The sequence below is a fragment of the Ranitomeya imitator genome, chromosome 9 (genome assembly GCF_032444005.1).
Source record: "Ranitomeya imitator isolate aRanImi1 chromosome 9, aRanImi1.pri, whole genome shotgun sequence".
Lineage (NCBI taxonomy): Eukaryota > Metazoa > Chordata > Amphibia > Anura > Dendrobatidae > Ranitomeya > Ranitomeya imitator.
Genome location: NC_091290.1, coordinates 23,977,067 through 24,112,662, shown reverse-complemented (window position 1 = coordinate 24,112,662; position 135,596 = coordinate 23,977,067). Strand labels below are relative to the sequence as shown.

General features: G+C 45.1%; 4 protein-coding genes across 7 annotated transcripts; 2 read left to right on the top strand and 2 right to left on the bottom strand.

Annotated features, from left to right (window-relative positions):
* Positions 1-10,832: 10,832 nt before the first annotated feature.
* Positions 10,833-13,594, top strand: LOC138648588 (microtubule-associated serine/threonine-protein kinase 3-like). The gene is made up of 9 exons (XM_069738378.1): positions 10,833-11,035; positions 11,121-11,253; positions 11,437-11,602; positions 11,733-11,831; positions 12,045-12,167; positions 12,318-12,418; positions 12,516-12,607; positions 13,006-13,079; positions 13,464-13,594. Exons 2-9 carry the CDS (start codon positions 11,185-11,187, stop codon positions 13,592-13,594), a joined length of 855 nt encoding a protein of 284 aa, XP_069594479.1. The 5' UTR covers positions 10,833-11,035; positions 11,121-11,184.
* A 7,934-nt stretch (positions 13,595-21,528) lies between these two features.
* Positions 21,529-76,149, top strand: ZDHHC13 (zinc finger DHHC-type palmitoyltransferase 13). Its single transcript, XM_069739970.1, has 17 exons — positions 21,529-21,620; positions 33,867-34,009; positions 41,740-41,862; positions 41,965-42,042; positions 54,811-54,955; positions 63,723-63,787; positions 66,053-66,215; positions 66,356-66,481; positions 69,020-69,153; positions 70,296-70,396; positions 70,740-70,864; positions 71,113-71,175; positions 71,608-71,701; positions 71,845-71,928; positions 72,010-72,167; positions 74,205-74,302; positions 75,385-76,149. The coding sequence occupies exons 1-17, from the start codon at positions 21,609-21,611 to the stop codon at positions 75,521-75,523; spliced, it is 1,851 nt and encodes a 616-aa protein (XP_069596071.1). The 5' UTR covers positions 21,529-21,608; the 3' UTR covers positions 75,524-76,149.
* A 2,498-nt stretch (positions 76,150-78,647) lies between these two features.
* Positions 78,648-89,788, bottom strand: CSRP3 (cysteine and glycine rich protein 3). 2 transcript variants are annotated; one of them, XM_069740325.1, is made up of 6 exons: positions 89,724-89,765; positions 87,901-88,049; positions 79,921-80,089; positions 79,553-79,685; positions 79,195-79,288; positions 78,648-78,854 (listed from the first exon to the last, which is right to left on the bottom strand). In XM_069740325.1, the coding sequence occupies exons 2-6, from the start codon at positions 88,010-88,012 to the stop codon at positions 78,778-78,780; spliced, it is 585 nt and encodes a 194-aa protein (XP_069596426.1). In that variant the 5' UTR covers positions 88,013-88,049; positions 89,724-89,765; the 3' UTR covers positions 78,648-78,777. The 2 variants fall into 2 exon arrangements, with proteins under 2 accessions (XP_069596426.1, XP_069596425.1); XM_069740324.1 differs by having other exon boundaries at positions 78,689-78,854; positions 87,901-88,029; positions 89,724-89,788.
* A 7,887-nt stretch (positions 89,789-97,675) lies between these two features.
* Positions 97,676-135,212, bottom strand: E2F8 (E2F transcription factor 8). 3 transcript variants are annotated; one of them, XM_069740337.1, is made up of 13 exons: positions 135,079-135,212; positions 121,365-121,406; positions 121,072-121,293; positions 107,571-107,727; positions 105,362-105,652; positions 104,407-104,568; positions 102,975-103,112; positions 101,937-102,122; positions 101,692-101,773; positions 100,896-101,289; positions 99,513-99,630; positions 99,087-99,376; positions 97,676-98,945 (listed from the first exon to the last, which is right to left on the bottom strand). In XM_069740337.1, the coding sequence occupies exons 2-13, from the start codon at positions 121,380-121,382 to the stop codon at positions 98,778-98,780; spliced, it is 2,226 nt and encodes a 741-aa protein (XP_069596438.1). In that variant the 5' UTR covers positions 121,383-121,406; positions 135,079-135,212; the 3' UTR covers positions 97,676-98,777. The 3 variants fall into 3 exon arrangements, with proteins under 3 accessions (XP_069596438.1, XP_069596439.1, XP_069596440.1); XM_069740338.1 differs by lacking the exon at positions 135,079-135,212 and adding an exon at positions 121,762-121,817; XM_069740339.1 differs by lacking the exon at positions 135,079-135,212 and adding an exon at positions 121,769-121,817.
* Positions 135,213-135,596: the final 384 nt, after the last annotated feature.

Sequence of the window (135,596 nt, the reverse complement as noted above, 5' to 3'; positions counted from 1 at the left end):
GTGGTGGGACAGGGTCACACAGAGCAATAGGACTAGGTGGCACAAGATTAGACCTATAGTGATAATCTCTTGCTGATTAAACACTAATTTTAATAAAACGACACACAGCCTAGTAAGTAACACGTCGTTGGAATCAGGATTACATATAAAAAAAAACCTGCCGACAGAATTCCCTTTAGGTTTTCATAAGTTATCTACAATATTATTCAGCACTGTGCAATTATTCCGGTGTATGGAGGCTCCACTCATCCCCTTAATGACCTATGAAGTGCTATGTCCATGACCTCCCCCATCTTATCCGGCATATGACAGCTGATCCAGTTATATGCCCCTAACAGCCGCGGGTGGAATCGCGATCCACCTGCAGCTTTTAAATGCCACTGTCAAACTCCGACAGTGGCATTAAACATGGCTGCGCAGTAAGTGCGTCTTAGCTCTTGGCAGGAGACCCCTGGGGTTATCATTGTCACACTGCTATGAGCGCCCCCCGGTGGTCGGTGCTCATAGCAGATGAGCATTTTTGCTACACATAGCAGAGCTGAACCTCTGCTGTGTGTAACACCAGTGATTGGATGATCGCAGTTTCTAGTCTCCCATGGAAACTATTGAAGCAAGTAAAAAGTAGGAAATATACAGTATATATAAATATATAAAAGTCCAAATTACCCTCCTTTTGGCCCATTCAAAATAAAACAATTAACAAAATATATATACCATACAGACCAAAAGTTTGGACACACCTTCTCATTTAAAGATTTTTCTGTATTTTCATGACTATGAAAATTGTACATTCACATTGAAGGCACTGAAGGCATCAAAACTATGAATTAACACATGTGGAATTATATACTTAACAAAAAAGTGTGAAACAACTGAAAATATGTCTTATATTCTAGGTTCTTCAAAGTAGCCACCTTTTGCTTTGATGACTGCTTTGCACACTCTTGTACAAGAATACGGGTATTCAATAGCAACATCACTAAAAAGGAGTCTATATAAATCTGTTGCCTCTATAGGGGATTAAATTCAAACCAAGCCGTAAAGCAGCATATAGGAAAAGGTGTGGAAACCACATGAAACGACCAAAACCGGTAATACAAATATATAAATAATTTTATTGAACATATAAAATATTACATATAGAAAAAAACAGGAAATAAATGGTACAAAGTGGGACCATGGTGTGAAACACCGCACAGAGGTGTGATTGTGTCAGCGGATGGAAAGACACAGACTCCTAATAATAAAGAATGGTCATATAGAATAGAGGACTCCGGAGTACAGTTATAAATAACACAGGTATGGGGCATAGAACAATAATAAACCCTAGTCCTAGAATGTGGGTACTACAATGTGCTCATATTTACCATATAGGGATTAAATGCAATCAGTATCTGTAGCACAGCGACACATGTACACCCCTAGGAAAACCAAGTGGGGAAGACAAATAATAGTGCACCATCCACCTAACCTAATTAGTTCCCCCCATAGTCACGGTAGACAAAATATGGTAAGAGTCTAACTATAACTCCATGGGCTAGCGGCCGCTCAGCCCAAATGTATATTACCTCTCAAGACAAGGGGGGGAAGAAGAAGTACTCCAGTGTCCCTGGGTCCGGTCCGCTGGTCACCCGACGCGCGTTTCGGAGCTCGCAAGCTCCTGACGAAGGAGCTTGCGAGCTCCGAAACGCGCATCGGGTGACCAGCGGACCGGACCCAGGGACACCGGAGTACTTCTTCTTCCCCCCCTTGTCTTGAGAGGTAATATACATTTGGGCTGAGTGGCCGCTAGCCCATGGAGTTATAGTTAGACTCTTACCATATTTTGTCTACCGTGACTATGGGGGGAACTAATTAGGTTAGGTGGATGGTGCACTATTATTTGTCTTCCCCACTTGGTTTTCCTAGGGGTGTACATGTGTCGCTGTGCTACAGATACTGATTGCATTTAATCCCTATATGGTAAATATGAGCACATTGTAGTACCCACATTCTAGGACTAGGGTTTATTATTGTTCTATGCCCCATACCTGTGTTATTTATAACTGTACTCCGGAGTCCTCTCCTCTATATGACCATTCTTTATTATTAGGAGTCTGTGTCTTTCCATCCGCTGACACAATCACACCTCTGTGCGGTGTTTCACACCATGGTCCCACTTTGTACCATTTATGTCCTGTTTTTTTCTATATGTAATATTTTATATGTTCAATAAAATTATTTATATATTTGTATTACCGGTTTTGGTCGTTTCATGTGGTTTCCACACCTTTTCCTATTTGCACACTCTTGGCATTCTCTTGATAAGCTTCAAGAGGTAGTCACCGGGAATGGTTTTCACTTCACAGGTGTGCCCTGTCAGGTTTAATAAGTGGGATTTCTTGCCTCATAAATGGGGTTGGGACCATCAGTTGTGTTGAGCAGAAGTCTGGTGGATACACAGCTGATAGTCCTACTAAATAGACTGTTAGAATTTGTATTATGGCAAGAAAAAAGCAGCTAAGTAAAGAAAAACCGAGTGGCCATCATTACTTTAAGAAATGAAGGTCAGTCAGTCTGAAAAATTGGGAAAACTTTGAAAGTGTCCCCAAGTGCAGTTGCAAAAACCATTAAAGGGCACCTGTCACCCCAAAAATCGCGGGTGAGGTAAGCCCACCGGCATCAGGGGCTTATCTGCAGCATTCTGTAATGCTGTAGATAAGCCCACGATGTTACCTGAAAAAGGAGAAAAAGACGTTAGATTATACTCACCCAGGGGCGGTCCCGCTGCTGGTCTGGTCAGATGGGCGTCTCCGGTCCGCTCCGGCGCCTCCTATCTTCTTTCCATGACGTCCTCTTCTGATCTTCAGCCACGGCTCCGGCGCAGGCGTACTTTGCTCTGCCCTGTTGATGGCAGACAAAGTACTGCAGTGCGCAGGCGCCGGGCCTCTGACCTTTCCGGCGCCTGCGCACTGCAGTACTATCCTCTGCCCTCAAGAGGGCAAAGCAAAGTACGCCTGCGCCGGAGCCGTGGCTGAAGATCAGAAGAGGACGTCATGGAAAGAAGATAGGAGGCGCCGGAGCGGACCGGAGACGCCCATCTGACCAGACCAGCAGCGGGACCGCCCCTGGGTGAGTATGATCTAACTTCTTTTTCTCCTTTTTCAGGTAACATCGGGGGCTTATCTACAGCATTACAGAATGCTGCAGATAAGCCCCTGATGCCGGTGGGCTTACCTCACCCGCGATTTTCGGGGTGACAGGTTCCCTTTAAGCGCTACAAAGAAACTGGCTCACATGAGGACTGCCCCAGGAAATGAAGACCAAGAGTCACCTCTGCTTCTGAGGATAAGTTTATCCGAGTCACCAGCCTCAGAAATCGCAGGTTAACTGTTATGATCTGGAGGTTAGGACAAATAGTGGACTTGGTAGTTAGGGCACCAGAAAAGACCTGATAGCACATTAATACAGGACAAGCTCTGGGAAGTGGAACCTCTGCTGACCGCAATCCCTAATCCTATCACGCACACTAGAAATAGCCGTGGAGCGCTCCTATCATGACCTAGGCGCCTCGTCAGAGCCTCAGAACTAGCTAGCCCTAGAGATAGGAAAAATAAGCCTATCTTGCCTCAGAGAAAATTCCCCAAAGGAAAAGGCAGCCCCCCACATATATTGACTGTGAGTAAGATGAAATCACAAACACAGAGATGAAATAGATTTAGCAAAGAGAGGCCCGACTTACTAAACAGACAGAAGATAGGAAAGGTCACTTTGCAGTCAGCAAAAAACCCTACAAAAGCCACACAGAGAGTGCAGGGAAAAATACCTTCCGCACCGACTAACGGAGCGGAGGCGCCCCTCTGCGTACCCAGAGCTTCCAGCAAGCAAGGCAAAATTCACATAAGCATGCTGGACAGAAAAAATAGCAAACAAGAAAAAAGCAAAGCAAAACTTAACAGGTAACCAGGAAGATCCAGGAGCGAACTAGACCAATGCTACAACATTGACAGCTGGCATCGGACAAGGATCCAAGTGGAGTTAAATAGAGCAGCCCACTAACGAATTAGCCTCGTCACCTGTAGAAGGAAACTCAGAAACACCCACAGGCATCAGAGAAAGTCCATAGACAGAACCAGCCGAAGTACCATTCATGACCACAGGAGGGAGCCCGAAAACAGAATTCACAACAGTTAACAGCAGCTCAGATTAGAGACCAGGTCAATGCCACACAGAGTTCTAGCAGCAGACACATCTCTACAACAACTGTTAAGAGGAGACTTTGTGCAGCAGGCCTTCATGGTAAAATAGCTGCTAGGAAACCACTGCTAAGGACAGGCAACAAGCAGAAGAGACTTGTTTGGGCTAAAGAACACAAGGAATGGACATTAGACCAGTGGAAATCTGTGCTTTGGTCTGATGAGTCCAAATTTGAGATCTTTGGTTCCACCCACCGTGTCTTTGTGCGACGCAGAAACGGTGAACGGATGGACTCTACGTGCCTGGTTCCCACCGTGAAGCATGGAGGAGGTGTGATGGTGTGGGGGGGCTTTGCTGGTGACACTGTTGGGGATTTATTCAAAATTGAAGGCATACTGAACCAGCATGGCTACCACAGCATCTTGCAGAGGCATGCTATTCCATCCGATTTGCATTTAGTTGGACCATCATTTATTTTTCAACAGGACAATGACTCTAAACACACCTCCAGGCTGTGTAAGGCTACTTTCACACTAGCGTTAACTGCAATCCGTCACAATGCGTCGTTTTGCAGAAAAAACGCATCCTGCAATAGTGCTTGCTGGATGCGTTTTTTCCCCATAGACTTGTATTGACGACACATTGCGACGGATTGCCACACGTCGCATCCGTCGTGCGACGGATTCGTCGTGCTTTGGCGGACCGTCGGGAGCAAAAAACGCTACATGTAACATAGTAACATAGTTAGTAAGGCCGAAAAAAGACATTTGTCCATCCAGTTCAGCCTATATTCCATCATAATAAATCCCCAGATCTACGTCCTTCTACAGAACCTAATAATTGTATGATACAATATTGTTCTGCTCCAGGAAGACATCCAGGCCTCTCTTGAACCCCTCGACTGATGGACCGCTTTTTCCGACCGCACATGCGCGGCCCTAACTCCGCCCCCACCTCCCCGCACCTCACAATGGGGCAGCGGATGCGCCGGAGAAATGCATCCGCTGCCTCCGTTGTGCAGTGCGTTAAACGCTAGGGTCGGAATCTCTGCCCGACGCATTGCGACGGGGAAATTCCGACACTAGTGTGAAAGTAGCCTAAGGGCTATTTGACCAAGAAGGAGAGTGATGGGTGCTACGCCAGATGACCTGGCCTCCACAGTTACCAGACCTGAACCCAATCGAGATGGTTCGGGGTGAGCTGGACCGCAGAGTGAAGGCAAAAGGGCCAACAAGTGCTAAGCATCTCTGGGAACTCCTTCAAGATTGTTGGAAGACCATTTCCGGTGACTACCTCTTGAAGCTCATCAAGAGAATGCCAAGAGTGTGCAAAGCAGTCATCAAAGCAAAAGGTGGCTACTTTGAAGAACTTATAATAGAAGACATAATTTCAGTTGTTCCACACTTTTTCGTTAAGTATATAATTCCACATGTGCTAATTCATAGTTTTGATGCCTTCAGTGTGAATGTACAATGCAGAAAAATCTTTAAATGAGAAGGTGTGTCAAAACTTTTGGTCTGTACTGTATATGCACATATTTGATATCGCCGCATTCGGAAACGCCTGATATATCAAAATATAAGAAGAATTAATATGATCAGTAAATGGCGTAACAAGCAAAAAATCAAAGCGCCAGAATTGTGCATTTTTGGTTGCTGCTACATTGCAATAAAATGCAATAATGGGCGATCAAAACATCGTATCTATCCAAAATTGGTATCAAATGTCAGCTGAGCACGCAAAAAATAAGCCCTCACCCAGATAAGGAAAAATGGAGACGCTATGAGTCTCAGAAAATAGCGCCATTTTTTTTAACTTTTGTTTTGACAAACTTTGTATTTGTTTTCACCACTTAAATTAAAAAGAACCTAGACATGTTTGGTATCTGTGAACTTGTAATGACTTGTAGAATCATAATAGCAGGTCAGTTTTAGCATTTAGTGAATGTGGTAAAAAAAGAAACAATTGTGGAATTGCACTTTTTTGCAATTTCACCACACTTAGAATTTTTATCCCGCTTTTCAGTAAAAGATATAGAAAAAGCAATGGTGTAATTCAAACATAAAACTCGTCCCACAAAAAATCAAGCCCTCACTTCGCCATATTGACTGAAAAATAAAGTTATGGCTCTGGGAAGAAGGGGAACAAAAAATGGAAATTGCCCTGTTCCTTAAAGGAGTCTGTCACCTCAAAAATTGTGTATGAGCTGCGGCCACTGGCATCAGGGGCTTATCTACAGCATTCTGTAATGCATTCTGTAATGCTGTAGGTAAGCCCCCGATGTATCCTGAAAGATAAGAAAAGCGAGTTATATTATACTCACCCAGGGGCGGTTCCGCTGCGATTCTGGTCCGATGTGTGTCGTGGACTGGTCCGGTGCCTCCCATCTTCTTACGATGACGTCCTCTTCTTGTTTTTCTGCCGCGGCTCCGGCGCAGGCGTACTGATCTGTCCTGTTGAAGGCAGAGCAAAGTACTGCAGTGTGCAGGCGCAAGGAAAGGTCAGAGAGGTCCAGCACCTGCGCTCTGCAGTACTTTACGCTGCCCTCAACAGGGCAGACAAAGTACGCCTGTGCCGAAGCCGCGGCAGGAAGACAAGAAGAGGACGTCATTGCATGAAGATGGGAGGCCCCGGACCGGACCGCGACGCCCATGAGACCCGGACTGCAGCGGGACCGCCCCTGGGTGAGTATAATATAACCTGTTTTTCTTACCTTTCAGGATACATCGGGGGCTTATCTACAGCATTACAGAATGCATTACAGAAAGCAGTAGATAAGCCCCTGATGCTGGTGGCCGCAGCTCATATACGATTTTTGGGGTGACAGACTCCCTTTAAGGGGTTAAATGACATCTGTGTCTGCGGAGCTTTCTGCTTGTACATTCAATCACTGTGAATCAGCTGGGACATAATATTGGAGGAAGACGTTTTTGTATCTGGAGCTTTTTTCTTGCAGCTTTCTTATCTGTATATCATTTCTTATTTTTTTATAGGGAGCGATTGAATCATTGATCCCAGCGAGAATGCCACATATAAGAGACTTTGAAACATCTAAACTGATCGGCAATGGAGTTTTTGGGTGAGATTTCTATTGGTATAATCCACATTGCTTAGGTTTCCCTATGACAACACTTCTGCATCTTTGCTCTGCCATTCTGTGTTATGATCGGGAAAAGATTGGAGTCCACATCACTGTTCACATCTAATTCTCACTATTCAGCTCATTTCTATACAGTGGAGTGTACGGACCTATAACAGGTCTCACTGTAAGGACCTGTGCACACATCGCAGACTTCTCACATTTTTTGTGGTTTTTTTCTGCTCAGATTTGTTACAAAACCTGTGGGATTTCATGATGCCAGAAAAGTGAATGAGATTCCTGAAGTCTCGTGCACGCGATGCTTAGCTTTCCATTTAACTCTGCAGCATGTCAATTCTTTCAGCATTTTTTCTGCAGATTTCACACATGATAATGAGTGGGGGAAAATCTGCAACAAAAACGCAGGTAAAAAATATATCAAAAACACAACAAAAATGCGTCTATTTGACGCATCGTTTTTCCTGCTTAGAAATGCAGATATGGTGTAAACATTTCTGCTGCAAATACTTAATGTGGGCACATACCCTTAAGGAAAGGGATTAATATAACATATTACAGTCACTTGTCCTAGACCCCATCTGTTCTCATGCTGCCGCCTCCACCAGAGCTTCCTCCTCAGCAGACTTTTTTGGGTTCCATTATGGAGCTCATAAGAGTAATCGGCTACACACGGTCACGGGAGGACTGACACGATATTGACGTCAATGACATCTGCACCCTCCACCATGACCCCATGAGTCCAATCACTGGCCTCAGCACCAGAAGGGGGCGCCAGAGCAACCAAAGACTGGCCCGGAGGATGGAGAACTGCAGGGATGGACAGGTGGGAGCCTCGGACAGGTGGGTAGAATGTGCTCCATTATTATTTAACTACTTCCATCCCCTCCATTTATTATGCCTTAGGCTGGGGTCACACTTGTGAGTACAATGTGAGAAACTCGCCCCAATACCCGACACTGCCGCCGGCACTCGGGACATAGAAATACATGCAGCCGCACACTCCGCTCCCGAGTGCCGGCGGCAGTGCCGGGTATTGAGGCGAGAGACTCGCATTGCACTCACAAGTGTGACCTCGGCCTTAGGGATTGCGAGGAGCAGAATAAACTTCTTACAGCAATTGGAGGAATTTCAATTTGGACTGAATTTTACTTGGACAGAATCGGATCTTCTGGTCAATTATAGCGAATCTGCCTTCGAAGATTCTCTCCTGTCTAATATGACGTGTGAGGCTCCGGCAGACATGGCTTTGTGCAGATCTCCATAGTTGATCTATGCAGTGCTATATTATTCATTTCTAGAATTGTATCTCCAGTGACGGATGGGCTTCAAGAAATCAGTACAGAAGATCATATAATGACTTCTATAGATGGACTGTTAATAAGGATTGATTATTTACCATGGATTCTCCTTTTCTCTAGCTGCGTCTATTTAGCGCGCCATAAAGACTTACATCAGACATTTGCAATGAAGAAAATGTCCAAGAGGAACCTGGAAGCTCTAGAAGTGGAAGAATGGGCTTATCTGGAAAGGGACATCTTAACATTCTCTGATTGTCCCTTTGTGGCCTCCATGCTCTGCTCCTTTCCATCTAAATCTCACCTCTGTATGGTCATGGAGTATGTGGAAGGTAGGACATGTGTATTATAGTATAGTCAATGTCCATGTCTGCTTACATCTTCTTAATATATCACACACACTGTATACTTCGTACGTACCACACACACTGTATACATCGTACGCTCCACACACACACTGTATACGCCGTACACAGCCTCTTGCGCGGTGCCACCAGCGGAACACCGCTGCGAACATTTCGGCCAAATGATTCACTGACTGCCACCATCTTTGTACAGGAGAAGCGCATACACAGTTTTAATGTGACCGCCGCTATCTGTCTGCACAAAGATGGCGGCGGTCTGATTTACTGCAAATTCCGCGCAGGCGCAGTGAATCATTGGGCTGATCCCGGCGGCAGACACGCAACGTGTCTACAGGCAGAGGAAGTCGGTCACATTAAAGGGGTTTTCCCATGACCGAAATTTCATTTTTAAAATTATCTGTGTCTGACCGTGTATGGAGCATAGCACATCTCCTGGGCAGGGGAAGAAGCAAAAGACAACACTGACATTACAGCAGGGGATCACAGTGGATTCATTTTGTGAGGTAAAATATTTCACTGACTCCTTTTAAAAAATATTTTACCTCACAAAATGTATCCTCTGCGATCTCCTGCTGTAAGGTCAGTATTGTCTTTTGCTTCCTCCCCTGTCCAGGAGATATGGTATGTTCTGTACACAGTCAGACACAGACAATTTTTAAAATGAACTTTCGTTCATGGCAAAAAAAACCCTTTAAAAAGCAAGTATCAAAGCCAACATGGCTTCTCATAAAAAGTACCCAATGATAATGAAAAGAAAGCAGCAAAGGAGATTCTCAACTCTGCAAAGCCTGCCCCCATCGTGACATTACCGCCCTCCCAATGCGATAGCATCGGGCCTCCATCTAGTATCATATAATTAGGACTTGTCCAGCTGGTTGGTTACATCACCACAAAGCATTTACTATAGGTTATATATGACCTCCATGCCCGGAAATTAATTCATCTGTGAGTAGGGGTATTATGGGGCCCATGAGTTCTAGGGGGCCCAGCATCACTTGGCATTGGGCAACATCACTCCTTTTATCATCACAATTTCAGCATGGCCGTATCCTCAGAATGTGAATACAGCTGAATAGAATGGCGCATCAGGAAGCCGAAAGCTCCCGATCCACCAGACTGTGGTCTGAGACTCCGTACACCGCAGGGGCAAATTATTCACAGCACTGCGCCTGTAGTGTGGAGTCTAAGCACTCACACCGGACTGACCAGAGCAACATGCCATGGCAATGGGGCTAGGGGAATAGTGCTTTATTTAATGTCAGCATTTGTAGGGGCCACAATACTGATTGAGTAGCTGTGGGGGACATACTACTGTGTACGAGGCAGTGGGAGCCTGCTAATACCCCCAGATTGACTTGTCAACTGTAAATGCCCCTGTACAGAGTGGGGTCTTCATACTGAGTGGTGTGCTGTGGGGGACCTTATTCTGTGTGGGGGTCTTCATTCTGTGTTAGGGTCCAAATTATGTGTGAGGAGCTGTGGGGGCCCTTATACTAAGTGAAGACATTTGGGGGCCATTATATTGTGTGAGAGTCTGTTTGGGACATTATAGTATAGGGACTGTGGGCGCTATCATATTGAAGGGAGGAGGATTCACTGGGGGAACGATACTCAGTGTGTTTGGGTGGGGGCACGCTTGACGGCATCATACTTTTGAAATGGCCATAAAAAGTATATTGCTGGTGAGAACACTAAGGGGCTTGGATGGATGGAAGAATAGAAGGATGGATAGATGGATGGATAGATAGATAGTATCTTCAGCTGTAGACAAGATGTGATTACACTTTGTTATTAGTTACATGGACCACATTTCACCATTACTTTAGTCTAATATTATGTGCACTATTCATAATATCTGTATATATTCCCTCCTGCCAAATATCTCGGCTCACTTCCCATTATACATCATGGTGATCTGCTTTATAAACCCTTCACCGGTCATATTTATTTTTTTCTACAGGTGGAGACTGTCAGACCCTATTAGACACCAGGGGTCCTTTACCTGTCCCCTTGGCCCGCTTGTACTTTGCAGAAGCGGTTGTTGCTGTAGAATACTTGCACAGTTATGGTGTGGTCCACAGAGACCTGAAGCCAGAGAAGTAAGTACCCCCTGTAGTATGATAAAGGAAGTTATCATTTATTATCATATAGTCTACAAGGTTAAAACCATCTTTTCTTTCACAGCCTCCTGATAACATCTGCTGGACACATTAAAGTTACTGATTTTGGCCTTTCAAAACTTGGTGTCATGATACCAAAAACCAACATCTACAAGCAATTAGCAGAGGAGATCAGCAGAGAGTTCCGGGACCATGAGGTCGGCATCACTTACAGAAACGCAGCCTGTTCTTTACTAATCTCATCACTGTATCTTCTCTGCATTCTTCATTTCTAGAGATCTTTGCCGCTGATATTTTATCTTCTGTCATTGTTTTTATGGTGAGAACTTGTCATAATAATAGAATGATCAATCTCATCTCTTTCTTCTGCTGGTTTCCAGGTCTACGGCACCCCACATTATATAGCCCCAGAGGTCATCCTGAAAAAAGGCTATGGAAGACCTGTTGACTGGTGGGCAATGGGGATCATACTACATCAGTTCCTTGTGGGATCTGTACCATTTTATGGGAAAACCATAACTGAGATTGAAAACAATATTGTCGGTGGTAAGTGAAATAATCCAATCGGAACAATCCAATCATTGCTTTGGGTGGTTACATTTGTTTATCTATTTCATTAGCTTTATCTTGCAGTCCAATAAAGATGTTTCATTTTCTGCAATTTTCTATATAACAGGACCCCTACGTTTGGATTGTAATCCCGTACCTCCCTTTGATGCTCGGTGCCTAGTCACTGAACTACTGATAAAAAATCCTGAACAAAGACTTGGGACAGGTAACAATTTGCTTATTACACATAGGACATATCTCTCATGTCTATGAGAATCAGCACTTCTCTATCAGCTCATCAATTTCTAATTCTTCATGACTTTCAGTAAATTTCCTTCATGTTTGCTCAGAAACATCATTAGTTCAGATTAAGTTAAACAGTTCATATATGGAACAGTTACTGACAATATCCGCAACACTTTTGTTTTGTATTTTCCAGCAGGAACATCTGAAATCAAGAGTCATCCATTCCTGATTGGCTTAGACCTGGACAACCTTCTAAGTCAAAAGCCGGAGTATGTTCCTCAGGTTGTGTCAAATGTGGACACAAGCTTCTCTATCAGTAAGTAGAAGAAGACGTCATCTAGACTAAGCAGCTGTTTGTCTCCTCTACCATAGTTTGAGACAATCAGTTACCATTAATATTACGGATAAATGGTGACTGTGTTATATTGACAACCTGTAATAATACTTCATTACCTATGTCTTGTAGATCACTGTGATTTAAACAAAGATCTGGTCTCAGAGGATGAGGAGGACAATGAGAGCTTTAACTACCAAAATTTTACATCTTCTTCTGAATGGCTTTCTAAAGTAAATATGAGAACAACAAATAAAAATAATGTAAAAAAAATACATCAAAATGTAAGAAAAAAAAAGTATTTAATATCTTCTTGTTGTCCGCATTTAGCTCTGTACCACCGCTACTAGGAGGATGAGTAATAAGGATCCCAAGTCACCTGCAGAATTTACCCAAGCATCCTGCATAAACATCTTAAAAATGTGAGTAGACTATAGGGTCATTACATGAAGCTCCAGGCTGATATATGCACACAACTCCAAATATAGGACATAAATACCATAATATCAATTACAGCATCCATTGCCCCATGATTAGCAGTCATTAGGCTTCAGAAACTGCCGATGGTAACATCCTATAACTGCAGCCAGTCATGCACTTTTACTGCTGCCCACACTGTAGGAGATGTAGTTATACATGCCAGACATTCTTGTAGTTGTTTTTCGCTCTGCTCTATGAAAGGTAGATTTAAGCAGGAAACCTTCCCCCACTATAACTCTCATATGTCCTAATAGGCCTTATAGTTGGTGTTAAACTACTGAGGCAACCCCTTTTATACTGCATTTACTTGTGGTTTACACATTTTTCTTCTTCCAAACAGGCAGAAAGAATATGTTCCTGCATCTATTAAAGATGATGCCATTACCAGTTTGCCATGCTCGCCCCCATTGTCAGGTATGTACATGTCTACAGCACTACAAATGAGAATGTTGACTTTGTCTAACATATTTCCAAATGATTTTTCTGTAATTGATCTCCTATGCTGTCCATGTTTCATGGATCCCAATTATGTTGCCAATAGACTCATACATTTCGCTAATTTCGTACAGTTTTCCCAGATTACCAGGTCATTCATCTGGAGCAGATGTTATCTGTCAATGATGGGATGGTCGCATGTATGATGGCTGACAATGAACGCTGACTTCTGTATGATAACATTCCTCTGCTGTTCGTACACAATAGTATCATGTAATAAGGCGTCCCTTTACTTATGTTATAGATACAAAGCAGATACTATAAGAATACATTGTTACTGATTTTTTTTTACATTCTGATCAGATATTCCAGTTCATGAGGACAGAAAATCTGCGATACCTTTGAGTCGATCGCAACAAAACTCAGAAAATAAAGAAAAGGAGGAAAAGACACTAAGTAAGTTTGAGAATCAGCTCAATGATGTCAATCACTGAGAAAATTCATGTGGAGAAGTTATTATCTGTCAGTGATGGGATTGTCCCATGTACAGTATGATGGCTGACAGTGATCCCTGACCTCTGTATAGTAAGATTCCGCTGCCGTTTGGCCGCAGTGACCGCACAGTAGTATCATGTAATATGGAGTCCCGTCACTTACATTATATTTACTTGTCTTCCCACAGGTTCCCGCCTCCGGATCTTATCATCCTGCCGGCGTCGGTTATTCAGGGCTGCTCGCGCATTTGCATGTTGTTACTATTGCCCTAGCACCATCTAAAAGACTGGAGACCTCCACATCTAGCACCCTGAAGTCCAGCAGATCCACCATCACTGCTGGACCTTTATTGAAGGATCTTCACCATTTACCTGTGGCTTTCTGACGGTTACATTTTTACCCGGACATGTTCTGCCTCTGTCACCAGGCGCCGTGGTATTGATACTGCTCGCCAGACTTGGCTTTTACTGATCACCTGGTACCTGACCCCGGCTTTATTCCTGACTATGATTTCGTCTATTGATACCCGGACATGTTTTGCCTTTGTCACCAGGCGCCGCGGTATTCATACTGCTCGCCAGACTTGGCTTTTACTGATCACCTGGTACCTGACCCCGGCTTTGTTCCTGACTATGATTTTGTCTATTCATACCCGGACATGTTTTGCCTTTGTCACCAGGCGCCGCGGTATCGATACTGCTCGCCAGACTTGGCTTTTACTGATCACCTGGTACCTGACCCCGGCTTTCTACCTGACTATGATTTCGTCTATTGATAATGTTCCTGGATTTGTTAATCCCTTAACCTTTTATTCTATTATTAATAAAAAAAAAATAACTAAAAGCCGTAACTGTTGCTCTGATTTTTTTTTCATCTTGAATTCACAACTAATTGTAAGTCACTAATTGCTCTTCTTGTCACTAAATTCATTTGCCATTATCCTGAATGCAGCAGTCAGGCTCATATTTCTGTCCAGCAGCTACACTGATGCTGCCGCCACTCAGTACCAGCCATTGCACTCCCCACCAAGCTCTCCACAGTGCTGCATTGTCCTACAACTCCTCTCATTTGTCACTCTACTACCATATTTACACTCCAATGAGCTAAGGGTACCGTCACACACTGACATTTCGATCGCTACGACGGTACGATTCGTGACGTTCCAGCGATATCGTTACGATATCGCTGTGTCTGACACACAGCAGCGATCAGGGATCCTGCTGAGAATCGTACGTCGTAGCAGATCGTTTAGAACTTTCTTTCGTCGCTGGATCTCCCGCTGGCATCGCTAGATCGGTGTGTGTGACACCGATCTAGCGATGCGATCTAGCGATGCGTTCGCTTGTAACCAGGGTAAACATCGGGTTACTAAGCGCAGGGCCGCGCTTAGTAACCCGATGTTTACCCTGGTTACAAGCGTAAAACTAAAAAACAAACAAACAGCACATACTTACATTCTGGTGTCCGTCAGGTCCCTTGCCGTCTGCTTCCCGCACTCAGTGACTGCCGGCCGTAAAGTGAAAGCAGAGCACAGCGGTGACGTCACCGCTGTGCTGTGCTTTCACTTTCACTTTACGGCCGGCAGTCAGTGAGTGCGGGAAGCAGACGGCAAGGGACCTGACGGACACCGGAATGTAAGTATGTGCTGTTTGTTTTTTTTTTACGCTGGTAACCAGGGTAAACATCGGGTTACTAAGCGCGGTCCTGCGCTTAGTAACCCGATGTTTACCCTGGTTACCCGGGTACCTCGGCATCGTTGGTCGCTGGAGAGCTGTCTGTGTGACAGCTCCCCAGCGACCACACTACGATTTACCTACGATCACGGCCAGGTCATATCGCTGGTCGTGATCGTAGGTAAATCGTATAGTGTGACGGTACCCTAAGGGTACCGTCACACAGTGGCATTTTGATCGCTACGACGGCACGATCCGTGACGCTCCAGCATCGTAACAATATCTCTCCAGCGTCGTAGACTGCTGTCACACTTTGCAATGTACGACGCTGGAGCGATAATTTCATGACGTATGTGCGATGTAGAAGCCGTTGGTTACTATGCGCACATCGTATACAATATCGTGCACACCTTTGTTACACCATGCGATCATGCCGCCACAGCGGGACACTAGACGACGAAAGAAAGTTTCAAACGATCTGCTATGACGTACGATTCTCAGCGGGGTCCCTGATCGCAGGAGCGTGTCAGACACAGCGAGATCGCTGGAACGTCACGGATATATCGCTGGAACGTCACAAATCGTGCCGTCGTAGCGATCAAAATGCCACTGTGTGACGGTACCCTTAGACTAGCTTTAATGCTGATCAAATATTCTATTAACTGCAATCTGTTAATTGATCTCTGCTGTGAACTGTCCACCTGCTCCTTCCTCCCTCTCTGTCTCTCTCACCTGGCTTCATTTCATGGACACTTGAATGGTATAAGTTGAATGGAGCAGGTAATAATAATAATAATCCACTCCCGCCTGGACTACTGCAATGCTCTATTAATTGGCCTCCCCATTACTCGACTTTCCCCTCTCCAGTCTATCGTTAATGCAGCAGCCAGGGTGGTCTATCTAGCTAATAGTTATTCGGACACGTCCGCTCTTCGCCAGTCGTTACACTGGCTGCCCATTCATTATAGAATCCAATTCAAAGCTCTTGTTCTCACCCACAAAGCTCTTCACAGTGCGGCACCCCCTTACATCTCCTCCCTCATTTCTTTCTATCGGCCTAATCGACCTCTACGCTCTGCAAATGACTTTCGACTAACCTCTGCACTATCCGTACCTCCCACTCCTGACTCCAAGACTTCTCCCGTGCTGCGCCAATCCTCTGGAACGCTCTACCCCAAGATATTAGGACCATTCACAATTTGCATAGTTTTAGGCGCTCCCTCAAAACACATTTGTTCAGAGCGGCTTATCACGTTCCCTAATCAAAGTCATTTTATGTTTGTGTATAGCCCATTCACTACTTCCTACTATTTGAACATGTAATTGGTCTATATGCTGATGATGTAATTATAATGTGTACAAATATCAAGAGATCTCTCACTATGGTTATGAGCGAACTTGAAGAATTTGCAAAGTCCTCATATTATAACCTAATGCCTCCAAGTCCGTAATACTCCCCATTGCAGTCCCTTTAGATGTACAGGACAGGTTGGGGAAATTATTTCCCTTTAAATGGTAAATTAAGGGTATTCCTTTTCTGGGAATTATGTTAACCTCATCTGATCTCATTCTCAGGGAAAAAAATGTTACCATTCTATTCAACTCTTTAAACGCTGAATTATATAGGTATGCGGGGCTCCATTTGTCTTGGATTGACAGAGTACAGTCTTTTAAGATTGTTTTCTTACCCAAAATGTTATATTTTTTTCAATGTGTCCCCTTGAGATTATCAAGATTACTGATTCAGAGACTTCAATCTCTTATTGGTTCATATGGGCAAAAAAGCGGGCGAGGGTGGCCTACAGATCTATGTTTCATAGTTTTTAAGCAGGGGGAATGGGGATACCTAACATATTAGCCTATCATAAAGCAGCAATCTTAGAGGGTACTGAAGTCTGGTGGTCTCAATCATCTCCCCACAGGAGATTGGAGGGGCTCTACCAGGTGCCTTCTGGAGACGGAGTCGCTGGCCCCCACTCATTTTACTCCTGCTCTTCCAACTATGAGATTGTCTATTTTTTTGGAGGGATTGGGTGAGGGCGGGTGACTTTCTTCCCCCCGCGAGAATTTCTATTAGAGCATTAGAGGCCAATATTCCTTATTTTAATCACAGTAGCTGGTTTTACTTAGGAGTTATTTCCCTAGACGAGATCTTTCATGATAAAAAACGTATTCCTTTTGAATCCTTTGTTAAAGTGTATAAACTAAAATGGATTTTTTAAAAAAATATCTCCACATAAGGCATTTTCTTGGCCCCCTCCATTTATTTTCTAGGAAACCTAAATTGCCCCTCTTTGGAAAATAGTTTAATAAATTGGATAGATCCTCAAAAGGCTTTTCCATAATTTACTAAATTCTGGCTTTTTCCAACCATGCAGAGAAGTGGCCGCATATGGAGAGATGGTGTTAGGGTTGGCGGATTGCGCTAAATAAAATAAATAATAAAGCGCAATCGCAACCAGGGGTCCACCTTGCAGAGATGGAAAACTGCTGCTAGTGAAGCATGACGGAACACACGGCAAGCGATAGCTTGGGTTAAGGCCTCTCAGTGTGAAGAAGACACTGAGTTCCAAACTCTGTTACTACAGGAAGGAACAGTATGAACGAGTACTAAGTGCTTTTTCCTGCTAAACCTCACAGTTTAGGCACATGAACTGAACTTGCACACAGGAATGAAACAGATGCTCTGCACCTGAGCTGTGTCACTCGCACACAGAAACGAAACAGATGCTCTGCAACTGAGCTGTGTCACTTGCACACAGAAACAAAACAGATGCTCTGCATAATACCCTGACTAGGGTTGAGCTTGCTCTGAAACTCTACTGTGCTAACCGCACACATGTAGGGAACAGATGCTAAGCCAAACCGCTAATTGCCCCCACTGACGCTAGCTACCTGCCTACGTGTACAGTCTCAAAACTAGACAGACATACGTCACTTGCAGAGTGATAGGGTCTTCACTAACAAAGCCACACACAAATTATACTAGCACGCCCATGTGCGCCTCTAAGAACCTGTTATACACTGGGCTCATGTCCAGTCGGACAGGACCTTGCCCATGGACCAATCCGGCACTGCCACATCAACAGAGCCGCAGACGTCCGACCATCAATGAGAAGATGCTCATGCTCCTCACAGACATGCTCAGTACGGTGATCTCCGGACTTAGACTCCAGAGTGATGGACTGCTCCTGAATATTACTGGTTACTAAGGGCTTGGCTGGAAAGCCAGCAGTAACCAAGCATACACCATGATCCTGAGCAAGACGCTGGGACCAACATCTATGCTCAGCAGCACCCGCAGCGACCAAACCTGAATGGGAGACTGACAAGGATTGGGATCTACCCTGTGTAGCGGGAGAATCCCAGCATCTAAGAGATGGGAACAAGATTTGGGCCTCTCCTTCTCCACACTACAGTGGCAGAGCTGGTTACTTAAAGCTTCACTCTGCATAAATCATTTAGAGTAATTGAAAAAGATTCATATGATGGTACTTAACTCCTAACAGGTTGGTTCATAGGGACCAAAATCAATCCCTGCTATGCTGGAAAAAATGTGGGTCGGTGGGATCATTAGTTCATAACATTTGGTTCTGCACTTTAATTCGTACATCCTGGGCCACCGTTTTTTGCCTACAACCTGCAGTGGGTCGACTAAGCCACTTCACGACCAGCTCTACCCTCGCCTACTGTATCCTCACCCATCCCTTGTAGATTGTGAGCCCTCGCGGGCAGGGTCCTCTCTCCTCCTGTACCAGTCAGTGACTTGTATTGTGTGTAAGATTACTGTACTTGTTTTATTATGTATACCCCTCCTCACATGTAAAGTGCCATGGAATAAATGGCGCTATAATAATAAATAATAATATCTGATGTCACAAAGGTGAGGACCCATGCAACCCCCGCTTTGGCTGTCCTGAACATTGGTGTTGATTCCCTCCCTATTGAGCATAGAGGTGTGGTAGTTCACATTCTCTTCGCTGCTAGACAGTGTATTGCAGCTCTGTGGAGATCGCCCCCCCATCTTCTAGTCAATTATGCGAGAAAAATAATCTCCACTTCCATATGGAATATCATCTCACAGCGGATCTCAGGGCCAGACGTAAAGTCAATAAAATATGGAAACTGGTGCAATTCCATTTTCGCCTCAACTCTTCCATCTGTTTCTTTATACGACTTTAATATGCTAATGTACTTATCTGTATATTAGATTTCTGTAGTTTGCAGTCCGATCTTATATCCCCATTAACACGCCACCATAATTTTCCTCTTGTACCCCTTCAAATGTCCTTTCCCCTACTATTATGTCTTGTGATTTTTTTTGTGCAGCTGTATGATGTTCTTTATTTGTTTTTAAAATTGAAAATGGAATTAAAGATTGAAATAAAAAAAATCCAGATGTCAACAATGCAAAAAAAAAGGAGTAATATGTGCCCCAAAAATAATGGAATTGAGAGCATCAGCTGACTAAGTAAAATACAAGCTACATAGATAAAAAAAATTAACCCCTTTCTGCCATTGGACATTAGAGTACATCCAAAATGCAATAACGGGCGTTCAAAACAACGTATCTGCACCAAAGTGGTATAATTAAAAACGTCAGCTCGGCGCACAAAAAATAAGCCCTCACCCAACCCCAGATCACCAAAAATGGAGATGCTACGGGTATCGGAAAAAAATGGAGATGCTACAGGTATCGGAAAAAAAATGGAGATGCTACAGGTATCGAGAAAAAAATGGAGACGGTACAGGTATCGGGAAAGAATGGAGATGCTACGGGTATCGGAAAAAAATGCAGATGCTACGGGTATCCGAAAAAAATGGAGATGCTACGAGTATCAGAAAAAAATGGAGACGGTACAGGTATCGGGGAAAAATGGAGATGCTATGGGTATCGGAAAAAAATGCAGATGCTACGGGTATCGGAAAAAAAATGGAGACGCTACGGGTATCGGAAAAAAATGGAGATGCTACGGGTATCGGGAAAAAATGGAGACGCTACGGGTATCGGAAAAAAATGGAGATGCTACGGGTATCGGAAAAAAAATGCAGATGCTACGGGTATCAGAAAAAAATGGAGACGGTACAGGTATCGGGAAAAAATGGAGATGCTATCGGTATCGGAAAAAATGCAGATGCTACGGGTATCGGAGAAAAATGGAGACGCTACGGGTATCGGAAAAAAATGGAGATGCTACGGGTATCGGGAAAAAATGGAGACGCTACGGGTATCGGAAAAAAATGGAGACCCTACGGGTATCGGAAAAAAATGGAGACGCTACGGGTATCGGAAAAAATTGAAGACGCTACGGGTATAGAGAAAAAATGGAGACCCTACACCATTGGGAAAAATGGAGACGCTACAGGTATCAGAAAATTGCGCAATTTTTTATTTTTAGCAGTTTGGAATTTTTTTCACTACTTAAAGAATAGCGTATACATGTTTGGTGGACATCTATGAACTCGTAATGACCTGGAGAATCACAATGGCAAGTCAGTTTTAGCATTTAGTGAACCTAGCAAAAATAGCCAAACAAAAAACAAGTGTGGGATTGCACATTTTTTTTTGCAATTTCATCGCACTTGGAATTTTTCCCGTTTTCTAGTACAAGACATGGTAAAACCAATGATGCTGTTCAAAAGTACAACTCGTCCCGCAAAAAAAAAAGCCCTCACATGGCCATATTGACAGAAAAATATAATGGCTCTGGGAAGGAGGGGAGCGAAAAATGAAAACGCAAGACTCTGGGGGTTAATGTTTAAAAAGGGCCAATGGTTGGTATCACCATAGACGTAGTAACTTAGGGTCACGGGTCATTTCTCCTACATATTGATCGCTGTAAATACAATGGCGAAATAAGATTTATTTATTTTTTTCTGTTTTTCACCATGTGGATTTGTTTTTGCAGTTTTTCTAGTGCGTTTTTATATGTTAAAATGCCTGACATCATTCAAAACCACACCACGTCCAGCAGAAAAACAAGCCTCGAGCGGGTGTGGGACAGAGAAGTGATAGCTCTGGGAAAACACGGTGCAGCAAAGTGACCTGTACACGCGTGCCCGTGAGGTGTCCGTCCTCCTCACAGTGGGCAGCCGCTCAGCTCACCGCCTGACTGACTGGAAGTTTTCCCGCCCTCACATCCTTCAAGTAACCGCTCTCGGCACGGACACGCCCCCTGCTGGCCGCCTCCTCATTGGTGGACAAGGTTTGATTGACAGTTTGCATGTATAGGCGGGTCTCTAACGCCGCTCCACCAATCCGAGAGCGGAGTGTAGTAACCAGGAAGTAACTGCTTGTGGTGACAGCGGTGAGCGGTCTGTACGGGAGGCTGCCGTCACCATGAGCTCCCCGGTAAGTGCCCGAAGTATCCGCCGGTATCATCATCATCTATCCTATTATAGCTACTGGGGGGCAGAGGGAGCCCTCGCCCCGTCCCATGAAGGGCCGCCTCTGTCATAAGGCTGCATTGGGGGGAGAGAGCACGGTAAATTGCGCGCTCCCCCGTCTTCCTGAGACGCTGCTCCCCTGATAACTTTCTGACAGGCTCCGCTCCGTCCCCGGGTGCTGGGGCTCCCCTGGGTCCTAGTGCTCACAGCTGAGTTACCTCATACACTGCCTGGGCCTGACCCTTCACCTGCAGCCCTGGATCACACACTGCCTGGGCCTGACCCGTCCCCTTCACCTGCAGCACTGGATCACACACTGCCTGGGCCTGACCCGTCCCCTTCACCTGCAGCCCTGGATCACACACTGCCTGGGCCTGACCCGTCCCCTTCACCTGCAGCACTGGATCACACACTGCCTGGGCCTGACCCGTCCCCTTCACCTGCAGCACTGGATCACACACTGCCAGGGCCTGACCCGTCCCCTTCACCTGCAGCACTGGATCACACACTGCCTGGGCCTGACCCGTCCCCTTCACCTGCAGCATTGGATCACACACTGCCAGGGCCTGACCCGTCCACTTCACCTGCAGCACTGGATCACACACTGCCAGGGCCTGACCCGTCCCCTTCACCTGCAGCACTGGATCACACACTGCCTGGGCCTGACCCGTCCCCTTCACCTGCAGCACTGGATCACACACTGCCTGGGCCTGACCCGTCCCCTTCACCTGCAGCACTGGATCACACACTGCCAGGGCCTGACCCGTCCCCTTCACCTGCAGCACTGGATCACACACTGCCTGGGCCTGACCCGTCCCCTTCACCTGCTTCACTGGATCACACATTGCCTGGGCCTGACCCGTCCCCTTCACCCGCAGCACTGGATCACACACTGCTTTGGCCTGACCCGTCCCCTTCACCTGCAGCACTGGATCACACACTGCCTGGGCCTGACCCGTCTCCTTCACCTGCAGCACTGGATCACACACTGCCAGGGCCTGACCCGTCCCCTTCACCTGCAGCACTGGATCACACACTGCCTGGGCTTGACCCGTCCCCTTCACCTGCAGCACTGGATCACACACTGCCAGGGCCTGACCCGTCCCCTTCACCTGCAGCACTGGATCACACACTGCCTGGGCCTGACCCGTCCCCTTCACCTGCAGCACTGGATCACACATTGCCTGGGCCTGACCCGTCCCCTTCACCTGCAGCACTGGATCACACACTGCCTGGGCCTGACCCGTCTCCTTCACCTGCAGCACTGGATCACACACTGCCTGGGCCTGACCCGTCCCCTTCACCTGCAGCACTGGATCACACACTGCCTGGGCCTGACCCGTCCCCTTTACCTGCAGCACTGGATCACACATTGCCTGGGCCTGACCCGTCCCCTTCGCCTGCAGCACTGGATCACACACTGCCTGGGCCTGACCCGTCTCCTTCACCTGCAGCACTGGATCACACACTGCCTGGGCCTGACCCGTCCCCTTCACCTACAGCACTGGATCACACACTGCCTGGGCCTGACCCGTCCCCTTCACCTGCAGCACTGGATCACACACTGCCTGGGCCTGACCCGTCCCCTTCACCTGCAGCACTGGATCACACATTGCCTGGGCCTGACCCGTCCCCTTCACCTGCAGCACTGGATCTCACACTGCCTGGGCCTGACCCGTCCCCTTCACCTGCAGCATTGGATCACACACTGCCAGGGCCTGACCCGTCTCCTTCACCTGCAGCACTGGATCACACATTGCCTGGGCCTGACCCGTCCCCTTCACCTGCAGCATTGGATCACACACTGCCTGGGCCTGACCCGTCCCCTTCACCTGCAGCACTGGATCACACACTGCCTGGGCCTGACCCGTCCCCTTCACCTGCAGCATTGGATCACACACTGCCAGGGCCTGACCCGTCCACTTCACCTGCAGCACTGGATCACACACTGCCTGGGCCTGACCCGTCTCCTTCACTTGCAGCACTGGATCACACATTGCCTGGGCCTGACCCTTCACCTGCAGCACTGGATCACACACTGCCTGGGCCTGACCCGTCCCCTTCACCTGCAGCACTGGATCACACACTGCCTGGGCCTGACCCGTCCCCTTCACCTGCAGCACTGGATCACACACTGCCAGGGCCTGACCCGTCCCCTTCACCTGCAGCACTGGATCACACACTGCCTGGGCCTGACCCGTCCCCTTCACCTGCTTCACTGGATCACACACTGCCTGGGCCTGACCCGTCCCCTTCACCTGCAGCACTGGATCACACACTGCCTGGGCCTGACCCGTCCCCTTCACCTGCAGCACTGGATCACACACTGCCTGGGCCTGACCCGTCTCCTTCACCTGCAGCACTGGATCACACACTGCCAGGGCCTGACCCGTACCCTTCACCTGCAGCACTGGATCACACACTGCCTGGGCCTGACCCGTCCCCTTCACCTGCAGCACTGGATCACACACTGCCAGGGCCTGACCCGTCCCCTTCACCTGCAGCACTGGATCACACACTGCCTGGGCCTGACCCTTCACCTGCAGCACTGGATCACACATTGCCTGGGCCTGACCCGTCCCCTTCACCTGCAGCACTGGATCACACACTGCCTGGGCCTGACCCGTCCCCTTCACCTGCAGCATTGGATCACACACTGCCAGGGCCTGACCCGTCTCCTTCACCTGCAGCACTGGATCACACATTGCCTGGGCCTGACCCGTCCCCTTCACCTGCAGCACTGGATCACACACTGCCTGGGCCTGACCCGTCCCCTTCACCTGCAGCACTGGATCACACACTGCCTGGGCCTGACCCGTCCCCTTCACCTGCAGCATTGGATCACACATTGCCTGGGCCTGACCTGGCCCCTTCACCTGCAGCACTGGATCACACATTGCCTGGGCCTGACCCGTCTCCTTCACCTGCAGCACTGGATCACACACTGCCTGGGCCTGACCCGTCTCCTTCACCTGCAGCACTGGATGACACATTGCCTGGGCCTGACCCGGCCCCTTCACCTGCAGCACTGGATCACACATTGCCTGGGCCTGACCCGTCTCCTTCACCTGCAGCACTGGATCACACATTGCCTGGGCCTGACCCGTCCCCTTCACCACTGGATCACACATTGCCTGGGCCTGACCCGTCCACTTCACCTGCAGCACTGGATCACACACTGCCTGGGCCTGACCCGGCCCCTTCACCTGCAGCACTGGATCACACATTGCCTGGGCCTGACCCGGCCCCTTCACCTGCAGCACTGGATCACACATTGCCTGGGCCTGACCCGGCCCCTTCACCTGCAGCACTGGATCACACATTGCCTGGGCCTGACCCGGCCCCTTCACCTGCAGCACTGGATCACACATTGCCTGGGCCTGACCCGTCCCCTTCACCTGCAGCACTGGATCACACATTGCCTGGGTCTGACCCGTCCCCTTCACCTGCAGCACTGGATCACACATTGCCTGGGCCCTCTATAAACTACCCGTAACCTCCATCTAAGGGCGGCCACAATGTATGATGCTAATTACATTCAGGTATGTAATAATCACTGTGGGGGGTATGTGATGAGATCGGGGCAGGGTGGGTGGTGAAGGGAGGACGGGGCAGGGGTCCTTATTATTAGTGTTTATACTACATCACATGTGCTAACAGGGAGGTAAGGGGCTTATTATTCTTACATTCTTACAGCCAGGGGTCTTGGTATAAGCCCAGCTTGTGAGTATAAGAAGCCCCCATACAGTATCCACGGCATGAACTGTGTTATATGTAATACCGTTCTAGTAAGCGACTTATTATAATAAAGCTATTAACGCTCTCCTGGCCGGTGATACCGGCCGCTCATGGTTTGTGTAGTGTCCCAGCCGGGTATGTTCACATGGTCAGTAAACGCTGCGGGTTGGACGCTGTGTACTTCTGCAGCGTTTAGATTCTACAGCAGAGTGGATGATTTCAGGAAATCCCATTCCCACTATGCGTGCATCGGCACCCATGGAGACGGACATGTGCTACGTCCATAGTGCCGCCAATTCCTGAACTTCTGCACATACCCAAAAGCTGCGGCGTTTCAGAGAAAACCTACTAATAGCTGCTGGGGAGCGAGCAGCGCTGTGCACTGGTTCTACAGACAGGTCCCTGGTGGCTTCTCCCCTCCCGCTGACAGTGCGGTGCTGTGCACTAGTCCTACAGACGGGTCACTTGACAGTTCGGTGCTGTGCACTACAGGTCCTTCTCAAAAAATTAGCATATAGTGTTAAATTTCATTATTTACCATAATGTAATGATTACAATTAAACTTTCATATATTATAGATTCATTATCCACCAACTGAAATTTGTCAGGTCTTTTATTGTTTTAATACTGATGATTTTGGCATACAACTCCTGATAACCCAAAAAACCTGTCTCAATAAATTAGCATATCAAGAAAAGGTTCTCTAAACCAGAGGTCCCCAACTCCAGTCCTCAAGGCCTACCAACAGGTCATGTTTTCAGGATTTCCTTTGCATTGCACAGGTGATGCAATTATTACCTGGGCAAGACTAAGGAAATCCTGAAAACATGACATGTTGGTGGGCCTTGAGGACTGGAGTTGGGGACCCCTGCTCTAAACGACCTATTACCCTAATCTTCTGAATCAACTAATTAACTCTAAACACATGCAAAAGATACCTGAGGCTTTTATAAACTCCCTGCCTGGTTCATTACTCAAAACCCCCATCATGGGTAAGACTAGCGACCTGACAGATGTCAAGAAGGCCATCATTGACACCCTCAAGCAAGAGGGTAAGACCCAGAAAGAAATTTCTCAACAAATAGGCTGTTCCCAGAGTGCTGTATCAAGGCACCTCAATGGTAAGTCTGTTGGAAGGAAACAATGTGGCAGAAAACGCTGTACAACGAGAAGAGGAGACCGGACCCTGAGGAAGATTGTGGAGAAGGACCGATTCCAGACCTTGGGGAACCTGAGGAAGCAGTGGACTGAGTCTGGTGTGGAAACATCCAGAGCCACCGTGCACAGGCGTGTGCAGGAAATGGGCTACAGGTGCCGCATTCCCCAGGTAAAGCCACTTTTGAACCATAAACAGCGGCAGAGGCGCCTGACCTGGGCTACAGAGAAGCAGCACTGGACTGTTGCTAAGTGGTCCCAAGTACTTTTTTCTGATGAAAGCAAATTTTGCATGTCATTCGGAAATCAAGGTGCCAGAGTCTGGAAGAAGACTGGGGAGAAGGAAATGCCAAAATGCCTGAAGTCCAGTGTCAAGTACCCACAGTCAGTGATGGTGTGGGGTGCCATGTCAGCTGCTGGTGTTGGTCCACTGTGTTTCATCAAGGGCAGGGTCAATGCAGCTAGCTATCAGGAGATTTTGGAGCACTTCATGCTTCCATCGGCTGAAATGCTTTATGGAGATGAAGATTTCATTTTTCAGCATGACCTGGCACCTGCTCACAGTGCCAAAACCACTGGTAAATGGTTTACTGACCATGGTATTACTGTGCTCAATTGGCCTGCCAACTCTCCTGACCTGAACCCCATAGAGAATCTGTGGGATATTGTGAAGAGAAAGTTGAGAGACGCAAGACCCAACACTCTGGATGAGCTTAAGGCCGCTATTGAAGCATCCTGGGCCTCCATAACATCTCAGCAGTGTCACAGGCTGATTGCCTCCATGCCACGCCGCATTGAAGCAGTCATTTCTGCCAAAGGATTCCCGACCAAGTATTGAGTGCATAACTGAACATTATTATTTGATGGTTTTTTTGTTTGTTATTAAAAAACACTTTTATTTGATTGGATGGGTGAAATATGCTAATTTATTGAGACAGGTTTTTTGGGTTATCAGGAGTTGTATGCCAAAATCATCAGTATTAAAACAATAAAAGACCTGACAAATTTCAGTTGGTGGATAATGAATCTATAATATATGAAAGTTTAATTGTAATCATTACATTATGGTAAATAATGAAATTTAACACTATATGCTAATTTTTTGAGAAGGACCTGTAGTCCTACAGACAGGTCCCTGGTGGCTTCTCCCCTCCCGCTGACAGTGCGGTGCTGTGCACTAGTCCTACAGACGGGTCCCTGGTGGCTTCTCCCCTCCCGCTGACAGTGCGGTGCTGTGCTAGTCCTACAGACAGGTCCCTGGTGGCTTCTCCCCTCCCGCTGACAGTGCGGTGCTGTGCACTAGTCCTACAGATGGGTCCCTGGTGGCTTCTCCCCTCCCGCTGACAGTGCGGTGCTGTGCACTGGTTCTACAGACAGGTTCCTGGCGGCTTCTCCCCTCCCGCTGACAGTGCAGTGCAGTGCTGTGCACTAATCCTACAGATAGGTCCCTGGCAACTTCTCCCCTCCCGCTGACAGTGACTGACAAGTCTCTGTTATACGCGCATGTAGCATGAAACTTGTCAGTCACTGTCAGCGGGAGGGGAGAAGCTGCCAGGGACCTGTCTGTAGGACTAGTGCACATCACCGCACTGTCAGCGGGAGGGGAGAAGCCACCAGGGACCTGTCTATAGAACCAGTGCACAGCACCGCACTGTCAGCGGGAGGGGAGAAGCTGCCAGGGACCTGTCTGTAGGACTATTGCACAGCACTGCACTGTCAGCAGGAGGGGAGAAGCCGCCAGGGAACTGTAGAACCAGTGCACAGTACTGCACTGCCAGCGGCAGGGGAGAAGCTGCCAGCGACCTGTCTGTAGGACTAGTGCACAGCACCGCACAGTCAGCGGGAGGGGAAAAGCCGCCTGGGACCTGTCTGTAGGACTAGTGCACAGCACCGCACTGTCAGTGGGAGGGGAGAAGCCGCCAGGGACCTGTCTGTAGTGCGGTGCTGTGCACTATTCCTGTCAGCGGGAGGGGAGAAGCCGCCAGGGACCTGTCTGTAGGACTAGTGCACAGCACCGCACTGTCAGCGGGAGGGGAGAAGCCGCCAGGGACCTGTCTGTAGGACTAGTGCACAGCACCGCACTGTCAGCGGGAGGGGAGAAGCCGCCTCACGGTCATGTGCCGCGACGTCATCACAGGTCCTGCGCTCATACCAACCCTGGGACCGGAAGCTGCCGCGTGCACCGCACACAGGCACCAGGACTTCAAGGGCCCTTCGGAAGGTGAGTATATGTTTATTTTTTATTTTAAGTCTTTTTTTAACCACGCATATAGTGCCCACATTGCTATATACTGCGTGGGCTCTGTTATATTCTACATCTCTGCTATATACTATGTAGCTGGGCAATATACAATGTGGCTGTGCAATATACTACGTGCTCCGTGTTATATACTACGTAGCTGTGCAATATACTATGTGGCTGTGTCGGTTCTGTTATATACTACGTGGCTCTGTTATATACTACATGGCTATGTAGTATACTACGTGCCTCTACAATGTACTACGTGGCTGTTACACTACGTAGCTGTGCAATACACTACGTAGCTGTGCAGTACACTACGTAGCTGTGCAGTACACTACGTAGCTGTGCAGTACACTACGTAGCTGTGCAGTACACTACGTAGCTGTGCAGTACACTACGTAGCTGTGCAGTACACTACGTAGCTGTGCAGTACACTACGTAGCTGTGCAGTACACTACGTAGCTGTGCAGTACACTACGTAGCTGTGCAGTACACTACGTAGCTGTGCAGTACACTACGTAGCTGTGCAGTACACTACGTAGCTGTGCAGTACACTACGTAGCTGTGCAGTACACTACGTAGCTGTGCAGTACACTACGTAGCTGTGCAGTACACTACGTAGCTGTGCAGTACACTACGTAGCTGTGCAGTACACTACGTAGCTGTGCAGTACACTACGTAGCTGTGCAGTACACTACGTAGCTGTGCAGTACACTACGTAGCTGTGCAGTACACTACGTAGCTGTGCAGTACACTACGTAGCTGTGCAGTACACTACGTAGCTGTGCAGTACACTACGTAGCTGTGCAGTACACTACGTAGCTGTGCAGTACACTACGTAGCTGTGCAGTACACTACGTAGCTGTGCAGTACACTACGTAGCTGTGCAGTACACTACGTAGCTGTGCAGTACACTACGTAGCTGTGCAGTACACTACGTAGCTGTGCAGTACACTACGTAGCTGTGCAGTACACTACGTAGCTGTGCAGTACACTACGTAGCTGTGCAGTACACTACGTAGCTGTGCAGTACACTACGTAGCTGTGCAGTACACTACGTAGCTGTGCAGTACACTACGTAGCTGTGCAGTACACTACGTAGCTGTGCAGTACACTACGTAGCTGTGCAGTACACTACGTAGCTGTGCAGTACACTACGTAGCTGTGCAGTACACTACGTAGCTGTGCAGTACACTACGTAGCTGTGATGTAGTACGTGGCTGTGGAATATACTACGTGGCTGTGGAATATACTACGTGGCTGTGGAATATACTACGTGGCTATGTTATATACTACGTGGCTGTGTTAGATACTACGTCGGTTGTTATATACTACGTCACTGTGCAATATGCAGTATACTACGTCACTGTGCAATATGCAGTATACTACGTGGCTATGTTATATACTACGTGGCTATGTTATATACTACCTGGCTCTGCTATATACTACGTGGCTCTGCTATATACTACCTACATATTCTAGAATACCCGATACTTTAGAATCTGGCCACCATCTAGTAGTATATAATCCCCTTTAAGTGGCGGGTATCCTATCCTATAGTATATAATCCCCCAGTAATGGGGCGAGTATCTATCCTATCTACTATATAATTGTCTAAGGGTCACTTCCGTCTTTCTTTCTCTGCCTGTCTGTCTGTCTGTCACGGATATTCATTGGTCGCGGCCTTTGTCTGTCATGGAAATCCAAGTCGCTGATTGGTCTTGGCTGTTTTGCCGCGACCAATCAGCGACGGGCACAGTCCGGTGGCAATATGGCCGCTCCTTCCTCCCCGCAGTCAGTGCCCCCTCCATACTCCCCTCCAGTCAGCACTCACACAGGGTTAATGGCAGCGTTAACCGACCGCGCTATGCTGCGGTGTAACGCACTCGGTTAACGCTGCTGCTATCCCTGTGTGACCAACATTTTACTATTGATGCTGCCTATGCGGCATCAATAGTAAAAAGATCTAATGTTAAAAAAAAATAAAAAATCGTTATATACTCGCCGTCCGTCGGCCCCTCGGATCCACAACAGGCCTTTCCTGCTCGCGACGCTCCGGTAACCGGTCCATGCTGCGATCTCGCGAGATGATGACGTAGCGGTCTCACGAGACCGCTACGTCATCATCTCGCGATACCGCAATGCACTCTTGAGACCGGAGCGCGTGAGGAGCGTCGGTAAACACTTCCTGGATACGGGGGCCAACGGAAGGTGAGTATATAACTAATTTTTATTTTAATTTTTTTTTTAACAGGGATATGATGCCCACATTGCAATATACTACATGGGCTGTGCAATATGCTACGTGGGCTGTGCAACGTGGCTGTGCTATATACTACGTGGGCTGTGCAATATACTACATGGCTGGGCAATATACTACATACTACGTGGCTTGGCAATATACTACGTGGCTGGGCACTATACTACGTTACTGGGCAATATACTACGTGGGCTGTGCAACGTGGCTGTGCTATCTACTACGTGGGCTGTGCTATCTACTACGTGGGCTGTGCTATCTACTACGTGGGCTGTGCTATCTACTACGTGGACTGTGCTATCTACTACGTGGGCTGTGCTATCTACTACGTGGGCTGTGCTATCTACTACGTGGACATGCATATTCTAGAATACCCGATGCGTTAGAATCGGGCTACCATCTAGTAGTATATAATCCCCCTGTAAGGGGGCGGGTATCCCATCCTATAGTATATAATCCTCCTGTAATGGGGCGGGTATCTTTAGTATACAATCCCCCTATAAGGGGGCGGGTATCTGTCCTATAGTATATAATCCCCCTGTAAGGGGGCGGGTGTCCTATAGTATATAATCCCCCTGTAAGGGGGCGGGTGTCTATTCTATAGTATATAATCCCCCTGTAAGGGGACGGGTATCCTATAGTATATAATCCCCCTGTAAGGGGGCGGGTATCCTATCCTATAGTATATAATCCCCCTATAAGGGAGCAGGTATCTATCCTGTATATACCATTATACAGTATTTCCCCTGTAAAGATATTGATATCATTATGATATAGAATCCCTTTGTAAAGCTAAATTCCACGATGAGTATTTGTTGAGGGGTTTTTTTGTTGCAGATTTTCAGCAATTATTGGATTACTAATTTTTCATTGCTTTTTGGAGTGTTTTTTTTTTTTAAATATACATTTTATCCCGTTTTTGGCTTGTCATGTTTTAAACAAGGCTGCTTTGTCTTTGATTCTTCCTGGTTTTTGGCGTTCAGGCTATGTGCCCACGTTCAGGTTTTTTCGCGCTAAAAATGCTATAAAAACTCATTAAAAACGCATACATTATGCATTCTATCATTTAGAATGCATTCTGCATGTTTTGTGCACATGGATGCGTTTTTTTCTGCGCAAAAAACGCATCGTGGTAAAAAAAATGAGCATGTTCATTATTTTTGCGGATTTTCTGCGTTTTTCCCGCAATTCTATGCATTTGGGAAAAACGCACCAAAAACACGTGAAAAACGTGGTAAAATCGCGGTAAAAACGCATGCGGATTTCTGGCAGAAATGTCTGGTTTTTGTCAGGAAAATTTCTGCAAGAAATCCTGACGTGTGCACATACCCTGACAAAGGTTTACTGATCTAGTCGTGTGCGGATTACATGCATTTTCATCTCCAGATTTTCCGCATCTAATACCCGCAGAAGAAGTTGACCTGTTGTGGTTTACAATCACACACCACAGCTCAACATGCGGCGTGGGGTTGTCGTGTTGAAAAACTGCTTCTGGGACATGTTGGAGACTGGCCGCACCAATGGTTTCCTGACCAAATCAATGTAATGCTGAACTGTTTGTGCACCTTGAATACAGATTACAGGGGTCTGACTACCATACTTTATGCCACCCAGCACCATATTCCTGGGAGAAGGACCAAAGTGTTGATACCTCGTGAATTCCTCTTCATTGCGTTGTCCATGTGGTCTCTAAACCACTCTCCGTCTATCATTGTGTCCAAGACAAATGTAGGATTAATCGCTGAAGGTGATAGACCTCTATTCCAGTCTCTGGTCTCCATCTAGAAGCCATGTGTAAAAAGCCATGAAGAAGCGTCATCCCAATCTTACTTTGTGGGGTGACACAATGTATAGTAGCGGACCCCCTCTAGTCTTCATTCTAGGTAACTTAACAGTTCTTCGTTAAATTGATTTGATTATGTAACTAACCAGTGGTGCGGACATTTCTCTAGTGTCTCAGGAGTAGTTTTTTTTTTTTAACACGACAACCCGAGATCGCATGTTGCTCGTGCTACTGTGAACCACCAAGGTGGCCTAAATATGTTACCATGGCTGCAGCGTCTCCAGACTTGTCTCCCATCGGGGACGTCATTGGTCGGTGATTACACAGGAGCTGCCAGCAGCGGATCTTGATGATTTCCCCAAATGCATTCAGTGTGACAGAACGTTCCTCAGACAACCATTAATAACCTGAGTGACAGCAGCCGAGGCCGTAACTGTTGGGATTTCTGCACGTGGCTCTTACTCCAGACTGAAGAAATTGAGATGTTAAAAAGTTTATGGTAATTTTTTCCTGATTTGCTGATCCGTGACATTTCCATCATTCCATGACTTCTCCTTGGTGTTGCAATTTCATTGCTGAGGAATGAGGAGTGTATATGATACTGTTTTTGGGTCTCGAAACCCATGATTGACCTGGGACTTGTGGATGTAATGTGGAAGAGCGTGTATGGGTGATTTTCAGTAGCGTGAATTAGCTCTTACGAAAAGCGGTTTAGCCAAAAGTGGGGGGAAAATGTAAGTAAGTGTGACTACAGAATCAAACTGAGCAAGGTTTGTTTTCAGTCTGCAACCATGGAGATACATAGGTCTGCATCGGAACTGTAGGCACAAAACGGTAATAGATTTGTCATTAATTAAAAGTAAACTACATGCAAATTTGCTGCTTCTTAGGAACGATTCTGCCCACAGCTTTCATGTGTTAGAAGGGTTTAGGTTGGTTAATTTTTATATTTGGCACCAATATCCTTTCTATTTATATAGCATCCAGTATTAGTGTTTACTTGTATAATTCTTACGTCGTTTTTTTTTTTCTGTAGTGTAAGTCACCGCATTCACACTGTCACCAGCACAGTCACCATCACCATGCAGGGCAACATGGCGGACCAAGGGTGGACCAAGAGGTGTCAACTGAGCAAGCCGTAGAGGACTACAGCAGCTGGGATATTGTAAAGGCCACTCAGTAAGTATAATGAAGAAAAAAAAAAGGAAATATAGAATTAAAGGGAATTTGTCTCCAGGTTTTTGCTATACCATTGGACATCAGCAAAATGTAGGGGCAGAGATACTAATTCTAGTGATGTATCATTTTTTGACGCTGCATTTTTTTTTTTTCTGTTTTGGTGTGTCATGCTTCAAATAAAGCTGCTTTGCTTTTGATACTCCTTGGTATTTAGCTTTGACAAAACTTTGACATACTTGGATGTGGATTACATGCATCTTTCATGTGTTTCACCACAGAAATGCACCAAAAATGTATGTGCGTTTTTACCTGCGGAATTTCTGCATCTAATGTAAGTCTATGGGCAAAATACGCAGAAAACTCAGTGTACACACGAGAGATTGACATGATGCGGTTTTGAAGCGCATCGCAGATCAGTTTAAACAGATGGGGTAAAAAAAAGCATCTGTAAATCCCATCCACTTTGTTGGAACTGTGAGCCGCTGAGTTTTTGAAGCAGCAAAAATATGGAGCGTCAAAAACGCACCCAAAGGTCCTAGTGGGAAGTTAGCCTTACGTGACTAGTCCATTTCTCTGTTACTGAGAAATCACATTTAAATTGATATGCAAATGAGGTTGATGGACTATGATAGGTCTGAAGCCTCTGTCACTCCAGCTCTACTCACCGCCCAGCACCGCCTCCTGCTTGGCAGCCTCCATGCTCTGTTACTTCAGGCAAAGGAGCAATCAGTCAAGCAGGAGGAAGGGGTTTTATGTTGGGTGGGGAATAGAGCTGGAGTGACAGAGGCTTCAGATCTACCATAATCCTTCAGCCATCATTTGAATATCAATTCTAACGTTGATTTCTCAGGAATGGAAGAACGGGACGGTCTTTGTCTTTGAAAGAGCTCCAAGCGCATTCCAATAGTTTGGGGGGTGAAATCCTGCTGATAGATTCCGTTTAAATGAGTTATACCAAGATTGCAGCCTATTAAAGATCCAAAAGGGGTGGACAGTTACAGATCTTGGGGACCCCCACCAATCATAAACACAGTTGTCCTTATGCTAAAAATAAATGTCAAAAATAATTGATTCACATAGAAAGAAGTATAAGGCCGTGGATGTGTTCTGCAGGTATCTGTTCCAAAATATACAGTATCTATAGACTCTGATTATTGTGTTTTTGTTGTGTTTTTTGTTTTCATGCATTTTTGCCTTTGATGCCGATTTGAAGAAGCATTTTTAAATGAGTCTTTTTAGTACAGAAAAGCTTTGATTCTGGACTTAAAAAAGCAAATTTTTTTTTTTATTTTTTTATTTTTTTACAAGGACTTGTTAAGGCTCTACATAGATGTCTATAGAGAAAGAAAAAACCAAAATATTCAGAGTGCAGGAGTTTTAATGAGATCAGTCTCTTTGCTGGGCCAGCAGATTTTTTATTTTTTTTTGCTGAAAGAAGGGTACGATTTACTCCACGTGGGAGCTCGACATGGATATGACAAAATGCCACATGATAGAGGCATAAATTGTAATGGCATCTGCAGGTTTACCTAATTTCAGAGAAAATCCAAAGAGCAAATTGCCCATCTGCTTCTTGTGGCGCAAAGGGTGAAGTCCGAAGCATTTATCACAACTACGTCCACAAGAACATTTTCGGCTGTGGATAGTCTGCAGCAGCTTCATCCTGTGGACTGTACCTGGGAGGCTGCAAACCCCTGCCATTTTGTTACTGACACATGTTTTATTGCCTCTAAGACCCCTTTCACACGTTAGTTTTTTGCTATCAGTTGCAATCCGTCGAATTATGAAACGAATCTGGTGACTGATGCCGCCACATCTGTTTTTTTCTCATAGACTTGTATTAGCAACGAACAGCCTCACATTTCATCTGTCGTTCGCCAGGTCCGTCTACAACAGGGGTGTCAAACTGCATTCCTCGAGGGCTGCAACCAGGTCATGTTTTCAGGATTTCCTTGTACTGCACAGGTGATAATTTAATGACCTACACACATAATGATTGCAGCACCTTGTACAATGCTAAGGAAGTCTTGAAAACACGCATGGTTTGCGGCCCTCGAGGAATGCAGTTTGACACCCCTGGTCTAAAATAGTTTGTCCGGTGGCCGGAGACGATGGACAAAGTAACGTTTTTTGTGTACGTCGAAAAAGCGGACAGTGATGGATCCGTCGCCGTCCGTCGTTTGCTCGAATGGAAGCCTATGGGTGCCGGATCAGTCAAGTGACGGAATCCGGCGACTGATGCCGTTTTTTTTAACTGAGCATACTCCAATTATTTAGGATCCAATTAGCCAGATCCGCTAGTCTGATCCCTCGAAAAAACGAAACGGTCGCATCAGTTGTTCAATCTGCGAAGGATCCGTTGAGCCAACGGATTGTGACTGTGGGCAAAAAACTGGAGTGTGAAAGGGGCCTAATTAGAGATTTCTCTGTTGCTTCTTGGCCTTTTAAGCTATTTTCCAGCAGCAGGGGACAACCTTTTGTGCAGGAAACATCACACCACCAGGCGGGTTGGTTGGTTTCTTGCCCTGCAGATAACTGTCACCTCCTCTGTGCCTCTTTACTTGTCCTCCCCTCCCCCCACCCAATGTCTGTTTGCTTTTTGACTGGTACAGGGTTATTAACCTGCACTGTATTGTAGTGTAAATTACCGTTTCTGTTTACTTTGCCGCAATGATTCAGGCAGCCTTTGTTATCCCCTGTCCCATAACACAACACTGTGGGAAATGCCAGCTGCAATAATAAACCTATACCAATGCTGCAATGCACATTATAGATAGATGGCAAAAGACCTTTAAAGCAAACATGACAGCCTGAGGCTGCACTACTGAGACATTCAGGAATTTGCTCTGATCGCCATCAGTCAGATTACCATCTATATCAATATCTACATATAAAGCAATTGCCGCTGCTTGTCCCCGTCCAGACGTTGCGTATCATGTACTGGACATCATGGGGCATTGTGGAGGCATAGCTGCTGGTCTTGCAAAAATTATTGCCAGAATTCAATTGGAACAAACAGACGTCTGCAAAAACTGGAATTGGCAATCACTCAGTGTAACCCCTTGGATGCCATCGCTCATTATAACTGTAGCATCTAAGTGGTTCTGGAGATTGGGGGTTAAGTGGTTAAAACCCTTTTAACCCTCATCCTCTCCGCAAAGTATTGGTGTGCTTATGTTATGGAGAAAATCAATTGCCGATTTTGCCACAGCTTTTTATTTTTTATTTTTGTAAGATCTGTATCAAAATCTGAGTATACAAAAACAAAACTGGGAACGAAACCGGTAAAATAGAGATGGAAAGGAATCCACTCACCTTGTATGGTTGCTACAGAGCAACATGAAACTGCCATGAAATCTATATCAGCTGCTGCAAGGACATCGGGCACTGGACAGACCAGACAGTACGCAACAATCGGGAAGGAGATGTCACATCCACAATGGTTTCCAACGGATGAAAATTATAATGTTTATTGGACAGGTTTACAAGGTCAACGTGTTTCGAGGTCGCGTAGGACCTCTTCATCAGGACAGAAACCTGGTGTGACTGACAGCTCTCTGTCATCTCTCTCCTCGCTACTCCTCCGCTTCCCCCCTCTGCAAATCTCTTCACTGGCTCCCATTCCCTCAGCGTATCCAGTTCAAATTACGAATACTGACCTACAAAGCCATCCACAACCTGTCTCCTCCATATATCTCTGATCTAATCTCCCGATATCTTCCCTCACGTAATCTCTGGTCCTCCCAAGACCTCCTTCTCTCCTCCACACTTATCCTCGCCTCCAAGTCTTCTCCCGAATATCCCCCATCCTCTGGAATTCTTTGCCCCAACACGTCTGACTATCAACCACATTCGGATCCTTCAGACGGAACCTGAAAACCCACCTCTTCAGGAAATCCTACAGCCTGCACTGCCCCCGCCTCATCACTACCGGAGCTACCGCCTCACCACTACCGTAGCTCCTGCAACCCTCAACCTACTGTCTCCATCCCCACCATCCTGTAGAATGTAAGCCCGCAAGGGCAGGGTCCTCGCCCCTCTGTATCAGTCTGTCATTGGTAGTTTACTGTAAGTGATATCTGTAATTTGTATGTAACCCCTTCTCATGTACAGCACCATGGAATTAATGGTGCTATATAAATAAATAATAAAAATAATACTCCCCTGCAAAGTAAACAAACAAAGTTCTCATGCACCAAGGACAACATCTGCAAGGAGTTTGTGTGTTCTCCCTGTGTTTGGTGGGTTTCCTCCCACATTCCAAAGACATACTGATAGGCATTCTAGATTGTGAGCCCCAATGGAGACAGTGCCGTCTGTAACGATCTGTGTAATTAGTGGCGCTATATAAGTGAGTAAATCAACTAAAAAAATAAAATACAGCTACCATAACAGAAACCTAAAGGTATGGCTCTCGGAATGAGCAAATGGAAAACAAAAAAAATAAATAAACTTTCTTTTTCTGGCTCTTAGATTTTTTTTTTTAAGAAGCTCTCATTATGGCCCTCCTCCCACATTCACATTAAGGCTATGTGCACACGTTGCGGATTAGCCTTAGGAATTTCTGGTGCGGATTCTGCCTCTCCTGGCAGAAAACGCACCTGCGGATTTGTCTTGTTTTTTGTGCGTTTTTGCTGTGGTTTTCTTGCGGATTTGCTGCGTTTTTTTACCCCTGCGGTTTTCTATAATGGAATGGGTACAAAAACGCCGCAGATTCACAAAAAAGAAGTGACATGCTACTTCTTTTAAACCGCAGCAGATTTTCCGCAAAGTGTGCACAGCATTTTTTTTTTTTCTCATTGATTTACATTGTACTGTAAATCAATTGCCGATCTGCAGCGTTTCTGCACGTCAAAAAACGCTACGGATCCTCAGAGAATCCGCAACGCATGCACATACCCTAAATGGAAATTGATGGGACCAGCTGTTTATGAGGGCCTCCCCACCAGAGGTGTCTTTCAGTGTGTTTCCTTTCCTTTTTTTTTTCTTTTTTTTCCTTCTTGTTCTTTCCATTCGTTATCTTATCTATCAATGAAAAAAAATGACACTGCACCAGTTTTGGAGTCAAGGGTCAATGTTAAATCACTGGTTGCAGTAGTCCAAAAACCAGATCGTATGACAATTTTTTTTTTTTTTAAATAAAAGACAGTGGCACTCAAAAAATTGAAAACTACCATACATCCAGTGAAATTTTTAATAAGCCATATGTGCAACAGGTAACATTTCGGTTCCACAAAGCCTTTCTCAAACCTACCGAAATCAGCTGATGGTGTAGGGGTTAACTTACTCTATACTTACCTCCTGGATGATCCTGTGACAATGCTTTCACCTTTGGTCTGTATACATTCAGACTCGTGTCACCTGTGACCACTGCAGCCTGTGATAGACTGCTGCCTGCAAAGCTGCGGAGTCAGTAAGCCAAACCTCCAAATACTCAAATTCCCTGACTCCCGACTCCACCGCACCTCCTCACTACTGACCATGTACATAAAGTGCAGCACAGGTTCATCTCAACTAAAAGCCAAGATCCTTAGGTCAGGAACAGAACAGGAAAAGAACCTGAAGACCCACCTCTTCAGACAAGCCTACAACCTGCAGTTACCACCGATCGACCAAACCGCTGCATGACTATCTCTACCCTCACCTACTGTATTCTCACCCATCCTTTGTAGATTGTGAGCCTTCGCGGGCAGGGTCCTCATTCCTCCTGTACCAGTTATGACTTGTATTGTTTAAGATTATTGTACTTGTTTTCATTATGTATACCCCTCCTCACATGTAAAGCGCCATGGAACAAATGGCGCTATAACAATAAATAATAATAATAATAATAATAGATAGTCATAGGACATTTCATAACTTTCCCAAATTCCTATTAAATATACTGCATTGAACTACTGTACCCAATTTATTATATATTTTCAGAGTCAGTCCATTTTATTCCGACTCCCCCAAAAATGGCCATCAACTCCATGACTCCGATTCCACAGCTCTGGGTTAAAGAATACAGTTTATATGATCATATATACGGAAACATTCATTTGTATAGTGTGAGAACTCCATCAAGGATGATCGTTTTTGTTTCTCCCCTCCTCCCCTGCCTTCTCTCCCCTCCTCCCCCGCCTTCTCTCCTCTCCTCCCCCGCTTTCTCTCCTCTCCTCCCCAGCCTTCTCTCCACTCCTCCCCAGCCTTCTCTCCTCTCCTCCCCAGCCTTCTCTCCACTCCTCCCCAGCCTTCTCTCCTCTCCTCCCCAGCCTTCTCTCCTCTCCTCCCCAGCCTTCTCTCCTCTCCTCCCCAGCCTTCTCTCCTCTCCTCCCCAGCCTTCTCTCCTCTCCTCCCCAGCCTTCTCTCCCCTCCTCCCCTGCCTTCTCTCCCCTCCTCCCCCGCCTTCTCTCCTCTCCTCCCCCGCCTTCTCTCCTCTCCTCCCCCGCCTTCTCTCCTCTCCTCCCCCGCTTTCTCTCCTCTCCTCCCCAGCCTTCTCTCCACTCCTCCCCAGCCTTCTCTCCTCTCCTCCCCAGCCTTCTCTCCTCTCCTCCCCCGCTTTCTCTCCTCCCCAGCCTTCTCTCCACTCCTCCCCAGCCTTCTCTCCACTCCTCCCCAGCCTTCTCTCCCCTCCTCCCCTGCCTTCTCTCCCCTCCTCCCTGCCTTCTCTCCTCTCCTCCCCCGCCTTCTCTCCTCTCCTCCCCCGCCTTCTCTCCTCTCCTCCCCCGCCTTCTCTCCTCTCCTCCCCAGCCTTCTCTCCTCTCCTCCCCAGCCTTCTCTCCTCTCCTCCCCAGACTTCTCTCCTCCCCAGCCTTCTCTCCTCTCCCCCCGACTTCTCTCCTCTCCCCCCGACTTCTCTCCTCTCCCCCCGACTTCTCTCCTCTCCCCCCGACTTCTCTCCTCTCCCCCCGACTTCTCTCCTCTCCCCCCGACTTCTCTCCTCTCCCCCCGACTTCTCTCCTCTCCCCCCGACTTCTCTCCTCTCCCCCCCGACTTCTCTCCTCTCCCCCCGACTTCTCTCCTCTCCCCCCGACTTCTCTCCTCTCCCCCCGACTTCTCTCCTCTCCCCCCGACTTCTCTCCTCTCCCCCCGACTTCTCTCCTCTCCCCCCGACTTCTCTCCTCTCCCCCCGACTTCTCTCCTCTCCCCCCGACTTCTCTCCTCTCCCCCCGACTTCTCTCCTCTCCCCCCGACTTCTCTCCTCTCCCCCCGACTTCTCTCCTCTCCCCCCGACTTCTCTCCTCTCCCCCCGACTTCTCTCCTCTCCCCCCGACTTCTCTCCTCTCCCCCCGACTTCTCTCCTCTCCCCCCGACTTCTCTCCTCTCCCCCCGACTTCTCTCCTCTCCCCCCGACTTCTCTCCTCTCCCCCCGACTTCTCTCCTCTCCCCCCGACTTCTCTCCTCTCCCCCCGACTTCTCTCCTCTCCCCCCGACTTCTCTCCTCTCCCCCCGACTTCTCTCCTCTCCCCCCGACTTCTCTCCTCTCCCCCCGACTTCTCTCCTCTCCCCCCGACTTCTCTCCTCTCCCCCCGACTTCTCTCCTCTCCCCCCGACTTCTCCCTTTCTTCCCCCCACCTTCTCCCCTCTTTCGCTTTTTCTTCACTCCGCCTTTGCCCTTCCATTATGGGTGTGGCAGTATTGTAGTAAATGCTTCTCCACCTGTATTGTATAATAAAATAAGCTGTCTGATGTTCTCAAATTTCCTTTTCGATCTGTGTGAGCAATAATATCTTTTGTTTTCGTTTCAGACACGGCTTACTTGATCGATGCAGAGAGCTGGTAGAGGCGGGTTATGATGTTCGACAACCAGATAGTGAGAATGTGACTCTCCTGCACTGGGCGGCTATTAATAATAGAGCCGATCTTGTAAAGTATGTGATTGTGTATACATGCCCTGCTCATATACTGCATTAATCTACAGAACAACTAAAAGTGCTGATATTTCCCTGACCATATGATTCTTTCAAACCCAGGTACTTCATTTCCAAAGGAGCAATTGTGGATCAGCTTGGAGGAACTTTAAACTCCACTCCACTTCATTGGGCCGTCAGGTACTGGAGCCTTAATTCATCAGTATTAAAGACTGCAATTATAGGGAATAAAGAAAAAATAGTCTATCCATGTTCAACAAAATCCATTGAAAAGCACCACAGCCATTGCCTCATTTTATGCATAAGTAATGGCTTGCATTATAGTAGTTATATTCCTGTACATAGGAGCAGTGTTGTAGTAGTTATATTCTTGTACATAGGGGCAGTATTATAGTAGTTATATTCCTGTACATAGGAGCAGTATTATAGTAGTTATATTCTTGTACATAGGGGCAGTATTACAGTAGTTATATTCTTGTACATAGGGGCAGTATTATAGTACTTATAATTTTGTACCTAGGAGCAGTATTATAGTAGTTATATTCTTGTACATAGGGGCAGTATTATAGTAGCTATATTCTTGTACATAGGGGGCAGTATTACAGTAGTTATATTCTTGTACATAGGGGCCGTATTATAGTAGTTATATTCTTGTTCATAGGGGCAGTATTATAGTAGTTATATTCTTGTACATAGGGGCCGTATTATAGTAGTTATATTGTTGTACATAGGGGCAGTATTATAGTAGTTATATTCTTGTACATAGGAGCAGTATTATAGTAGCTATATTCTTGTACATAGGGGGCAGTATTACAGTAGTTATATTCTTGTACATAGGGGCAGTATTATAGTCGTTATATTCTTGTACATAGGAGCAGTATTATAGTAGTTATATTCCTGTACATAGGGGGCAGTATTATAGTAGTTATATTGTTGTACATAGTGGCAGTATTATAGTAGTTATATTGTTATACATAGGAGCAGTGTTGTAGTAGTTATATTTTTGTATGTTTGTTATATTTTTTTATGGTTTCTAAGTGGACACATTGGGTAAAAAAATATTTAACAATAGATAAATACAAAACATTTACGGTCCATACCTTTCCAGGTTATTAGAAGAGGAAATGGGGTAGTAAGCAGTAAGGCTGCATGCCTCTGGCTTCTGATTACTAAACCCATATCCTGTGTGGTAAGTGGTAGCCTTCCTCCCCCTGTAGCTGTCGTTATAAGATTACTGCTGTGGGAATGATGAAAATGCAGAAAGTTCCTCATTGAGTCACATTCCAGGTAAACCGGCCCATCTGCCATGTGTTATCTGGATAACCATCTCTGCAGGGAGAGGCCGGCGGGGTGAAATAATGTGCTGTAATAATTGCTTCCCGGATACTTAGTTTTGTGGCAGTGGGTCAGGTATCTGCTTCCTGTCTACTTGTAAATGAAGTTTATCTGTAATTCAATGAAATGTTAATCAACTTTATAATATACCGCACTTTCAATTCCAACCTACTGTCAATATGTGATTAAAGCCTTAAAGCTGAATATTACAGGTTTCCGGTCTCTAGACGGAAGCAGGAATGTTTCCATTCTTGGAAAGCAAGCAGAGATCTTGAAAATTGTAGAAAATTGAATCACAAAGTGTGTTAGGAAGTTACTGAACTTTTCAATGAGCTCTGAAGCTTTATTTTCGAGTTAAGACCTTGCTAGACAGCGTTGTTCTTGCCACAGTACTTAAAATTGCTTTAGGGTATGTGCACACGTAGAATGGTCCACTGCGGATTTTTCCGCAGCGGATTTCATAAATCCGCAGGGCAAAAACACTGCGTTTCTCCTGCGGATTTATCGCGGATTTAATGCAGTTTTTGTGTGGATTCCACTGCGGTTTTACACCTGCGGTTTTCTATTATGGAGCAGGTGTAAAACCGCTGCGGAATCTGCACAAAGAATTGACATGCTGCGGAATGTAAACCGCTGCGTTTCCGGGCGTTTTTTTCCGCAGCATGTGCACTGCGGATTGCGTTTCCCATAGGTTTACATTGTACTGTAAACGCATGGGAAAATGCTGCGGATTCGCAGCAAAATCTGCAGCGTGTGAACATAGCCTTACAATCATAGTTTTTACTGTGATTCTATTTGTGTCTCACTCTGGAGGAGCCTGTGTCTCACTCTGGAGGAGCCTGTGTCTCACTCTGGAGGAGCCTGTGTCTCACTCTGGAGGAGCCTGTGTCTCACTCTGGAGGAGCCTGTGTCTCGCTCTGGAGGAGCCTGTGTCTCGCTCTGGAGGAGCCTGTGTCTCGCTCTGGAGGAGCCTGTGTCTCGCTCTGGAGGAGCCTGTGTCTCGCTCTGGAGGAGCCTGTGTCTCGCTCTGGAGGAGCCTGTGTCTCGCTCTGGAGGAGCCTGTGTCTCGCTCTGGAGGAGCCTGTGTCTCGCTCTGGAGGAGCCTGTGTCTCGCTCTGGAGGAGCCTGTGTCTCGCTCTGGAGGAGCCGGTGTCTCGCTCTGGAGGAGCCGGTGTCTCGCTCTGGAGGAGCCGGTGTCTCGCTCTGGAGGAGCCGGTGTCTCGCTCTGGAGGAGCCGGTGTCTCGCTCTGGAGGAGCCGGTGTCTCGCTCTGGAGGAGCCGGTGTCTCGCTCTGGAGGAGCCGGTGTCTCGCTCTGGAGGAGCCGGTGTCTCGCTCTGGAGGAGCCGGTGTCTCGCTCTGGAGGAGCCGGTGTCTCGCTCTGGAGGAGCCGGTGTCTCGCTCTGGAGGAGCCGGTGTCTCGCTCTGGAGGAGCCGGTGTCTCGCTCTGGAGGAGCCGGTGTCTCGCTCTGGAGGAGCCGGTGTCTCGCTCTGGAGGAGCCGGTGTCTCGCTCTGGAGGAGCCGGTGTCTCGCTCTGGAGGAGCCGGTGTCTCGCTCTGGAGGAGCCGGTGTCTCGCTCTGGAGGAGCCGGTGTCTCGCTCTGGAGGAGCCGGTGTCTCGCTCTGGAGGAGCCGGTGTCTCGCTCTGGAGGAGCCGGTGTCTCGCTCTGGAGGAGCCGGTGTCTCGCTCTGGAGGAGCCGGTGTCTCGCTCTGGAGGAGCCGGTGTCTCGCTCTGGAGGAGCCGGTGTCTCGCTCTGGAGGAGCCGGTGTCTCGCTCTGGAGGAGCCGGTGTCTCGCTCTGGAGGAGCCGGTGTCTCGCTCTGGAGGAGCCGGTGTCTCGCTCTGGAGGAGCCGGTGTCTCGCTCTGGAGGAGCCGGTGTCTCGCTCTGGAGGAGCCGGTGTCTCGCTCTGGAGGAGCCGGTGTCTCGCTCTGGAGGAGCCGGTGTCTCGCTCTGGAGGAGCCGGTGTCTCGCTCTGGAGGAGCCGGTGTCTCGCTCTGGAGGAGCCGGTGTCTCGCTCTGGAGGAGCCGGTGTCTCGCTCTGGAGGAGCCGGTGTCTCGCTCTGGAGGAGCCGGTGTCTCGCTCTGGAGGAGCCGGTGTCTCGCTCTGGAGGAGCCGGTGTCTCGCTCTGGAGGAGCCGGTGTCTCGCTCTGGAGGAGCCGGTGTCTCGCTCTGGAGGAGCCGGTGTCTCGCTCTGGAGGAGCCGGTGTCTCGCTCTGGAGGAGCCGGTGTCTCGCTCTGGAGGAGCCGGCGTCTCGCTCTGGAGGAGCCGGCGTCTCGCTCTGGAGGAGCCGGCGTCTCGCTCTGGAGGAGCCGGCGTCTCGCTCTGGAGGAGCCGGCGTCTCGCTCTGGAGGAGCCGGCGTCTCGCTCTGGAGGAGCCGGCGTCTCGCTCTGGAGGAGCCGGCGTCTCGCTCTGGAGGAGCCGGCGTCTCGCTCTGGAGGAGCCGGCGTCTCGCTCTGGAGGAGCCGGCGTCTCGCTCTGGAGGAGCCGGCGTCTCGCTCTGGAGGAGCCGGCGTCTCGCTCTGGAGGAGCCGGCGTCTCGCTCTGGAGGAGCCGGCGTCTCGCTCTGGAGGAGCCGGCGTCTCGCTCTGGAGGAGCCGGCGTCTCGCTCTGGAGGAGCCGGCGTCTCGCTCTGGAGGAGCCGGCGTCTCGCTCTGGAGGAGCCGGCGTCTCGCTCTGGAGGAGCCGGCGTCTCGCTCTGGAGGAGCCGGCGTCTCGCTCTGGAGGAGCCGGCGTCTCGCTCTGGAGGAGCCGGCGTCTCGCTCTGGAGGAGCCGGCGTCTCGCTCTGGAGGAGCCGGCGTCTCGCTCTGGAGGAGCCGGCGTCTCGCTCTGGAGGAGCCGGCGTCTCGCTCTGGAGGAGCCGGCGTCTCGCTCTGGAGGAGCCGGCGTCTCGCTCTGGAGGAGCCGGCGTCTCGCTCTGGAGGAGCCGGCGTCTCGCTCTGGAGGAGCCGGCGTCTCGCTCTGGAGGAGCCGGCGTCTCGCTCTGGAGGAGCCGGCGTCTCGCTCTGGAGGAGCCGGCGTCTCGCTCTGGAGGAGCCGGCGTCTCGCTCTGGAGGAGCCGGCGTCTCGCTCTGGAGGAGCCGGCGTCTCGCTCTGGAGGAGCCGGCGTCTCGCTCTGGAGGAGCCGGCGTCTCGCTCTGGAGGAGCCGGCGTCTCGCTCTGGAGGAGCCGGCGTCTCGCTCTGGAGGAGCCGGCGTCTCGCTCTGGAGGAGCCGGCGTCTCGCTCTGGAGGAGCCGGCGTCTCGCTCTGGAGGAGCCGGCGTCTCGCTCTGGAGGAGCCGGCGTCTCGCTCTGGAGGAGCCGGCGTCTCGCTCTGGAGGAGCCGGCGTCTCGCTCTGGAGGAGCCGGCGTCTCGCTCTGGAGGAGCCGGCGTCTCGCTCTGGAGGAGCCGGCGTCTCGCTCTGGAGGAGCCGGCGTCTCGCTCTGGAGGAGCCGGCGTCTCGCTCTGGAGGAGCCGGCGTCTCGCTCTGGAGGAGCCGGCGTCTCGCTCTGGAGGAGCCGGCGTCTCGCTCTGGAGGAGCCGGCGTCTCGCTCTGGAGGAGCCGGCGTCTCGCTCTGGAGGAGCCGGCGTCTCGCTCTGGAGGAGCCGGCGTCTCGCTCTGGAGGAGCCGGCGTCTCGCTCTGGAGGAGCCGGCGTCTCGCTCTGGAGGAGCCGGCGTCTCGCTCTGGAGGAGCCGGCGTCTCGCTCTGGAGGAGCCGGCGTCTCGCTCTGGAGGAGCCGGCGTCTCGCTCTGGAGGAGCCGGCGTCTCGCTCTGGAGGAGCCGGCGTCTCGCTCTGGAGGAGCCGGCGTCTCGCTCTGGAGGAGCCGGCGTCTCGCTCTGGAGGAGCCGGCGTCTCGCTCTGGAGGAGCCGGCGTCTCGCTCTGGAGGAGCCGGCGTCTCGCTCTGGAGGAGCCGGCGTCTCGCTCTGGAGGAGCCGGCGTCTCGCTCTGGAGGAGCCGGCGTCTCGCTCTGGAGGAGCCGGCGTCTCGCTCTGGAGGAGCCGGCGTCTCGCTCTGGAGGAGCCGGCGTCTCGCTCTGGAGGAGCCGGCGTCTCGCTCTGGAGGAGCCGGCGTCTCGCTCTGGAGGAGCCGGCGTCTCGCTCTGGAGGAGCCGGCGTCTCGCTCTGGAGGAGCCGGCGTCTCGCTCTGGAGGAGCCGGCGTCTCGCTCTGGAGGAGCCGGCGTCTCGCTCTGGAGGAGCCGGCGTCTCGCTCTGGAGGAGCCGGCGTCTCGCTCTGGAGGAGCCGGCGTCTCGCTCTGGAGGAGCCGGCGTCTCGCTCTGGAGGAGCCGGCGTCTCGCTCTGGAGGAGCCGGCGTCTCGCTCTGGAGGAGCCGGCGTCTCGCTCTGGAGGAGCCGGCGTCTCGCTCTGGAGGAGCCGGCGTCTCGCTCTGGAGGAGCCGGCGTCTCGCTCTGGAGGAGCCGGCGTCTCGCTCTGGAGGAGCCGGCGTCTCGCTCTGGAGGAGCCGGCGTCTCGCTCTGGAGGAGCCGGCGTCTCGCTCTGGAGGAGCCGGCGTCTCGCTCTGGAGGAGCCGGCGTCTCGCTCTGGAGGAGCCGGCGTCTCGCTCTGGAGGAGCCGGCGTCTCGCTCTGGAGGAGCCGGCGTCTCGCTCTGGAGGAGCCGGCGTCTCGCTCTGGAGGAGCCGGCGTCTCGCTCTGGAGGAGCCGGCGTCTCGCTCTGGAGGAGCCGGCGTCTCGCTCTGGAGGAGCCGGCGTCTCGCTCTGGAGGAGCCGGCGTCTCGCTCTGGAGGAGCCGGCGTCTCGCTCTGGAGGAGCCGGCGTCTCGCTCTGGAGGAGCCGGCGTCTCGCTCTGGAGGAGCCGGCGTCTCGCTCTGGAGGAGCCGGCGTCTCGCTCTGGAGGAGCCGGCGTCTCGCTCTGGAGGAGCCGGCGTCTCGCTCTGGAGGAGCCGGCGTCTCGCTCTGGAGGAGCCGGCGTCTCGCTCTGGAGGAGCCGGCGTCTCGCTCTGGAGGAGCCGGCGTCTCGCTCTGGAGGAGCCGGCGTCTCGCTCTGGAGGAGCCGGCGTCTCGCTCTGGAGGAGCCGGCGTCTCGCTCTGGAGGAGCCGGCGTCTCGCTCTGGAGGAGCCGGCGTCTCGCTCTGGAGGAGCCGGCGTCTCGCTCTGGAGGAGCCGGCGTCTCGCTCTGGAGGAGCCGGCGTCTCGCTCTGGAGGAGCCGGCGTCTCGCTCTGGAGGAGCCGGCGTCTCGCTCTGGAGGAGCCGGCGTCTCGCTCTGGAGGAGCCGGCGTCTCGCTCTGGAGGAGCCGGCGTCTCGCTCTGGAGGAGCCGGCGTCTCGCTCTGGAGGAGCCGGCGTCTCGCTCTGGAGGAGCCGGCGTCTCGCTCTGGAGGAGCCGGCGTCTCGCTCTGGAGGAGCCGGCGTCTCGCTCTGGAGGAGCCGGCGTCTCGCTCTGGAGGAGCCGGCGTCTCGCTCTGGAGGAGCCGGCGTCTCGCTCTGGAGGAGCCGGCGTCTCGCTCTGGAGGAGCCGGCGTCTCGCTCTGGAGGAGCCGGCGTCTCGCTCTGGAGGAGCCGGCGTCTCGCTCTGGAGGAGCCGGCGTCTCGCTCTGGAGGAGCCGGCGTCTCGCTCTGGAGGAGCCGGCGTCTCGCTCTGGAGGAGCCGGCGTCTCTGGAGGTCTTTGTATTGCATGACTCCCTATTAATTGAGAACTATGTAATACTTCGTTTCACCAGTGGGTGGTGCTGTAGGAAAATTGAAAACTTACCGCTAGGTTTCCTCAAGAATTAAAGTAAAGATGATTGGGGCGTGGCCTAGCAGGAGATGTGAGAGGACGCTTGCTGGACCTCTCCCGCTGCCCGAATGGAGACTTAGGAGATTCTAAAGGCGCCGCCGAACGCCAAACACCGGAGGAGCAGCTCCTGAGTAACCGGGGAGCAGGGAGAGTAAACCGCACGCTGCAGGAGCCGGTAAATGACGCGCAAAAGGCAGAAAGAAGCCGGGGTGGCGGGCTGCACGCGCTCCCAAGATGGCGCCGACAGCGCAGCGGAGGAGGCGGCAAAGGCAGGCGCTGCTTACCAGAAGCGGCTAGAAATATTAGCAAAGCTGGAGCAGTTCGCCAGAACAGAGGAGGCAGGACGGATGATGCAAGGAGCTGAAGGAGAGGTGACAGGAGGAGAGGTGGACTCAGTGGAGCAGACGGGTGAGCAGGCTGGGGCACAGAGGGAGGTGGTTGAGAGTGAACCCTGCATGGCACCCACCATAACACCAGCCATAAGCAATGCTCCACTGGATAAAGTGGCTGGGCTGGCCCTGGATTGTGCAGCACAGCTGGGAACTGTATGTACTGATGAGGCTGCGGAGCCGACCCTGAGGGACATTTTCTCTGCTATACTGTCTTGCAAGACTGCATTAACAACCCTAACTGCTCAGGTAGATGGCCTGAAGGGGGAGGTTTCCTCGTTCCGCTCAGCTATGCACAAAATGGAGGGGAGAATTGAACTGTTAGAGGAACGTGTAGGGGGAGTGGAGGACCAAATTGCCGAAATGGCTAAAAGGGAGAAAAAATACATCCAGCGCATTTCAAAGTTGGAGCTTAAAACTGACGATCTGGAGAACCGCTCACGTAGAAATAACTTGAGAATTATCGGTGTGCCTGAAAAGGCAGAAGGAAACAACCCCACTGAATTTATGGAGACATGGCTGAAAACTAAGGTGGGAGGAGATAGTCTCACTAAATTATTTGCGGTTGAAAGAGCGCACAGGGTGCCGTCCAGACCTCTGCCCCCTGGATCCCCTCCAAGGACCTTTCTGACTAAAATCCTGAACTATAGGGACCGAGATATTCTGCTGAGAAAGGCCAGGAATATGGAGGAATTAACCATCGATGGCAACCGAGTATCTATCTATCCTGACTATTCCACAATTGTGCAGAGGCTTAGGATGAAATTTGGAGAGGCTAAAAGACGTTTGCGTGAACTGGGCCTGGCTTATTCTATGCTGTATCCGGCAAAACTACGCGTGGTGGCTATGGACAAGGTCCACTTTTTTCAGAGCCCCGAGGAAGTGTCACACTGGTTGGATCTGAACGCGAAGCGTATTGGAGCGGAAAAGAACCGCTGAGGAGGACCAGGAGTGATTTTCTGACTAAAGTGTTCATTTGGTAGAATTAACTGAGTTACCGGTTCATTGTGACAGAATACTGGAGACATTTGTTTTGAAGGACTAGTGCGCTATGGTTGTGTTCGGCGGCGCAACTGTTTTTACATTCTGTTTCAGATGGGCGGGGGGAGGGGAACGACATGGATAACGGGGAATTTATTGTGGGTGAGTGTCAGCTTTTAAGTCACTGGTAGGAGTGTGTTAGTACGTTCCCTTTTTCTCATATAGAGAGGGAGTAGGAGTTCTGTGAGGAAGGAGGTTATTGAGGGAGGGAGAGGTAAGGTTTGGGTTATTTTGCAATAATGAGGGATTGGGGGGAGGTTTGGGGTGGGTGGGGTCAGTTCAGGGGGGGGAAGAAGATCAAAGGATGGGAAGAGCATTTTCATTGTTTGGCAATATGATGGGAGATAAAGTTAAAATTTTGAGCTGGAACATTAGAGGTCTATCGAACAATACAAAGCGTACGGCGATTTTGCAATATATTTTGAGAGGCCCTCACTGATATGCCTTCAGGAAACCCATTTAGTTAAAGAAAAAGTGGATATACTGCATAAAAGATGGGTGAGGAAGGCGTATCACGCGACATTCTCGGCCTACGCTAGAGGGGTGTCAATTCTTGTGCACACGAGCGTACCGTTTGAGGAGGTGGAGGTGGTGATAGACAGTGATGGACAGTATGTATTCCTAGTGTGTAAAATATTTGCTAAATTGCTATGTGTAGTGTCGGTATATATTCCTCCACCGTACTCGGGGAAAAAATTGCAGGAAATCCTAAATATAGCCGGTAGATGGGGAGGAGTTCCTTTGCTTATAATAGGAGATGTCAATAACATTATCAATGATCACTGGGATAAGGGTCAGCACGCACCGCTAAGGGCGGAAGGGAATGAGACAGCGTTTGGCAGTTATTTGAAAGAAGTGGCATGGAGGGATCTGTGGAGAGTCCGTAACATTGACACATACTGTTTTTCCTGCTATTCGGCGACATACGGCTCGTTGTCTCGTATCGATTTGGCCCTAGGTAATGAAGGAATGGATGGGCTGGTGGAGGAGGTGGAATATATGACTAGGGTAATCTCGGACCATAGTCCGCTGGTGGTAACACTGCAAATTGAAAGCCAGGGGGAGATAGCTAAACGGGGGTGGAAAATTAACCCTTTCTGGTTGCAAATCCTCGATACGGGAAAGATGGGGGAGGAGCTGGAGGAGTTCTTCCAAATTAATAACGGTAGTGCAGCGAAATACATGGTGTGGGACACCATGAAGGCATATCTGAGGGGGATATTATTTAGAGAGATATCTAGACACAAGACACGAACGAGGGAATCGGATAAAGCGATAATGGAAGAATTAAGGGTGGCGGAGGCTGCATTGAACGCTCTGCGCTCACAGGACACCATAAAGCGTATGAAGATGGCTCAGGAGGAGGTGAATAAGTTACACTTACGTAGAGCAGAAAGGACAAGGAATTTCCAAAGAGAGGCATTTTATGCGGAGGGAGAGAAAGTGGGTCATCTGCTGTCGGTGGTGGCATCTGCGCAAAGGGAATCGGCACATGTACATGCCCTAGAATTGGAGAATGGCAGTATTGTCACACAGGGGGCCCAAATTGTGGAAGGATTTAAGGGATTTTACAGCAAATTATATTCATCACGATAGGAACAGGGGGAAGAAGATATTGATAGGTTTCTAGAGGAGGCAGAATTGCCTAGAATAGAGACAGAGGATAGAGATTGGTTGGATAGGCCGCTTACGGTGGAGGAATTGGAGGGTGCCTTGAGATCCATGGCGGGAGGGAAGGCGCCGGGGGCGGACGGCATTCCTGTTGAACTTTATGGTGTCCTTGCTGAAGAGCTGCTGGCTCAGTTGTTGGGGGTCTTTGAGGAGTCGCTGGAGAGAGGTATATTGCCTAATTCCATGAGGGAGGCCATTATTGTGGTCATCCCCAAACCAGACAAAAACCCACGGTTACCGGAGTCATATAGACCAATATCACTCCTAACAACAGATGTCAAGATTCTGGCTAAGGCCCTGGCGAACAGGCTGACCCGGGTGATAGAAAAAGTGGTTCATTCGGACCAATCAGGCTTTATGCCTAATAAATCAACTGCCATTAATTTGAGAAGGCTATTTCTCAATATGCAAATACCGGCTGATAATGCTGGCAGGAGAGTGGTGGTTTCCCTCGATGCACATAAGGCCTTTGATAGTATAGAATGGCAATACCTGTGGTCGGTGCTGAGTCGTTGTGGGTTTGGGCCAGTCTTTATGTCATGGGTGAGACTCCTATACTCCTCTCCGGTGGCCAAAATCAAGGTGAACAATGCGATGTCAGACAGCTTTCAGCTCTTTAGAGGTACTAGGCAGGGGTGCCCGTTGTCCCCGCTGCTGTTTGCTTTAGCGGTGGAGCCACTGGCAGCGGCTATCAGAAGGTCTCAAATGGTGAAAGGATTTTTATATGGGAAGATGGAGGAAAAAATTGCCTTGTATGCAGATGACATATTGCTTTTTCTTGAGAGCTCTGGGGAACCATTGAGGAACGTAATAGCACTAATCGAGAGATTTGGGCAAATTTCAGGGTTAGTCATCAATTGGGACAAATCGAGCGTTTTGCAGGTAGATAGAGAAGTGGATTGTACGAGGGAGGTGGAAGAAGGTACAAAATTAAGGGTGGTCACACAATTTAAATATTTGGGGATTCAGGTAGCTCTTCCCTTAACCAGATTTGAGGAACTTAATCTCGAGCCTTTAGTAACTAAGATACGCACCAAGATTTCAGTTTGGAGTAAGCTAAATTTGTCGGTGGTAGGAAGAGTAAATCTCCTCAAGATGGTGGTGATGCCCCAGATCTTGTATATTCTACATAATTCTCCGGTATGGATCCCAATGAGAACATTCCGTAAGTTGAGATAGTTATTCGGAGAGTTGGTGTGGGGAAGGAAGAGCCCAAGGATTAGGCAGGAGACTCTGCAGAGACCCAAAGATGAGGGGGGGCTTGCATTACCCAACCCATGGTTGTACTTTCTGTCTGCACAGAGCCAACATCTTAGGGGATGGGGGAAAGGGTTAGAGGAAGAACTGGGTCATAGTAGTCTGGTGCATATCAGCGGGGTGTGGCCCTTGAGTTTGGGTCTGGAATCAGGACTCTTTAAAAAATTGGGGATTGGCTGTCCCACCATGAATTTAATTCATAGAGTATGGCGGATGCTGAAGCGAATTAGGGGAGTTGGGGGATTCACGGAATTCTCACCTATCTGGGATAACTCATCTCTTCAAGAATTTAACCAGATGGAAGGAATGGGAGAATGGAGAGAAAAAGGCATTAGGTTGTTGGGACAATTGATTCACAATGGGAGCCTTAGGTCTTACGATGCGCTTCAGCAGGAGTTTCAGTTTCCGGTGTTAAAATGGTATCAATATAGGAGAGTTCAGCACGCTTTTCAGGCACAGAGGAGGAGGGGGCCCATGGTGATTCAGAAGGATCTTATGTTAGACTGTATACTAAATAATAATGGAACAAAGGGGGCTATATCGGAAGTATATGGGGATTTACTGCACACATTCTTGGCGGATTACCCGATTAAGGCTAGAGAGAAATGGGAGGCTGAACTGGGGGAAATAGACGATGACAAATGGGAGTCTATTCTGGAATACATACCCAAATTGTCGATGAGTGAGCCTGGGAGACTGTCGCAACTGTATGTGGTAAATAGGGCCTATAGGACACCCGACTTGTTGTTCAAAGCTGGAGTGAGATCTGATTCTGAGTGCCCTAGGTGCACTCAGACTGAGGCGGGTATGCTTCACATGTTGTGGTTGTGCCCCAGGCTCTTTTCGTATTGGGTAGCAGTGATGAACCAAATTGGGGTGCTTTATGGATGTGCGGTTCCCAGGGATCCAGTGGTTTGTATACTTGGGTATGTGGGGGAATTGTCGGCCGACGAAACTGCCAAAATGGCAATAGCTAGATTGCTCTTCGTTGCAAGGAAAGTGATTGCGAGATACTGGATTAGGGAGGAACCTCCAACCAGACGAGAATTTGTCGCACAAGCGAATCATATTGTCCAGCTCGAAAAAAGCATTTATATCAAGAGGAATAAGATGGGGTTTTTTCAAAAGCTATGGCAGCCATGGCTAAATGGGAATAATTGAGGGGTTGTGGAAAACAATGTTAATAATACAATATGTCTGTAATAAAGAAGATCTTCTCGTGGAGGGGGGGGGGGGGGGAAGTTGGGGTTGGTTATCAGAGGGAGGGAGGGGGGGGAAGGGGTATATTTTCTTGTTAAAATAAAACACAAATGCAACTTGTTGTATAAATAGATAACATTTATTATTCTCAATAAAAATTTATCTGATCAAAAGTAAAGATGATTGGGGCTTCTTACGGCAATAATTAGCTTATGGTGGACCCATCCAACAAAAAAGCTCTCGCATTATAATGGCACTGACAGACTCCTATTTTAACACGTTTCTGTGGTTGATGTGGTTCCATTTCTTTGTTTTCCCTCCTTATTGCTCAGACAAGGACACCTCCAGACTATTATACTTCTGATGAAATGCGGTGCTGATCCGAGTCTGATAGATGGGGAAGGATATAACAGCGTGCACCTGGCTGTCCTGTACCAGCACCTGCCCATCATAGCTTACCTAATCGCAAAGGGACAGGTAAGTGATGCTGAAAAATGGAATATGACTTTATATCAACTTCCCATTTTATGTAAAAGTTTAAAAAAATATAAAAGTTCAAATCACCCCCATGTAAAATAAATTAACCCCTTTCTGTCAACGGATGGAATAGTACATCCGATGGCAAATCCCCTGCTTTGATGCAGGTTCCGGCGGTGAGCCCACATCAAAGCCGTGACGTGTCAGCTGTGTTGAATAGTTGACCTGTGCCCGCAGTAGGCGCTGGTGGAATCGCAATCCGTCCGCGCCTATTAACTAGTTAAATGCCGCTATCAAACTCTTGACAGCGGCATTTAACAAGCGCATCCGGACGGAAATGCGCGCACTGCTGACCTTCATCACGTGATCGGGGGTCAGCAGTGCTTCGGCATGAGGTCAGCGGTGCGTCGGCATGACAACCAGAGGTCTCCTGAAGACCTCGATGGCTGTTGATGCCAGATTGCTGTGAGCGCCACCCTGTGGTCGGCGCTCATAGCAATGCTGTAATTCTGCTACATAGGAGCGATCTGAGCATCGCTCCTATGTAGCAGAGCCGATCAGCTACGCCAGCTTCTAGCCTCCCGTGGAAACTATTGAAGCATGGCAAAAGTAAAAAAAAAAAAAAAAAAAATTTAAAATATGAAAAAAATATATATATAAAAGTTTAAATCACCCCCCTTTCGCCCCATTCAAAATAATAATAAAAAAAATAAAAATAAAACCTACACATATTTGGTATCGCCACGTTCAGAATCGCCCGATCTATCAATAAGAAAGGATTAACCTGATCGCTAAATAGCATAGCGAGGAAAAAAATAAAAATACCCAGAATTACGTTTTTTTGGTTGCAGCGACATTGTATTCAAATGCAGTAATAGGCGATCGAAAGATTGTATTTGCGCCAAAATGGTATCATTAAAACGTCAGCCCGGCACGCAAAAAATAAGCTCTCCTCCAACCCCAGATCGCAAAAAGTGGAAACGCTACGGGTATCGGAAAATGGCGAAACTTTTTTTTTCTTTAAAGCAAAGTTTGGCATTTTTTTCACCACTTAGATAATTAAGAACCTTGACATGTTTGTTGTCTATGAACTCGTAATGACCTGGAGAATCACAATGGCAGGTCAGGTTTAGCATTTAGTGAACCTAGCAAAAAAAAGCCAAACAAAATACAAGTGTGGGATTGCACTTTTCTTTGCAATTTCACCTCACTTAAAATTTCTGTCCCGTTTTCTAGAACATGACAAGGTAAAACCAATGATGTCGTTCAAAAGTACAACTCGTCCCGCAAAAAATAAGCCCTCACATGGCCATATTGACAGAAAAATGAAAAAGTTATGGCTCTGGGAAGAAGGGGAGTGAAAAACGAAAGCGCAAAACCAAATAAACCTTAAGGGTTTAATTAAAAAAATATACACACATTGGGTATCTCTGCGTTCAGAAACGCCTGGTCTGTCAAAATATAAAAATAATTAATCCGTAAACGATGTAACGCGACAAAAAAAACCCCCAAAAACTACACAGCTAGTGTTTTGTTCGCCGTAACATTGCAATAAAAGCAATAACAGGTGATCAAAACATTTTAATTGACACCCTTTTGGGCTAGATACAAACGTCCGCTCGCAAAAAAATAAGCTTTCATGAAGATCCATATCCAGAAAAATTGAGACACATCGGGTCTTGGAAAATAGCTCCATCTTTTTATTTATTTATTTATTTCAAACTTTAGAAATGTTTTTTACCACTTAAATAAAAAAATAAAAAAAAACTAGCAAAAAAAGTCAAACAAAAGTGTGGGATTGCACTTTTTTTTTCAATTTCACCACACTTTGAATTTTTATTCCCGTTTTTCCAGTACAGTATATTGTAAAAACAATGATGTTGTTCAAAAGTACAACTTGTCCCACAAAAAAATAAACCCTCACATGGCCATATCGACATAAAAATAGAAAAAGTTATGGCTCTGGGAAGCAAAAAATGGATTATCCCAAAGTCGTGAAGTTGTTAATATAGAATGTAACTCCTCACTGCTGAGAGTTTGCTACAGTTATATTCAGTCCTCTAAACCAATCTGAGCTAAATATTTCAGCAGCACAAATTTTTATTTTGTCACAATGTGTCAGCAAAAGTTTTCAGGCTTTTAAACCCACATTGGCAATTTTTTTTTTTAATACAGGACAGTATGTGCATAACTATTGTTAATATATAAATTATGCCCAGTATGTATGTATTGTACCTTTTGGTGTATTTTTTTTCTGTGACTCCAGTTTCATACTGCTGAATGGGAGGTATTGTTCTTATGTGCTTAACCCCTTCCCGACCTTTGACGCATACGCTGCGTCATGAAAGTCGGTGCCATTCCGACCCATGACGCAGCATATGCGTCATGGAAAGATCGCGTCCCTGCAGGCCGGGTGAAAGGGTTAACTCCCATTTCACCCGATCTGCAGGGACAGGGGGAGTGGTAGTTTAGCCCAGGGGGGGTGGCTTCACCCCCTCGTGGCTACGATCGCTCTGATTGGCTGTTGAAAGTGAAACTGCCAATCAGAGCGATTTGTAATATTTCACCTAAAAAACTGGTGAAATATTACAATCCAGCCATGGCCGATGCATCGGCCATGGTTGGAAATACTAATGTGCCCCCACCCCACTCCTCCGATCGCCCCCCCCAGCCCCCCGATCTGTGGTCCGCTCCCCTCCGTCCTGTGCTCTGCTCCCCCGTCCTCCTGTCCGCTTCCCCGTGCACCAATCACACCCCCCGCGCTCCAATCAAACCCCCCCGCACTCCGATTCCCCCCCCGCACACAGCGACCCCCCCCCGTGCTCCGATCCACCCCCCCGCACAGCGATCCCTCACCCCGTGCTCCAATCCTTCCCCGTGCTCCAATCCTCCCTCCCGTGTTCCGATCCACCCCCCCCCCCATGATCCGATCCACCCCCCCGTGCTCCGACGCCCCCCCCGTGCCCTGATCTCCCCCCCCCTTATACTTACCTGGCCGCCCGAGGTCCGTCCGTCTTCTTTCCTGGGCGCCGCCATCTTCCAAAATGGCGGGCGCATGTGCAGTGCGCCCGCCGAATCTGCCGGCCGGCAGATTCGTTCCAGAGTGAATTTTGATCACTGAGATAGGTTATATCTCAGTGATCAAAATAAAAAAATAGTAAATGACCCCCCCCCTTTGTCACCCCCATAGATAGGGACAATAAAAAAAATAAAGAATTTTTTTTTTTTTCACTAAGGTTGGGGTAAGGGGTAGGGTTAGGGGTAGGGTTAGGGGTAGGGTTAGGGTTAGGGGTAGGGTTAGGGGTAGGGTTAGGGCTAGGGTTAGGGTTTCGGTATGTGCACACGTATTCTGGTCCTATGCGGATTTTTCCGCAGCGGATTTGAAAAATCCACAGTGCTAAACCGCTGCCGATTTATCGTGGATTTACCGCGGTTTTTCTGCGCATTTCACTGCGGTTTTACAACTGCGATTTTCTATTGGAGCAGTTGTAAAACCGCTGCGGAATCCGCAGAAAGAAGTGACATGCTGCGGAATGTAAACCGCTGCGTTTCCGTGCAGTTTTTCCGCAGCATGTGTACAGCGATTTTTGTTTCCCATAGGTTCACATTGAACTGTAAACTCATGGGAAACTGCTGCGGATCCGCAGCGTTTTCCGCAGCGTGTGCACATACCTTTAGAATTAGGCTATGTGCACACGGTGCGGATTGGCCGCTGCGGATCCGCAGCAGTGTTCCATCAGGTTTACAGTACCATGTAAACATATGGAAAACCAAATCCGCTGTGCCCATGGTGCAGAAAATACCGCGCGGGAACGCTGCGTTGTATTTTCCGCAGCATGCCAATTCTTTGTGCGGATTCCGCAGCGTTTTACACCTGTTCCTCAATAGGAATCCACAGGTGAAATCCGCACAAAAAACACTGGAAATCCACGGTAAATCCACAGGTAAAACGCAGTGCCTTTTACCCGCGGATTTCTCAAAAATGATGCTGAAAAATCTCATACGAATCCGCAACGTTGGCACATAGCCTTAGAGTTGGGTTGGAATTAGGGTTGTGGTTAGGGTTAGGGGTGTGTTGGGGTTAGGGTTGTGGTTAGGGGTGTGTTGGGGTTAGGGTTGTGATTAGGGTTACGGCTACAGTTGGGATAAGGGTTAGGGGTGTGTTGGGGTTAGTGTTGGAGTTAGAATTGAGGGGTTTCCACTGTTTAGGCACTTCAGGGGGTCTCCAAACGCAACATGGCGCCACCATTGATTCCAGCCAATCTTGTATTCAAAAATTCAAATGGTGCTCCCTCACTTCCGAACCCCGACGTGTGCCCAAACAGTGGTTTACCCCCACATATGGGGTACCAGCATACTCAGGACAAACTGCGCAACAATTACTGGGGTCCAATTTCACCTGTTACCCTTGAGAAAATAAAAAATTGCTTGCTAAAACATCATTTTTGAGGAAAGAAAAATGATTTTTTATTTTCACGGCTCTGCGTTGTAAACGTCTGTGAAGCACTTGGGGGTTCAAAGTGCTCACCACATATCTAGATAAGTTCCTTGGGGGGTCTAGTTTCCAAAATGGGGTCACTTGTGGGGGGTTTCTACTGTTTAGGCACACCAGGGGCTCTGCAAACGCAATGTGACGCCCGCAGACCATTCCATCAAAGTCTGCATTTCAAAAGTCACTACTTCCCTTCTGAGCCCCCACGTGTGCCCAAACAGTGGTTTACCCCCACACATGGGGTATCGGCGTACTCAGGAGAAACTGGACAACAACTTTTGTGGTCCAATTTCTCCTGTAACCCTTGGGATAATAAAAAATTCTGGGCTAAAAAATTATTTTTGAGGAAAGAAAACGTATTTATTGTTTTCACTGCTCTGTGTTATGAACTTCTGTGAAGCACTTGGGGGTTCAAAGTGCTCATCTCACATCTAGATAAGTTCCTTTCGGGGTCTAGTTTCCAAAATGGGGTCACTTGTGGGGGGTTTCTACTGTTTAGCCACATCAGGGGCTCTGCAAACGCAACGTGACGCCCACAGAGCATTCCATCAAAGTCTGCATTTCAAAACGTCACTACTTCACTTCCGAGCCCCAGCATGTGCCTAAACAGTGGTTTACCCCCACATATGGGGTATCAGCGTACTCAAGAGAAACTGGACAACAACTTTTGGGGTCAAATTTCTCCTGTTACCCTTGGGAAAATAAAAAATTGCGGGCTAAAATTCATTTTTGAGAAAATAATTTTTTTTTTTTATTTTCATGGCTCTGCGTTATAAACTTCTGTGAAGCACTTGAGGGTTCAAAGTGCTCACTACACATCTAGATTAGTTCCTTTGGGGGTCTAGTTTCCAAAATGGGGTAATTTGTGGGGGATCTCCAATGTTTAGGCACACAGGGGCTCTCCAAACGCGACATGGTGTCCGCTAATGATTGGAGATAATTTTCCATTTAAAAAGCCAAATGGCGTGCCTTCCCTTCTGAGCCCTGCCGTGCGCCCAAACAGTGGTTTACCCCCACATATGGGGTATCTGCATACTCAGGACAAACTGGACAACAACTTTTGTGGTCCAATTTCTCCTATTACCATTGGCAAAATAGGAAATTCCAGGCTAAAAAATCATTTTTGAGAAAAGAAAAATTATTTTTTATTTTCATGGCTCTGCATTATAAACTTCTGTGAAGCACCTGGGGGTTTAAAGTGCTCAGTATGCATCTAGATAAGTTCCTTGGGGGGTCTAGTTTCCAAAATGGGGTCACTTGTGGGGGAGCTCCATTGCATAGGCACACAGGGGCTCTCCAAATGCGACATGGTGTCCGCTAACAATTGGAGCTAATTTTCCATTCAAAAAGTTAAAAGGCGCACCTTCCCTTCCGAGCCCTGCCGTGTGCCCAAACAGTGGTTTACCCCCACATATGAGGTATCGGCGTACTCGGGAGAAATTGCTCAACAAATTTTAGGATCCATTTTATCCTATTGCCCATGTGAAAATGAAAAAATTGAGGCGAAAATAAATTTTTTGTGAAAAAAAAGTACTTTTTCATTTTTACGGATCAATTTGTGAAGCACCTGAGGGTTTAAAGTGCTCACTAGGCATCTAGATAAGTTCCTTGGGGGGTCCAGTTTCCAAAATGGGGTCACTTGTGGGGGAGCTCCAATGTTTAAGCACACAGGGTCTCTCCAAACGCGACATGGTGTCCGCTAACGATGGAGATAATTTTTCATTCAAAAAGTCAAATGGCGCTCCTTCCCTTCCGAGCCTTACCATGTGCCCAAACAGTGGTTTACCCCCACATGTGAAGTATCGGTGTACTCAGGAGAAATTGCCAAACAATTTTTAGGATCCATTTTATCCTGTTGTCCATGTGAAAATGAAAAAATTGAAGCTAAAAGAATTTTTTTGTGAAAAAAAAGTACTTTTTCATTTTTACGGATCAATTTGTGAAGCACCTGGGGGTTTAAAGGGCTCACTATGCATCTAGATAAGTTCCTTGGGGCGTCTAGTTTCCAAAATGGGGTCACTTGTGGGGGAGCTCCAATTTTTAGGCACACGGGGGCTCTCCAAATGTGACATGGTGTCCGCTAAAGAGTGCAGCCAATTTTTCATTCAAAAAGTCAAATGGCGCTCCTTCCCTTCCAAGCCCTGCCGTGCGCCCAAACAGTGGTTTACCCCCACATATGAGGTATCAGCGTACTCAGGACAAATTGGACAACAACGTACGTGGTTCAGTTTCTCCTTTTACCATTGGGAAAATAAAAAAATTGTTGCTGAAAAATCATTTTTGTGACTAAAAAGTTAAATGTTCATTTTTTCCTTCCATGTTGCTTCTGCTGCTGTGAAGCACCTGAAGGGTTAATAAACTTCTTGAATGTGGTTTTGTGCACCTTGAGGGGTGCAGTTTTTAGAATGGTGTCACTTTTGGGTATTTTCAGCCATATAGACCCCTCAAACTGACTTCAAATGTGAGGTGGTCCCTAAAAAAAATGGTTTTGTAAATTTCGTTGTAAAAATGAGAAATCGCTGGTCAAATTTTAACCCTTATAACTTCCTAGCAAAAAAAAATTTTGTTTCCAAAATTGTGCTGATGTAAAGTAGACGTGTGGGAAATGTTATTTATTAACTATTTTGTGTCACATAACTCTCTGGTTTAACAGAATAAAAATTCAAAATGTGAAAATTGCGAAATTTTCAAAATTTTCGCCAAATTTCCGTTTTTATCACAAATAAACACAGAATTTATTGACCTAAATTTACCACTAACATGAAGCCCAATATGTCACGAAAAAACAATCTCAGAACCGCTAGGATCCATTGAAGCGTTCCTGAGTTATTACCTCATGAAGGGACACTGGTCAGAATTGCAAAAAACGGCAAGGTCTTTAAGGTCAAAATAGGCTGGGTCATGAAGGGGTTAAACTAAATTTCCCAGCGGCACCCTACTTCTCCTTGGTGCTGCGGGCCCCCCGCTCTGCTCTCCTTTGTGCTTCTTGATAGAAAGCGATCTCAACATGGGCAATTTTTTGTGTGATAAGGTGACCATCAATAGTTTTGAATGTAGTGACTGTGACCCACTGTTTTGACCAATAATCATGGGGGTCTTCAGAGCATGATCTTTCTTTCGACTGCATGCATATTTAAGCTGTGTTACAACATGTCTGTCGGGGAAAGGAGGATGCCATAATGTGGTCTTGGGCATCCTCTTTTCCATGACGGCCATGTTGGGTCTGTTCTATTAGACAAAGTCATGAGTTCATCATCTGTTTTTATTAATTAAGGTCATTATTTGCAAATGCAACTGTTATCAGTGAGCTTTTCAGCATAGCCGAGCTGTGCTACAACCCGGCCGTCAGATGTTTAATCAGACAGGGTCATTAGGTGCATCTGAGTTTGCAACCGTCCCGACAACGTCCGTACTATTGGAGGATGGATTCAGTGGCAACGGAGAGTAGAGAGCCCTTAGGGGCCATTATTGGGGGAAGATCAGTATAGGTTTAGAAACAGACTGTGTTGACACACGAGTAATTCTACATGTACGAAATACTGAGACCACTTTAATTTTGGAAATAACCCTATAAGTTAATGGAGGAATGTCTTGTCTGGATACAGTTAAGCCCCCCTTACACAGTAGATGGCTGTTAGTCAAGTGATGGTTCGATCATCCACTATCTGCCTCAATTCCTCCATTCACAGGAACAGTCTAATTGACCCCACGCTCCTGCGTCCTGTATGAGAAAGCCTCTGCCAGCAGATGATCTCACCGGGTCTAAAAAGAGCGATAATCTGAAATCGTATATTCTTAGGTCCCTCAGTATCATCAGTCAGGGAGAGTCGGGGGTCCCCCATACATTAGACTATTGGCCAATGTTAGTCTAACATGTATGAGGTCCTTTTATAGTAAAATTGTTTTCGGATTGTTCCCATTCATTGACTGTAAACAGATCTTTAACATTGCAATCAATGTAAAGGTGTATTACCACTTGTAGACATTTATGGCTAATTCACAGGACCAGGGTATCATCACCTATCTCTAGAACGCTGTCCCTCGGTCCACATACTGAATACTGCCACGTCCACAGAATGAATGAATGTGCGTGTATTTTGTATTCACTTGGTTGTTTCTAGAACTCCCATAGAGTATCCCTTTAATCACAACAAATATAACCATATTGCAGAACTATAAGTTTCTCAATATTTTCAGTATGGTTTACTCAGTGACATGTTGTTAGCCCATTCTCCTCTCACAATATGACTTCAGCTGCGAGTCTTCTACTTACAGAACATCGATGGGCCGGATGTGAATGGGATGACGCCGCTCATGCTGTCTGCACAGAAAATTATTGGGTAATGGAAATGGACTCGGTATCAACTTACAAGAAATTAAAAATGTATGTGCCTTTTAAAGAAGCACTCCCAGGATTTTTTATTTTTCTTTGTTGTCTGACCTTTAAAATTTTTTTTTTTTTTTTAATTATCCGCAACATACCGGTACCGCATGACTCAGACTATTTTTCAGTGTTGGCCAGAAGTCTGTGTCTCCATGAATAATTTTGAGAGTCTCAATATACGTTTCCTAAAGACTGATCCACTGTAAAGACTTTGTAGAATTGGGATTCAGGTTCACATTGTGGACTTGAGGACCTTGCGAATAATTAAGAAATCAAGTGTTCAGTTCCTGGGAATGCTTCTTTAACCCCTTTTCTGCTATCGGACGGAATAGTACGTCCGATGGCAGAACCCCCGCCTTGATGTGGGCTCCGGCGGTGAGCCCGCATCAAACCCGGGACATGACAGCTGTTTTGAACAGCTGACATGTGCCCGCAATAGGCGCGGTTGTAATCGTGATCCGCCCACACCTATTAACTAGTTAAATGCCGCTGTCAAACTCTTGACAGCGGCATTTAACAAGCGCATCTGGACGGAAATGTGCGCAGTGGTGACCTCCGTCACATGATCGGGGGTCATCGGTGCGTCTGCATAACAACCAGAGGTCTTCTGCAGACTTCTATGGTTGTTGATGCCAGATTGCTCTGAGCGCCACCCTGTGGTTGGCGCTCATAGCAAAGCTGTCATTCTACTATATAGTGGCGATCTGAGCATCGCCTCAATGTAGCAGAGTCGATCGAGTTATGACAGCTTCTAGCCTCCCATGGAGGCTATTGAAGCATGGCAAAAGTAAAAAAAAAAAATGTTTTTAAAAATATTAAAAAAATATGAAAGTTCAAATCACCCCCTTTTGCCCCATTCAAAATAAAACAATAAAAAAAAAAATCAAACCTACACATATTTGTCATTGCCGCCTTCAGAATCGCCCAGTCTATCAATAAAAAAAGGATGAACCTGATCGCCACACGGCGTAGCGAGAAAAAAAATTCCTAACGCCAGAATTACATTTTTTTGGTCACCACAACATTGCAATAAAATGTAATAACGGGCGATCAAAACATCGTATCTGCACCAAAATGGTATAATTAAAAATGTCATCTCGGCACGCAAAAAATAAGCCCTCAACCGACCCCAGATCATGAAAAATGGAGACTCTACGGGTATCGGAAAATTGCTCAATTTTTTAATTTATAGCAAAGTTTGGAATTTTTTTTCACCATTTAGATAAAAAAGAACCTAGACATGTTAGGTGTCTACAAACTCGTAACAACCTGGAGAATCATAATGTCGAGTCGGTTTTAGCATTTAGAGAACCTAGCAAAAAAGCCAAACAAAAAACAAGTGTGGGATTGCACATTTTTTGCTATTTCACCGCACTTGGAATTTTTTTTTCCCCTTTTTCTAGTACACGACATGGTAAAACCAATGGTGTCATTCAAAAGTACAACTCGTCCCGCAAAAAATAAACCCTCACATGGCCATATTGACGGAAAAATAAAAAAGTTATGGCTCTGGGAAGGAGGGGAGCCAAAAAATGAAAAAGCAAAACCGAAAAAAGCTTCGGGGGTTAATGAACTGGTGTTATTGGATTGTATAAACATTACGTCACTTACACACATCCATCCCCAATGCTCCTATAAAGTCAAATGAAAGAAGTTTGCAAATAGCCATAATAAATAAATAATTCTTACTGCTTTGTCTTTCGGCTTCTTGGCCACAAACTATAAACAAACCCCATGTAGACCAATTCAAATTCTAAAAGAGTATTACTATGTAAAAAGAGAGTGACTGTCTGCAGGACCAGACTACACATAGCTTGTTTGTAGTCTGTAACCATGGCAACACATAGCTCTGTGTAGAAGCAGCATATCCGAAACGGTAAAAGGTTTTAGGTTTTTTTTTTTTATGATTATTTGTGAAGTTGCTTCGTTTTCATTACAGATGCACTCAAACACTAAGGTCCACACATCATTTAATGAGTATGTGTCACCAGATTTAATTATCATACAAGTCCTGATTTACCCATTTCCCCCCACACTTATTTATAATCATTGCAGTGACCCATTGCCAGTCATTTAGGGCTGACTTTTCTCCATCAGCTGTGGGGTCAATAAGAGCCATGGCGCCATATGGATCGGACCCCTTTGGCTCATAAGTGTTTTAGAAAAGTAAAAAAAAAAAATCCTGAAGTCGCGTAGTGATGAGATCTCTGCTTTCTGTCAGTATGGAACCCACTAGTTTTCTTCTAAAGTTGAACCCGTCTGTGAACCTCGCTGACAAGATCCACAGGAACACGGCGCTTCACTGGGCGGTCTCCTCCGGCAATGTGAATGCTGTGGATTTGCTCTTAGAGGCTGGATCAAGTTTGGATGTGCAGAACGATAAGGTCTGATATTATGTTACTGTTTTTTCTTTTTTCTTTGGAAGTCCTTTTTGGGGGGGTTACATATACGCTCCCACTGCACACAGTTTTTTCACTCTGTCATTCCTTCTACAACTGACTTTTTTTGGTCTTTTATATCATAGGGGGAAACGCCTCTTGATATTGCCAAAGAAACCAGAAATCGCCTAATTATCCATATTTTGACAAGTGAAGCAAACTCAAGATCAGGACGGAGCTCTAGAGCCCTAAAGACCCTACAGAAGTACGAGGTGGGGTCCTGGTATCATCAGTCCTCTGACCCTAAAATAACACCAGGCGTCCTATAAGTGTATGGTTATACAACCCCATATGTTATGTTCAGGATGGTCTAATTCCTGGGCCGGAAGTGATGGGGCAAGAAGCGAGGCTTATTACTCCACTATGGACAGGATCTGGTTCTAGCCTCTGATGCAATATTATTACCATGTAGTTAAGCAACCCATCATTGTCTGCAGTGTTTATACAGGTCAGGTTTCTTTTTGGCATATTCTAGTTTTTTGCTGCTACAAGTCTTCTTTAACCTCTCGTGGTTCAGCAATTGTGGACCTGAGAACACAGCAGTTTTTTTGCTTCTAATTATTTTTTTTATTCCATCGTCTCAGTCAACACAGCCAAATGAGGGCTAGTATTTTGCGGGACAATCGTTAATGGTGATATTTTGAGGTAGTTATGTGCTTGAAAGCCTTTAATTCTACAGGACAGTGGAAGTAAGGCAATGCCAAATGTGTGTGTATATATGTATATACAGTATATGTGTTTGTGCGTGTATATATATATGTGTGTGTGTGTGTGTGTGTGTCTGTCTGTGTGTGTGTATATATATATATATATATATATATATATATATATATATATATATATATATATATATATATATATATATATATATATATATATATATATATATATATATATATATATATATATATATATTGTATTATTTTTCTTATTTTGTACAAGTAAAAAAGAAAATCTTTTATTTGGGTCAAATATATGGTACATATTCTGCAAGCCATCAACAATGATATTTGAGGCCTTGGTTTGTTTGGGTTTTTTTTTTGCATTTGATATTTTTATTAGTACTATTTTGGAGTACACATGATTTGTATTTTATTTTTTTGTTTGCTGGGTAGGTATATGGATGAAAAATAGCAGTTCTGTCATTTGTTTCTTTTATTTTTGATATATACATACTGGGGTCGTTAAAAACAAAAACCTATTTTTTGTGAGTTGTGTTTTGTTTTGTTTTTTTATGGCTGGGTCCAATTGGAGGACTAAGATGTCAGTCATCGGGGGCATTATCAGGAATTTCCATGACACCACATCAGTTCCCCAAACATTGGGGCTAAAGGTACCTTCACACTGAACAACTTAACAACGATCACGATAGCGATCCGTGACGTTGCAGCGTCCTGGATAGCGATATCGTTGTGTTTGACACGCAGCAGCGATCTGGATCCTGCTGTGACATCACTGGTCGGAGCTAGAAGGCCAGAACTTTATTTCGTCACTGGATCACCCGCTGACATCGCTGAATCGGCGTGTGTGAAGCCGATCCAGCGATGTCTTCACTTGTAACCAGGGTAAACATCGGGTTACTAAGCGCAGGGCCGCGCTTAGTAACCCGATGTTTACCCTGGTTACCTGGGGACCTCGGCATCGTTGGTCGCTGGAGAGCTGTCTGTGTGACAGCTCTCCAGCGACCACACAGCGACTAAACAGCGACGCTGCAGCGATCGGCATCGTTGTCGATATCACTGCAGCGTCGCTTAATGTGACGGTACCTTAAATGGAGCCACCTCCTCCTTTCGAACCACTTGTTAAATACTGATCACGGCACCTAAGGGATTAAAATTGCAGGGATTAGTCACCCTTATCCCAACAGTTTCAGGAAGGGATCGGTCATTGTTATCTGACTGTGTCCTGTAGGTACTTGTTTCTGTATATATAATGTACTAGATTGTGGCCCGATTCTAACGCATCAGGTATTCTAGAATATGCATGTCCCCGTAGTATATGGACAATGATGATTCCAGAATTCGCGGCAGACTGTGCCCATTGCTGATTGGTCGAGGCAACCTTTATGACATCATCGTCGTCATGGCAACCATTATGACATCTACGTCGATACTGTGCCCGTTGCTGAATCAGAAACGTGGGATTTCTACGTCCTTTATGACATCGTCGCTGTGCCCATCGCTGATTGGTCGAGGCAACTTTTATGACATCATCGTCGCCATGGCAACCATTATGACATCTACGTCGATACTGTGCCCGTCGCTGATTGGTCGAGGCCTGGCGGCCTCGACCAATCAGAGACGCGGGATGTCTACGTCCTTTATGACATCATCGTCGCTGTGCCCGTCGCTGATTGGTCGAGGCCTGGCGGCCTCGACCAATCAGAGCCGCGGGATTTCTACGTCGATGCTGTGCCGGTCTCTGATTGGTCGAGGCCTAGCGGCCTCGACCAATCAGAGACGTGGGACTTCCAGGACAGACAGACAGACGGAAAAACCCTTAGACAATAAATATATATATATATATATATATATATATATATATATATATATATATATATATATATATATATATATATATATATATGTGTATATATATATAGATATAGATATTGAATTACCAAATGCTCATGATTTATCAATAAGTCGGGGATCTTTTAAGGTTTCTGATAAACCTTTTACTCTAGAATTGGGATTACTCTTTAATAAGATAGTACTCACAACTTATTTTTTCCCCCCTCTCTTCATCAGATCTCATTGGTGACGTTGGTGTTCTTGTCTCTCTTGGGGGGAGTCGGATACATTATGAACATGCATACAGATTCCTGGCTCTTAAAAGGGACCCTCCTCGCATTGGTCACTGCTGGGTCTCAGCTCTTAACCAGGTTTGCTGAATGCCTATTTTTATTGCTGTATGTTATGGAGAGAGAAAAGTAGGTCTAGTGCATGAAGTCTTAATTTCTACATCTGGGAGAGGGAAGGAGTTGACAGAATGGGTGATGAAGTGACACACAGCCATGATTAGACGGCAGAGGTCCGAGAGAGGGAAGGAGATGACCCGATGGGTGACGTTGTGATACACAGCCATGATGAGATGGCAGAGGTCCGAGAGAGGGAAGGAGATAACCCGATGGGTGACGTTGTGATACATAGCCATGATGAGACGGCAGAGGTCCCAGAAAGGAAAGGAGATGACCCGATGGGTGATGTTGTGATACACAGCCATGATGAGACGGCAGAGGTCCGAGAGAGGGAAGGAGATGACCCGATGGGTGACGTTGTGATACACAGCCATGATGAGATGGCAGAGGTCCGAGAGAGGGAAGGAGATGACCCGATGGGTGACGTTGTGATACACAGCCATGATGAGATGGCAGAGGTCCGAGAGAGGGAAGATGACCCGATGGGTGACGTTGTGATACATAGCCATGATGAGATGGCAGAGGTCCGAGAGAGGGAAGGAGATGACCCGATGGGCGACGTTGTGATACACAGCCATGATGAGATGGCAGAGGTCTGAGTGAGGGAAGGAGATGACCCGATGGGTGACGTTGTGATACACAGCCATGATGAGATGGCAGAGGTCTGAGTGAGGGAAGGAGATGACCTGATGGGTGACGTTGTGATACACAGCCATGATGAGACGGCAGAGGTCCGAGAGAGGGAAGGAGATGACCCGATGGGTGACGTTGTGATACACAGCCATGATGAGATGGCAGAGGTCTGAGTGAGGGAAGGAGATGACCCGATGGGTGACGTTGTGATACACAGCCATGATGAGATGGCAGAGGTCCGAGAGAGGGAAGGAGATGACCCGATGGGTGACGTTGTGATACACAGCCATGATGAGATGGCAGAGGTCCGAGAGAGGGAAGGAGATGACCCGATGGGTGACGTTGTGATACACAGCCATGATGAGATGGCAGAGGTCTGAGTGAGGGAAGGAGATGACCCGATGGGTGACGTTGTGATACACAGCCTTGATGAGATGGCAAATAATTGATTCACTTTTGTACTTTTTTTGCAGACGATTTGTCGGTCCATCCAGTCAGAAGCACATGCCCGCCATCTTCTTCATCAGTTCAATATTCTGGATGTTTATGACGTGGTTTATCTGCTTCCTGCCTGATATCCTTCTATTTTTTTTTTTACTCTGCTACTTTGGGTACTACCATCAAAGTAGCAACAAAAAATCTCATTCCCCATCTTGCCTCGAAGACACATAATAAGGCAGATAATGGTAAAACCTGATGCGTGCACTTCATGAAGGAGAATCTGCCAATGTGCCTGAATTCCTGCAGTTTGGCATAAAAGCATAAACTAATGAGCTGGACCCCTATGCTCCAGTACAGCATATGGAAGGGGTGAGGTAAAAAAAAAAATCTCCTTTAAATAAATGTAGTAGTTCTTTACATTCAGTTCTAAGTGGCAAATATTTGTTATTTTCCTTAACGAGGTTGCTATCCATCACATTTGGCTCAAGCAACTATCCAGGTGCCATTTGTGATCAGCGTCTTTTTACTTGCATATTATTTCTACAAGACATGGAGAACGGATCCCGGATACATCAAGAGTTCAGAAGAGGAGAAGAAGCAGGTATGTCATCCGTTATTGAAGTGTTATTGCTTAAATATGTGAGGTAGTACAATAGAATTATTAGTGGCACCTTTTTAACTTCAGAAAATTACGGGTGTATGCCTCAATTCTATATCTAGGTCTTTATTCACCCAAGGGATGGATATGCCACAGCCTTTTTTTATTAAGGGGTATACATTGGGAGAAAACATCTGGGTATGTCATGTCTGATTACTGTCATTTAATAAAGTTGTAATTTTTTTTTGCAGACCATTATTAGTCTTGCTGAAGCCGGGTGTCTGGACGTTAGATTGTTCTGTACTTCCTGCCTGGTACGTGTTTCCTTTTTTATTATATTTTGTAAATTAATTATGGTAAAACTATCACATTGGGTGCGCAGAGGTGGCTGTGACACTTCAGGCTAATTGGTAATGTCGGATTACTGGGGATCTGGCCCCCACGCGATCACAGAAAAGGGGGTCTTGTGTTCCTTTTTGAATGTATACTGTCATGCTTGCACACTACCAATGACTGTACGACTGACGGAAATAGCCAAGTACAGGGCTAAGACCCCAATATAAGTCATTCTGGTCCCTTATGAATAGTGCTGCAAAGTAGGGGTGAACATAGCCTCTAGGATAGGTATTTCAGTCCTTATCTGGAAATTGCTGCATAATCCAAACCGCTTCAGTTCCTCTGTATGTAATACTATAGTCCTTAACGATTTGTGCTAGCTCTTATTAACCCTTTGTGTCATCCTGCAGGTAAAGAAGCCGCTGAGGTCTATGCACTGTCATGCATGCAATACCTGTGTGGCCAAGTTTGATCAACACTGTATATGGACCGGACATTGTATTGGTGAGTGGCAATATTCCCCTGAAAATAGGGAAAACCCTAATATAATTCTAGGATAGTCACCCAACTTTTCCAGAAACCTGAATGGCGATTGAAACATTGTATAGTCATGATAACTACTTATCTGAATCCTCCTGTTCCTCCAGGTGCTGGGAACCATCATTATTTTGTGCTCTTCCTCTTTGCCCTGACAGTCATGGGTCACTGGATGATCTATGCCTCCTCTATATGTAAGTACTGATCGGCACATGTGCGGCCGCTCGCGTTTGATGCTTGATACATGATCGCATCTATTTCTTCTTTTCTCGCAGTCTGGGTCAGTCAGTGCTCCACTAATTTACAGAAAGACGGCATTGGAGGTTTCTTGGCGGAGATTATATCGTGTTCCCCGTGGGTTCTGTATATCTTCATCCTTGTGTGTTTTCTCACAGTGTGGTCTACGCTGATGCTTATACTGCAAATATATCAGGTAACAAAATCTACCCCAATATACAGACCTATTTCTCTAAATCTTCATCAAAGGGGCCTGATAGGTGCTGGATAAGGACTTTCTTGAGCTTTTTCCATCTGTGCCTCATTATTCAAACTCCTCTTGGCCGCGGTCATGTGGAAGATTTACTAGAAAGGTGGATTTTATAGGGGGACCCTATTTCAATTTTTTTCTTGGGTCCCCCTGTAAACTAGCCAGTAAAGGCTAAGCAAACAGCTGTGAGCTGCCATTAATAGCCTGGGAACCTTTTATGGCTCTTGGCTCCTTCACAGAATATTAACATCAGCCCTCAGCTTTCCCTCTGCTGGTTATTACAATTACATGGGAGCCCACGCAATTTTTTTTTTCTTTAAAATTAACAGTTTCTGTCTGGTTACAGCCTGTGTACATTCGTTCTGTTAAGGTTCCTACATAGGCTGGTGACAGTGTGTGTGTACTTGAAGCGCCTGCCAGGGCCGTGGGGTACCGGTACTTAAAGGGATGTGTCACGGCAGTGGCGACCCGGTCCGTGGCCCTGTCGCCCATGTTAAAGGGATAGTCTTTATAGGGATTTGTAAAATAATAAATGTTCGTGACACCCCCTGTGATATTCGGTGAGGGATGACCAACGCTGCTTAAAGTGGTTTTCTGGGGTGATGTTATGGCAGCCAGATACTATAACTTCCCACAGGTGAAGTAGGTCCCCAGGGCTCCCGGTGAGTAGATGGAAGATGGTGAGTGGTGCAGTAAAGAACAAGGAACGCAATTGTGCAGTCTTTTTACCTGGTTTAGCAGGTAGCCACAGTCCAGGGCACCAGATCACAGGTACAGGCAGGTTCCGGCCGGCTTGGAAGCGAGTTCAGAGTCCAGCTTTACCAGATGGAGTTAAAAGCCTTCCTCTTAGGGCGGTGGTATTATAGTCCCTTACTGCCTATGGCTTCTTAGCAAGGTCCTATAATAATAATCCTCTGTTATCTCTGGTCTGTCCTTTATTGAAGTGGGACACAAACCCGTATGACCGGTGACGAGCCTTTTTACAGGGTCTCTATCATGACCCGGGCTCTGTGTCACTGTGTCTCTTGGGTGTTAGGGCGGACAGGTTACGTGTAGTCTAGCTGTCCTACCGGTTTCTGCTGTGCCTCATAGAGTACGACACAACCTCGGTCTTCTGGTTACTGGTATCTGCGCTCTGTCAGGGAGGTAGCCCAGTCGGAGCTATTCTCCCTTGTTGTCACTCTCCTGTGCATCGCTTTTCGGCACGTCGGCTAAAGGCTGTTCTTCCTTTTGTATCTCGCTATCTAGGAGCTACAGCACCTCAGGCTGTACGGCACCTCACCCGTCCTTCTGCCTCAGACTGCTCCAGTCTGCTGTCTGGCATCAACTGTCTAACTCTCCCTAACTGCCTAGCAACTAACTCCTCCTCCCGACCAGAGAAAGCAGCTCCCTTGAAGTCGGGTGCAGAGCTCCCCCTTCTGGCCTGGAGTCAGAAAGGTGTTGTATGTGCTGATTACCTGTCAAAAGGAATCCTCCATCACTTCCAAGCGTGACATCACTCTCCCCATGAAGAAAGCAATGTCACTGTGACAACCAGGACCCTGGGGCGTCACATTACTGGCCTAGTAATGAGGGTGTTGGGCTGACACCTTTTCATTACTAAGCCTAGAGCTAGGTGTCAATGACAGCTGCTGACACCAAGCCCTAGTCCCATTACCCTGATGCCACACTTCATCAGCATAAAAAGGGTGGTGTTAAACCAAGAAATTACATCGCAAAACCTTTTTTTAAATATCTTTATTTAGGTAAAAAAAAAAAATTCATTGCTGTACAAAAGTGCGCACAAAAAACGCGCGTTTTTTCCGCATCGTTTTTCCTGCCAAGAGATGCAGAAACTTCTGCAAGCAAATACTCAACGTGCGCACATAACCTTACCGAAGAATCTGATGGAAGGAGAGGAGGAAAGATCTTGACGCCAAAGAACGGAACATATTTAATGCATTAAACAATTGATGAACTTCACATTTGTCTTTCTTTTTGTAGATCATGTTTCTGGGTCTAACAACTCAAGAAAGATTCAATCTCCAAGTGCAGAACCGATACAGTAAGCACCAAGTGCCGCTGCGGAGATCTCCCTTTAAGTAAGTGTTCTCTGTGCATCCAGTTCACATGTGTCTAGTCATTGGAGACACATGACAAGGCACAATGGCTGCATTTAGCCTGTTAAATAACCATTGATTGGCTACATACACGCCGAGCTACGATCATTTAATGGCCTGTTTAGATAAGCCAACTACACGTTCATGCACATAAAAAGATCATTAATACTATCATTCTTTCCACTTGGGACGTCTTGTTTATGGCAGCACATTACTTGTTTACACAGGATGATGTTTTGCTGAGAGTGATGATTTTTAAAGCAGTTTTTAGAGCACGTGCACACAGCGTCTTTTTTTAGATGCCGGCATACACACATAATTTTTGAAGCCGAAGACTGCATGCAATGTTTTCCCTGAATCGTTTTTTCTTATGGCACATGGGATGCCTTTTTGCAGCAGCTATGCTGACCGATTTCAACATTTTTTTTCCTCTTATTATATTGCAGTCCTCATATTATATGACACTGCGTACTTATAGTTGCTCACTTTGCCTTTCTACCCAGCTAATTCTTCTCTCTTCCATTAGGTCTATGACATCAGGTGGTTAAAAATTGACTAACTGAATCCTTGTAAGCTCTATGTAGTAACAGGAGGACAATTTTGTCTGCATAAGTCATGAGTCACTGCAAAAGTCCCTGGGAGGAGGGAGAAGCTGGGTCAGGTGTTGAACAGGGGGATGATAAATATAGTGACAAGAGACTTCCTGTTTCTACATAGAGCAGAGAAAAGAGAAGAATGAGCTGGGTAGAAAGGCAAAATGAGCAATTGTAAGTACACAGTGATGTATAATATGATTGCAATATATAAATCCTTTAATGGAGGAGTGCTTTAATATTTTATACATGCTGCTTGTTCTGTCGCTGTGTGCGCTGTATTTGCTACCTAGATCGACCATTTTTGCTCTTGATTTCCACTATCGAAGCAGAATATCATTTTTAGCATCTGTGGATGTGGATTTATCGTTTAGTTAACCGCTTCCATAGCAATACATAACCTGTGCCATCTTATGGCTCCTCCTGTTCAGTAGTAAGGTGGATTGATGACCTGAATTTTCTGTTTTCCAGCCATGGCTGCATCCAGAATCTGGCAGATTTCTTTCGCTGTCAGTGCTTCGGATTAATCAAAACCAATCCCGTAGACTGGACACAGCAATACCACAACATCTTCCAGGCGTCCATGATGAGGGGCGCCCAGTCTGTCTAGAGGTACTCTGTGACCTAGAATCCATCCAGTGCCTACTAGATACCACCGTCCTGGGGTGACGTTCTAGGACGGTAACACCTGGGGGACCCTTGTATAGCCCACCCACCGGAGGGATCGGCAGGACCTTTGTCTGTTTATAGACTGGACGTTTTCAAGACATATCCTATAAAAGTTTCTGACTGACCTGGATAGTCCAGGACTCTGCTAAAGTTCTTACCTTTCCGTGTATATATACAGTATATATATCAGTTCCTTGCTCATGTTCACCTTTTACAAATTTTGTATAAAAACAAAAAAAAACCACAAAATAGAGCGCACTTCATTTCCAGACTCCGCTGACGCTTTTGTATCTTTCCATCGGCTTATCGAAGAAGAAGGAAAGGTGGTTGTAAAAGAGGACCAATTTCTCCTAAAGGAGTAAGAAGGGGCAGTTGTACATAAATATTAACATTTTAGTTTCTGGGTGCCCTATTTCATTAGCGTTCTGACAATTATCTCCTGTTGCAGACAGCAGAGGCCAAGGAGCAGACAGGTAGGGCAACCCAAACACAAGCAGCATTGCTTTTTTCTTTTGGCTGTAAGAAAGGGTTGTCCAGGATATATAAATAAAAGAAAAATTCTGGTGATTTTTTTCCCACATGTCTCTGTTTAATTTGCTGCCCCGATCACGTGATATGCGTAAAAGCATCGCCGCTGAGGCCAACGAGCAGTTGCATTGGTCATATGAATGTACGGCAAAGTAAAGTGAGACCGGCGGGGACCACTGGAGTCACAACGCTGAAGGGGTGGGGAAACTAACAGGTGAGTAGTTGATTTTTCACAGGCAACTATTTAATTACTGACACTATGTTATAGATAAAAATCTCCTTCACCAATTCTTTCTTCCCTTTAGGAAAGGGCATACGTGATTTTTTGCAATAAAGTGTCTTCCTTTTTGCATATCCTTAAATGCACACTTTCAGGTGGAAAATAGCAAACAAAAAAAACCAAATATATTTTAGAATTGGTTTAGCAGATGACCTCTGCAGCTCTTCTGTCTTTGGCGCATTAAAACTTTGTCTTCTTTTTCAATATTTGCTTGTGTTTTATATAATTTTTTTTTCTCCAAAATTTTTTTCTTTAGCTTCTACCTTTTTTTTAAATATTTCTGCTTACTGGCATTAAAGAGGTATTCCCGTCTCCAAGATCCTATCCCAATATGTAGTAGGTGTAGTAATAATATTCGCAAATACCTCCAATTATAAACTTAGTATAGTTCTTCTCATTTGCTATGTTGCATATTAGGAAATACCTTCAATTATAAATTTTTGTATAGTTCATCTGATTCCCTATGTCGCTTACCCTATGTGAAGGACATTGCAGTAGCTCACTTATCCATATTAGTGGTCGTTACCATGGATACCTAATGCCCTGCACATGGGGTAAGCAACATAGCTAATTAGAAGAACTACACTACATTTCTAATTGGAGGTATTTGCTATTATTATTACATCTACTACATATTGGAATTAGATCTTGGAGATGCGCATACCCATTTACGTTAAAAAAAAAATAAAGCGCTCGCTTAACACAGCTGGGTCAAAATGGCATACCGAAATAAGAATTTTTTTTTTTTAATCTTCCTGAATGTAAACGGGAATGTTTCCATTCACTGACTACAGCAAGCAGAGATCTTAAAATTGGTGAAGTATGGAGACACAGGACTTGACCGGTATTTTCAGGTATTGCTGCACCTCTTGTTAGATCTGTGTGTTAAACACCTGCATTAAACGACCGTCATTCGGTTATTTGCTGATCAGCGGACGTTCATTAGGCTAGGGTCACATTGCGTTAGTGCAACCCGTTTAGCGCTAGCGCGTTGCGCTAACACAATGTTTTTAATGTGGCCGCGTCCCGGGGTCGCGGTAACGTCCCCGCTCTCGCAGATCCCCGATCTGCGAGAGCGGGAAACGGACCGCGGGCGCGCCTCGGACGCTGCGAGCAGCGTCCGCGGCGCGCCAGGAAACACCGGCGCGTCGCTAGCGCGTGCCGAACATGGCACACACTAGTGCTGCGCGTTCCCATTGCCGTGAATGGGCGCGCTAACGGACGTGTTGCACGGCGTTAATTTCGCCGTGCAACGCTGTCCTTTAGCGCTTTCCCATTAACGCAATGGGAACCAAGCCTTATTCTGTTGCGCCCTGAATCATCAGTAATTGATCGTTCACCGCACATAGGCCGCTGTTGTCTCTGACGAGCGAACGTTTAGCTCATTCTCGGGTGATCGGCAGCCTGTTTTACACTGCAGGGTTATGGTGAAAGAAGTGATCATGCCATGTAAATGGCCTCTTAGATACACGGCTGTAATGTGACTATCGGATTGGGGGTACCGCAGTAATCCGGCACCATGACAATCCCTACACTCATCTTAGAGCCACTGGATTTTGATAAGCTGGTGATGTTTTCCTAGAACTAGCCAATATCCCAGAGGATTGCTAATCCAGACTCCTGCTTTTGGTGGTGGAAACGTCAGGTGTAGTCTGTTATTTCATGCTATGCACTATGTATATTAAATGTGAAGTGATAAGTCATTTCTTAGAATTTAACTTTTTCTTCATTTAATATTATTTTTTTTTTTTTTGTATTTTTCATGTACCTACTGTATAGAGATATGTGTGGCATGAAATTTTGGAAACTAGTCACAAAAAGACCTCTAAAAAGTTAACAGCTGTCTATTATGGTATAATTAGGTGCAATGGATTTTTCTAAATGTTTGTGTATTTTGCTTGCTAATCACAGCATGAAAAATAGAAGCTTGGACTCTAGAAGAATAGAGGTCACATCTTTAGGAGATTTGGGGTGGGCAAGAAGATGCTCGTCCTTGTGGCTTTATATAGAGCCACTCTGCAATGACAAACTGTCACTTGTTGATGTAGCATAACAAAAAAAGTAAAACTGCACCAAAATATATTTTCAATGTTTAAAGGAAGTCCGTAACCAATATTGGGAAGCCAGTATCCGGGCTTAGACTGTCAAAGATTTGGACAGTGTAGTTTCTATCTCCTATTAATATATTGAAGATTTATTTAAAAAACAAACATAACTTGTTGCTTCATCCTTTCTTTGAAAGAAAAAAAACTTTTTCAAAAGTTTCCAAAACTTTCTTTATTATTTAACATTCCAGAACCGATCCAGTCCGTACTATGCAATCCAAAGGAGTCTTTCCAGACTTTAACGGCTTCAAGTAATTGGCATGATCTTAGAAAACATTTCTTTCAGCCTTCTTTCTGATCCACCTGCGTGAGCCCCCCAAATCCTATTCCTTTTGGACCAAAGTTTTTGGCATAACAAACTGGGGAGAGAAAAGAAATCATTATTGTGATCATCTATAATGCCAATTATGAGCTTGTTCTACTCGGAGGTTTTCCCAGGAACGTAGACTGCAACTTGTAGCTCTACCAGTCGTGAAATGCCTGTCAGGGAATGATAGGAGTTGTAGTTTTCACATCTTAAGAGTCACGGGTTCAATGCTCTTGAGGGTGAAATTTCTGGTGTGAAAACAGTATGATTTTAGATTTTTTCCTAATGGTGCATCAAATGGACCTAAACTCCTCCTTGTCCCTCATTAGTACTGAAATCTCCTCAATCCTCCTTCTCCCTCATTAGTACTGAAATCTCCCCAGTCCTCTCACCTTTACAGTAGATTTCTCCATCCTTCTCTGTCACGGTGGTGGAGTCCAGACTCTTCCCGCACAGTGCACACCGGAAACAGGTTTTATGCCAGGGCTGCGGAGAAATAAAAGATCCAGATGTTGCCATTTTGGTTCTTAAATGCGATTATCCTTCTAGATATGTATGACATCTCTCGGAGCATATCTCAACTCCTACAATAAAAGTTTGGGGGCAGAAATAAAAAGAGGGGGTTCTCCAGGAGTGAAAAGATTTCAGGAATTCCCCCAACATTAATAAAGCTGGGATTACTGCACTGATATGTAACGATCAAGGGGGTCCTGACTTTTGATTCTCCCTATAAACCCTGTTCATACTTGCCATTCCACCACCCATCACTCTCTCGGCAGCATAGACTGATTTTCCACATCTGGGACATTTTTCCGTCGCTCCAAACTTCTGTGCGAACTTAGAAGAGTGCGTGGTGGTGGGCGAGCCGCGGGATGGATGAGTCCTGGAAATACACTTGGAATTAGCTGCAGGGACATCCTGCAACAAGATAGCTCTGCAAACTTCCTCCTTCTCCTCGGTATACTGGACCAGGTTCTATGCAAATCCATTCACTTATCTTTAGTAAGTGGCCTTCAGTCTCAAACTAAAATGTTACCATTCACTCACAGCAAGCAGAGATCTTGAAAATAACAAGAAATGTAATAATGATGATGCATGATATACAACATTTTACTTACTGAGCAACTTCAATGCCAAATCTCTCTCCCGTGTCAGTACTCAGACAGCCGGCACCTTGTCCGTAGCCGTATCCTTTGGGGCCATACTTTCTCCCATAACAGGACTTGCAGTAGATTTCAGATTCATGTGCAGCGACCGTGGTGCTGTCCAGAGCCTTCCTGCAAACCACTGCAACACAGCATGCAGGTTGTACACGGTGCAAAGGTTTCGGCAGTTATCATCCACAATCTTATCTGTCAAATCTACTGGAAGCAAAAGGATCTTCTACCAATATATAAAAAATAATCCAATTGTCCTAAATCTAAGGCTGCGTCCCCACAGTCAGTATTTAGGCAGCGATTTCGAAGCAGCACATGTCCGCTCCGTCCAAAGCGCTGCCGGCTTTTGAATGCAGGTGATTCTGCATGTGTTCATTGAACCGTGCGGAATCACCGCACCCTATACATTGTACGGGTGAGATTTATCTTGCGGAGACTGAGCGTCTCCACAAGATAAATAGACAAGCTGCGGTCTGGAAAGACCTGCTGCATGTCCGTCTCTGCAGGGAAGCCGGAGAAGTCCCTGCACGCATAGTGGACATTGGATTTCTTGAAATTTCATCCACCATGCTGTAACATCTGGATGCTGTGGATGTATGCAGCGTCCTTCCCGTAGCGTTTACTGACCGTGGGAGCATACCCTTAGTGTTTAAGCAGCGTGTTTATACAATCCGCTTTATACAATCAGTCACAATCCGTCAAAATGTTGAAAAGACGGATCCTGTGCAGACTGTAAAAAATGGGTGCACTGGGTCCGTTTTTTTACGGATCCTTCAAGGCTATGTGCACACGTGTATGCATCTTTACCGCGTTTTTCTGCAGCGAAAATGCATACACAACATAACCCAGGTTAAAAATAATAATAAAAAATCGTGATATTCTTAACTTCCGGCGTCCCCCACGGCCTTCGCGATGCTGCCGAAAGCTCCCGTTCCCAGTGATGCCTTGAGAGCAATAACCTCTGACGTAGCGGTCATTTCGCTATGCATCACTGGGAACCGGAGCTGTCGGCAACATCATGAGCATCAGGAAGGCCGTGGGGGACTCCAGATGGTAAGAATATCACGATTTTTTTTTCTTCATTTTTTTAATATATCTTGTTACTATTGATGCTGCATAGGCAGCATCAATAGTAAAAAGAGAGAGCAAGGGAATTTCCCTAATGGGAAATTCTTCCGCGCATGCTCAGTTTCAAAAGATGGCATCAGTCACTGGATTCCTGCTTTTGACAGCGACGGATCCTGCGTCCATTATAGCCAACAACAGACAGCGCAGGATCCGTCGCTGAACGATTTTCCTACGTACAGTAAAAACGTTCCTCTGTGCGTTTTCTCTCCGCCCGACGGACAGCAATTTTACAACGGATCCAGTGCACGACTGATGAAACGTGTGGCCATCCATCACAATCCGTCGCAAATACAAGTCTGAGAAAAAAACGGATACAGCAGAAACATTCGCTGGATCTGTTTTTTCACAAAACGATGGATTGTGACGGAAAAAGAAAGATGGAAGTGTGAAAGAGGCCTTCATTAGGCCTTATTCCTTCAACATCAGTCTAATGTATATTTTACGTTGACGAATCTGACAAGGAATTAGAGGGGTTCATTCTTTGAAAAATCAAACAACACCATAAGTTTTTAAAAAAAAAAAAAGTACTCCCTTCTCCAGTCCTCCAATAATCCAGCACAGAAGCCCAGTGGTCTATGGTTTCCATCACTGGGTGGGTGGATAAATCGGTAGTAAGGCATGTGAAAGCTGGGGGCACTTATTGGCTGCAATATATAGCTTACCATATCTAGAAAGCTGGTGCAGTCACTGTGTACATATATTGCTTTACTTATTCTGAGTTACTTTCTGTATACTCCAGAGCTGCACTCACTATTCTGCTGGTGCAGTCACTGTGTACATACATTACATTATTGATCCTGAGTTACATCCTGTATTATACTCCAGAGCTGCACTCACTATTCTGCTGGTGCAGTCACTGTGTACATACATTACATTATTGATCCTGAGTTACATCCTGTATTATACTCCAGAGCTGCACTCACTATTCTGCTGGTGCAGTCACTGTGTACATACATTACATTGCTGATCCTGAGTTACATCCCGTATTATTCTCCAGAGCTGCACTCACTATTCTGCTGGTGCAGTCACTGTGTACATACATTACTGATCCTGAGTTACATCCTGTATTATACCCCAGAGCTGCACTCACTATTCTGCTTCTTACTGTAGAATATAATGGTAAATATTTTTTCTTACACCCCTTACAGCTTAGCTGAGCTTCTACATTTGCAGGGGCTCTCTATTTTGCACGTACAATTGGGAGAACACTTTCATACGTTAAAATCAATCTAGAAAGCTCTGTGCAGACACTGATCAAGCAGTGTGAGTGCATGGAGATTTCTGCTCTAAAACCTGGAAATGCAGCTCTGGAGTTTAATACAGAACGGACATTAGTGTATCATTGGTTATGATGAAGGATGCATTTTACCACTTAACCTTAGGTGTAAAAGCACCTTTCAGTCACCAGCATTGAAGACTTTGGGCTTTCTCTGCAGCCGCTGTGACCTTCTGTTGTCCTTGCAGCGAACGTTACACGAGACCCAATATAACATGTCAGTAAGCTGCGTCTCACAGTCAGGTCTCAGTTGATAATCTCACAACCCAGAACAAAGCGCTCCGGAGATAATGTCCAGAGTCAGCCGTTATTTCTGGCCTCACAACCAGAATACTTGGTGACTCACAAGATATCGGAGCTCGGTCAGATTTGTAAACCCTGGGGCGGGGGGTCCGGAACTTTGATAAATAATCCCCGGTTATTCTTGGAAAAGTGTGGAAGAATTTAATTCGACAAAAGAGAATAAATTTAATTGTAGTGATAACTGAGACTTGTTACATTCCGCATATAAAAATATCGAGGAGCTGAAAAACACAATAGATGGAGGAAGCTAAAAGTGCAGGATCATATTATAGTTCACTGTGCAAGCTGCAGTGTAAAGCATGGAGAAGGATCAGCGTTAAGATGGGAGTACAAAAGAGAACTTTTGGCCAAACTATTGTGACAAAGTGCAGCTTTTCGATTGTAGTCACTACAGATCTGCACCTGCACTTTTGTCTCATTCTCCAACATCTGCTGGCAGGGAAAAGTACGAGCGCCCACAGAACACACATGGTTTTGGATTGGATGGCTTTGATCCTATTTGTATGGCTGACTGATGAGGAAATAGATTTCAGACTACCTACAGACCATGCAGCTACACTAGAAACACTGATCTTTGCTGTGTAAGCAAAATAAAAGGGGTTATGTGCAAAATAACATAGTTATCTACTAAACCCATAATACTGCATGTTTACCCCATTAAGTCTCCTCTCTTCCTTGTCCAGGAGACATTTCATGACAGTCACTGATTGCAGCGGTATCGTTCCATCTGGGCCTGCAAAAAGGGTCTTCTATCTCTTTCCAGGCTTAGACGGAACTTCACCACTGCAAACAATCTGTGGCCATGTCCTGTATACTGACAACAGAGCTCAGTGTTAACAGTAGTGAAGTTACGAGACTAACGAAGCCATTGATTGTCTGCAGCGGTCACTGTAAACAAAGACTGAGAGGACTGATGGAGTGCTGTGCTGGATTGTTAGGGGAGAAGGGATGAGTAGTGTTTGTTTATTTTTCCTTTTGCAACATTTGCTGCTTTCTTAGGATAAATAAATAGCGCGAATTTTTGCCTGTAGGACATTAATGCAAGAGAGCTTGGCTGAGTAGATTACACAAGAAGGAAAACACACAGCAAGTCAGCAGGATCTAGGAGCAACATGGCAGATGTGACAACCTACATGGTGAGCTGCAGCATGTGCTACATGTTCACAGATCGACCAGAAGAAGAATTAAATTTCACCTGTCAGAAGTGTAGACTAGTGGCCCTTTTAGAAGAAAAGGTGCGGGGTCTGGAAGAAAGAATAGCAACTTTGAAACTCATCAAAGAGAATGAAGACTTTCTAGACAGAACAGAAGCATCTCTACTGGTCACAGAAGGTGAAAAAAGTGTCAGAGAACCTCCAAAAGCAGATGAGTGGAAGCATGTGACCAAAAGAAGCAAGAAGACCATGGAGAAATCACCAACCACACAACTGAAGAACCGATATCAAATCTTTGTAGAGGATGAAGATGGCACACCTAAGGATGAAGCAATACCAGCAAGCAAAAAAGAAAAGGGCACACAGCAACAAGTGACAGCAAAAAGTACAGCCAAGAAGCAACGAAGAGTGGTGGTGGTGGGAGACTCACTACTGAGAGGCACAGAAGCAGCCATCTGCAGACCGGACATAACTGCAAGAGAAGTATGCTGCCTTCCAGGTGCGATGATCAAGGATGTGACCGATAGGATACCAAAGCTCTTCAACTCCAAGGACGTCCACCCATTTCTTCTGATACATGTTGGCACCAATGACACGGCAAGGAAGGACCTACCGACAATCTGCAAAGACTTTGAAGAGTTGGGGAAGAAAGTAAAGGAACTGGATGCACAGGTAGTTTTTTCTTCTATCCTTCCAGTAGACGGGCATGGCACCAGGAGATGGAACAGGATCCTTGATGCAAACAACTGGCTAAGAAGATGGTGCAGACAAGGATTCGGATTCCTGGACCACGGTGTGAATTACTTGTACGATGGACTCCTCGCCAGAGACGGACTACACCTCAACAAACCTGGGAAACACACATTCGCCAGAAGACTCGCTACACTCATCAGGAGGGCGTTAAACTAGAAGAAGAGGGGACGGGAAGAAAAACATTAGACTTGAACAAAGAAGATCCAGGAAAACATACTCAGAAGGGAGGTAAGAACATTTCTAAAACAATCCACAGCGAGGAGATTGGAACAAAACAAAATCCTCTAAACTGCATGCTCGCAAACGCCAGAAGCCTGACAAACAAACAAGATGGAAGAACTAGAAGCAGAAATATCTACAGGTAACTTTGACATAGTGGGAATAACCGAGACATGGTTAGATGAAAGCTATGACTGGGCAGTTAACTTACAGGGTTACAGTCTGTTTAGAAAGGATCGTAAAAATCGGAGAGGAGGAGGGGTTTGTCTATGTAAAGTCTTGTCTAAAGTCCACTTTAAGGGAGGATATTAGCGAAGGAAATGAGGATGTCGAGTCCATATGGGTAGAAATTCATGGAGGGAAAAATGGTAACAAAATTCTCATTGGGGTCTGTTACAAACCCCCAAATATAACAGAAACCATGGAAAGTCTACTTCTAAAGCAGATAGATGAAGCTGCAACCCATAATGAGGTCCTGGTTATGGGGGACTTTACCCGGATATTAACTGGGAAACAGAAACCTGTGAAACCCATAAAGGCAACAGGTTTCTGCTAATAACCAAGAAAAATTATCTTTCACAATTGGTGCAGAATCCAACCAGAGGAGCAGCACTTTTAGACCTAATACTATCTAATAGACCTGACAGAATAACAAATCTGCAGGTGGTCGGGCATCTAGGAAATAGCGACCACAATATTGTACAGTTTCACCTGTCTTTCACTAGGGGGACTTGTCAGGGAGTCACAAAAACACTGAACTTTAGGAAGGCAAAGTTTGACCAGCTTAGAGATGCCCTTAATCTGGTAGACTGGGACAATATCCTCAGAAATAAGAATACAGATAATAAATGGGAAATGTTTAAGAACATCCTAAATAGGCAGTGTAAGCGGTTTATACCTTGTGGGAATAAAAGGACTAGAAATAGGAAAAACCCAATGTGGCTAAACAAAGAAGTAAGACAGGCAATTAACAGTAAAAAGAAAGCATTTGCACTACTAAAGCAGGATGGCACCATTGAAGCTCTAAAAAACTATAGGGAGAAAAATACTTTATCTAAAAAACTAATTAAAGCTGCCAAAAAGGAAACAGAGAAGCACATTGCTAAGGAAAGTAAAACTAATCCCAAACTGTTCTTCAACTATATCAATAGTAAAAGAATAAAAACTGAAAATGTAGGCCCCTTAAAAAATAGTGAGGAAAGAATGGTTGTAGATGACGAGGAAAAAGCTAACATATTAAACAACTTCTTCTCCACGGTATTCACGGTGGAAAATGAAATGCTAGGTGAAATCCCAAGAAACAATGAAAACCCTATATTAAGGGTCACCAATCTAACCCAAGAAGAGGTGCGAAACCGGCTAAATAAGATTAAAATAGATAAATCTCCGGGTCCGGATGGCATACACCCACGAGTACTAAGAGAACTAAGTAATGTAATAGATAAACCATTATTTCTTATTTTTAGGGACTCTATAGCGACAGGGTCTGTTCCGCAGGATTGGCGCATAGCAAATGTGGTGCCAATATTCAAAAAGGGCTCTAAAAGTGAACCTGGAAATTATAGGCCAGTAAGTCTAACCTCTATTGTTGGTAAAATATTTGAAGGGTTTCTGAGGGATGTTATTCTGGATTATCTCAATGAGAATAACTGTTTAACTCCATATCCGCATGGGTTTATGAGAAATCGCTCCTGTCAAACCAATCTAATCAGTTTTTATGAAGAGGTAAGCTATAGGCTGGACCACGGTGAGTCATTGGACGTGGTATATCTCGATTTTTCCAAAGCGTTTGATACCGTGCCGCACAAGAGGTTGGTACACAAAATGAGAATGCTTGGTCTGGGGGAAATTGTGTGTAAATGGGTTAGTAACTGGCTTAGTGATAGAAAGCAGAGGGTGGTTATAAATGGTATAGTCTCTAACTGGGTCGCTGTGACCAGTGGGGTACCGCAGGGGTCAGTATTGGGACCTGTTCTCTTCAACATATTCATTAATGATCTGGTAGAAGGTTTACACAGTAAAATATCGATATTTGCAGATGATACAAAACTATGTAAAGCAGTTAATACAAGAGAAGATAGTATTCTGCTACAGATGGATCTGGATAAGTTGGAAACTTGGGCTGAAAGGTGGCAGATGAGGTTTAACAATGATAAATGTAAGGTTATACACATGGGAAGAAGGAATCAATGTCACCATTACACACTGAATGGGAAACCACTGGGTAAATCTGACAGGGAGAAGGACTTGGGGATCCTAGTTAATGATAAACTTACCTGGAGCAGCCAGTGCCAGGCAGCAGCTGCCAAGGCAAACAGGATCATGGGGTGCATTAAAAGAGGTCTGGATACACATGATGAGAGCATTATACTGCCTCTGTACAAATCCCTAGTTAGACCGCACATGGAGTACTGTGTCCAGTTTTGGGCACCGGTGCTCAGGAAGGATATAATGGAACTAGAGAGAGTACAAAGGAGGGCAACAAAATTAATAAAGGGGATGGGAGAACTACAATACCCAGATAGATTAGCGAAATTAGGATTATTTAGTCTAGAAAAAAGACGACTGAGGGGCGATCTAATAACCATGTATAAGTATATAAGGGGACAATACAAATATCTCGCTGAGGATCTGTTTATACCAAGGAAGGCGACGGGCACAAGGGGGCATTCTTTGCGTCTGGAGGAGAGAACGTTTTTCCACCAACATAGAAGAGGATTCTTTACTGTTAGGGCAGTGAGAATCTGGAATTGCTTGCCTGAGGAGGTGGTGATGGCGAACTCAGTCGAGGGGTTCAAGAGAGGCCTGGATGTCTTCCTGGAGCAGAACAATATTGTATCATACAATTATTAGGTTCTGTAGAAGGACGTAGATCTGGGGATTTATTATGATGGAATATAGGCTGAACTGGATGGACAAATGTCTTTTTTCGGCCTTACTAACTATGTTACTATGTTAGATACCATCTAAACCTGGATTTTACCCCCTGCTGTAGACCCTGAGACATTAACACCTTTTATGAGGATTTAAAAAAAATAGTAAGCAGAATCATCCCCTGGGTTCACTAATTTCTTGCGAAGTTCATTTGGCTTCTTGTTATGTACTCACTGCATATGAAGCACGGTTTGTGGAAGCTGCGTCCATTGCACTGGATCTCCTCTGCATGGTAAACCGTCTTCCCACAAGCTCCACACTTGGCACCTCCACCCAGATTTGGCATTGTCCAACAATACCCGTCTGGAACGAGTATACAACGTCTTCGTTATATTTAATAAAGAAAAAGTAACATTACGTGAAACAATCGACAAGCAGCAGGCTGGTTATTGCGATGAATCTTTTTACTACTTAAGGGCTCATTCCGATTTGTTACGTATGCGTGTTATCGGTGGTTTTCGCTGATCGCACTCGTATCTGCGATAGTCTGGAGTCATTCACACGTCCGTGATTATTGAGCAGCAAGCAGTGTGCGGAAAATTGTGGAGACATGTCCGGTTTTGATCCAAGGGTCTGATCAAAATTGGCAATGCAAGTCAAAGGGTCCATAAAAATAAAAAATCTGACACCATCGGACAGTCCGATTTTCAAGGACAAGATGAAGAAACATTTTTTTTTTTCCTCACGATACAAGAAAAAGTGATGATACTCGGACTGAACTTTCTCAAATACTTATCAAAATAATTGGTTAGTTTTTCTCATTTCCAAGAAAATTGGACGTCTGAGTGAGCCCTTAGTTTAACAATACATGTCAATGTGATAAAACCGATACAAATCCTATGACTATTTTACCAATTGCGGTTTGGATTCATTTTTGCTTCAGACACAAAAAGTTGCAGATATCTAAAAGTTGTTATAATTAAGAGAACGAGGAGAAAAAGGACTGCCCAATAGATGGGCGCACTCCCATATAGAAAATAAACTTTTATTATAACTGATACTATACAAAAAAACGAGATTAAAAAAAATGACAAACAATCCCTTTCATTAGAATGAGTGAAATCTGCAGAGTAAACGCTGAAAGAATTGACGTCACATCAAAAATAAGCAACGTGTGCATGAGACTTCTGGATTCTTATTCACTTTGCTGGCATCAGGACAAATCCTGTGACAAATTTGAGCGGAAAAAAAAAAAAATGCAACAAATCTGCAACGTGTGCACAGGCACTTATTCTGCTGCAAGGATGCCTGATTTTAAAAAAGATGGTGCAAAAGCAAAAAAATAAAAAGTACAATTTATCAGCACAATTATTGTTTGTTTACAGTTACTTGTCTCTTTTAAACTTATCCGTGCGACATTTGGTGTAAATTGTGGACAAATCCTTTTTGAACGACGCCATTAAGAAAAGTGCCCCGTTGTATCTAATTACACCTAGATCACATCTAGATACAGACATTATTTTAAGTATATAACAATACAACAATCTGCATTTCTAAATATGTTATCTGATGACAAAAATATTTAAAGGCGTGCACACGTTTTCAATAATATTTAGCTACGCCAATATGTAAAAAAAAAAAAAAAGCTTAAGAAATTAAGCACTGTAAAATAATCTTGATAAGAAAATGTCCGCTTTAGCTTCTATGCAGACTTGTGTGATTGACAAGATGCCAATCCTGCAGTCTTCAGTTACTCACCTAATATATATTGCCAAACAGGGAACATATGGAAAGTGGTATGTCTGAAAGATCACACTAAAACTATAGAAACACATGGTTGTGCATAGGAGCTGTATGCACAAAACGGTAGGAGGATTTAACTCATTATAATCATTATTTTAGCTAGAAATTAAAAAATGATAAACTTAAGATGGGAACAAGAAAGAAACAAAATATAATAATGCAGGATGATATGTATGGGTGAATGGTCCAGAAAGAAGTACAAGCACTCAGATCCAAAATGTACAAGACACAGGCATCACCCTCATGACACTCACCAGCTCCGCAAATGAGTCCTCTGGAGATATCTCAGGCACTATGAGGTCTGGACAGATTCCTGGACCCTTTAAATTCCCCAGAAAGATCTTTCCTGGGGTGATGATTGATGGAGAAGAACATTTCTGAAATCAGGCTGCCAAAAATAGCCGCTGATCAATCCCTGGATCTTTTCCTAACTCTGCAAGAGAGGGAGCTGGATAACAATGACTTCTGGAATTTCACAGTCTGGGGCAAAGATTTCCAGTAGGGGGCCCCTTCGTACTCCCCACACCTTCCCAAAAAAAAAGCACAAAGCTTTATTGGAATCCTTGCAGCAGGGAAGGAGTTAATGCACATGACAGCCCCTGGATGCGAGACCCTGCCAAATACTTCGTAATGGTGTGGCACAAGCGTGAGGAGGGCGATTGCTCATAAAGATGGGGTGTTAGTAAAGTTATAGGAGTCTAATAATGTGTAATAGGGCCGATTTTAGAAAAAGAGGGGCCCTGGTCAAAAGTTTAAAGTGAGGCCCCAAATGCTGACATAGTGCACCATCACACAGAAATATTTCTGTTGTATTTACATGCTCTGATTTCAGACAGTTAAATGAGAGTAATCGACAGTATTGAAGTCGTTCGACGCTTGTTTCCCGGCCTCATTACACCGGCTGAAGAAGAATGATGTCCAGAGAACGATCACTATTAGACCAATCTGTCCCCATACAGTATCATGTTATATGCAGCACATCTGCAGTTTTCACCGGACAATGTGCTGCTGAGAACAAGGATTTGTGTTCCAGCATAAACCATACAATCACTCGAATAGGCAGCATTTTGCTTGTTCGGTATAACTCACCCCATAGTCCTCCACATAGCATTATACACACCCCATATAGTATAATGTGCCCCGTAGCCCTCCATATTGTATAATACACTCCCCATAGACCTCCATATAATATAATGCACTCCCCATAGTCCTCCATACAGTATAATACACTCCCCATAAACCTCCATATAATATAATGCACTTCCCATAGTCCTCCATACAGTATAATACACTCCCCATAGACCTCCATATAGTATAATGCACTCCCCATAATCCTCCATACAGTATAATGCACTCCCCATAGACCTCCATATAGTATAATGCACACCCCATAGTTATCCATACAGTATAATGCACACCCATAGCCCTCCATATAGTATAATACACTCCCCATAGCCCTCCATATAGTATAATACACTCCCCATAGCGGCCGCATGGTGTGCTGCTATTAGAGGTACACCGCTGCCTGGGGGAGTGGGTGGTATAAGTGGGGTGGTGAGTCCATTTTGACCAGTTTTAACAGATTTACTAGGATTTTGAAATTGCCATAAATTATAGCGCCCGCTGCCTTGGAATCATACTTGATTCCGAGCTTTCATTCACCCCCACATCTGATCACTGGCTCGCTCTTCTGAGCTGCATCTCAAAAACATTTCTAGAAAATTCTTACTGTTTCACTTATTCATTCTCGTCTGGACTATTGTAACTCTCTACTAATCGGCCTCCCTCTTACCAAACTCTCCCCGCTCCAATCTGTCCTGAATGCTGCTGCCAGGATCATATTCCTCACCAACCGTTATACCGATGCCTCTACCCTGTGCCAGTCATTACACTGGTTACCCATCCACTCCAGAATCCAGTACAAAACTACTACCCTCATCCACAAAGCACTCCATGGCTCAGCACCACCCTACATCTCCTCCCTGGTCTCAGTCTACCACCCTTCCCGTGCCCTCCACTCCACTAATGACCTCAGGTTAGCATCCTCAATAATCAGAACCTCCCACTCCCGTCTCCAAGACTTTACACGTGCTGCGCCGATTCTTTGGAATGCACTACCTAGGTTAATACGGTTAATCCCCAATCCCCCACAGTTTTAAGCGTGCCCTAAAAAGTCATTTGTTCAGATTGGCCTACAGCCTCAATGTATTAACCTAATGATCCCTGTGTGGCCCATTCAAAAAAAAACCCAAAACCTTAAACCATAATCCGGTTCCTCGCATCATGTTCTCATACACTTTATGCAGTTAATAGCCCTCTGTGTCTGTACTGCTACATACTTAGGCAGTTAACTGGTTCATGCAGCTTTATATTAACACCTGAGCCTTACACTATAGCTGGTCCGAATAACTAAAGCAATTGTTACCATCCACCTCTCGTGTCTCCCCTTTCCTCATAGTTTGTAGCTTGCGAGCAGCAGGGCCCTCATTCCTCTTGGTATCTATTTTGAACTGTGATTTCTGTTCTGTTGTAATGTCTATTGTCTGTACAAGTCCCCTCTATAATTTGTAAAGTGCTGCGGAATATAATGGCGCTATATAAATAAAATTATTATTATAGCGCAAATCAGATTTACTCCTCAATTAAAGGGGTTGTCCACTTCAAAGTGTCACTGGCTCAGAGATCTTTTGCCACCATACGTTACAGTGTCACGAATCTCCAGCCACTGATTGGTTGCATTTATGCTGTTTTCTCATACGGCTTTGACTTTCTTCTTTTTACTGACTGTTGGTAAATTTACTGACGTTTGGCCCCTCTTGTTCACTTAGGGCCGCACGCTTCACTGGGGATGACAATATGGCAGCAGCTGTAGCTCCAGCATTCAGGAGTCATTCTCTGGATTTTCCACTTGTAATCTTTATTGATATTCCAGAACCTGCCCTGCGGCCAAGGAAAAACTGAGGCTCCGTCCACATCATCAGGGGTTTCGCGTTTCTCGGTGACTTCAACGATTTCAGGAAACTACGTTCACTGGAGCAGCACAGTCTCCATGAACTGTAAAATATCAGAGAGATCAAATGGTCAACGCCAGGGCATGAAGAAACAGGCCAAACGGGCGGACACTTGGCATTGTCCATCCTCAGCGCCTGAATATGATATTGCAATTGCCAAAAATACCGTGACACTAAGGGAACGTTCACACGTGGCATTTTTACTCCGGGAAAAAAAAAGTAACATTTTACAGTAGTAATAAAATAAATGAATTTTCTGAAATCTCATACACATGCTGCTTATTTATTCCTTGCAAATTTGGACAATGAAAACATTTTCAAATAAGGCCATGTTCACGTGTAGCTTTTTTTTTTTTCAGCCAGAATCTGCTCTCTTGGCAATAAAAACTCTACGTTGAAAACGTAGATTTGGCTTAGTTTTTTTTTCTACGTAAAACGTGCGATTTGTCTACAGTAAATGTTTAATAAAGTTAGATTTATTCGCCAAAATTGCTGCAAACAACAACAAAAAAAAGCCTGCTACCTGTAACTTTTTTTTTTTTTTTTTGCATCGTTTTTGTACTTTCTAGTCGGAAAAAAAAAACACTGATAGAAGTGACACGCTGCAGATTTCCAATTTAGTCAGGAAAAAAAAACTACCGTATATGTGCGCATGAGATTCCTGAAATCAAATGTCGTTGAGAACAGAAGTATAGGATTCAATTGATACTAATGCAATCCAATATTTCATCGGATTGCATTCGCAAGTGTGAGCGAACCCTTAGGCGAAGAATGGAGCTAATGAATGGGGAAGTGCTCTGTCCCGCCCAGAGCACTTCCAGGATAATTTACCTATACATACTAAAGTGGACCTCTCTGCAGCAATTCCGTTTAATGAAGTTGTGGATTAACTTGGGTTCTTTTAACTTGCACACGTTATCGGTTTAGGGGGGTTAGAATGACGTGACAGAGTCCCCCGACTTACAGTACATATCTCCGCTCTCCTGATCGTTTACAACAATGTGTCAGTGTAGGGAAAGATCACTGGACTGACACATTGTAGCAAACCAAGAGGTAAAAAGAATCAGGTCTGGTTGTATAAAGCAATATTTTCATTCACGGAGTCCAAACAGATCTTAAAATTGGTAAAGAATTGAAGCACAATATATATTCGTTTTATATCTTCCCATAATGTAACGATTAATCTTATGTTATATATTGTGAACCTCGATTGACGTCTCCTGGGGAGGAACAAGGGGTCACAGCAAAGAATAAGATCAAAAAGCTGAAAAGTTCCAAGTGTCATAAAAAAGTTCCCAGTGGACATTACAAAGTGTGACTGTGAGCAACGCGCCAAGATTGTCAGCAGACTCATTATCTTCAGAGGACGGAGCCGCAATCTCCTGATTCTATATATACAGTATGGGGGGGGGGGGGGATGAGCTCATTGCTAAAATAGCCCCCCGCCCCATTGTCTGCACCTTCTAGCCTTAATCCAGCTCTTCTTTCAAGTTAAAAATATTTATCTTACAGCAGGGAATGTTTATAAATAAACAATAAATATCAGCTTTCTTCTGCTACACTGGCGCCAGCTTTGGTGGCCTCTGCCCACATTTCTATAGTGTGGCGCCTTCACGTGATCGCTGCAGCCAATTCCTGGTCTCAGCGGTCTTGTCCCCTACTTCTTGCCATCACTGCTGCAGTGCACATGTCGATGTACTGCACATGCTCAGTGCAGCAAAGTAAGCACAAACCAGCAGTGCAACAGCTGGAAAAAGATTTTTTTTTTTTCTTAAACCATTTTCTATTGAAAAAAATAATACAATTTAAATCTTAAGACAATAAATTTCCAATAGATTCTGATCTCTGCTTACTGTCAGTGAATAGAAACATGCCTGCTTACATTTCACTTGTACCCAGTGTAGACAAGCCTCTGTGAGCGACACAATGTGGAGTTTAGCATTATAATATATATCAAAGTATCAGGACGGGAGAATGATTTACTGAGCGCACAGTCTGTGGTTGTCGGGCCATCCTGGGATTTGTAGTTCCACTGAAGCGCTGTTGTTCTGTAAAAGCATGTATAATAACCAGTATTAAGTTATTTTTTTTTTCCTTCCTGGAAAGTTACCGTTTTGGTCACACTATCAGCCGATTGCTGCCTCGCTGTCAGTGTTGAAAGCTGACCTCATGAAGGACGCTGTAACATATCGCGGCCGCCTCCAAACATTCCGTCCGATGTGTCACGTCGCTCTCATCGTACTGTCCACACCTACAGAAAAACCTCATCGTCTGTGAACGAAAGGATAGAAAGAACATGGATCTAAAGAGATCAGAACGCATCTTGTAATATTATTTATGTTGAAACAAGAAAGAAAACAGTGCGGCACTCACCCTTATTATATGAAGCTATGAAATCGTGCTCTTTATTGGAGAAAAAAATCCATTAGGACATCAGGTCAGCGAGAGGGTGCGGAGGTGGAGTGTGGACGACGGCCGTTTCGCACGGTATGTGCTTCAACGGGTCCAGTACTGGACCCGTTGAAGCACATACCGTGCGAAACGGCCGTCGTCCACACTCCACCTCCGCACCCTCTCGCTGACCTGATGTCCTAATGGATTTTTTTTCTCCAATAAAGAGCACGATTTCATAGCTTCATATAATAAGGGTGAGTGCCGCACTGTTTTCTTTCTTGTTTCATCGTATTTACTCTGGATTGCCTATCAGTGCTGAGCACCATATACCCAGAACATACGTGCCACCTGCATATTTCTCGGATGTTCTCTAAAGAGTATATTTCCATATTGATTTGTGCTTCTCTAGTGCCGTCCTTTGCTCATTCTGTGTGTTGGGTAATATTATTTATGTGTAGAACCCTATGACCAATGCTGTGAAGGCCGAGCCCCAACGGGGACAGCGATGTTAATGTGTGCAAACTGTAAAGCGCTGCGGAATGTTAGCGCTAAATAAAAAAAAAATAAAGAATAAGAAGGCAAAGAGTCGGCGGGTGGATAAAGTCTATGGCCACAAGTGATATTTTCTATATGGAATAAGCATATAGCCGCACATGACGGAATAGCGTTGTGCGTTACATGTTAATTTTCAGAGTATTTCAGCATACATAGCATTGAGGTTAAAATCCAGAAACGAACCGACATGTTGCAGCGGACCTCAAATTTCCAGACAATCACCAGTTGCACTTTTCCCCCCAAAAGGAGTGATTAGCCTGCAAGACCAAAAGCTATGTACAGTAGTAGAGCGCCTTCCTCATCTCCTCACCTCCAACACATGGGGATGGCTTCTGGAAAAATAAAAGGAGTTGGGACTCTGGACCACCGAGATAGCAGTTTATAACAAGCCTCGTGAGAGCAAATCGATGCCCGATGTGTTAAAGAGATAATTCGCCTCCATTGATCTCTCCATAAAGACCCAAGTCGCCCTCCCATTGTGATTGAAATTTGGTGACAAGCTGGTCGGGGGGGGGGGGAGGGAATCTATCAACAACTGAAGCAAGGGGTCTCAAAAGTTGCTTAATCCTTCTGAGGACTATTCTTATACCAGCTCAGGATTCTAGAAAGGTGGGAGGCTAGATCAGAAGAACTGAAAATCAACAAAGCTATACCCCCTGAGGATTTAGGGTGATACAATATGGCTCTTCTAATGTATGGAGGTTTGCCTGACCATACAAGCAGGGATGGAAATGATGCCAAACTTCTGAAGGACGATGTGACCCCAATTAGTTACATCCTGTATTATACTCCAGAGCTGCACTCACTATTCTGCTGGTGCAGCCACTGTGTACATACATTACAGTACTGATCCTGAGTTACATCCTGTATTATACTCCGGAGCTGCACTCACTATTCTGCTGGTGCAGTCACTGTGTACATACATTACATTACTGATCCTGAGTTACATCCTGTATTATACCCCAGAGCTGCACTCACTATTCTGCTGGTGCAGTCACTGTGTACATACATTACAGTACTGATCCTGAGTTACATCCTGTATTATACTCCGGAGCTGCACTCACTATTCTGCTGGTGCAGTCACTGTGTACATACATTACAGTACTGATCCTGAGTTACATCCTGTATTATACTCTGGAGCTGCACTCACTATTCTGCTGGTGCAGTCACTGTGTACATACATTACAGTACTGATCCTGAGTTACATCCTGTATTATACTCCAGAGCTGCACTCACTATTCTGCTGGTGCAGTCACTGTGTACATACATTACAGTACTGATCCTGAGTTACATCCTGTATTATACTCCGGAGCTGCACTCACTATTCTGCTGGTGCAGTCACTGTGTACATACATTACTGATCCTGAGTTACATCCTGTATTATACCCTAGAGCTGCACTCTCTATTCTGCTGGTGCAGTCACTGTGTACATACATTACATTACTGATCCTGAGTTACATCCTGTATTATACCCCAGAGCTGCGCTCACTATTCTGCTGGTGCAGTCACTGTGTACATACAACACATTACTGATCCTGAGTTACATCCTGTATTATACCCCAGAGCTGCACTCACTATTCTGCTGGTGCAGTTACTGTGTACATACATTACATTACTGATGCTGAGTTACATCCTGTATTATACTCCAGAGCTGCACTCACTATTCTGCTGGTGCAGTCACTGTGTACATACATTACATCACTGATCCTGAGTTACATCCTGTATTATACCCCAGAGCTGCACTCACTATTCTGCTGGTGCAGTCGCTGTGTACATACATTACATCACTGATCCTGTACTGATCCAGAGTTACATCCTGGTCAGACCCAGACTAGTAAACAGAAAGGGATACTCTTGTCCTAAGTTTTAATAGGGTTGTGGTCGCCCTTATTTATTCTCTGTCGCCCAATACATCACTCAGTCATCGCTGGCAGTCCCAAGGAGAATGAATGGGGCAGCAGTGCACACAATCATTTGGAAAGATCCTTAATCTGGCGATTTGTGGGCGTCCGAGAAATCTGACTTCCATGATCTAGAATCACCCATCCCATGGAGGGATAAGCAGCAGCCCTATATGGAGAAAAGCATTTACTAAAACTGCAAGACAAACAGCATCCGATGCAGTGCAGAATACCACGACGGCCGTCCGGCTTCACAGGCTCGTGTCGCCATGAAGTTGTAATGTCAGATTGTCTCCCATGGATCGGGTGCAGACAGACCGGCGATGACTCTTTACTGAAGAAATCTCAGTTATAATAAGAAATTTATTATAAGAATACATTACAGATCAATTCCGAATCCTTTATAAATAATTTCATTCCACTTAGATACAATCTGTACAAAGTTTATCTTTTTGTTCAAAATCCTATAAAAAAAATAAAAAGTCACAGACCGTGAACCCATAAAGCACAGACCTCACAGTATATCTATAGTGTGGAAATACCCCCCACTGTGGACAGAGCCGACACTGGGGGGCATCTCCCAGGGGCCGGACTGTGCACATTACCATCCGGTAGTTTTTACACCTAAAAATGGGTTAAAATAATATTTAAAACATTTTAAAAAACAGTTAATATTTTCATACACGCGACGTCGAGTGTGGTACAAACTGTATAAATAATTGAAATTATTCTACTTTATTTTAATTATGCAACCATTGGATGCTGATAGAGGGTTTCTAATATAAAGTACGTATCAAGTCGTTCCTCGCTTTCGAGGGAAGTTTCACATTTGTTGCGTTTCCGTAATGCTGGCAGTGGCTCCTCAGCAGATGATCAACTGCTTCCTTATTAAAGGGGCGCCCTGGTTTCATGGAAAATTAAGTCCAATCGCTGCTACTTTATTAAAAGGGGTATTCTGGGGTTATGGAAAATTAAGCATAACCCTTGTATAATGAAAAGCCATGTCAATTAATGACAAGTAATTCCTTGCTAACTGTGCGATATCTGCTGGGTTCCATGCACATTGGGCAGATGTCAGGCACTTATAGGAAAGGTGGGCAATACCGGCCGCTGCAGATAGCTGCAGGCGAGAAGTCACAGGCTCTGCTCAGATAACCCCCTGACATTTTTTTTTTTGAGTGCTGAGGAGCAACTGTCAAAAGGTAAAATGGCAACAGAGGGCGGAGGATATTGCAGGTCTTGATGCATGGAGAGACCATGGTCCCTCTTGTTTGTGCAGCTGCTGAAAAGGCAAAACCGACATGGTAGATGACGGGTGCCAGAGGGACCCAATGCTGCACCTCTAGGATCCTAACTAGTTGTAATGCAACGGTTTGAGGCTCGGGGGACTCTTCAGCTGGACCCTGTAGCCATTGCTAAGATTTCAGAGCCAAACGTGTCCTGCCCGCTATTCGTCTCCACCGACGTCAAGTTTCCGCTGCGATACCAGGACCGCTCCCTGAGACGCCTCCGAACAAGTGATCGAATTTGTGGGGGAGGACGTCAGACCCCCGGGGGTGCGGAAGAAGCTGTCCTTCAGTGGTTGGGATCCTTTCGGTGTAAGAGGGACACCGGGCTGTTGGAAGAGAAGAATACGACCAAGTCAGATCAAGGGCTAAACGTCACGACGGGAGGGGGTGGCAACCGCTGGGACCCTCCGTCAGAAAAAGAGTGCGACACCGTGCAGAGCGTATATCCGGGCTAGGATTGTACATACCTGCTGCAGAGCATAGAACGTGAAGGGCTGCCCATGATACGGGATGGGGGACAGGTGCTTGAAATTTAACACTTTAGCTGCCTGGAGATCATCCGCGGGCTTCCCGTTTCTGGGAGAGATAGTCACGGGCTGCGCGCTGCCACACGGGGGTGATATCAGGTCTTTGTTCTGAAGGGTGAAGTTGAAGATTCCAGCACTGGGGCTCGGATAGGACGTGACGGGGGTGGACGCCGATAGCGGAGCCGTCTGACTTACACACGGAGAAAACATTACTTTCAGGGGAAAGACACCTGCAGAAAACGACAGGTTAGAACAGAAGCAGTAAGGACTGGCCAAGCAACTACAGGTCCCAGCAAGCCACAACCGATGCATACACCTTTTGTGTATTTATGAAAACTGGTTTATTTCTAGACGAGACTTACTCACCTGCAAGAGGAGACGTGAGGATTTTCGGATCAGGAATGGAAGCGGTTTGATCTTTCACGGGTTCATTGCTCAAAGGCGCCAGCTGTACTGGGATCAGGTACCCGGAGTGCACCAACCTCTGCAAGGCAAAGACCATAATAAACACAGATATGTAGGGAAAAAATGCAAAAAAACACCATAAGGGAGAATTTATGGCGGCTAGTCTTTAAGGAAAAGCCTTAAATTTATTAAGTGGGGCCAAAAAATAAAATCAGAGTGAGTCATAGGGGTGTCAGTTATCTGGCAGACAAGATTTCTTCAACTTAGATGTTTCAAAAGGGTAAAAAGTCACAAAGTTTTGCTCAAAAATGCCAAATTGTAATTTCTTTTTTGAAGAGTAAATGCTCACACCCCCTATTTTACCACCCGCGTGATCACCTTGGAAGAGGGCAGCCATTCTGGAGCTATAGACTGTATTCAGCGGGCACATCTCAATCAGTTTCTACCCAAAAATTATTATTATTTTTTTTTTTTAATACTACTGTATCCAAAAAAAGACACAGCATTTTTATTTTTCAGTTGATTCTGCTGTGTAAGGACTTTCTTTGAATAGGAGGAATAATTTTTTTTTTATACAAATATCGGCTACATAAAACGATGTATAGTTTTATTAATTTTTGGAAGGTAACGGGCAATATGGAAAAAAAATTGTAAATCCGCCACTCTTAATTTAATTTTGAGGGTGATTACCATTAATGCAATATTATACTTTTTTTTCTTTAAATAATTGTACATATTTATGCAATTTTTTTTTTACTCCATAGTCCAAAATCTGTAACTTATTATTTTTTTTTTTTATTATCATTGCTGTCAGTTTTTGTCATACTAAGAAAAAAAAAAAAATAAAAGTTTTACACCATGACCAGCTCTATCCTCGCCTACTGTATCCTCACCCATCCCTTGTAGATTGTGAGCCCTCGCGGGCAGGGTCCTCTCTCCTCCTGTACCAGTTATGACTTGTATTGTTTAAGATTATTGTACTTGTTTTTATTATGTATACCCCTCCTCACATGTAAAGCGCCATGGAATAAATGGCGCTATAACAATAAATAATAATAATAATACACCCTCCCTCTCCTTTTCTAAAAATTATATTGAACTTTTCACTTTATTTTTGTAGGCAACCCGACTGGTTCATTTAAATGTAATGGCGGCACAGCGTAATAATACGGAAGAGATCAAAAGGGGAAGGATGAGAAGCAAAACGCTCACTCAGGTAGTGCCCTCTAGTGGTGGCAGATAATACCAAGAATTCGATATTTTACATTTATTTTAGGGATTTGGAGCAAATACTAAGAAGAACATTTCAAATTAACAGAGTATTACAAGCGAGGAACTACAAACCTCAGACAGGTCATCTTGAGCAGAACTTTTAAGCCTCTTGGCGCCGCAGTTCTCCTGTTCCAAGAACTGCCTGGGACATTTCTCTGGCGCCGGCTCACTCTCAGCAGGTCGATCTGCCGGTGAGAACTTGCCATCACCTTGTAAACCTTTATCTCCTAGAGGGACGTCCAGCAGGGTCTGACCAGCACACATGACGGGATGAGCCTGGACATTGGTGTGTGGCGACTGCATGTAGACGGCGTACGGAGAGGGAGAATTTGGGTGAGGTTGGACAAATGGTAAAGCCTGGAGCAGAACTGGGCTGAAAGATTGCTGACTCTGGGGCTTCATTGCGATCTTGGCGTTCCCGTTAATGACAGTCCTTGGCACTTTGAGTTTCACTTTCTTGATATCCCTGTAAAATAAAGCAGATATTATGTAGAACAACAGGGAAACTGCACCGCCGCGAGGGCAGGGAAACTGCGCCGCCGCGAGGGCAGGGAGTCGGCTGTTGGGCACCCCATAGCGAGGGCAGAAACTTTATAGCTGTCTCTGCCTTCCTGATCACTCAAATCGCTGCATACGGTTCAGCAAGCGATAATAGCACTTTGCCGGCTACCAGGGAGGTGTGGAATCCTCACAATGGTCTTTCACATATTAAAAGGCAAAATGTATGGCATAAATATGTAAAGAAGAAAAAAAAAAAAAAGTTACCTAAAGTCCAAACCTTAATTTTGTAAATAGCTTAAGATAAACAAGTATTATTACTACATAACAGGTAAACTTTGGTAAAAAGTCAAGGTAACAATTCACCTACTTGGTCTGGTCGAGCTGTTCTTTGCAGATTGCCGCCAGCTGAGCCATCTTACTAGGGACAGATGAGCCGTCGCTGGAATCACCTTTGTATAGAAAAAAAGGGAGAAGAATAAGCTTTACCCCCAAATCCGTATTTTGGAAATACAGCGGATATGTCCAGAGCCCATGCATGCCCCAGCAGACACCGTGCCAGAGACTCCATCTGCGGCTTCACAATGGCTCCTCTCGCTCAGCCCCATCACTTACCGCTCTTTACCGGACTGTTGGGGGCAGAGTTGATTTTCCTCCGGTCATTTTCGATACTCTTCGCCAGCTTTATAAGAGACGGATGGCGAGTGAAGCTTTGCTTGCCGCGACTGGAAAACAAATTCTTGGCGCAATTCTCTTTGGGAGAACGAAGGTCCAGCGCTATGGAAGATTGCAGCGTGGATTCTGCAAAATGAAATCAACGTTCTACTAGACAAGAAGATAGCGAACCCGCTACCAGAAGATGAACTATCACCCACCAGGAGTGACCGCCTTCAGGTGGCACATGCCACAGTGATGCATCCCATAGCAATGTACTGGCTGGTAGAGAAAAAGGAGACCCATCAGCAGTGCTGCGGATTGCATCCTGCAGGGGTTTTTCATAAAGTAACTTGGATATTTCAGTTTTACAAATGAATTGGGATTGCATCATGAAACAGCTGACAGTTTGGTACACTTGCATCCAGTCTAGACAATCATGATGATACATTGCAACAAACTGTAGAAACACAGTAAGTGTGCACTGCAATGTGTGGGCTGGCTGGCGGCTCTCCCGACCAGAACGTAAACACATCCATGCATTTCTATGCAGCTGTCACACTCGGGTCAGGAGAGCCGCCAGCCAGTCCGTTCAGTTCTCGGGCCGATTTATACAGACGTCTGACTATGCCATAAAATATTTGCGCTGCTGATTTGAGCCTCAAATGATTGTCTGCACCTGATACAATTGCAACAAAACCTCAGCAGTGAGCGGTACTTGGTATGAATGGGTTTTTTTTGCCTTCGGATATAAATCAGATTGTTCCCAACCACTGACAACAAGCAGTGATTGGAAAAAGGGAGAGGAACTGATATTCTAAGAAATTTGGAAAGTTACAGAACTTCTCAAAACTGATGCACAAGATTATCACATTGTATACATTTTGCTTCTAGTCTTCCTTTTCAGGTTTTTTTTTTATCAGATGCAGCCAAAAGTACAACAATGTAAGTAGATCTAGTAGATCACACGACTCAGCAGTCAGGTTACCCGCTTCCCACCTTGTTGATCTGGTGACGTTTCCGGACAGGTCCACTGGAACGCCGGCTTGCGGCCCCTCTCTTCCGTTACGTGGACCTTCTTTATAAGGTTCAAGCTGCTCAGCACATTCGCTATGTCGTACAGACGTCTTATTTTTGCTATGGAGAAAAAATAAAAAAAAATTCAGGGTTAATTTCACAGCTCGTCCGGATTAAAATCATTTCAAATCACCAAATAACGAAATTGTAATTCAGGGGCCGATCATCTGATGTATTTGCTATAGTGTATTGATGTTGGCAACTGACCGACATTTTGTGTCCTGACTTGTGTATCAATGTAAATATGATGTAACACAACACAGGAGACAAGTGTGCTGCTCACAGATGAGCTCCGAGGATCGACCAGGCGGGATTATAGAGCAAAAAGCACACGGAATCAAAGAAATCGCATATATAGGGTGATCTTAATAAGGTAAATAAAAATATATACTTGCTTGGAAGGGTGAATGGCAGACCGTTCGGATAATCAACCAGTGTGTAGGGAGGACAAACCGAACATGAGGGTCATAAAAAATGATGGGACAAAAATTGAAAGTATGAAAAAAAATATTTATTGAGACAAACAAAAAAGTTTAGGCAATAAATGGTATTTTGTGAGTGTTTTTACTAGCATATCTCTGACATTTACATTCAGTTATACATCCTGATTTCTGTACCACTCACTCATCAAGTTTTTCTATTTGTCAATTGTTTCTCACAATTGGTCTGTTTTGTGGTTGCAGGTACTTTTATGTGCTGAAAGTATCATTTATTGCCTAAACTTTTTTTATTGCTTGTCTCAAATATTGTTTTCAATACTTTCAATTTTTGTCCCATTATTTTTTATGACCCTCATGTTCGGTTTGTCCTCCCTATACGCTGGAGATATTATAGCAAACCCTCTAAAGCAGAGGTCCCCAACTCCAGTCCTCAAGGCCCACCAACAGGTCATGTTTTCAGGATTTCCTTTGCATTGCACAGGTGATGCAATTATTACCTGGGCAAGACTAAGGAAATCCTGAAAACATGACCTGTTGGTGGGCCTTGAGGACTGGAGTTGGGGACCTCTGCTCTAAAGTATCCGGCACATTTGTTGCAGAAATTTCTGGGACTCTGCAATTCATCTGAAATCCAAGCACTCGCTGCAGAAATAAAAATTCACATGTACGGAACGGATTTCAGAGGCAGAAACCTCGGCAACAAAAATCAGCCACATGTGCATTTACACTCATCAATATAGATTTTTCATTTCTGGATGATAAGAATATTCCGTATTCATAGACATCAATAGTCTTCTCACGTCTCATCTTCGGTATACGCCTTTTTTTTTGCATTTGCAAAGTCTATGGCAATCAGGAACTTTCCCGGTTCAGATTAGAACGAATAGTAAGAAGAGCCTTAGAAAGTTTCTCACTTTTGAATTTGCTTTTATCTAAATCTTCCAGCTGATCTTCTCCAATTAGGATTTTAGCCGCAATGTCCAGGCTGACGATCTGCGGTGTCGACACGAGGAAAAGCATAACGAACCTCTGACTCATCACTCGCAACGACTTCTCCTTCCTGCTGTTAACAGAAGCTGAACATGAAAAGAAGAAGAACAAGAATGGTGTTAAAAGAATTTCCTCGAGAAATAAAGTTATCCCCTACCTCTAGGATAAGGGATAATGATTGCTGGGGGTCCACAGAGCCCTGGTCTGAATGCAGCGGAGGGGGAACATGGGCACCTCCTCACCATTCATTATCTATGGAACTTAATCATGGCATATTGAAAAGTCCGGCAACTTTCTAAAAGACTTTGCGTTTCAATTAAACATCATTTTAAAGATGGCTACTTGTCAGTGAATGGAAACATTGTACAGACCTCATTGTTCTCAGAGATAATGTCTAAACTGAATTAGAAATTGGGAGGTATACAAGTATAAGGTCAGGAGGGAGACCCGGTCACTACTCGTATGAATATTCCCATTCAGCGACAACCAAGAACTAAAATAAAAAAATACAAAGTTTAGATATTATTGACAACAAATGAAGATTAAATAAATTCTTTTTTGCTGACGTTCACCTTATAGTAAAGAGCACATCATTGTTTGGAGAATGGGGACATGTTTCCCATATGATGAGAACCTTTCCAGCGCTGGGTCAAAGCCTTAGGCCACGCTTAGTATTTGGTCAGTATTTGTAAGCCAAAACCAGGAGTGGGTGAGAAATACAGAACTGGTGACGGGTTTCTATTATACTTTTCCTCTGATTGTTCCACTCCTGATTATAGCTTACAAATACTTATGTAAAATACTGACCAAATACTGAACGTGTCCTACTGAGGTGGCTCTGACCGCAGCAGCAGCGGAAGGATTTAGATCGGCACTCACCGGCTCTGAACTCCAACCCCGGCAGCTCCACGAAGCTGACCTCCGCCTGTTTCACCAGCGATTTTGGCATTGATCCGTCGTCCCCTGCCTCCGCCTCTTCCTGCTCTCGTTTTTTCAGGTGCAGGATCTGTTCTGCGTATTTGTTCTCCTCTCCAACTCGTCTCAACAGGCCGAAGGTCTGGTGGAGGTTTTTGCGCCCGTGCCAGATGTATTTGTTTTTGGCGAGGCGGCTGACCATGTGCAAGCTCTCTAGTACATTGACAATGTCGTATATCCGTCTACGCTCCACACCTAAGAAGAGGAAATCGGTAACAACCATATTAAAAGGGGTTAAACAAGGTGTCATCTATCACTTGCTGATCAGTCGTGGTCTGATAGTGATAAAAGTGCTCTGTTCTGCGCCATTACAACAGATCGGCAGAGCACATGCTCAACCACCACGTTGCTGTAAAAAGCAATGAGTGGACCCTAAAAAAAAAAAAAAAAGTGTGCGGTCAACCCCAATGGTCATCGACTAGAAAATGAACTAAGAAAGATGTGAACAGAATTGTAAATAAAATGTATATTCATACATAACGAGAATATTCTAACTTTACTAACGGCAAATTAATTAGTTAGGAAATCAGAGGCATCAGCAGAAGGTTCCGCATCAATGCAAGAGGGACTGGAACACAAGCGCCACCTAATGCTCCTATTGTGAATTGCATCCTATCAGAAGTGAGAAATTCCTCACTCACTGGGGGGGCTCACTCAGAAAACATTGGGGTCAGTATTTCCTCTTCTGAGCTCATACTTCTCCATTAATGGAACATACATTGTAAAGATAATAGGATACAATGGCCCAACATAGTACATACAAGTAAAGGCAGAGAAAGGAGTGTCTATCTGAAGGAAATGTGTACAGAACACAAAGTGGCATTTCTCAATTTCTTTTTCTTTTTGCACAGATGTCCAATTTCAGCAGGATAAATCGGCCATTTTATCTCTCTGGACTTTTACTTATAATTTGGTTCTATTAACTCATATGACATCACAATTTCACACAATATTGTAATTACTTTAACCCAGAAAGGACAAATCCATTTTTAGTTAAAAATTTTTTTGCGTTTTTATTTTTCTACCCCTTATTCCAAGAGCAATCATCTTTTTTTTCTGTCAACATAGCCACATGAGGACTTGAGTTTTGCACGAAGAGTTGTAGTTTTGAAGGACGCCATTAATTTTACCATACAATGTATTGAAGAACAGGGCAAGAAAATGCTAAGTGCTCTGAGATTAGTTTTTACTTTATTTTTTTTTTTTTAGTGTTGATTATGCATTAAAAGTTATCAGAATTCTTAATGTCTGGCGATCCAAACTTGTACTTTTTCTTTGTTTTTAATTATTATTAGTTTCATGGCTTTTCTGAACTTTGAAAAAAAAAAAAAAAACAATAATAAAAGTTATGGTTCTCTAAAAATGTATATCTTTTTCCAGTTAAGAGGTTTTTCTGCGTGGCTCTTTTTGGCGTATCTAGGACATTTTCATCCCCTTATTTTGCCACCTATGGGGAGAAATGAGCATCATCAGAGAAACAAATTATGGAGCAAGAAAGGAAGGGGTTAAAGATTTTATATATATATATATATATATATATATATATATATATATATATATATATATATATATATACACATATATATACACACACACACACACACACACATATATATATATTATATAAAATTGCTCGCAAAAAAAAATGAAAATAATGGAAAGAGGATTCAATCATGATGTAGCGGCTTTGGGGCGCCGGTCTTATAGTCTAAAAATCCGTAAAGGAATTTATTGTGGATTTGCAGCAAAATCCACTATATTACATGCAGATTTCACATTGTAAAGGGTGAAATCCACTCAAAATGTGCAGAAGGAAAATTTTTTTTGCATCTAATGGCAATATTCTGTCAACACTGTGGATAATATTACATAAGCTGCGCCGTAACACCGTAGATCTGATATGTGAAGCTGAGGTTACACATGTCGCAGTTTTTTATGCCGATGATCTGATACTACGAGCTCGGACTTTTGGCGACTTGTTGTTTACTGTGGTTTCTTTATTTAAATATTAGAGAATGTAACAGATACAATGGAATCGGTTGCCATTAGCAACAGAACTTCATGTAGACACATTTATTAATTCAAAGGAATTAAGCAAACAACGGTCACTCACTTAATTCTCCAGCGACCTCATCCAGGCAGATACTGTTGTTCATCGCCGGATTCGGGTAATCGGGTAATCGGTTGAGAAATTTATGGCACAGCAACCCTAGACTTTTCTCCTTGCGGCTTGGCATCGTTTTCTCAAGCTCGTCACCTGAAAACTGTTCCTAAAATGTAAAAAATAATAATTAATAAAACATTAATAATAATAATATAGATTAGTAGAAAATTCAAAGACTTTTTAAAAATAAACATACTATAATTAATAATAATATTAATAATAATAAAGATTAGTGGAAAATTCAAAAAACAATTTTTTTTAAACCAAACATCTGACATCTTCTGATGTTCATGTGGAAACGATCCCGGGAATGAGGCACAAGCACGATGTCTGCTGATGTGTACTATCTACAAGAGTCTCGTTAGCGAGGATGTGACTGTTGTCTCACGTCCTGCAGCAAGTGGCTGAGAAGGTGGTAACGGAGCGGCACAGGTGGTCTCTCCATGGGGGGCTAATTGGATCTTACATCTGGGAAAGCTACATTGCAAAGGTGGTACACACAGCATTTAACCCTGCAACCCCTTGCAGACACAGGACGCCCTGGCTCATAAAAATGGCAGGTGCCGGCCGACATACACCTGAGCCTGTGCCAATTGCTGATATTTAACCATTTAAAATTCCACTGTCTATCACCAACAGCGGCATTTAAATGGCATTAACCATTCCGGTGCTCATCACCCCCCTCCCCTCAAAGTGATCTATGGGAGCTAATGGATAGCTATGACAGCTGGGGGCTCACTGTAAACCCCCCCCCCCCCCCCCCGTTACCACCAACTATAAACTCTCATGAAGTCCAGCCACAGGCAACACTACAGAACTGCATTAAATAGAACCAGTGATTAAATGATCACAGGATCAAAGTCCCATAAGAGACAAGAAAGGGAAAAGAAAAAAAAAATTATATAGAGCTCTGGCAAAAACTAAGAGACCACTGCAAAATGTTCAGTTTGTCTTATTTTTCTCTCTATAGGTATACTTTTGAGTAAAATGTAAAGAAAAATGGTTAAAATTGGAAAAAAAAAAAAAAAAACAACAACAACCCAGTGCTTTCAGACCTCAAATACTGCAAAAAAAAAAAAAAAAAAACAAGTTCATAATCATTTAGACACAACAATACTAATGCTTTAACTCCGTTCAGAAATCAATATTTTGTGGAATAACCATGATTTTTAATCACAGCTTTCATGCGTATGGGCGTGTGTACCACGAGTGCTTCACACTGCTCCTGGCGCAAAAATGTAAGCAGTTCTGGTCTCCGGTGTATAAGAAAGACATAGCTGAACTGGAGCGGGTGCAGAGAAGAGCGACCAAGGTTATTAGAGGACTGGGGGGTCTGCAATACCAAGATAGGTTATTACACTTGGGGCTATTTAGTTTGGAAAAAGGAAGACTAAGGGGTGATCTTATGTTAATGTATAAATATATGAGGGGACAGTACAAAGACCTTTCTGATGATCTTTTTAATCATAGACCTGAAACAGGGACAAGGGGGCATCCTCTACGTTTGGAGGAAAAAAGGTTTAAGCATAATCACAGACGCAGATTCTTTACTGTAAGAGCAGTGAGACTATGGAACTCTCTGCTGTATGATGTTGTAATGAGTGATTCATTACTTAAATTTAAGAGGGGACTGGATACATTTCTTGAAAAGTATAATGTTACAGGGTATATTTACTAGATTCCTTGATAGGGTGTTGATCCAGGGAACTAGTCTGATTGCCGTATGTGGAGTCGGGAAGGAATTTTTTTCACCAGTGTGGAGCTTACTCTTTGCCACATGGGTTTTTTTTGCCTTCCTCTGGATCAACATGTTAGGGCAAGTTAGGTTAGGCTATGGGTTGAACTAGATGGACTTAAAGTCTTCCTTCAACCTTAACCCCTCTGTGACCTTAGACGTACTATCCCGTCGAGGTGCCCTGGGCTTATCTGACCCTGGACGGGATAGTACGTCATAGCCGATCGGCCGCGCTCACGGGGGGAGCGCGGCCGATCGCGGCCGGGTGTCAGCTGCTTATCGCAGCTGACATCCGGCACTATGTGCCAGGAGCGGTCACGGACCGCCCCCGGCACATTAACCCCTGGCACACCGCGATCAAAGATGATCGCGATGTGCCGGCGGTACAGGGAAGCACCGCGCAGGGAGGGGGCTCCCTGCGGGCTTCCCTGAGCCCCCCGCAGCAACGCGATGTGATCGCGTTGCTGCGAGGGTCTCCTCACCTCCCTCCCTGCTCGAGCCCCGGATCCAAGATGGCCGCGGATCCGGGTCCTGCAGGGAGGGAGGTGGCTTCACAGAGCCTGCTCAGAGCAGGCACTGTGAAGCAGCCTGCACTCCTATCAGATCAGTGATCTGACAGAGTGCTGTGCAAACTGTCAGATCACTGATCTGTGATGTCCCCCCCTGGGACAAAGTAAAGAAGTAAAAAAAAAAATTTCCAAATGTGTAAAAAAAATAAAAAAAAATATTCCAAAATAATGAAAAAAAAAAAAAAATATTATTCCCATAAATACATTTCTTCATCTAAATAAAAAAAAAAAAAACAATAAAAGTACACATATTTAGTATCGCCGCGTCCGTAACGGCCCGACCTATAAAACTGGCCCACTAGTTAACCCCTTCAGTAAACACCGTAAGAAAAAAAAAAAAAAAACGAGGCAAAAAACAACGCTTTATTATCATACCGCCGAACAAAAAGTGGAATAACACGCGATCAAAAGGACAGATATAAATAACCATGGTACCGCTGAAAGCGTCATATTGTCCCGCAAAAAAAGAGCCGCCATACAGCATCATCAGCAAAAAAATAAAAAAGTTATAGTCCTGAGAATAAAGCGATGCAAAAATAATTATTTTTTCTGTAAAATAGTTTTTATCGTATAAAAGCACCAAACCATAAAAAAATGATATAAATGAGGTATCGCTGTAATCGTACTGACCCGAAGAATAAAACTGATTTATCAATTTTACCAAACGCGGAACGGTATAAACGCCTCCCCCAATAGAAATTCATGAATAGCTGGCTTTTGGTCATTCTTCCTCACAAAAATCGGAATAAAAAGCGATAAAAAAATGTCACGTGCCCAAAAATGTTTTCAATAAAAACGTCAACTCGTCCCGCAAAAAACAAGACCTCACATGACTCTGTGGACCAAAATATGGAAAAATTATAGCTCTCAAAATGTGGTATTGCAAAAAATATTTTTTGCAATAAAAAGGGTCTTTCAGTGTGTGACGGCTGCCAATCATAAAAATCCGCTAAAAAACTCGCTATAAAAGTAAATCAAACCCCCCTTCATCACCCCCTTAGTTAGGGAAAAATAAAAAAAAATGTATTTATTTCCATTTTCCCATTAGGGCTAGGGTTAGGGCTAGGGTTAGGGCTAGGGCTAGGGTTAGGGTTAGGGTTAGGGCTAGGGTTAGGGCTAGGGTTAGGGCTAGGGTTAGGGCTAGGGTTAGGGCTAGGGCTAGGGTTAGGGCTAGGGTTAGGGCTAGGGTTAGGGTTAGGGCTAGGGTTAGGGTTAGGGCTAGGGTTAGGGCTAGGATTAGGGTTAGGGTTAGGGTTGGGGCTACAGTTAGGGTTGGGGCTAAAGTTAGGGTTAGGGTTTAGATTACATTTACAGTTGGGAATAGGGTTGGGATTAGGGTTAGGGGTGTGTCAGGGTTAGAGGTGTGGTTAGGGTTACCGTTGGAATTAGGGTTAGGGGTGTGTTTAGATTAGGGTTTCAGTTATAATTGGGGGGTTTCCACTGTTTCGGCACATCAGGGGCTCTCCAAACACGACATGGCGTCCGATCTCAATTCCAGCCAATTCTGCGTTGAAAAAGTAAAACAGTGCTCCTTCCCTTCCGAGCTCTCCTGTGTGCCCAAACAGGGGTTTACCCCAACATATGGGGTATCAGCGTACTCAGGACAAATTGGACAACAACTTTTGTGGACCAATTTCTCCTGTTACCCTTGGGAAAATACAAAACTGGGGGCTAAAAAATAATTTTTGTGGGAAAACAAAAAGATTTTTTATTTTCACGGCTCTGCGTTATAAACTGTAGTGAAACACTTGGGGGTTCAAAGTTCTCACAACACATCTAGATAAGTTCATTGAGGGGTCTAGTTTCCAATATGGGGTCACTTGTGGGGGGTTTCTACTGTTTAGGTACATTAGGGGCTCTGCAAACGCAATGTGACGCCTGCAGACCAATCCATCTAAGTCTGCATTCCAAATGATGCTCCTTCCCTTCCGAGCCCTCCCATGCGCCCAAACGGTGGTTCCCCCCCACATATCGGGTATCAGCGTACTCAGGACAAATTGGACAACAACTTTTGTGGACCAATTTCTCCTGTTACCCTTGGGAAAATACAAAACTGGGGGCTAAAAAATAATTTTTGTGGGAAAACAAAAAGATTTTTTATTTTCACGGCTCTGCGTTATAAACTGTAGTGAAACACTTGGGGGTTCAAAGTTCTCACAACACATCTAGATAAGTTCATTGAGGGGTCTAGTTTCCAATATGGGGTCACTTGTGGGGGGTTTCTACTGTTTAGGTACATTAGGGGCTCTGCAAACGCAATGTGACGCCTGCAGACCAATCCATCTAAGTCTGCATTCCAAATGATGCTCCTTCCCTTCCGAGCCCTCCCATGCGCCCAAACGGTGGTTCCCCCCCACATATCGGGTATCAGCGTACTCAGGACAAATTGGACAACAACTTTTGTGGACCAATTTCTCCTGTTACCCTTGGGAAAATACAAAACTGGGGGCTAAAAAATAATTTTTGTGGGAAAACAAAAAGATTTTTTATTTTCACGGCTCTGCGTTATAAACTGTAGTGAAACACTTGGGGGTTCAAAGTTCTCACAACACATCAAGATGAGTTCCTTAGGGGGTCTACTTTCCAAAATGGTGTCACTTGTGGGGGGTTTCTACTGTTTAGGTACATTAGGGGCTCTGCAAACGCAATGTGACGCCTGCAGACCAATCCATCTAAGTCTGCATTCCAAATGATGCTCCTTCCCTTCCGAGCCCTCCCATGCGCCCAAACGGTGGTTCCCCCCCACATATCGGGTATCAGCGTACTCAGGACAAATTGGACAACAACATTTAGGGTCCAATTTCTCCTGCTAACCTTGGAAAAATACAAAACTGGGGGCTAAAATATAATTTTTGTGGAAAAAAAAATATTTTTTATTTGCATGGCTCTGCGTTATAAACTGTAGTGAAATACTTGGGGGTTCAAAGCTCTCACAACACATCAAGATGAGTTCCTTAGGGGGTCTACTTTCCAAAATGGTGTCACTTGTGGGGGGTTTCTACTGTTTAGGTACATTAGAGGCTCTGCAAACGCAATGTGACGCCTGCAGACCATTCCATCTAAGTCTGCATTCCAAATGGCGCTCCTTCCCTTCCGAACCCTCCCATGCGCCCAAACGGTGGTTCCCCCCCACATATGGGGTATCAGCGTACTCAGGACAAATTGGACAACAACTTTTGTGGTCCAATTTCTCCTCTTACCCTAGGGAAAATACAAAACTGGGGGCTAAAAAATAATTTTTGTGGGAAAAAAATTTTGTTTTATTTTTATGGCTCTGCATTATAAACTTCTGTGAAGCCCTTGGTGGGTCAAAGTGCTCACCACACATCCAGATAAGTTCCTTAGGGGGTCTACTTTCCAAAATGGTGTCACTTGTGGGGGGTTTCAATGTTTAGGCACATCAGTGGCTCTCCAAACGCAACATGGCGTCCCATCTCAATTCCTGTCAATTTTGCATTGAAAAGTCAAACGGCGCTCCTTCCCTTCCGAGCTCTCCCATGCGCCCAAACAGTGGTTTACTGCCACATATGGGGTATCAGCGTACTCGGGACAAATTGGACAACAACTTTTGAGGTCCAATTTCTTCTCTTACCCTTGGAAAAATAAAAAATTGGGGGCAAAAATATAATTTTTGTGAAAAAATATGATTTTTTATTTTTACGGTTCTGCATTATAAACTTCTGTGAAGCACTTGGTGGGTCAAAGTGCTCACCACACCTCTAGATAAGTTCCTTAGGGGGTCTACTTTCCAAAATGGTGTCACTTGTGGGGGGTTTCAATGTTTAGGCACATCAGTGGCTCTCCAAACGCAACATGGCGTCCCATCTCAATTTCTGTCAATTTTGCATTGAAAAGTCAAACTGCGCTCCTTCCCTTCCGAGCTCTCCCATGCGCCCAAACAGTGGTTTACTGCCACATATGGGGTATCAGCGTACTCAGGACAAATTGGACAACAACTTTTGAGGTCCAATTTCTTCTCTTACCCTTGGAAAAATAAAAAATTGGGGGCAAAAATATAATTTTTGTGAAAAAATATGATTTTTTATTTTTACGGTTCTGCATTATAAACTTCTGTGAAGCACTTGGTGGGTCAAAGTGCTCACCACACATCCAGATAAGTTCCTTAGGGGGTCTACTTTCCAAAATGGTGTCACTTGTGGGGGGTTTCAATGTTTAGGCACATCAGTGGCTCTCCAAACGCAACATGGCGTCCCATCTCAATTCCTGTCAAGTTTGCATTGAAAAGTCAAATAGCGCTCCTTCCCTTCCGAGCTCTCCCATGCGCCCAAACAGTGGTTTACTGCCACATATGGGGTATCAGCGTACTCAGGACAAATTGGACAACAACTTTTTGGGTCCAATTTCTCCTGTTACCCTTGGTAAAATAAAACAAATTGGAGCTGAAGTAAATTTTTTGTGTAAAAAAGTTAAATGTTCATTTTTATTTAAACATTCCAAAAATTCCTATTAAACACCTGAAGGGTTAATAAACTTCTTGAATGTGGTTTTGAGCACCTTGAGGGGTGCAGTTTTTAGAATGGTGTCACACTTGGGCATTTTCTATCATATAGACCCCTCAAAATGACTTCAAATGAGACGTGGTCCCTAAAAAAAAATGGTGTTGTAAAAATGAGAAATTGCTGGTCAACTTTTAACCCTTATAACTCCCTAACAAAAAAAAAAATTGGTTCCAAAATTATGCTGATGTAAAGGAGACATGTGGGAAATGTTACTTATTAAGTATTTTGTGTGACATATCTCTGTGATTTAATTGCATAAAAATTCAAAGTTTGAAAATTGCGAAATTTTCAAAATTTTCGCCAAATTTCCGTTTTTTTCACAAATAAACGCAGGTACTATCAAAGAAATTTTACCACTATCATGAAGTACAATATGTCACGAGAAAACAATGTCAGAATCACCAGGATCCGTTGAAGCGTTTCGGAGTTATAACCTCATAAAGGGACAGTGGTCAGAATTGTAAAAATTGGCCTGGTCATTAACGTGCAAACCACCCTTGGGGGTAAAGGGGTTAATAACTATGTAACTATGTAAGTTCTTCTTTGTTTGATGGCTTCTGACTTCCATCATCCTCCTGGTAAGATTCCAGAGGTTTTCACTGGGGTTATAATATATATATCTTCTTCTATATATATAATTGTCTAAGGGTTTTTCCGTCTGTCTGTCTGTCTTTCTGTCTGTCTGTCCTGGAAATCCCACGTCCCTGATTGGTCGAGGCCGCCAGGCCTCGACCAATCAGCGACGGGCACAGTATCGACGTAGAAATCCCGCGTCTCTGATTGGTCGAGGCCACCAGGCCTCGACCAATCAGCGACGATGATGTCATAAAGGACGTAGAAATCCCACGTTTCTGATTCAGCGACGGGCACAGTATCGACGTAGATGTCATAATGGTTGCCATGGCGACGATGATGTCATAAAGGTTGCCTCGACCAATCAGCGATGGGCATAATCTGCCGCGAATTCTGGAATCATCATTGTCCATATACTACGGGGACATGCGTATTCTAGAATACCCGATGCGTTAGAATCGGGCCACAATCTAGTGTATATATACCCGATGCGTTAGAATCGGGCCACAATCTAGTATATATATATATATATATATATATATATATATATATATATATATATATATATATATATATATATATATATATATATATTTATACATATACTAGATTGTGGCCCGATTCTAACGCATCGGGTATCCTAGAATATGCATGTCCCCGTAGTACAGTGTTCCCCAACTCCGGTCCTCAAGAGCCACCAACGGGTCATGTTTTCAGGATTTCCTTAGTATTGCACAGGTGATAATTGCATCACCTGCACAGGCAATAATTCCATCACCTGTGCAATACTAAGGAAATCTTGAAAACACGACCTGTTGGTGGCTCTTGAGGACCAGAGTTGGGGAACACTGCCGTAGTATATGGACAATGATGATTCCAGAATCCGCGGCAGACTATGCCTTTGACATCATCGTCGCCATGGCAACCATTATGACATCATCGTCGCTGTGCCCGTTGCTGATTGGTCGTGGCCCGATTCTAACGCATCGGGTATTCTAGAATATGCATGTCCCTGTAATATATGGACAATGATGATTCCAGAATTCGCGGCAGACTGTGCCCGTCGCTGATTGGTCGAGGCAACCTTTATGACATCATCGTCGCCATGGCAACCATTGTGACATCATCGTCGCTGTGCCCGTTGCTGATTGGTCGTGGCCCGATTCTAACGCATCGGGTATTCTAGAATATACATGTCCCCGTAGTATATGGCCAATGATGATTTGTGCATATTTGTGTATGGTTGTCTGTTGTGCGACCTTTATGACATCATCGTCGCCATGGCAACCATTATGACATCATCGTCGTTGTGCGCGTCTGATTGGTCGAGGCCGCCAATCAGAGACGCGGGATTTCCTGGACAGACGGATAGACAGACATACGGAAAAACCCTTAGACAATTATATATATAGATCAGGAGGACTGATCAATATAGAAATGTCAGGAGGACTGATCAATATAGAGGTATCAGGAGGACTGATCAATACAGAAGTGTCAGGAGGACTGATCAATATAAAAGAGTCAGGAGGACTGATCAATATAGAGGTATCAGGAGGACTGATCAATATAGAGGTATCAGGAGGACTGATCAATATAGAGGTATCAGGAGGACTGATCAATATAGAGGTATCAGGAGGACTGATCAATATAGAAGTGTCAGGAGGACTGATCAATATAGAAGTGTCAGGAGGACTGATCAATGCAGAAGTGTCAGGAGGACTGATCAATGCAGAAGTGTCAGGAGGACTGATCAATATAGAAGTGTCAGGAGGACTGATCAATATAGAGGTATCAGGAGGACTGATCAATATAGAAGTGTCAGGAGGACTGATCAATATAGAAGTGTCAGGAGGACTGATCAATGTAGAGGTATCAGGAGGACTGATCAATATAGAGGTATCAGGAGGACTGATCAATATAGAGGTATCAGGAGGACTGATCAATATAGAGGTATCAGGAGGACTGATCAATATAGAAGTGTCAGGAGGACTGATCAATATAGAAGTGTCAGGAGGACTGATCAATATAGAAGTGTCAGGAGGACTGATCAATATAGAAGTGTCAGGAGGACTGATCAATATAGAAGTGTCAGGAGGACTGATCAATATAGAAGTGTCAGGAGGACTGATCAATATAGAAGTGTCAGGAGGACTGATCAATGTAGAGGTATCAGGAGGACTGATCAATATAGAGGTATCAGGAGGACTGATCAATATAGAGGTATCAGGAGGACTGATCAATATAGAGGTATCAGGAGGACTGATCAATATAGAAGTGTCAGGAGGACTGATCAATATAGAAGTGTCAGGAGGACTGATCAATATAGAAGTGTCAGGAGGACTGATCAATATAGAGGTATCAGGAGGACTGATCAATATAGAAGTGTCAGGAGGACTGATCAATATAGAAGTGTCAGGAGGACTGATCAATATAGAGGTATCAGGAGGACTGATCAATATAGAAGTGTCAGGAGGACTGATCAATACAGAAGTGTCAGGAGGACTGATCAATACAGAAGTGTCAGGAGGACTGATCAATACAGAAGTGTCAGGAGGACTGATCAATACAGAAGTGTCAGGAGGACTGATCAATACAGAAGTGTCAGGAGGACTGATCAATACAGAAGTGTCAGGAGGACTGATCAATACAGAGGTATCAGGAGGACTGATCAATACAGAGGTATCAGGAGGACTGATCAATACAGAAGTGTCAGGAGGACTGATCAATACAGAAGTGTCAGGAGGACTGATCAATACAGAAGTGTCAGGAGGACTGATCAATATAGAAGTGTCAGGAGGACTGATCAATATAGAGGTATCAGGAGGACTGATCAATATAGAAGTGTCAGGAGGACTGATCAATATAGAAGTGTCAGGAGGACTGATCAATACAGAAGTGTCAGGAGGACTGATCAATATAGAAGTGTCAGGAGGACTGATCAATATAGAAGTGTCAGGAGGACTGATCAATATAGAGGTATCAGGAGGACTGATCAATATAGAAGTGTCAGGAGGACTGATCAATATAGAATGTCAGGAGGACTGATCAATACAGAAGTGTCAGGAGGACTGATCAATACAGAAGTGTCAGGAGGACTGATCAATACAGAAGTGTCAGGAGGACTGATCAATATAGAAGTGTCAGGAGGACTGATCAATATAGAGGTATCAGGAGGACTGATCAATATAGAAGTGTCAGGAGGACTGATCAATATAGAAGTGTCAGGAGGACTGATCAATACAGAAGTGTCAGGAGGACTGATCAATATAGAATGTCAGGAGGACTGATCAATATAGAAGTGTCAGGAGGACTGATCAATATAGAGGTATCAGGAGGACTGAACAATATAGAAGTGTCAGGAGGACTGATCAATACAGAAGTGTCAGGAGGACTGATCAATATAGAGGTGTCAGGAGGACTGATCAATATAGAAGTATCAGGAGGACTGATCAATATAGAAGTGTCAGGAGGACTGATCAATACAGAAGTGTCAGGAGGACTGATCAATATAGAGGTATCAGGAGGACTGATCAATATAGAAGTGTCAGGAGGACTGATCAATATAGAGGTATCAGGAGGACTGATCAATATAGAAGTGTCAGGAGGACTGATCAATATAGAGGTATCAGGAGGACTGATCAATATAGAAGTGTCAGGAGGACTGATCAATATAGAGGTATCAGGAGGACTGATCAATATAGAAGTGTCAGGAGGACTGATCAATATAGAAGTGTCAGGAGGACTGATCAATATAGAAGTGTCAGGAGGACTGATCAATATAGAAGTGTCAGGAGGACTGATCAATATAGAAGTGTCAGGAGGACTGATCAATATAGAAGTGTCAGGAGGACTGATCAATATAGAAGTGTCAGGAGGACTGATCAATATAGAAGTGTCAGGAGGACTGATCAATATAGAGGTATCAGGAGGACTGATCAATATAGAAGTGTCAGGAGGACTGATCAATACAGAAGTGTCAATCAGAGACACGGGATGTCTACGTCCTTTATGACATCATCGTCGCTGTGCCCGTTGCTGATTGGTCGAGGCCTGGCGGCCTCGACCAATCAGAGACGCGGGATTTCTACGTCGATGCTGTGTCGGTCTCTGATTGGTCGAGGCCTGGCGGCCTCGACCAATCAGAGAGCCGGGATTTCCAGGACAGACAGACAGACAGACAGACGGAAAAACCCTTAGACAATTATATATATAGATATATTTAAACATATATATATATATTTATACATAGATACACACTGTATGTATGTATTTTTTTTATTTATATATTTTCTCACTATTTTCCCAGTTCACCAGCGAATAATTTAAAAAATAAATATTTGTTATTGCTGCGTCCGTAACAGTTTATTTAATCTATGAAAATATTAAATCTGTATAGTTAATGTTGTACAGAGAAAAAAAAAAAAAACAACATCAACAACACAGAACCGCCAGAATTGCCATTTGGAAGCTCAACATAATTCTATGAAAAGCAATTAAAAAATAAAATAAAGAAACCGTGCAATTTTTTTTTTTTTTTTTTACCGTTTTATCAATATAATGCACTGCAAAATGGGATAAACATATAAATACAGTAAAATGATAGGTGTCAATAATAAAAAAAAAAAAATCTCGTCCCACAGCAAACAAGCCCTCAAATAGCCATGTTGACTCAAAATCAAGTTGTGGTTCATGAGAAAAAAAAAAAAAAACAAAACAAAAAAAAAACCATCTGGTCGCAAAGGGGTTATTGGGGATGGATGTTCCCCAAGGGAGAAGAGTTGCAGCCCAGTTTGGCGGCGCCTGATGATGGGTGCAGCCGCATCAGATGGTTGTAGAAAGCAGTAGAGACGCCCCAATACTGCGCAGGAAGCGATGGGAGGATTCCGCATGTTTAGGAGTTTTTTCTTTTTTTTGAGATTCCAGATAACAGGGCAGTTCGGAGGAGGAGACATTCTGAACAATCAGGTGTTTTATTGTTTAGGGCTATGGGGGGTGCTCGGTCAGTATCAGGTTATTTTGTTTTTCTATGAGAAGCAATTACATTTACCTGCAGAGTTTATGAGGTCAATCTGAACAAGCAAAGCTGCAGTGTAAAGTATGAGGAGCAGACTCCTGATCCAGGGGTGATGGGATCACTACTGTGCCCTATAGCGGAGCAGTCGGGTAATGAATAGGGGGATCATGCGATGGTAGTGCAGATGCTGCAGTTTAAAGTAAGAGGAGCAGACTCCAGATCTTGGGGGGATGGGAAGATGAATGGTCACTGATCACTACTGTGCCCTATAACGGAGCAGTAGGGTAATGAATAGGAGGATCATGCGATGGTAGTGCAGATGCTGCAGTGTAAAGTATGAGGAGCAGACTCCTGAGGACTTTGGAGAGATGAATGGTCACTGATCACTACTGTGCCCTATAACGGAGCAGTCGGGTAATGAATAGGGGGATCATGCGATGGTAGTGCAGATGCTGCAGTATAAAGTATGAGGAGCAGACTCCTGATCCTGGGGGGATGGGAAGATGAATGGTCACTGATCACTACTGTGCCCTATAACTGAGCAGTCAGGTAATGAATAGGGGGATCATGCGATGGTAGTGCAGATGCTGCAGTATAGAGTATGAGGAGCAGACTCCTGATCCTGGGGGGATGGGAAGATGAATGGTCACTGATCACTACTGTGCCCTATAACTGAGCAGTCAGGTAATGAATAGGAGGATCATGCGATGGTAGTGCAGATGCTGCAGTGTAAAGTATGAGGAGCAGACTCCTGAGGACTTTGGAGAGATGAATGGTCACTGATCACTACTGTGCCCTATAACTGAGCAGTCAGGTAATGAATAGGGGGATCATGCGATGGTAGTGCAGATGCTGCAGTATAAAGTATGAGGAGCAGACTCCTTACCCTGAGGAGTTTGGAGAGATGAATGGTCACTGATCACTACTGTGCCCTATAACGGAGCAGTCGGGTAATGAATAGGGGGACTGTGCGATGGTAGCTCAGACGCTGCAGAGTAAAGTATGGCGGCCATATTTTACGGCACGGCTCTGTGCTTACCTCCAGGATTTCGCGCTCCCGGTTCCTGATCTCCGGGCTCGCTGCGCTGATCAGCATTTTTAGGTTTGCGGTCGGCGTCCAGGGGTCGCTGTTACTGTTGCAGGGTTTGGTCGGGGTTTGTAAATTGACGGCTGCTCGCTGTGACTCCATTAATACCGAAGAGGCCGGGGGCTTGGACGGAGAGCGGGGGATCCGCAGGTTTATCGGGTACACGGCGTTCTCCTGAAATAAGAAGCAAACGTGTTACAGCGCGGCGCTACGTCAGACACGCGGCCGGAATCCGCTCTACGCACCTTCTGATCGTCCTCCATGGTGGATCGGACGTCGCACGGTTCCTGCAACAAAGAAATAAGAAAATGACATTAGGAAAGACCTGCAGCTCCCCAATATACCGGATTTACCGCCATCTTCAATATGTCTGCTGCTGGCAGTGACTAGAAACACAATTCCATCCTAAAGACCAGCAGAGAAGGAATACTGAGGCCCCGACACAGCGGAAGCCTCGGTCCGCACTGGAGAACACAATGCGAAGGTTTCCATTCACTGACAGCAAGCAGAGAGCTAGACATCGGGCAGAACTGAAACACTGAAGGAGATTATTTAAAAATAACATCGATTAAAAAAAAGTGAATCAGAGCACGGATTCAAATCAGGACGATAAATCGCATCGATTATCACGATATAACGTACGACCGACCAAAGTCCCGACTCCTGGAAATGCCGCGTCAGCGCCAACCAAGCATGAATTCACCTCAGCGACACTCAAACCATGAACCTCAGAGCTCCGCCCACTCTAACTTTTAGCTAATCATCGTGTAGATGGGGCGTGGCCGCGAACCGGAAAAGAAGTTGAAACTTTGCTCGACTTAGAAAAAAAAATTGGCGCCAGAAATAAGGCGGGAAAAACGGAGAAGAAGCCGTGAAGGCCGGAGACACGGAGGGACGGGCAGGGCATGCTGGGAGTTGTGGGCCCCTGGACACGCTGTATACGGGCGGGGGAGCGAGATCCCCATAGGAACCGTGTATGCCGGACACCGCAGTCACTGTATACTGGAGGAGCGGCGGTATATAAGCGCAGGGCTCTGCCCACCAGTACAGCAGTGTACACCGTGTGTGGATATATTACAGCGTGTATACATACCAGTGTGTGTATATTACAGCGTGTATACATTATACCAGTGTGTGTATATTACAGCGTGTATACATTATACCAGTGTGTGTATATTACAGCGTGTATACATTATACTAGTGTGTATATTACAGCGTGTATACATTATACCAGTGTGTGTATATTACAGCGTGTATACATTATACTAGTGTGTATATTACAGTGTATACATTATACTAGTGTGTATATTACAGTGTATACATTATACTAGTGCGTGTATATTACAGCGTGTATACATTATACTAGTGTGTATATTACAGCGTGTATACATACCAGTGTGTGTATATTACAGCGTGTATACATTATACCAGTGTGTGTATATTACAGTGTATACATTATACTAGTGTGTGTATATTACAGCGTGTATACATTATACTAGTGTGTGTATATTACAGCGTGTATACATACCAGTGTGTGTATATTACAGCGTGTATACATTATACCAGTGTGTGTATATTACAGCGTGTATACATTATACCAGTGTGTGTATATTACAGCGTGTATACATTATACCAGTGTGTGTATATTACAGCGTGTATACATTATACCAGTGTGTGTATATTACAGCGTGTATACATTATACTAGTGTGTATATTACAGTGTATACATTATACTAGTGTGTATATTACAGTGTATACATTATACTAGTGCGTGTATATTACAGCGTGTATACATTATACTAGTGTGTATATTACAGCGTGTATACATTATACTAGTGTGTATATTACAGCGTGTATACATTATACTAGTGTGTATATTACAGTGTATACATTATACTAGTGTGTGTATATTACAGTGTATACATTATACTAGTGTGTGTATATTACAGCGTGTATACATTATACTAGTGTGTATATTACAGCGTGTATACATTATACTAGTGTGTATATTACAGCGTATACATTATACTAGTGCGTGTATATTACAGTGTATACATTATACTAGTGTGTATATTACAGCGTGTATACATTATACTAGTGCGTATATTACAGCGTATACATTATACTAGTGCGTGTATATTACAGCGTATACATTATACTAGTGCGTGTATATTACAGCGTGTATACATTATACCAGTGTGTATATTACAGCGTGTATACATTATACTAGTGCGTGTATATTACAGCGTATACATTATACTAGTGTGTATATTACAGTGTATACATTATACTAGTGTGTGTATTACAGCGTATACATTATACTAGTGCGTGTATATTACAGCGTGTATACATTATACCAGTGTGTGTGTATTACAGCGTATACATTATACTAGTGCGTGTATATTACAGCGTGTATACATTATACCAGTGTGTGTATATTACAGCGTGTATACATTATACTAGTGCGTGTATATTACAGCGTGTATACATTATACTAGTGCGTGTATATTACAGCGTATACATTATACTAGTGCGTGTATATTACAGCGTATACATTATACTAGTGTGTGTATATTACAGCGTGTATACATTATACTAGTGTGTGTATATTACAGTGCGCCGGATATAATAAAGGAGGCGGAGCCCGGCGCGCACAGGCCCGGAGTGACGGCTGTGCTGCGTCTGATTAGGAATGAAACACCTGCCTCCCTGGCGATTTCAGGGTATGAGGGGGAACATTTTATAAACGTTTATTTCAGCGTGTGCAGCCACCTTGTCAGAAATGCAGCATTAGTGCTGCACAAGGTGGCTCTTTTAGTTACAAACGCCTGAGGGGGGTGACAGGTTCCCTTTAACAGAAATCTTAATCCAGCTGAATGAATCGGGAGCGTCTGAATCCTTCAAGGTGCTCCCTCATCCAGACCCGCCAGAAAACACCAGGACTTGATGAATGGGGGGGCGATATAATTTTTAAAGTCGTTGTCTAGTACTTTAACCCCTTAATCCCATATGACGTACTATCCTGTCCAGGTGACCTGGGACTTAATTCCCAGTGACGGGATAGTACGTCATATGCGATCGGCCGCGCTCACGGGGGGAGCGCGGCCGATCACGGCCGGGTGTCAGCTGAATATCGCAGCTGACATCCGGCACTATGTGCCAGGAGCGGTCACGGACCGCTCCCGGCACATTAACCCCCGGCACACCGCGATCAAACATGATCGCGATGTGCCGGCGGTACAGGGAAGCATCGCGCAGGGAGGGGGCTCCCTGCGTGCTTCCCTGAGACGATCGGTACACGGTGATGTACTCACCGTGTACCGAGCGTCTTCTCCCTGCAGTCCCCGGATCCAAAATGGCCGCGGGGCTGCATCCAGGTCCTGCAGGGAGCACTTCCGGGTCGCCTGCAGGCACTTGGTAACGCTGCAGCGATGAATGAGATCGCCGATCTTACAGAGTGCTGTGCAAACTGTAAGATCGGCGATCTGTGATGCCCCCCCCGGGACAAAGTAAAAAAGTTTAAAAAAAAAATTTCCCCATGTGTAAAAAAAAAAAAAAATTAATAAAAAAAATATATATTATTCCCATAAATACATTTCTTTATCTAAAAAAAACAAAACAATAAAAGTACACATATCTAGTATCGCCGCGTCCGTAACGACCCGACCTATAAAACTGTCCCACTAGTTAACCCCTTCAGTGAACACCGTAAGAAAAAAAAAAAAAACGAGCCAAAAAACAACGCTTTATTATCATACCGCCGAACAAAAAGTGGAATAACACGCGATCAAAAAGACGGATATAAATAACCATGATACAGCTGAAAACGTCATCGTGTCCCGCAAAAAATGAGCCGCCACAAAGCATAATAAGCAAAAAAATAAAAAAGTTATAGTCCTGAGAAAGCGATGCCAAAATAATTATTTTTTCTATAAAATAGCTTTTATCGTATAAAAGCGCCAAAACATAAAAAAATGATATAAATGAGATATCGCTTTAATCGTACTGACCCGACGAATAAAACTGCTTCATCCACTTTACCAAACGCGGAACGGTATAAACGCCTCCCCCAAAAGAAATTCATGAATAGCTGGTTTTTGGTCATTCTGCCTCACAAAAATGGGAATAAAAAGTGATCAAAAACTGTCATGTGTCCAAAAATGTTACCAATAAAAACGTCAACTCGTCCCGCAAAAAACAAGACCTCACATGACTCTATGAACCAAAATATGGAAAAATTATAGGTCTCAAAATGTGGAGACGCAAAAACTTTTTTGCTATAAAAAAGCGTATTTTAGTGTGTGACGGCTGCCAATCATAAAAATCCAATATAAAAAACGCTATAAAAGTAAATCAAACCCCCCTTCATCACCCCATTAGTTAGGGAAAAATAATAAAATTAAAAAAATGTATTTATTTCCATTTTCCCATCAGGGCTAGGGTTAGGGTTGGGGCTAGGGTTAGGGGTTGGGTTGGGGCTAGGGTTGGAGCTAAAGTTAGGGTTGGGGCTAAAGTTAGGGTTAGGATTATATTTACGGTTGGGATTAGAATTAGGGGTGTGATTAGGGTTACCGTTGGGATTAGGGTTAGGGGTGTGTTAGGGTTTCAGGTAGAATTGGAGGGTTTCCATTGTTTAGGCACATCAGGGGCTCTCCAAACGCGACATGGCGTCCGATCTCAATTCCAGCCAATTCTGCGTTGAAAAAGTAAAACAGTGCTCCTTCCCTTCCGAGCTCTCCGGTGCGCCCAAACAGGGGTTTACCCCAACATATGGGGTATCAGCGTACTCAGGACAAATTAGACAACAACTTTTGGGGTCCAAGTTCTCTTGTTATCCTTGGGAAAATAAAAATGTGGGGGGCTAAAAATCATTTTTGTGGGAAAAATAAGATTTTTTTTATTTTTGCGGCTCTGCGTTGTAAACTGCAGTGAAACACTTGGGGGTTCAAAGTTCTCACAACACATCTAGATAGGTTCCTTGGGAGGTCTAGTTTCCAATATGGGGTCACTTGTGGGGGGTTTGTACTGTTTGGGTACATCAGGGGCTCTGCAAATGCAACGTGACGCCTGCAGACCAATCCATCTAAGTCTGTATTCCAAATGGCGCTCCTCCCCTTCCGAGCTCTGCCATGCGCCCAAACAGTGCTTCCCCCCCACATATGGGGTATCAGCGTACTCAGGACAAATTGGACAACAACTTTTGGGGTCCAATTTATCCTGTAACCCTTGTGAAAATACAAAACTGGGTACTAAAAAATCATTTTTGTGAAAAAAATAAAGAATTTTTATTTTCACGGCTCTGCGTTACAAACTGTAGTGAAAAACTTGGGGGTTCAAAGTTCTCACAACACATCTAGATAAGTTCCTTGGGGGGTCTAGTTTCCAAAATGGTGTCACTTGTGGGGGGTTTCAATGTTTAGGCACATCAGGGGCTCTCCAAACGCAACATGGCGTCCCATCTCAATTCCAGTCAATTTTGCATTGAAAAGTCAAATGTCGCTCCTTCCCTTCCGAGCTCTGCCATGCGCCCAAACAATGGTTTACACCCACATATGGGGTATCAGCGTACTCAGGACAAATTGCACAACAACTTTTGTGGTCTAATTTCTTCTCTGACCCTTGGGAAAATAAAAAATTGGGGGCAAAAAGATAATTTTTGTGAAAAAATATGATTTTTTATTTTTACGGCTCTGCATTATAAACTTCTATGAAGCACTTGGTGGGTCAAAGTGCTCACCACACATCTAGATAAGTTCCTTAAGGGGTCTACTTTCCAAAATGGTGTCACTTGTGGGGGGTTTCAATGTTTAGGCACATCAGGGGCTCTCCAAACGCAACATGGCGTCCCATCTCAATTCCAGTCAATTTTGCATTGAAAAGTCAAATGGCGCTCCTTTCCTTCCGAGCTCTGCCATGCGCCCAAACAGTGGTTTATCCCCACATATGGGGTATCAACGTACTCAGGACAAATTGTACAACAACTTTCGGGGTCCATTTTCTCCTGTTACCCTTGGTAAAATAAAACAAATTGGAGCTGAAATAAATTTTGTGTGAAAAAAAGTTAAATGTTTGTTTTTATTTAAACATTCCAAAAATTCCTGTAAAACACCTGAAGGGTTAATAAACTTCTTGAATGTGGTTTTGAGCACCTTGAGGGGTGCAGTTTTTAGAATGGTGTCACACTTGGGTATTTTCTATCATATAGACCCCTCAAAATGACTTCAAATGAGATGTGGTCCCTAAAAAAAAATGGTGTTGTAAAAATGAGAAATTGCTGGTCAACTTTTAACCCTTATAACTCCCTAACAAAAAAAAAAATTTTGGTTCCAAAATTGTGCTGATGTAAAGTAGACATGTGGGAAATGTTACTTATTAAGTATTTTGCATGACATATCTCTGTGATTTAAGGGTATAAAAATTCAAAGTTGGAAAATTGCGAAATGTTCAAAATTTTCGCCAAATTTCCATTTTTTTCACAAATAAACGCAAGTTATATCGAATAAATTTTACCACTAACATGAAGTACAATACGTCACGAGAAAACAATGTCAGAATCGCCAAGATCCGTTGAAGCGTTCCAGAGTTATAACCTCATAAAGGGACAGTGGTCAGAATTGTAAAAATTGGCCCGGTCATTAACGTGCAAACCACCCTCGGGGCTTAAGGGGTTAACATTGATGGCCTGTCCTAATATCTGATTGGTGTAGGTGCGACACCCCCGGCCGATCAGCTGTGCCAGGTGTCATAACTGCTCAGATACGGAGTTTCACAGCTCCATTGACGAATAGTGGCCGCGGACGGGTGCTGCACTTCCCACCCCTAGTGATCTGAATAGGTGGCAGATGTGCAGTACCCAGCCGTGGCCACTATACAGTTGATGGAGCTGTGGAGCTCCACAACTGCGCAGTCTTGGCCAAGAACAGCTGATCGGCCCGGGTGCCAGGTGTTGCACCCCCACTAATCGGACATTAATGACCCATCTAAAAGATATCCCATCAATGTTAGGGCCTGGCTAACCCCTTTGAAGTAAGGCTATATGTACACAACATCTGGGTGAAACGCTGCTTCACCTCCCCTTTGGGCAAATCAAGACATCCAGAAGCTCTCACTTCTTCCAATATCAATTACGCTTGTAGAAGAGAAGAGTGAAGCCAGCGCTGATTGGCCGCAGGGATGGCGTGACATAATGTGACACAATCCTTGGGAAAGCCATTGCTGGCGCCACAGGGGAGTGTAAGTATTATTTTACAAGAAGGAAGCATGAGGATTGAGAAAGGCTTGTCTGAGTAGTGGACACCATCTTTTTTAAAGAAATAATTTCAACATAAAGAACAAGGAGTCCTGGAACTGATGATCCGGCCCCCTGCAGAGCCCTGATCTCGCATCAACCAGTCTGTCTGCAATTACAAGAAAAGACAGAAGGATCCGCACAAGTCTCATACACACAAGACCTGGGGTTACTTCTCCAAGATGTTTGGAACAATCTTCTGCAGAGTTCTTTCAAAAAACCATGCAACAGTATTGAGCCCTCATACAGCCATAATGGGTCATGTATGTGATGTCCTCTCGCTGGGTGGGACTCCTATTACCTGCTGTATTCATTTCCCTGATCTTTGACCTTTACATGTAATAAAGGGTTTTGATAAACTAGTTTATGGGCTGACAACCATTTTTTTTCTCTGTTTAAAGCATAAGTCTGTAGAAGAATTGATGAAGGCAAAGGGTGGTCACCAAATATTTAGATTTTTCATTCACTATTTTGTTACTTGATAAAAATAAAAAGATAAGGCTATGTTCACACATTGCATTTATGTCTGCAGGCAAGACTAGTATAGTATAAAAAAAAAAAAAAGCTGCTTAAAAAAAAAAGCATGTTTGTTGTGTTTTTCATCCTGATTCACTTTAGTGCCTGTTCTAGAGTTTTCTGCACCAAAAACGCAGCACTTAACCCATTGCTTTCTATGGGGAAAAAAATGCAAGAAGTGACGTGCTGCAGTTTTCTAAAACGTAGTTTTTTAATTCATGAAAAAAAAAAAGACAAGACAAGTGTGTGCATGAGATTTCAGATATTTCATAGCTTTTGCTGGTACTGTAAGGATATGTGCCCACGATCAGGATTTGCTGCGGTTTTGACATGTCACTGTGTGTATGTGCGCCTGCTGATCATCTGCGAAAACAGACATGTGGTGCGTCTTTCTGGACCACAGCATGTCAATTTCACTTGCGGAGACCCTAGTGCTGGGTGAGGTCAGTATATAGGAAAAATACTTACTCTCAATAATAATTGAAGTTGATTTTAAAGTGGATTTGCTTCAGAATCCGTTAAAAAAAACACAAAAAAAACACGGAGCGCACGTACCTCTAATGTATGTTTGTTTAAAGGGACACTGTCACCTGAATTTGGAGGGAACAATCTTCAGCCATGGAGGCAGGGTTTTTGGGTGTTTGATTCACCCTTTCCTTACCCGCTGGCTGCATGCTGGTTGCAATATTGGATTGAAGTTCATTCTCTGTCCTCCATAGTACACGCCTGCGCAAGGCAAGATTGCCCTGTGCAGGCATGTACTACAGAGGACAGAGAATGAACTTCAATCCAATATTGCAGCCAGCATGCAGCCAGCGGGTAAGGAAAGGGTGAATCAAACACCCAAAAACCCCGCCTCCATGGCTGAAGATTGTTCCCTCCAAATTCAGGTGACAGTCCCTTTAAGAGTTTTTTTACATGGATTTTTTATTTTTTTTGCAGCGAAAAACAATGCATCCAAAACACTACTGCCGGATCGTTGGCACATAGCCTAAAACGCAGCTTCTAATTTGCATAAAAAACGCAACGTGTGAATATAGCCTAAAATACCGTATTTTCCGGCGTATAAGACGACTGGGCATATAAGACGACCCCCAACTTTTCCAGTTAAAATATAAAATCTTCTCAAAAGTCGGGGGTTGTCTTATATGCCGGGTGTCGTCTTATAGGGTGGGTGCGGAGCAATTTGTGGTCGACGTATATAGTGGGGGGGAGTGGTCCTGATGACGAGCTGAGGGAGCTCCTCACCAGGAAGGTGTAAGTGAAGCAAACTGTCAGCGTCTGGGATGCCAGAGTTATTAAAAAAAGAGAGAGAGCGATGCTGTGCCTAGAAAAACACTCCTCTTTCACTCATCTGGCTCACCCTTGTATCCTATTATCTCCTTCTCTGCCTCTGCTTCACTTACACCTTCCCGGTGAGGTGCCCCCTCACCTCGTCATTGGGGTCACTCCCCCCACAATATGCGGCGACCGCAGATTACTCCGCACCTGCCCTATAAGACAACACCTGGCGTATAAGACGATACCCGACTTTTGAGAAGATTTTCAGGGGTTAAAAAGTAGTCTTATACGCCAGAAAATACAGTACTTCTATTCTTGGAAACATTCTTACTTTACAGCACTTTTTTTTTCTTTATATCGGCCTACATTTGTTTTGCACAGTATAAAGTATTAATTGGTGATTTATATACACAAATTACAAAAGAAATTCATATGACGCGGCCTCACACTCTGACCAATAACCGATCTATTTACTATCCCCCTGTACAGTGACCCCTCCACGTACAGACTAGAGTGACCTGTGTGTCGTCAGTATATAGTATACAGCCAGGCTCAGCTCTGTATATACAGGGGGAGGTCAGTATATAGTATACAGTCAGTGCCGGGCTCAGATCTGTATATACAGGGGGAGATCAGTATATAGTATACAGCCAGTGCAGGGCTCAATTCTGTATATACAGGGGGAGGTCAGTATATAGTATACAGTCAGTGCCGATCTCAGATCTGTATATACAGGGGGAGGTCAGTATATAGCATACAGCCAGTACAGGGCTCAGAACTGTATATACAGGGGGGCGAGGTCAGTATACAGCCGGGCTCAGAACTGTATATACAGGGGGGCGAGGTCAGTATACAGCCAGGCTCAGCTCTGTATATATATATATATATATATATATATATATATATATATATATATATATATATATATATAGGGGGAGAGGTAGTATATAGTATACAGCCAGTGCAGGGCTCAGATCTGTATATACAGGGGAGGTCAGTATATAGCATACAGCCAGTGCAGGGCTCAGATCTGTATATACAGGGGAGGTCAGTATATAGTATACAGCCAGTGCAGGGGTCAGATCTGTATATACAGGGGGAGGTCAGTATATAGCATACAGCCAGTGCAGGGCTCAGATCTGTATATACAGGGGAGGTCAGTATATAGCATACAGCCAGTGCAGGGCTCAGATCTGTATATACAGGGGAGGTCAGTATATAGTATACAGCCAGTGCAGGGGTCAGATCTGTATATACAGGGGGAGGTCAGTATATAGCATACAGCCAGTGCAGGGCTCAGATCTGTATATACAGGGGAGGTCAGTATATAGTATACAGCCAGTGCAGGGCTCAGATCTGTATATACAGGGGAGGTCAGTATATAGTATACAGCCAGTGCAGGGCTCAGATCTGTATATACAGGGGGAGGTCAGTATATAGTATACAGCCAGTGCAGGGCTCAGATCTGTATATACAGGGGAGGTCAGTATATAGTATACAGCCAGGCTCAGATCTGTATATACAGGGGAGGTCAGTATATAGTATACAGCCAGTGCAGGGCTCAGATCTGTATATACAGGGGAGGTCAGTATATAGCATACAGCCAGTGCAGGGCTCAGATCTGTATATACAGGGGAGGTCAGTATATAGTATACAGCCAGGCTCAGATCTGTATATACAGGGGAGGTCAGTATATAGTATACAGCCAGTGCAGGGCTCAGATCTGTATATACAGGGGAGGTCAGTATATAGCATACAGCCAGGCTCAGATCTGTATATACAGGGGAGGTCAGTATATAGTATACAGCCAGTGCAAGGCTCAGCTCTGTATATACAGGGGGAGGTCAGTATATAGTATACAGCCAGTGCAGGGCTCAGATCTGTATATACAGGGGAGGTCAGTATATAGTATACAGCCAGTGCAGGGCTCAGATCTGTATATACAGGGGAGGTCAGTATATAGTATACAGCCAGGCTCAGATCTGTATATACAGGGGGAGGTCAGTATATAATATACAGCCAGGCTCAGATCTGTATATACAGGGGAGGTCAGTATATAGTATACAGCCAGGCTCAGATCTGTATATATAGGGGAGGTCAGTATATAGTATACAGCCAGGCTCAGATCTGTATATACAGGGGAGGTCAGTATATAGTATACAGCCAGGCTCAGATCTGTATATATAGGGGAGGTCAGTATATAGCATACAGCCAGGCTCAGATCTGTATATACAGGGGAGGTCAGTATATTGTATACAGCCAGTGCAGGGCTCAGATCTGTATATACAGGGGAGGTCAGTATATAGCATACAGCCAGTGCAGGGCTCAGATCTGTATATACAGGGGAGGTCAGTATATAGCATACAGCCAGTGCAGGGGTCAGATCTGTATATACAGGGGGAGGTCAGTATATAGCATACAGCCAGTGCAGGGCTCAGATCTGTATATACAGGGGAGGTCAGTATATAGTATACAGCCAGTGCAGGGCTCAGATCTGTATATACAGGGGGAGGTCAGTATATAGTATACAGCCAGTGCAGGGCTCAGATCTGTATATACAGGGGGAGGTCAGTATATAGTATACATTTCAAAAAACCTGATCTGCACATCCAAACATAGACACAGTGTGAACAGGTGCTGAACCCAGAGTCGCCAACTCATATATATTTAAGTAAATAGGGCAGCACACTGCTATTTAAGTAAATAGGGCAGCACACTGCTTTAAATAGGGCAGCACACTGCTTTTTTTTTTTAGTATACAGCCAGTGCAGGGCTCAGATCTGTACATACAGGGGGAGGTCAGTATATAGCATACAGCCTGGCTCAGATCTGTATATACAGGGGGAGGTCAGTATATAGTATACAGCCAGTGCAGGGCACAGATCTGTATATACTGGGGAGGTCAGTATATAGCATACAGCCTGGCTCAGATCTGTATATACAGGGGAGGTCAGTATATAGTATACAGCCAGTGCAGGGCTCAGATCTGTATATACAGGGGAGGTCAGTATATAGTATACAGCAAGTGCAGGGCTCAGATCTGTATATACAGGGGGAGGTCAGTATATAGTATACAGCCAGTGCAGGGCTCAGATCTGTATATACAGGGGAGGTCAGTATATAGTATACAGCCAGTGCAGGGCTCAGATCTGTAGATACAGGGGAGGTCAGAATATAGTATACAGCTAGTGCAGGGCTCAGATCTGTATATACAGGGGAGGTCAGTATATAGTATACAGCCAGTGCAGGGCTCAGATCTGTATATACAGGGGGAGGTCAGTATATAGTATACAGCCAGTGCAGGGCTCAGATCTGTATATACAGGGGAGGTCAGTATATAGTATACAGCTAGTGCAGGGCTCAGATCTGTATATACAGGGGGAGGTCAGTATATAGTATACAGCCAGTGCAGGGCTCAGATCTGTATATACAGGGGGAGGTCAGTATATAGCATACAGCCTGGCTCAGATCTGTATATACAGGGGGAGGTCAGTATATAGTATACAGCCAGTGCAGGGCTCAGATCTGTATATACAGGGGAGGTCAGTATATAGTATACAGCTAGTGCAGGGCTCAGATCTGTATATACAGGGGGAGGTCAGTATATAGTATACAGCCAGTGCAGGGCTCAGATCTGTATATACAGGGGGGGTCAGTACATAGTATACAGCCAGTGCAGGGCTCAGATCTGTATATACAGGGGAGGTCAGTATATAGTATACAGCTAGTGCAGGGCTCAGATCTGTATATACAGGGGAGGTCAGTATATAGTATACAGCTAGTGCAGGGCTCAGATCTGTATATACAGGGGGAGGTCAGTATATAGTATACAGCCAGTGCAGGGCTCAGATCTGTATATACAGGGGGAGGTCAGTATATAGTATACAGCCTGGCTCAGCTCTGTATATACAGGGGGAGGTCAGTATATAGTATACAGCCTGGCTCAGATCTGTATATACAGGGGGAGGTCAGTATATAGTATACAGCTAGTGCAGGGCTCAGATCTGTATATACAGGGGAGGTCAGTATATAGTATACAGCCAGTGCAGGGCTCAGATCTGTATATACAGGGGGAGGTCAGTATATAGTATACAGCCTGGCTCAGCTCTGTATATACAGGGGGAGGTCAGTATATAGTATACAGCCTGGCTCAGATCTGTATATACAGGGGGAGGTCAGTATATAGTATACAGCCAGTGCAGGGCTCAGATCTGTATATACAGGGGAGGTCAGTATATAGTATACAGCTAGTGCAGGGCTCAGATCTGTATATACAGGGGAGGTCAGTATATAGTATACAGCTAGTGCAGGGCTCAGATCTGTATATACAGGGGAGGTCAGTATATAGTATACAGCTAGTGCAGGGCTCAGATCTGTATATACAGGGGGAGGTCAGTATATAGTATACAGCTAGTGCAGGGCTCAGATCTGTATATACAGGGGGAGGTAAGTATATAGTATACAGCTAGTGCAGGGCTCAGATCTGTATATACAGGGGGAGGTCAGTATATAGTATACAGCTAGTGCAGGGCTCAGATCTGTATATACAGGGGAGGTCAGTATATAGTATACAGCCAGTGCAGGGCTCAGCTCTGTATATACAGGGGGAGGTCAGTATATAGTATACAGCCTGGCTCAGATCTGTATATACAGGGGGAGGTCAGTATATAGTATACAGCTAGTGCAGGGCTCAGATCTGTATATACAGGGGAGGTCAGTATATAGTATACAGCCGGGCTCGGGTCTGTAGATACAGGGGGAGGTCAGTATATACAGTAGTATACAGCCGGGCTCGGGTCTGTATATACAGTCAGTAGATGGTAGGGGCACATACACCGCTCCCGGGTACAGTGCGGTTTATTCCGGCAGCTCACCTCTCCCTGCTGCTCCTCGCCTCTCTCCGTGCCCCGGGAGGGGAGTTTTCTGGCCGTTGGACCCCGGTGTCGGGTGGACGGCGCGGAGTTACCCGGTTTCGGGCGCCAAACGACAGATACTTTGTTTCAATTTGCCACCCAGTCAACGAAAGGTAGGAGAGAACCAATCAGAAAGTTGCGACTCATCCATGCCGACCAATCAGAATGCGCGAAGCATAGAAGGGGCGGAGCGCGGGAATGTGTGTGTCATGTGACCCGTGTGTGGACTTTACACTGTGAGTACGTACTAACCAGCGCTGTGTGCAGGGGAGGGGGGACTACAAGTCCCAGCAGCTTCCAGAGCTCTTCCCTGAGAGCCCGTGTCACATGATTCATAGCCTAAATCTTGTGCAGGATGATAGGTCATGGGCATTATCACATCTGGACCTCTATTTTCAATGATGCATTTTTATTTTTTAAATATATTTCTTTTTTTTTTCCCTAATAAGAGCCAGAACTTTCTTTATTTTTCTGTTGAA

Coding starts and splice junctions, on each gene's coding strand:
- ZDHHC13 (XM_069739970.1), top strand. Junction 34,010..41,739: donor GATATTGTAAAGGCCACTCA/GTAAGTATAATG, acceptor TTTTCGTTTCAG/ACACGGCTTACTTGATCGAT. Junction 74,303..75,384: donor CTGCGGAGATCTCCCTTTAA/GTAAGTGTTCTC, acceptor TCTGTTTTCCAG/CCATGGCTGCATCCAGAATC.
- LOC138648588 (XM_069738378.1), top strand. CDS start 11,185: ATGATACCAAAAACCAACATCTACAAGCAATTAGCAGAGGAGATCAGC. Junction 11,832..12,044: donor TGAACAAAGACTTGGGACAG/GTAACAATTTGC, acceptor TGTATTTTCCAG/CAGGAACATCTGAAATCAAG. Junction 12,608..13,005: donor TGCATAAACATCTTAAAAAT/GTGAGTAGACTA, acceptor TCTTCCAAACAG/GCAGAAAGAATATGTTCCTG.
- CSRP3 (XM_069740324.1), bottom strand. CDS start 88,012: ATGCCAAATCTGGGTGGAGGTGCCAAGTGTGGAGCTTGTGGGAAGACG. Junction 79,686..79,920: donor TTTGGCATTGAAGTTGCTCA/GTAAGTAAAATG, acceptor GTGTATTTCCAG/GACTCATCCATCCCGCGGCT. Junction 79,289..79,552: donor GAGTGATGGGTGGTGGAATG/GCAAGTATGAAC, acceptor ATTTCTCCGCAG/CCCTGGCATAAAACCTGTTT.
- E2F8 (XM_069740337.1), bottom strand. Junction 105,653..107,570: donor TGAGGTCGCTGGAGAATTAA/GTGAGTGACCGT, acceptor TCCTCTTCTTAG/GTGTGGAGCGTAGACGGATA. Junction 99,631..100,895: donor CTCAAGATGACCTGTCTGAG/GTTTGTAGTTCC, acceptor TTTGCCTTGCAG/AGGTTGGTGCACTCCGGGTA.